Source organism: Panthera tigris, chromosome A2 (assembly GCF_018350195.1).
Source record: "Panthera tigris isolate Pti1 chromosome A2, P.tigris_Pti1_mat1.1, whole genome shotgun sequence".
In the NCBI taxonomy this organism is placed as follows: Eukaryota; Metazoa; Chordata; class Mammalia; order Carnivora; family Felidae; genus Panthera; species Panthera tigris.
In genome coordinates this window covers 130,293,925-130,438,103 of record NC_056661.1, presented here as the reverse complement: position 1 = coordinate 130,438,103, position 144,179 = coordinate 130,293,925, and the positions used below count along the sequence as shown (strand labels likewise).

Below are 144,179 nucleotides of genomic sequence, written 5' to 3'. Positions count from 1 at the left end.
GAGTACTAAATGAGTACATTTACATTTTATGCAGTTCATTACAGAGTTCGGGGAGAGCGAGTAAACACTTAATGAAAGCAACTAAAATAAGTTGACATAATGATTAGTAATAGTGTACATTCATTCTATCCTATGGTTCATAACTTTATTCTGAGCTAAATATTTTAAATTTAGAAACTTATGATTAATGTCATTTGGTCTAAATAAAATTTATCAGACCAAATTAAAGTATCAATATGATAAGAAACTTTAGTAACCAATATTTGGCTCATTGCAGCTATCAAATTATTTAATCATGAATGATTTAAACCAATTACAAAGAATATCTTTCAACCATACATTTCCCAAATACATGTGTTCAAAAATAATAGTAATTGTTCAATGTTCTACTAATATAGTTCCTATATTACTTGGGATCACCATCAATTCCTCCTCCTAGGCACTTATCAAAGTGTATACAGCAAATGATTATTTGCCAAAGTACTCAAGATTCTTAAGGGCAAATTTAATGTTTCCTCTTATCTCTAGGGAAAAATAACATACTCCATGCAGAGAACTCAAAACAGTAATTGTTTACAAAACAGTAAAAAAATAAAAGCTAAATTGTTTTAAATCCTACTAACAAATAGCATGAAATGCTAAAATGTGTGAATAGAATGTCTCCTTTTAAGTGCAAATTCTGCTAGAGTTAGACAATGATGTCTCATCAAGCCTTGATATTTTACAAGTAAGGGCTCTCCCGAACCTGTGCAGCCAATAAGCTTCCATCTCTACATATCCTACACCTTATATCCATTAGATCTGGGTCAGAGAAGATAAATGTGTACCAGATGCAGATGGACAACTCACACAGGTGCAGTTTTTAAGGTAATTCTGATTGGTGCTATCCTGAGGGTATGGAAGGAAGAGGAGGTTGCACAGAGCACAAAACCAACTGACTGGACCTGCATGGCTCTCAGATGCTTTATGATGCCACTGAGTGCACAAGGGCACACACAGAGGAGCATGAACAGAGAGGGCAGTGATGTATGTGCAAGAGCTCATTGGCTGTTGCCATGGAGGCAGCCAGTAACGGTGTATAGGGAACAAACTGAAGGACATAAAAAGAGATGACTGTGCTACAAATACTGAGAAGGAAACCTGCGAAATCCTCTCCTCTTATTGGCTATTACTATGGAGATAGCCTTTAAAATCCCCTAGGAGATGGAAATTAGATTCTGATTTAAACACACACACACACACACACACACACACACACACACTACTCATAGTGGGGAGTATCAGCATGAAAAATATTTAAGGTATTCTCCACAACACTTGCTGACATATAGCAAGAAAATCCTCCCTAGACACAATATTGGCATTATTTAATAATGATTAAGAATATCATTTTTCCTGCCCTGGCATCCATTTCAAAAAGTTATCCAGCTCATCCAATTTTATGTCTAAGTTGTATGTCAGATTCCCATACCATTGGGTCCCATCAACAGGTCACCCTTTCAAGTAATGAATACAATCCCCTGCTGCACAGAAAGTGCTTAAAGACCTTGACACCCTGATGTTTGGCAGAGAGATATATTTCAAGTTTTATCAGCTCCTTATAACTTGGGTAAATGTTTTCCAGCGCTGCATTATTAACAAGGATCCTTGGCACCCTGTTATGTTAAAATATCAGTTGAGCTTTAACCTGCCTCTCATGAAGCATAAAGGAAATCGTTGTTTCTTAAATTATTCTCTTCCGCTTCTTTTCGCATGATAGTATTTTGCCCTGACTCAATTACCAGAATAACCATCATCTCTTGAATCCTTTTCAGTGTTTCCTTTGCTCTAAACTCCTGCTATGTGTGGTAGCTAAGCTACCTAAGATTAGGGTTATCCATGTTCCAAAAAATATGTAGAAATATGTAACTCAGTCTAAGGAAAATGTATAGTATAGGGAAAAATATGCCTTTAAGGATATGGAAATTAATCACCATTAGTTATATACCAAGAAAAGTACTGAGCATATTAAAAAGTTGAATAGTTGTGTATGTAAAATAAAATACTTTTTTCTCCTTTTCTAAGTAACAGAATGAGAAAGAGCTAGGGTTTGAACCTTCTAGACACTAAATGTTGAGGTAGAATTGTCTCAGTGGCTGAATTCTTTAGGAGGTATGAAACAGGTGTTATGAGGGGTACAGTTGAAGTGGCATAGAGGGTCATTGATTACTCTTTGCAAGGACTGTTCTAGTCACAGAATGGAGCTTGAGAGAGAGTCACAGGTGGCAAAACTCTCTGATTTACTCCTGCAACATTATATGAAATTCTGCAAGCAAGAGAGGCACATGCTTTTATTGCAAAAGTCAAAATATTAATAGAGGTATAAATTACTATGGAATGTTCTGAGTCACCACTCTAGCTGGGTGAAAGGATTATGTCTTCTGCCAGAGGAAGAGAGCATTAGAGAAAGGCCAAAACAACCCTAGACAGTACACCAGTTCCCTGCAAACAAACATTTAACACAAATCCTCCTGCCCTCCAAAGGCATAGCCAAACAAGCCAGCCTATGGGAACTTAACTGGGTCCTCATTACAAGTCAGGATGCTCTAGAATTATAGATTTTCTTGGCAAGGGATCAGTCTGTATTTGGAAATGGTAAGGTTCTATCTATGCACTCAGTGTCAGAAGCAATCCTGAACCCAGTGTACCTTAACATTTGTCAAATACATCTGCTGCAAGCTGCCTACACAACTGTATGACAAATAAAAGAATACCGGAACTATTAAGATGATAGATGTCATCAGTGAGACAGAAAGGTGTGCTTACATGGTCTCCAAAATATTCCACAGTACCTCACTTTTGCTTTCTTTAATGCTTAAAAATGTGGTTTAGCCTTCAAGCATTACTGATTTGGTATTTTTTTTTTCAACGTTTTTTATTTATTTTTGGGACAGAGAGAGACAGAGCATGAACGGGGGAGGGGCAGAGAGAGAGGGAGACACAGAATCGGAAACAGGCTCCAGGCTCCGAGCCATCAGCCCAGAGCCCGACGCGGGACTCGAACTCACGGACCGCGAGATCGTGACCTGGCTGAAGTCGGACGCTTAACCGACTGCGCCACCCAGGCGCCCCTGATTTGGTATTTTTAAGCAAATGGGGAACTCTGGTTCACTGTAAATATTAAATATTTGTATTTACAAAGATCTTTTTATAGCAGGATTTGACCTGAACGTTTCACAGGATGTGAAGTACGGTATCTCATTCCTTTGACCCTAGGCAGTATCCTGAGAAATTCCATTTGCAGAATGATTTTCCTGAGGGGTCTAATGCTCTTATTTTAGGTTATTACACACAGAGATCATTCATTTTTTTAAGTTAATTGATTTTTCATGCTACAATTTTAGTGCTACTATACAGATCTTAAGTTGCAAGGAAGGCCCTCTAAGGATTACTTCCTCTAAGTTACATACGTGAACTTCCTGTAATTAGCCAGCCAATGAATGTGAGCACCTAGACTTTGGCCTCCAGATACAAGTAGTCTGACTGTCTGCGGGCAATTGTGATGAAAATATAACATTTATTTGTACTTGATTATGTTATTTTTTAAAAACATTTACTCACATTAGGATACTATATTTCAGAAGTAAAAATAGCGAAGTGTCAACATTCCTACAAATACGTTCATCAAATTAGTAAGAAAAACCATAAGAACCACAATAGGTGAGAATGGGCATGAATGAATCAGCAGGTCACATGAGGTGATGGCTGAAAAAAATGTCCAACCTCACCTGAATTCAAACACGTAAAATAAAATGCAATAATATGTTAGCATATTATAGTTAGATTGCCCAAAATAAATAATGATATATCTTAATGATGACAAATTTAGAACAATACATGAAAACCATCTACTTTAAAGATTAGATCATTTTGATCAAACTTTAAATGACTATAAATACTTGGGCATAATTTGGGAGCATCTTCATTAATTTGTAACAATCATAAATGTTAATCCAATTTTTCTGTTCCCTTCTCATTTAAATAAAATGTTGTTTTTCTAAAGTTTGGAAAGTCCAGAGTTCCTCAATTGTTGGAGTTAAAATTGTATTGCACCTTTTTTTCATTTTAATAGTTACCTATGATCTCAGCCTACATTTGACTTAGCAAGTGAAGTAATTCCCCCAAGGTCTAACTCCCTTGACTTCAGAGTTCTAACTTTTCCTTCCTTACAGTATTTGACAGAAAGAAACTGGGTTGAATATGTCCTACATTTCCCACTATAACTTCCATATGACAGCATTTTTCAAATCAGCAGAAAAATTTCCTCTTCTGACCATGTTTCTTTTTCATGCCCATCCTTCTCTGTTTTTGAAGCCAGGGCTGGTTTAAATCTAAATTTATAATGTATACTTAGGCTCACATTGCATTTTCCCTTGGTAATAGGAATAGTAGGCCTTAGCTCACCTATTAATCTACTTGTTTGGTGGTTGTTATTTAAAAAAACATGTCCTTGGCATTTTGGAACAGAGTATAACATAATTTAAACAGATACATAAGATTATTTCCTTCTCTATAGCAACTAGACTGCCCTCACAGTTGTTCAAAAGCACAGATTTAATGTACCACAACATTTTCCTAATTCAGTGCTGCTAGAAAACAAATTATAATTTTCAGAAATTTCTTATTTCTTAATGATATGACATATTAAGCTTTTGATAAAAAAATGTTTCATGTCCAGAACTGATAAAATAAAATATTTGTGACCCCATACTACCTTACAAGATGCTTTCAGTAATTAAAATAAATCCTCTACATTTTCAGCAACTAAATTACTTTTTTAATGTTTATTTATTTTTGAAAGAGAGAGAGAGATAGAGCATGAGTGGGGGAAGGGCAGAGAGAGAGAGGGAGACACAAAATCCAAAGTAGGCTCCAGGCTCTGAGCTGTCAGCACCAAGCTGGACACAAGGCTTGAATTTACAACCCGCAAGATCATGACCTGAGCCTAAGTCCAATGCTTAACTGACTGAGCCACCCAGGTGTCCCTAAATTATTTTTTAAATTCCTATTTAGATAGCACCTAAGGGTAAAATTAAAGATTCTAAAAGTAGTAAGTAAATTTGATATATTTTTTCTGCATTTTTGGTTTAAAGGTTTTTATTTTGATGGTTTATTTTTCAAGAAAAAAAAATCTAGTTTTGTTATAATACGGGAAAAGTATCATGTCTCCAGCCTCATTTACTGCTAACCCTTCCCTGCCCACTATTATATGATCTGCCTGAAATGCTCTTTGGATTTTTTTTCACATTTGGCAGATTCATATCATATTTTAGGACTAACTCGAAGATCCTGTATGAGACCATCAACAACTAGATTTGAATCACTCATTGCACTATCTGTAAACCCCTAAGTCTTTGTCCACACTTCTTTTTAAACACTTAGCATCATTTATGATATGTAGTTCATTTCACATATGTCCATATCTCCTTCTAGAGTATGAGATCCTTAGGGGGAGGAAGCTGGTACAAAATAAATGCCACATAGGCGTTGAATGAAAAACTAAATCAAACCAGTAGTATTGAGATTAGGAACACAGGCAGAACTATAAGACATAGAAGGAAAGTGAAATACTTCTTCCTTGAAACAGGAGGAAAGAAGTTGTATGTATTGCCCCTTCGTGAAGGTATTTTCTTTATTTCAAAAGTAAGGTGGGGTGCCTGGGTGGCTCAGTTGGTTGAGTGTCCAACTTTGGCCTAGGTCATGATCTCACCGTTCCCAGAGTTCGAGCCCCATGTTGGGCTCTGTGCTGACAGATGGGAGCCTGGAGCCTGTTTCAGATTCTGCATCTTCCTCTCCCTCTCTGCCCTTCCCCCACTTATTCTCTGTCTGTCTGTCTCTCTCTCTCTCTCTCAAAAATAAATAAACATTTAAAAAAACAAAAACAAAGCAAAAAAACCCCCCACAAAAGTAAGGTAAAAAATCTTGGGAGGAAAACTGATTCCTCTGATTATGAATTTGTGTCCAAGACACCATAGAGTTTTGGCCAAACTACGAATAGTTGTGAATAGATTTCACAAGATATTCTCGAAGAAAGCAAGAATAAACAAAGAAGAATATGATTGAGAAAATTAGAGAATATGTTTACTAATGAATTAAAATAAAAACTTAATCAAAATTAGAGAATAGTTCAATGGGGTGATTAACATCCCATCCATCATCAGACTAGGCTGTCCTGAGGAAGAACACACTCAGCTTAATCCTATTTCAGGAAAAGAGATGAGAAACAAGGGTCTATGAAATTTTGAATGTCTGCAATATCCAAATGTACAGGTATCTTTTTCTTCTTCAAAGGTACTGAGTATAGTCTTTATTGTGGCTGAAACTTGGGAGTGGGCTAGAAAGATAATACAGTGATTTATAATAAGAAACATATACTAGGTTATTTGTCCACATTTCTGGTACAGAGCTCCTAAAATTCTTGGAATTTCCTAAGTGTGGAGAACCTTACAGATGTCTTCTGTTATGTTAATGAGGCGGAAAGCTCTTAGGTAACCTAAGTGTGATTCTGAGACCCAGTGATTAGAGGGTTGGCCCTTTTAGTCCCCCTCCACCCTCCACCTCTGGGGAAGGGGGAGGAGCTGGAGACTGAGTTCAGTCACTAAAGGCCAATGATTTAGTCAGTCATGCCTATGTTATGAAGTCTCCATAAAAACCCAGAAGGACAGGGTTTGGAGAGCTTCCTGGTTGGTGAACAGGTGGAGATTTGGGGAGAGTAGGAGCCTGGAGGGGGCATGGAGGCTCTGTGCCTTTCCCACATTCTTTGTCCTATGCCTCTCTTCCATTCAGCTCCTGAGTTACATCATTTTACAATAAACCCATGATCTAAACCCGTGATCTAAACCCATGATCTAGTAGCAAAATGTTTCTCTTAGTTTGTGAGCTGCTCTAGCAAATTAATAGAAACCAAGGAGGGGGTTGTGGGAACCTCTCATCCACAGCCAGTAGGTCTGAAGTACTAATAAATAACCTGCGCCTGTGATTGGCATCCTGATTTGGAGGGGTTTGTTCGAACCTCCAATTTGTAGCCAGTTAGTCAGAAGCACATGTAACAGCTTAGGCTTGGGACTGGCCTCTGAAGTGGGGGTGTTGGGGGAGGGGCAGTCTTGTAGGACTGAGCCTTAACTTGTGGAATCTGATGCTGTGTCCAGGTAGATAGTGTCAGAATTGAGTTGAACTGTAGGACACCCAGCTGTGTCCTGAGCTGGGGGGAACACCCCCCCCCCCCCACAAATACACATGTTCCAATTGGGTCCAGAAACCCAAAATGAGAAGATTCTGGGTTCTGATTAGTTCTTATTCCTCAAGCTAGTTAGAAGTCACTGTCCAATACAAGCAATTAAAAGAACTAAACAGCTGCTTGGATCAGAGTAAGCAGAGTTTGAGTAAACACATATAGACTCTTGCTCCTGCTCTTCTTCAGGACCCTTCAGATAAATATTCCTTCTTCTGTAAACCAATCTGTCTTCAGATATGTGTTAATATCATTCATTAGGCTCTAGCTCTCACATTTAATCATATTTCAATGTATTTCTAGACCCAAATTCTAATTTGGACTAATAAAACACCCATAAATTTGCTGATTTAATCAATCATGTGAAGGTGTTAGTCATTTAGCTCTTAGAATTTCATACTATTTGTCCCAGTTCTGAGATCATCTCACACTCTAGCCTTCAGTAGTACACTGCCTCTCATTCTCAGTGGATTACACTCGTTGTATGTGTACATGCCTAATGTTAGAACCCTTCACAAAGACTGCAATTGTCAAAAATAAGGTCTTCAGGCACTTCTCATAACCATTACCCACAATCAATTCCATTCTCCCTGAAGGGGAAGATTTTTGCAAAACTTGACAATACACAAGTTAGGCAGTCTGTTCAGCAATGAAGTGTAGGACATCCAGTCGCCATTTTTTTCAATGTTTATTTTTGAGAGAGACAGAGAGACAGAGAGGGGGGAGGGAGGGAGGGAGTGGGGGAGGGGCAGACAGAGAGGGAGACAGAGAATCCCAACCAGGCTCTGTGCCGTCAGCACAGAGCCCGATGTGTGGATCGAACTCACGAGTTGTGACATCATGACCTAAGCCAAAACCAAGAATTGAATTCTTAACTGACTTAGCACCCAGGCGCCCTAAGACATCCAGTCATCATTAACTGAGGAGTCTTACAGGATTTATTTGTTTAGTTTGGGCTTTCTAACCCTTGGAATTTTCTGATGCATCATGGAGATGCTGTTTTCTGGGGCTCCAGAAGCAGGCTTTTTTATAATATATGAGCTATAAGATCTACCAAAGATAAGTTATCTTAAAAGCCTCTGCATCATTTCCCTTGGAATCATCCTGACCCTCTCATTCTCCATAGCCACATACAATCTTCAGAAAATTGTAATGGCTCTGCCCTCAAAATATGTCAGAATCAGACCACCTTACACTCCTCCCTTACTCCCATGGTAGTGTGGGCACAGATCTAGGCCACCAGGAGCTCTTATGCTCTGAATTACAGCTGCCTCCAAACTGTTCTGTTTCTGTCCTTTCTATGCTATAGTCTCTCCACAACTCAAAAGCCAAAGAGATCATTTCATTTTTTTTCATTTTTAAAAATTTTTTAAAAATTTATTTATTTAAATCCAAGTTAGTTAACATACAGGGTACTATTGGTTTTAGGAGTAGAATCCAGTGATTCATCCCTTACATATGACACTCGGTGCTCATCCCAACAAGTGCTCTCCTTAATGCCCATCATGCATTTAGCCCATGTCCCCACCCACCTCCCCCCTAGCAACCCTCAGTTTGTTCTCTGTATTTAAGAGTCTCTTATGGTTTGCCCTCCTCCCACAGAGATAATTTTAGAACATTTGTCTGCTCTCCTCTGCTCAAAACCTTACAGAGGTTCTCTATTTCACTCAGAGTAGAAGCCAAAGTCCTCACAAGGGCAGCAAGGCCCTAAGTGGTCCACTTCCCACTCTACCTCCCACGGGACCTCCCTGACTCCAGCTCACTTCTTCTAAACTACATTGGCCTCCTTGCTGTTCCTCAAATATACCGGCCATTCAGTCACTTGGGCCCTCCATGTAGCCTGTGCCATCCACATGCCATGATTTTGTACTTCCTTCAAGTCTATGTTTAGTATCACTTACTCCATCAGGCTACATGAATGCACTGTTTAAAACGGCAGCTTTACCTTCTCCCTGACACAGCTGATGTTACTAATGCTGCTCTATGCTCTCTCTCATAGCACTTACCATTTTCTAGTAAATGAGGTAATTAACGTATTTATTTTATTTATTAGGGTTTGTCCACCATTTCTATAGTATAAATTCTATACTACACACACACACCACACACACATATACATACCAAGTTACCTAGGTTCTGTGCAACCATATTTTCCAAACACCTAGAACTGTAGCTGGTACACAGTAAGTCTACAACAGATATTTGTTGAATTAAAGAATTAAAGAACTATGCTTGGGAGCCAAGATGGCGGAACAGCATGGAAGTTTTTTGTGTGTCTCACATCCATTAAATACAGCCAGACCAACAGGAAACCATCCTACACACCTAGAAAACTGATTGGAGGATTAACACAACAATCTGCACAACCTGAACCACAGAATTCAGCAGGTATGTGGCGCAGAGAGTTGAACTTGGGGAGAGAGAAACCGGCAGCAGGCAGGGAGCCGCTTTTGCAGGTGGAGAGAGGACAGAGACTGGTGGGGAGAATACGGGAAAAGCACCCTTCCCCAAAAGCAGCTGGAGAGAAAGTGGAAAAGTGGAAACAGCCGCAGGGACTGAACTAAAAAGGGAGAAAGGAGAAAGGAGAGGTTTAAATTCCATTAAGAACATAAACAGCGGGAACACAGAGTCTGAAACGCCGCAGCTCCATACCTGGTAGTGCTTTGGTGGGAAGGGTGAATCCCCAGGAGCAGAGTGGGGTCCGGGAGGTTCTTGGGCCACACAGGGAAAAGCGGTTCCACTGCTGGAAGGACATTTGGTGGAGACTATTGAAGCCACCTGGTCCCAGCAGACCCCAGAAAATGGCTACATTCGCTGGTCCTGGAATAAGGTCGTTAAGAGTGAAGCCTAGTGCCAGATGTGTGTTGTGATTTTCCATAATCCCTGAAAAGCTGCTGCTACACTATTTCGCAAACTTTTTCTGGGGCGGGCTGGCACCTGGCTGTAGTCTCAGGGCACCAGAAGCAACAGGATTCCGGAGGCATTCCTGGGTGCAGCTGGCATTTGGCCATTGCTCAGTGAGACCCTCCCACAGAGCAGCAGAACGGGTCAAAGCCACAGTCCTTCAGAAGTAAGGGGCCAGGGAAAACAGCCGCATCTGAGACAAAACTCGGAAGAGAGGTACTACCTCTGGCTTGGTCATGGACAGTGAAGAAGTGGGGAGTGGACAAAAGCTGAAAACAGAGGACGGGTGTGCGACTATTGATCAGGGAGAACAGAGTTCTGATACCAGAGCCTGGATAGCTGGGTGATGCCATTTTCACTGCTCCTGCGCATGCACATACGCACCTATGAGCGCAGCAACAATCCACCCCAGTAGCCTAGCAGCGCCATCTAATGGAGAATGGAGCCATTACACTAAGCCCCGCCCAACCAGGCCAACTTCGCTCTCAAGAACATAAGTCTCACCGCCAGCTTAATTTATGGACTATAAAGCGCTACATAGTCTTACTTCTAGGGGAAAATGAAGTAATTTCAGTCCTATTTCAGTTAGCAGGTCCATCCATTCAGTTTTCTTTCTTTCTTTTTTCTCTTTTACACTACTTTTCTTTTTCGTGAATACAGAAAAAGAAAATTCATTTTTATTTTCAATTTTTATTAAAAGTATTTTTCTTTAATTTTGTTTACTATATTTTGTACTTTTGTGTAAATTTTTCAAATTCTACCTTACTTTCATCATTTTATTTTAGTCTACTTCAGTGTATTCACCTTTTCAAATTTTCAAACGATTTCTTTTTTTCTCTTTTTTCTCTTTTTCGTTTCCTTTCTTTTTCCTGAATACAGAAAGATAAAAATTCATTTTTTATTTAATTTTTATTAAAAATATTTTTCTTTATTTTTTTCTACTATATGCTTTACTTTTGTGTAAATTTTTTCAAATTCTATTTTACTCCCATCATCTCTTCAGTGTATTCATTTTTTCAAATTCTCAAACGATTTCTTTCCCCCCTTTTTTTTCTCAAATCTGTCAAACTACTTTCAACACCCAGACCAAAACACACCTAGGATCTAGCATCTTTTATTAGATTTTGTGTGTGTGTGTGTGTGTTTAATTTTTTAATTTTAATATTTTTAAAATTTTAATTTTAATTATTCTACCTCATTAATTCCTTTTCTCCCTTCAAAATGGCAAAAGGAAGGAATTCACCCCAAAAGAAAGAGCAGGAAGAAACGACAGCCAGGGACTTAACCAACACAGATACAAGCAAGATGTTTGAACCAGAATTTAGAATTATGATAATAAGAATACTAGCTGGAGTCGAAAATAGATTAGAATCCCTTCCTGCAGAGATAAAAGAAGTAAAAAATAGTCACAATGAAATTAAAAATGTTATAACTGAGCTGCAATCACGGATGGATGCAGCAGCGGCAAGGATGGATGAGGCAGAACCGAGAATCAGTGATATAGAGGACAAACTTATGGAGAATAGTGAAGCAGAAAAAAAGACGGAGATTAAAGCAAAAGAGCACAATTTAAATTTAGAGAAATCAGTGACTCATTAGAAAGGAACAACATCAGAATCATAGGGGTTCCAGAAGAGGAAGAGAGAGAAATAGGGGTAGAAGGGTTATGTGAGCAAATCATACCAGAAAACTTTCCTAACCTGGGGAAAGACACAGACATCAAAATCCAGGAAGCACAGAGGACCCCCATTAGATTCAACAAAAACCCACCATCAACAAGGCATATGATAGTCAAATTCACAAAACACTCAGGCAAGGAGAGAATCATGAAAGCAGCAAGGGAAAAAAAAGTCCCTAACCTACAAGGGAAGACAGATCAGGTTTGCAGCAGACCTATCCACAGAAAGAAGGCAGGCCAGAAAGGAGCAGCAAGATATATTCAATGTGCTGAATCAGAAAAATATGCAGCCAAGAATTCTCTATCCAGCAAGGCTGTCATTCAAAATAGAAGGATAAATAAAAAGTTTCCCAGGCAAACAAAAATTAAAGGAGTTTGTGACCACTAAACCAGCCCTGTAAGAAATTTTAAGGGGGAATCTCTGAGGGGAGAAAAGATGAAAAAAATAAAATAACAATAATATTAATAATAATAAATATATATATAATATATATAATATATAATAATTATAATATAATAAATATTATATTATATTTTATATATAATATACTGTATATAATATATATTATAAATATATATATATTTATATTTGATATATAAATATATATCAAAAGCAACAAAGATTAGAAAGGACCAGAGAACACTACCAAAACTCCAACTCTACAAGCATCATAATGGCAATAAATTCATATCTTTCAGTATCACTCTAAATGTCAATGGACTCAATGCTCCAATCAAAAGACATATGGTAACAGAATGAATAAGAAAAGAAGATCCATCTATATGCTGTTTACTAGACACCCACTTTAGACCTAAAGACACCTTCAGATTGAAAATAAGGGGATGGAGAACCATCTATCATGCTAATGGTCAACAAAGAAAGCCAGAGTAGGGGTGCCTGGGTGGCTCAGTCGGTTGAGTGTCTGACTTCGGCTCAGGCCATGATCTCATGGTCTGTGGGTTCGAGCCCCGTGTTGGGCTCTGTGCTGACAGCTCAGAGCCTGTGTGTCTCCCTCTCTCTTTGCCCCTCCCCTGCTCAGGCTCTGTCTCTCTCCCTCTCTGTCAAAAATAAATAAACATTAAAAAAAATTAAAAAAAAAAAAAGAAAGCCAGAGTAGCCATACTTATATCAGACAATCTAGACTTTAAAGTAAAGACTCTATCAAGAGATGCAGAAGGGCACTATATCATAATCAAGGGGTCTATCCACCAAGAAGACCTAACAATTATAAACATTTATTCGCCAAATGTGAGGGCACCCAAATATAAGAATCAATTAATCACAAACATACAGAAACTCATTGATAGTAATACCATAATAGTAGGAGATTCAACACCCCACTCACAGCAATGGACAGATCATCTAATCAAAAAATCAACAAGGAAACAATGGCTTTGAATGACACAATGGACCAGATGGACTTAACAGATATATTCAGAACATTTCATCCTAAAGCGGCAGAATATACATTCTTCTCCAGTGCCCATGGAATGTTCTCCAGAATAGACCACATACTGGGACACAAATAAGCCCTAAGTAAGTACAAAAAGATTGAGATCATACCGTGCATATTTTCAGACCACAACACTATGAAACTCAAAATCCACCACAAGAAAAAATTTGGAAAGGTAACAAATACTTGGAGACTGAAGCACATCTTACTAAAGAATTAATGGGCTAACCAAGAAGTTAAAGAGGAAATTAAAAAAGGATATGGAAGTTGATGAAAATGATAACACCACAACCCAAAACCTCTGGGACGCAGCAAAGGTGGTCATAAGAGGAAAGTATATAGCAATCCAGGCCTTCCTAAAGAAGGAAGAAAGATCTCAGACACACAACCTAACCTTACACCTTAAGGAGCTGGAAAAAGAATGGCAAATAAAACCAAAACCAGCAGAAGACAGGAAATAATAAAGATTAGAGCAGAAATTAATGCTATCGAAACCAAAAAAAACAATAGAACAGATTAGTGAAATCAGAAGTTGGTTCTTTGAAAGAATTAACAAAATTGATAAATCACTAGCCAGTTTGATCAAAAAGAAAAAGGAAAGGACCCAAATAAATAAAATCAAGAATGAAAGAGGAGAGATCACAACCAACACAACAGAAATAAACACAATAATAAGTGAATATTATGTGCAATTATATGCCAATAAAATGGGCAATCTGGAAGAAATGGACAAATTCCTAGAAACATATACACTACCAAAACTGAAACAGGAAGAAATAGAAAATTTGAACAGACCCATAACCAGTAAGGAAATCGAATTAGTAATAAAAAATCTGCCAAAAAAACAAGAGTCCACGGCCAGATGGCTTTCCAGGGGAATTCTACCAAACATTTAAGGAAGAGTTAACACCTATTCTCTTGAAGCTGTTCCAAAAAATAGAAATGGAAGGAAAACTTCCAAACTCCGAATAGCCAAAGCCATCTTGAAAAAGAAAACCAAAGGAGGAGGCATCACAATCCCAGACTTCAAGCTATACTACAAAGCTGTAATCATCAAGACAGTATGGTACTGGCACAAGAACAGACACTCAGATCAATGGAACAGAACAGAGAACCCAGAAATCGACCCACAAATGTATGGCTAACTAATCTTTGACAGAGCAGGAAAGAATATCCAATGAAATAAAGACAGTCTCTTCAGCAAGTGGTGCTGGGAAAACTGGACAGTGACATGCAGAAGAATGAACCTGGATCACTTTCTTACACCATGCACAAAAATAAACTCAAAATGGATGAAAGACCTAAACGTAAGACAGGAAGCCATCAAAATCCTTGAGGAGAAGGCAGGCAAAAACCTCTTTGATCTTGCCCGCAGAAACTTCTTACTCAACATGTCTCCGGAGGCAAGGGAAATAAAAGCAAAAATGAACTACTGGGACCTCATCAAAATAAAAAAGCTTCTGCAGAGCAAAGGAAACAATCAGCAAAACTAAAAGGCAACTGACAGAATGGGAGAAAAATGTTTGCAAATGACATATCAGATAAAGGGTTAGTATCCAAAATCTATAAAGAACTTAGCAAACTCAACACCCAAAAAACAAATAATCTAGTGAAGAAATGGGCAAAAGACATGAATAGACACTTCTCCAAAGAAGACATCCAGATGGCCAACCGACACATGAAAAAATGCTCCACATCACTCATCATCAGGGAAATACAAATCAAAACCACAAAGAGATACCACCTTACACCTGTCAGAATGGCTAACATTAACAACTCAGGCCACAACAGATGTTGGTGAGGATGCAGAGAAAGAGAATCTCTTTTGCATTGTTGGTAGGAATGCAAGCTGGTGCAGCCACTCTGGAAAACAGTATGGAAGTTTCTCAAAAAAACTAAAAATAGCACTACCCTATGACCCAGCAATTGCACTACTAGGCATTTATCCACGGGATACAGGTGTGCTGTTTCGAAGGAACACATGCACCCCCATGTTTATAGCAGCACTATCAACAATAGCCAAAGTATGGAAAGAGCCCAAATGCCCATCGATGGGTGAATGGATAAAGAAAATCTGATGTATATATATACAATGGAGTATTGCTCAGCAATCAAAAAGAATGAACTCTTGCCATTTGCAACTACGTGGATGGAACTGGAGGGTATTATGCTAAGTGAAATGAGTCAGTCAGAGAAAGACAAAAATCATATGACTTCAGTCATATGAGGACTTTAAGAGACAAAACAGATGAACATAAGGGAAGGGAATAAAAATAATATAAAAACAGGGAGGGGGACAAAACAGAAGAGACTCATAAACATGGAGAACAAACTGAGGGCTACTGGAGGGGTTGTGGGAGGTGGGATGGGCTAAATGGGTAAGGGGCACTAAGGAATCTACTCCTGAAATCATTGTTGCACTATATGCTAACTAATTTGGATGTAAATTTTAAAAAATAAAAAATAAAACAAGTTCAAAAAAAAGAATTGCTAATAGGAAAATATTTCAGTCAGTAGAATCAGTTAAAGATTTAGAGTTCAGATGTATGTAATAGAAACATGACTACTGTGATTTACAAAGGAGTTATTTTTCTCATGTAAAGTAAGCAATCCTAGTTAGTTCCTTATTTCTTATGCCTTTTCCCTCGTGACCCCTAGCATGGGGTTCCTTACTCACAACCTTGAGAGGGTTGCTTCACTTTTAGGCACTAGCCACTTTGTGCCTTTCCTTTCCTGTGACACTTTGTGTCTAATGAGTTCTAATTACATCTCACCAGCCAGAGCTAGAACACATGGCCATTCATGGCTGCAAAGAAAATTGTGGTGTCCATAGTTTTAAGTGGACATATTGCAGCCCTATAACAGAAAATTGGAGCTAACACATGGAAATGCTTAGAAGCACATATGGCATAGAGTAAAAGGTATATACATATTAGCCATTACTATCACCTTTGCCTTTTATTTAAATTTTTTTTTAATGTTTATTTATTTATTTTTGACCACAAGCAGAGGAAGGACAGAGAGAGGGAGACACAGAATTCAAAGCAGGCTCCAGGCTCCACGCTGTCAGCACAGAGCCTGATGCGGAGCTCGAACCCACAAACCAGGAGATCGTGACCTGAGCTGAAGTCAGACACCTAACCGACTGAGCAACACAGGCACCTTGTCTTTTATTTTTTAAATTCAGAAAATATTCTGTGAGTACTTAGCCAATAAGGAAATCAACATATTATAATATGACTACATTGAGTTAATGTAGTTAATATATTAAAACTTTCATTTTTAAATTAAAGGATGATTAAAGTAGTTAAAATGAATTTGCTCTAAAGAACACAATTGATGATAGGATCTTAGAATTTAATTATGCAAAATATGTACAAATTAAATGCTACTTTGTTCTGAATCAGGCTCAAATTTATCCAGATAAAATCATACTTATGTACGTTTTCCAAATGTTGCTGATTCATTTATGTCTAAATGCCTCTGATGTGCTAAGTACAATTCTAGGCACTGTTTTATGCTCTGTGGACAAAACAATAAAAGGGCAAAAAGGTGTTTCCAGAGTTCACATTCTAATGATTCTAAACATGGAGTTTATAAAATTAAAAACTCTGTCTATACTCCCAGGTTTCCAAATGACTTCCTAAATTAATTTGTCTAATAAATGACTAATAGGAAACTAAAGTAATCCATTTATTTAAAAATTAAGTTTCTCTATACCATAAAACTTAAAAAAGAATATCATGCGAAGTTCATTTTCCTTCTTCGCGTCTACATTACAGGCAAGCTATTTTTCCCCCATATACATATAGTGTACTTGCACCTTTACACTGATTCTTAAGGAAGTTGTTTATTTCTTGCTTCAGTGTACCATTCCTAACAAATTTCTCGGATGTCATTCGTATCTGTAAACATTTTAAATATAAAGAGCCTGTTGGTCTAGGCTGAGGGAAATTTTGGAAATTAGTTCACAGACACAAATATGAAGTACCATTCCTTTATATTACAGATATATAGGATGACTTTAGCAGTGCAGAGAAAATTGAAAAAGGCCACCACATGAAAAAAGTCATCATTTTGAATTCATTACTATCTGAAACCATTTCTATCTTAGGTCAAGTCTGTAGAATGGGAAGCAAACATTTGAGAAGGAAATCAGCAACACATCTCAGAAATCCTGTGAGAAAACATTCAAGAAAATGTTTATTTCAAAATACTATGTTCCTATATTCTGGTGGGGAATGTTCCTTACAAAGTTCTACTTCCTGGCTTTCCAGGGACTAGGGTCACTTCCTAGTCGCTGCTTCTACCCAACTTTCTGGGTGCCACTCCTAAAACAACAGTCTTTATTTTCAGTATGGTCACTTGAGGCCTGAAAATTAACGCTCCCCATTATAGACCTATTTGGGAGAGATTGACAGAGGTGTGTCTGGGCTGTTTTCTGTTATGAGCTGGGTGCACAGTTTCTGCTCAATTTTTTTTTCCTGTTGCCCATGATAAAAGCAAAAAGGTTTTTTAAAAAAGGCTCAAACAAAAATTCAGAGTAAGGCTAATGACCCAAATACTTATGTTATCAGACTTTAATCTTGAAATAATACATCAGAAACTCTGTAAAACTGGTTAACCTGTTACCTTTTCCCCAAAATGTTCACAAAATCACAGTGTTTCAATCATTGTTATAAATCCTAAGACGTTCAGAGTTCAACCACAGTAACAATGCTGTAAATAGCCGTAAATCTTTTTCTCTTTTGTCCAATACAGTCATTGCCTAAATAACATATGCATATCTGGTCTTTCCATTCTGCTTGAGGTAGAAATAAACTTTTGCAAGATACTCTAATCATTTGACACTGAATTTTGTAGAGATTCACTAAATAATATATATGTCTATATCTCTACTATTTCCAATTAGGACATTTGCGTGTGTGTGTGTTTAAGGGTAAGGGAAAACTATTAGAAATAATAAGAGAATTCATAAACCCATGGATTACATACTTAATATTAAAAATACATAGCTTTTTCAATATTCAAGTAATAACCAGGTAGAAAATATATGGGAATAAATTATCCCATTTATAAAAACAATAAAAAGAAAACATCTAACTATAAACTTACAGGAAATATACAGAACCTATATGCCCAAAACTTTAAAACGATACTGGGGAATATATAAAAAGATATAAAGAAACTACAGTACACACATGCACTTGTATACAGAGGAGACAATATTGTAAAGAATGAAAGGAACTAGCCCTACTAACTCTTAAAGAAATAGTATTTCTTCCATAATCAAACAGTTTGGAACTTGAGAAGAAATAGATCAATGGAAGAGACACAACAAATAGAGCACACTTATGGAATAGGATAGAAGTGTTAGCTAATGAGAAGGTGGTCATCACATTGCAGTGATGTGCAATGTATCAAATCAACACCACCTTGTACCTCCTAAACTTAGACAATGCTGTATATCAATTACATCTCAAAAGAATAGGGGATGGGGGCTAGGGGAGAGAGAGTATAATAGGTAAAGAGATTTCCTTTATGTTAAAATTGTGTTTCAAACTAATGTGGAAAAACTTCCATATGATGAAAACTAATATCACAACTATAAACAAAGTCAAACAATACATAAGGGAAAAATATTTGTAACGTGTAAAAATGGATTAATCTCCTTAATTTAGAAGTATCTCCTGTAAATCAATAAGAACACGATGATCATTTGTGAGAAAGAAAGAAGAATTTTTTTATTCCAAAAGAGAGCAAGAAAATGGTGCCTACTCTGGAGTATGACCAAAAAAATAAAACACAAACAAAAACAAAAACCCTGGAATTCTGAGTGAAGATGTTTGGAGGGAAATCGGAAAGTGAGGCTTTTACTTTCCAGTTTGTATCTTTCTCTGCAGTACGGATTTTTCTATCTTCCAAGTATTTATTTAATCAACATGTCAACATATTACCTAGGTGATGGAATTATATGCCAGTATTTATTTTCATTCTTTTATTCACCAATATTAAAAATAAAAGCCAAATTATTGTTATTTTAACATTTTAAAGAAATTGTTCAATCTTGTCTGTAATTTACTCTAGGATGCTCCAGTGTAGATAGTCAGATATATGGGTTTCAGTTTAATTTTACCCTACAAGCCAGTAATTATCATCCAAAGTGTCCTCATCAGAAATATACACTTCATGGGTTGTTAGGTACTTAGAGTAGCTCTAACTAAAGGCTACAATCCAAAGGCTGTTACACCAGCCTTTCAAGTATCTTTATCTCCAATCAACACCAGAGGCTTTGTTAGAGGCAGAAGTGATGTTTCCACAGGTGAAATGAATGGTATTCAAGATTTCTAGCATTAGCTAAAAATATTATACAGATATTCCCATTTTTGAATGAATAGCCTAGTATTTATGCAACTCAATATCCTACACCTTTTAGAGTAAAGACTTGGTTTAGGATTCTGAGTAAACTATTTGGCTGCCTAATGGAAGACTGCGTCACCTGGCTGCAACTAAAAGGTTAGCGTTTTTTTAACAACAAAATCAACAACAAAAATCCTACCTCTTTCATACTTTCTCTTTTATATTCTCAGATTGCCGTTGCCTAGTTGTCTTTGATCTCTGTGAAATCATCATATAAAATTAGGAACCCTTAAGATCTTGCTCTGATTGAGCCATTCCTGAATCAACCTTTTCTTTCTTTCTTTTCTTAATTATTCAAGTATAGTTGACATACAATGTTCTGTTAGTTTAGGTGATTCAACAATTCTGTACATTACTCAGTGCTCACCACAATAAGTATAGTCACAATCTGTCACCATACAATGTCACAATATTATTGACTAGTATTCCCTATGCTGTACTTTTCATCTCCATGATTTACTTACTTATTTATTTATTTTAACATTTACTTATTTTTGAGAGAGAGAGAGAGAGAGAGAGAGAACAAGTGGGAGAGAGGCAGAGAGAGAGGGGGACAGAGAATCCGAAGTGGGTTCTGTGCTAAAGGCAGAGATCCCATTGCAGGGCTCAAACTCCCGAACTGTGAGATCAAGTCACACACTTAATTGACTGAGCCACCCAGGAGCCCCATGACTAATTTATTTTATAACTTGAAGTTTGTACCTCCTAATTCCCTTCATCTAGTTTGCACATCCCTCCACCCACTTCTTCTCTGGCACCACCAGTTTCTTCTCTGTATTTAAGAGTCTGGGTTTTTTTAACCCTTGAGAAAGTCGGGATAGGAGGAACATACTTAAAGATCATAAAAGCCATTTATGAAAACCCCACAGCTAACATCATCCTCAATGGAGAAAAACTGAGAGCTTTTTCCCTGAGATCAGGAACACGACAGGGATGCCCACTCTCACCGCTGTTGTTTAATATAGTGTTGGAAGTTCTAGCATCAGCAATCAGACAACAAAAGGAAATCAAAGGCATCAAAATTGGCAAAGATGAAGTCAAGCTTTCGCTTTTTGCAGATGACATGATATTATACATGGAAAATCCGATAGACTCCACCAAAAGTCTGCTAGAACTGATACATGAATTCAGCAAAGTTGCAGGATACAAAATCAATGTACAGAAATCAGTTGCATTCTTATACACTAACAATGAAGCAACACAAAGACAAATAAAGAAACTGATCCCATTCACAATTGCACCAAGAAGCATAAAATACCTAGGAATAAATCTAACCAAAGATGTAAAAGATCTGTATGCTGAAAACTATAGAAAGCTTATGAAGGAAATTGAAGAAGATATAAAGAAATGGAAAGACATTCCCTGCTCATGGATTGGAAGAATAAATATTGTCAAAATGTCAATACTACCCAAAGCTATCTACACATTCAATGCAATCCCAATCAAAATTGCACCAGCATTCTGCTCGAAACTAGAACAAGCCATCCTAAAATTCATATGGAACCACAAAAGGCCCCGAATAGCCAAAGTAATTCTGAAGAAGAAGACCAAAGCAGGAGGCATCACAATCCCAGACTTTAGCCTCCACTACAAAGCTGTCATCATCAAGACAGCATGGTATTGGAACAAAAACAGACACATAACCCAGTGGAATAGAACAGGAACCCCAGAACTAGACCCACAAACGTATGGCCAACTAATCTTTGACAACACAGGAAAGAACATCCAATGGAAAAAAGACAGTCTCTTTAACAAATGGTGCTGGGAGAACTGGACAGCAATATGCAGAAGGTTGAAACTAGACCACTTTCTCACACCATTCACAAAAATAAACTCAAAATGGATAAAGGACCTGAATGTGAGACAGGAAACCATCAAAACCCTAGAGGAGAAAGCAGGAAAAGACCTCTCTGACCTCAGCCGTAGCAATCTCTTACTCGACACATCCCCAAAGGCAAGGGAAATAAAAGCAAAAATGAATTACTGGGACCTTATGAAGATAAAAAGCTTCTGCACAGCAAAAGAAACAACCAACAAAACTAAAAGGCAACCAACAGAAGGGGAAAAGATATTTGCAAATGACATATCAGACAAAGGGCTAGTATCCAAAATCTATAAAGAGCTCACCAAACTCCACACCTGAAAAACAAATAACCCAGTGAAGAAATGGGCAGAAAACATGAATAGACACTTCTCTAAAGAAGACATCCGGATGGCCAACAGGCACATGAAAAGATGTTCAACGTCGCTCCTCATCAGGGAAATACAAATCAAAACCACACTCAGATATCACCTCACGCCAGTCAGAGTGGCCAAAATGAAGAAATCAGGAGACTGTAGATGCTGGAGAGGATGTGGAGAAACAGGAACCCTCTTGCACTGTTGGTGGGAATGCAAATTGGTGCAGCCACTCTGGAAAGCAGTGTGGAGGTTCCTCAGAAAATTAAAAATAGACCTACCCTATAACCCAGCAATAGCACTGCTAGGAATTTACTCAAGGGATACAGGAGTACTGATGCACAGGGGCACTTGTACCCCAATGTTTATAGCAGCACTCTCAACAATAGCCAAATTATGGAAAGAACCTAAATTTCCATCCACTGATGAATGGATAAAGAAATTGTGGTTTATATACACAATGGAATACTACATGGCAATGAGAAAGAATGAAATATGGCCTTTTGTAGCAACGTGGATGGAACTGGAGAGTGTGATGCTAAGTGAAATAAGCCATACAGAGAAAGACAGATACCATATGTTTCCACTCTTATGTGGATCCTGAGAAACTTAACAGAAGACCATGGGGGAGGGGAAGGGGGGAAAAAAAAGGAGGTTAGAGTGGGAGGGAGCCAAAGCATAAGACACTCTTAAAAACTGAGAACAAACTGAGGGTTGATGGGGGGTGGGAGGGAGGGGAGGGTGGGTGATGGGTATTGAGGAGGGCACCTTTTGGGATGAGCACTAGGTGTTGTATGGAAACCAATTTGACAATAAATTTCATATATTGAAAAAAAAAGAGTCTGGGTTTTTTTGTTATTTGTTTTATTTTTTAGGTTCCACATATAGGTGAAACCATGTGGTATTTGTCTTTCTCTGCCTGACTTATTTCACTTAGCATCATGGAGGTATCACAATCCCAGATTCCAAGATGTATTGCTATAATAATCAAAATAGTATGGTACTGGCACAAAAATAGACACATAGATTAATGGGACAGAATTTAAAAGCCCAGAAATAAGCCCATCCTTATATGGTCAATTAATCTTCAACAAAGGAGACAAGCATATGCAATGAGAAAAAGAGAGTCTCTTCAACAAATGGTGCTGGGAAAACTGGACATTAATATGCACAAGAATGAAACTGAACCACCTTCTTCTACCATACACAAAAATAAACTCAAAATGGATCAAAGACCTATAGGTAAGATCTGAAACCATGAAATTCCTAAAAGAAAACAGGCAGTAAGTTCAGACATAAGCTTTAGCAGCATCTTCATGGATATGCCTCCTTAGGCAAGGAAAACAAAGGCAAAAATTAACTATGGGGACTGCATCTGAAGCATCCCTTTCACATTTCACTCTTTGTATAATAATTTTGCTTCTAGCAGTAAAACTGTTTACTTCCTACCCTGTCTTTTTTTTCAACTCTACATGAATTGTCAAAGAATAAACAGATAGGTCCATAAATAAATGCGACTGTAAAGTGCATTCTTCTATCTTGAAACCAAAATAATTTTTCAGTTATGTACATTCAATGCTTTCTGATAATTGGCAAAGAACCTGAATGGTACTGCATTCCAATGAGTAACTGACTCCATAGCATCAGAAAGTAGAGTGATAATATGATATATGCCACCCAGAAAAAGCAAGGGTTTTATTTTTCCAAAATTATGTATGAAATCTAACATCTGTTAGAGTCATGCAAGGTGCAAAATAACTTAGTTAAGATATACAATAACTTAGAAACATCTAAATACTGTTGAATGTTGTTGATTAAATTTTAAAAGAGCTTAGCATTTTCTTGTTTTCTTTGACCGTATGTTTTCTCTGAGCTTCTTAGTACCCCTCTCTAAAAACTCAAGGTATTTCTGCTATCCAATCTGCACTCTGAACGCAATCCCATTACTCATTCTTAGTTCTCATTTCTTACTCTCGGAGTGTAGTTTTTTCTTTATTAATTCAACTACCAGAAACAAACATTTAACATATGCAAACAGAGGGCTCTCTCTGAGTTTCTACATACATGGGACATGATACACTTAGAGAAATGATTATCGAAGAGGTGTGTTTACAATCGAATTGAAATGGAGAAACTAAAACAATCAATTTTAAAATATGTTTTTTTCAGTTCTTTGGGGAATCTCTATGATCAGCCTCTATGAACCTTTCCTCATCCATAAAATAGGGATGCTAAACCATCCAGTCTAAGGTCTAATTGAAGATTTACGTACTCGTTTATGACGTACCATGGTAATATATCACCAGATAATAATGTGGCCTAGCAATTTGTTAGCCAGCAAATGTATCTCCCCTTTCATGCTGCATATCTAAACTTGGGTTTTCAATAAACATATTTTCCTATAGGCCTATAAGGTCTAGTTATGAGATTTTTCCCACTATGGTTGCAGGTCTCTAGAAGAATGAAGCCATAATCTCTTTAATTATAAAATCACAACACATGTGATATGATGGACATTGTGATGAACCCAATCAAACTACTGGAAAGTATTTAGGATTTTAAAGGCAAAATAAGGTAGCCATTCTCTGAAATTGCAAGTGTCTGATACATTTAAATGCCCACCTTTTCCCCACAGATTTTAAACTATTTCCTTTGTGTGGCTAAAACTGAATTAAAAACTGACAATAGATCAGCATTATGCTACACCATATAATGAAACACTGAGTAAGTACAATATTATACATTGCTATTATAAAATCCTATAAAGTAAATTATACTGTTGGGCTATAGATTCTGATAAAATGTGTTTTTGTTTTGTTTTGGCTTCGTTTTGTTTTTTGGCTTCTTTGTCTGTTTGCTTAGCAACACGAAAAACTAAAAACCCAGGAATGAGAGTGACAATTCCTCAGTAAACCCAGAAATGATAGTGACAACTCCTTGCTCTGTCTCATGTTTGGAGTTGTGCGATGTCTACCTTTGAAGAGAAACTCAAGTGGCACATGTAACATCATATGAAGCCAAAGTAGGTTTGATGATACATTTTGAAATACAATGACTGAGATACTGCTTTTCACTATCAGCTTTGCCATCTTTCTTGAGAATTTTTTAATCATTCAAGAAATCCTAAAAATCAGCTCCTATCTTATTTATAAACATGAAAGATCTCAAAATAAAAAGAAGAAGAGGAAGACAAAATTTAAGGAAAAATAGTAATCTCTGGTCAAAGAATTCTAAATAGCTATTAGCTATAAACCTTAGTAATTAACATCATAAGTTTAAAATGAATAGTCAAGATTTCAATATTGATGTATTAGACTGCTCAAGCTGCCATAACAGAGTACCACAGATGGGGTGACTTAAACAACAGAAATTAATTTTCTCACAGAAATCTGTGATGAAGGTGCTGGCAAATTCAGTTTCTGATAAGAGCTCTATTTCTAGCTTGCAAAATGATGCCTTCCCTATGTGTCCTCACATGGTCTTTCCTCTGTGTGGACGTGCAGAAAGAGTGAGACAGAGACAGAGAGGTCTAGTGTCTCTTCCTCTTCTTGTAAGGACACCAGTCTTATGGGATTGGGGCCCCACCCTTATGATTTCATTTAACTTTAATTACCTTCTTAAAGACCCTACCTTCAACTACAGTCATACTGGGGACTAGGGATTTAACATAAGAATTTTGTGGGGACAGAATTCAGTCCATAATACTTGATATCCATTGTAAATCCCTCGAAATATTGGTTTCTCTACTTCGGATCAAGTTAGAAATAATTGGCATAAGATGTTAATTAATTGTGACAATCACAAGTTTATTCTTATTAGTAGGAACATCTCCACATTCTTATATTATGATTTTATCCTTTATCTCCAGGAAAGACAATACAGGAGCATTATAACATGAACTTGTTGGCAAATTTATGTCGAAATGAGAATTTAGCTACTCCTTTCTTTAAATAATATCAGCTTCCTCTACTAGGACCATGCTTTCCATAATTCTTGCGATTTCATGAAGAGAGATTACAAAAATATAGCACGTATAGGGAAATTTATCCTTATAATAATGGTAACAGTACTGTAATATCAGGTAGCTAGTATCAGAATAAATCTCTTGTAAATATTAATTACAAATTCTGAAAAAATACACATACACACTATTTGAAGGCAATGTATAATGATCAAATGCAAGCAGGAACTAGGGAAGAATTCAACACTTGAAAGAAGAAGGAAACTCAATGAGATGCACATTTATACATTTCCCCCACTGAGGATATGAAGCAATTAGAACATAAACAGGAAGCCACAGTCTTACTTCCTTAAATATCACAGGGCAGAATTTGGGGCTTCCAAAGTAACTGGAAATTGAGAGGATAAATCCAGAAAAGGGAAGGCCATGAAGGCCAAGCTCCAAAGTCTTGATACAAATTACCTTCAAACCCTTGGGTAGCCCTCAAATGACTTACATTTAGGACTGATAGAAGGAGACCAGGAAAAAAGCAACAGCTAAAAGTTATTAAAAAAAAAAAAGTGAGCAAGGAATCCAGCTATTGCCTACCTCAAGAAAAATGGACTTTGGAGTTTGAGTCAAGTCAAAGTGAAATGCTTTGTAAACACCACAACTTTCCACTGAAATCCCAGAACAATCATGATCATTGATAAAAAGACTACTTTCTAGGAATAAATCATTATTCTAAGATTAAGAGCAAAGCTAATCCCTAAGATAATGGGCAAAATCTTCCCCAACAAAGTATAAAAATTAAGCCTCCTCAAGTTCATGGTGATCAGCCAGTAACTTAACTTGTCTGGTCATCACACAAAAACCAACACTTCTCTGAAAACTATTAACGAAATCGAGAGTCTTGGGGGTGCCTGGGTGGCTCAGTCAGTTAAGCGTCCAGCTTCACCTCAGGTCATGATTTCACAGCTCATGGATTTGAGTCCTGCATCGGGCCCTGTGCTGACGGCTCAGAGCCTGGAGCCTGCTTTGGATTCTGCATCTCCCTCTCTCTCTCTGCTCCACCCCCACTCATGCTCTGTCTCTATCTCTCAAAAATAAATAAAACGTTAAAAAAAGTTTTAATAAAAAAAGAGTCTTTACAATGCATCATTCACAATATCCCATGTGCAATCATAAAGTATTAGACATGCCAAGAAACGAGAGTGAAACCCCTAGTCAAAAGAAAACAGACATAATAGAAAGAGATCTCATGTTGACCTAGATGTTAAAATGAGCAGACAAGGACTTTAAAGAAATAATTATGAAGATGTTCATGACTTAAGAAAAAGATGATCGGGGTGCCTGGGTGTCTCAATCATTTAAGCATCCAACTCTTGATTGAGGGTCAGGTCATGATCTCAGCATTGTAAGATCAAGCCCCTTGACAGGCTCCATGCTGGGTGTGTTGTCTGCTTAATATTCTCTCTCTTTCTCTCTCTCTCTCTCAAACAAATGAAACAGATTCTCTCTCTCTACCTCTTCCCCTCTCTCTTGCTTGTGCTTTCTCTCTAAAAATTAAAAAAAAAGACGATCAGAATGAGTGAATAATGGACAAATCTCAGAAGAGAAATGAAACTACATAAAAGAACTAAGTGAAAATTTTAAAACAGGAAAGTACAATAGGCATATGAAAAAGCACTCAACTTCATTAGTCATCTGGAAAATGCAAATTTCAAACACAATAAAATACTATTTCACATCTTTAGAATAGCTAAATTTAAAAGATGACAATACCAAATATTGACAAAGATATAGAACAACTGGAACTTTCAGATATTGCCAGTAGGAGTATAAAATGATGCAGCTACTTTGGGAAAAATTTTTGGCAGTTTTTTATAAAGTAAAATGTATACCTATCCTATGGACTAGCAGGTCCATTCCTATGTATTTATTCAAAAGAAATTAAGACATATGTACACACAAATGTTTGAAAGCAAACATTAATGGCAGAAACAACTCAAATGACCATCAATAGGTGAATAAACTAATTACGATCTATTTATACAACAGGATACTACTCAACAAAAATAAAAGAATATACTCTTGTACAACATGAATAACTATGAAAGACATTATGTCATTTTAAAGAAGCCAGACACAAAGGAGCACATACTGCTTGATTCCTTTCATAGAAGCTCAAGAACAAGCAAAAACATTCCTATAGTGATACAATCAAAACGTGAATTACATATGGTTAAGTGGGGACCAACTAGAAGGGGCACAATGTATCTTTCTAGAGTGATGAAAGTGTTCCATATCTTGTTTGAATTAATGCTTACATGACTGTATTCATCTGTTGTAACTCACCAAATTGTAAGTATATTTTACTTCAATAAAGATGGTTATCAGAAAGTATCTACAGATACCTTATAAAATTTAAACTTCTCAGTACCATCAGAGAATATGGACCTATGGCATTTACTTATTCTCCATGAAAATGTATTACTGTATATAGTTTTCTATGCAATCCAATATAAATACCAAATGTAGAAAGCAATGAGGAAAAAACAAAACAAAACAAAACAAAAAAAGGAATAAGACATTTTCCAATCTTACAAAATAGTGTTTACTTGGGATAAGGAAACTACCAAAAATATTTTCTGTTCCTCCTTAAGATTCTTCTTGCCTTCAAGATTCAAATTGACATTCTAGGTAGGAGAGACTTCAAATTGGTTCACTCCTTTAGAATGGATTCTGTGCCTAGCTAAGCAGAATGAACTGCTCCAACACAGCATTTTATATTGCATATTCATTTATCCTGAAATCTTGTAAGTTAAAAAGCAAATACTGTAGTGACACGTTGAAAGCTAACATACCCTGATAGGAAAAGTTGTCACTAGAGATGCATGGCTTAAAAAAAATAAAAAAAGATTGAGTCATCATAAAACAATGGCTCTCAACCCTACCTGTACATTGAATCAGCTAGGCAGATTTTAAAATGCTGTATACTAAGCCTTATTAAAACAGAATATTCTCACTGAAATATGAACTTCATGAGAAAGTTTTCGGGTTTTTTTTTTTTTACTTTGTTCATTCTTATACTCCCAGAGCTTAGAAAAGAGCCTGGCACATAATAGTATTTGATGAATGAATAAATGAGTAACAAATTAGTTATTACAAGTCAAGGAAAAATTTTGGTCTTGTACATAGTGGCAGAATTCCTCTAGATGATGCAGAGCACGGCAGTGCAGAGCAGTTATTTCACAAAAAAGTTTGATAATTTGTATTAATTTTAGCTGAAAATTATTAATCATTTATCAAGCATCTCCTATGGTTCAGGAATTATGCTCAGATTAAGGGATATGAATGTGAATAAAACATAGTCCTGCATTTGAGAAGCCCCTAGTCTATTAGGGATTAGTGGTAAAGAGAAAGTTTAGCATGTAAACATTCGTTAATTTATTCATTAATTCATTACCCATTCATTAAGCTCTCACTACATGCCAAGCACACATGTGCCAGGGTCTATAGTAGCAAGCATAGCAAATGTGATGCCTGTCCTCAAGGAGCTTACTGTCTAGTAAAGAGAAAGATAATAAACTTAGAAATAATTTGTGATCATTATTATGAAGGAAATGATTATAACGTTGTAATAAAGAATTTTGGTCAGATGGAGGGCACTATTTTGTATTGAATGGTCATAAAATACCTCCTTAGGGAGGAAATATTTGTGTTGCAACTTTAATGATGAGAAGAATGCAAAGTTCATAGGAGGTTTCCAGCAAAGGAAATAACACGTTCAAAATACTCAAGGTTGGAAAAAATTTGACATGTTCAAGGGCCTGAAAGAATCCAATGGCTAGAGCATAAATGGAAAGTAGAAAAAGTTGAAAGTAGAATAATAAGAATAATTTAATAATAGGTGTTAAATTCACAGCCTGGTAGGTCATGGCAGAGAGTTTGGATTTTATTCTAAGTGCAATATGAATCTATTAAATGATTTTAATCAATAAAATGGCATGATACAACTTACATATGTAAGATTATTCCCTTTTCCAAATGGAAAATAGATTTTCCAGCCTGTTTATTTCTTCTTACATTCATAATATTAAAATACAGTAACCCAATAGCTCATAAGTATACTTTTTATAGGAGGGAAAGTGATTGGCCCAGTTCAGGTGTCTGCTCCTGTTTTAATCAACTATGACTGAAGAGTGGGGAGTTGTTTGGAATAAATATGGCTTCTGAAGGCTATGTTGAGAAGCCAAAATAGGTGTATTAAAGTAATACTATGAAGACTATGACTTGCTGAATGAAGAGACACAAGCCACCCACAGGGCAGTTGACAGGTAGCTTCCTCAGCATCCAAACTCCTACTTTGGGAAAGCGCAAAACTTGGGGTCATTTTGATGGAAGGTACAGTTTCAATACACTCATACAAGAGAAGTAAAGTCACAAGATTTGTAACTTACAAATGTCAGAAATGGGGATGGGCAGGGCTGGGAGGTAGTGCAGCTGCCATGACTGGGGAAAAGGCAGTCATCTGTTCCAGATCATGAGTGAGAAGGAGGTACAGAGCAGGGGAGTAAAAACCTGTAGCTTACGAGGTGGTTGGGGCAGAGGTCACTAACTTTTGGGGGGCTTTATTCTAAATGGTTACTTTAAGAGGTGCTCAGGAAAAGCAAAGCAGGAACTTTTGGCAGAAATACTAAACTCGGATCCTATTTAAATGTTCAGACTCTGGCTGTGAGGAGGGCTGTCATTATGTAAAATGCCAAGGCAGCAACTCAGAAAAACAAAAGTTGTTTTTCAAAAGTTTCAAAAACTCAAAAAACAAAACAAAACAAAAACCGAGGTGTTTCTTATCACAGATCCATTTTTGTGCATCAGCGGTCAAACTCAAAGAAGATAATTTTTTTTAGAATGTAGGCAGGCACCTCTCAAGCCATGAAGGTATGGGAAGATTTTTTTTTCAACACGGAAGGAATATGATCAAATTCATCATTTAAAAAGTAACTCTGTGGCCAAAATGAACAAATCAGGAGACTATAGATGCTGGAGAGGATGTGGAGAAACGGGAACCCTCTTGCACTGTTGGTGGGAATGCAAACTGGTGCAGCCGCTCTGGAAAACAGTGTGGAGGTTCCTCAAACAATTAAAAATAGACCTACCCTATGACCCAGGAGTAACACTGCTAGGAATTTACCCAAGGGATACAGGAGTACTGATGCATAGGGGCACTTGTACCCCAATGTTTATAGCAGCACTCTCAGCAATAGCCAAATTATGGAAAGAGCCTAAATGTCCATCTACTGATGAATGGATAAAGAAATTGTGGTTTATATACACAATGGAGTACTACGTGGCAGTGAGAAAGAATGAAATATGGCCCTTTGTAGCAACATGGATGGAACTGGAGAGTGTGATGCTAAGTGAAATAAGCCATACAGAGAAAGACAGATACCATATGTTTTCACTCTTATGTGGATCCTGAGAAACTTAACAGAAACCCATGGGGGAGGGGAAGGGAAAAAAAAAAAAAAAGGTTAGAGTGAAAGAGAGCCAAACATAAGAGACTCTTAAAAACTGAGAACAAACTGAGGGTTGATGGGGGGTGGGAGGGAGGGTAGGGTAGGTGATGGGTATTGAAGAGGGCATCTTTTGGGATGAGCACTGGGTGTTGTATGGAAACCAATTTGACAATAAATTTAATATATTAAAAAAATAAAAATAAACAGATAAATAGATAGATAGATAGATAGATAGATAGATAAATAAAAAGTAACTCTGGCAACGGTATAAAGAACAGATAGGAATAGAGACTAAACATAGTCAGAGAGGTTAAGTCCATTAGGAAACCAATAAGAAAAATTCCAAGTAAAAAAATTAGAAGAACCTGGACTGGGACAGCAATAATAGTAGCAATGGAAAGGCATAGACAGATACCAGACACATTTCAGAGGTTGAATGGACCAGACTTAGTTATAGGCAATGAGGAAATGTGAAAAAGAAAAGATTATCACAAGATTTCTAGCTTGAGCAATAGGGTAAATAGGATTGCTGATAGTCGAGACATGGAAAACAGGAAAAGAAACAAAAAAGTCTGAGGGGGGCCACACCGATCATGAGGAGTTACTGTAAATCTAGTGACAGATTGAAAGCTCAGGAAAGAGTTGAGAAATCAATGTTTGAGAGGAACATAGATGATAGTTAGAACTTTAGGATTGCATGAGATCATTCAAAATGATAATGTAAAGTGAGAAAAGATACGTAGCTCCCTAGGAAAACTCTAGCAGAAGAGATGGAACTAGGAGAAAAATAAAGAGCAATCCGAGACATATGGAAAGAATGAGATAAACATGATTTAGAAGTCAAGAAGGAGCTTTACAAGGAAGGAAATGATCATCAACATCAAATTCTGTTGGGAGGAAAAGTCAGCTGAGGGCTGAAAAGCAGCTAATGTATTTGACAATCACATCATGGTTGACCTTCTCAGAGCAATTTCAGCAGAGTGGTGTGGGTGGATGGCAGACTGCAGTAGATTGAGAAGCCACTAGAAGAAGAGGAAGTAGAAGCTGTACTTATGACCTGCTCTTCTCAGAACTTGTGTAGAAACTACTAAATATGTCGGTATATAATGACTTATTCTAGTAAAACTTATTTTATCACAGTGTTGGGTTGGACTAAACCTAAATTATTGACAAAGCTCTCAGTTGAACCACAGACTCCTGACTCTCAGATATCTAGAGCTCACCTAATTTTTTGATAAGTTAATCCCGTGACCTTTTAGCGAGGTAGATCCAGTAGTATTATATCTCATCTCTATTTGCACTGGTTTTCATGGCATTGTTTTTAAAATGATGTCTTCCACCATCCTTCCTTTTTATTCCATCTCAGATCTCAGATATGTGACCTTTTTGCAAGCCCATTAACGCTTTGCTCATTTTCTCCAGTTTCCTATCTGTTGGGGTAATTGCTTCCTACACAAAACCCAGTCTCCTATTAACTGGCTCATTACCTTAAGTTAAAAGTTCAGAAACTTCTTCAGACTGAAATCACTGCAGTGTCCTGAAAAGAAACTACTTTTGAAGATGCTGACACGTCTGTAAGCCAAGACATTTTTTGGATTAAATTCACTGTTTTACAGATTCAACTTATTCCTTTTCAGGTTTCTGTTTGCACCAGTTTTCTTCTCTCACTGCAATGGTACATTTATTACTTTCCAAGTCATAATAGTGGCAAACATACAGAGCAGTAGAATATAAAACCATTTAGTGTCGATCACAGCTCTGTCTGTGTTGATAGAGCTAATTTGGTTCAGAAAAGAAATACTATTAAAGTTCCTGTAGTTCTCTCTCCAGTTGAAGACAATTAGGTTTATAAACATTTATACTCATTATTTCCATGCTAACTAGTTTTATCTTTGCATTTTCTAGTCTTACCTCACTGATGCTGAATGTCCTAAAAAACCTTTACTTCTCTGGATCAGTGAGAAAAACCAGGAGATATGAAGTGCGGGGGGGGGGGGGGGAGATTTAAAAAAAATGTAATAAAATAAATGATATGAATTCATTATACCTAATGAGTAATTTAAATTCTTCTTTGGTAGTATAGGTAAACATCTTCTCAAATATACTTTTAAAAGGATCTATGTAAGTTCAAGGACATACATCACTCTAAATGGAATAGTATCTTCCAAAAAAGAATAAAATGCCCTAGTGTACAACTGTCCTTACTGTCAACTTTTATTTAGCACATACTAGATTGGAGGGCACTGACATAGAGATATGGGCCTTGATTTGTGTCCTCAAGAACTATACCATGGGTTGAGAAGACAGGACATGCTATCCATAGGAAAGTAAACGATAATATGAAATAGCACATTTTCAGTGAGAAATAAGCAGTACAGATAGTAAGACCTATCAGATTTAAAAAGGAAAGAGCTGGGGCGCCTGGGTGGCTCAGTCGGTTAAGCGGCCAACTTCGGCTCAGGTAATGATCTCGCGGTCTGTGAGTTTGAGCCCCATGTCGGGCTCTGTGCTGACAGCTCAGAGCCTGGAGCCTGTTTCAGATTCTGTGTCTCCCTCTCTCTGACCCTCCCCTGTTCATTCTCTGTCTCTCTCTGTCTCAAAAAAATAAATAAACATTAAATTTTTTTTTTAAATAAAAAGGAAAGAGCTACAAAATCAATATTGAATAATTAGAAAATTTTTCATGAAGGAAGTGCTCCTTGTGCTGGATTGTGGAAGAAGTATAAGATGTGGGTTAGCAAAAAGGCCTGGGGAAGGTATTAGAAGCAGAAGAGACAACTTGATGATCCAAAGGAGAGGGAAGAATTGCTTAAGATTTGTTAGACCAATATGGTTGGAAGAAGGCCTGGAAGTGTCTTTTGTGTTCTGGGGGAAGTTAGCACCGTGTAAAAAGTGAACATACCATATTGTAAGAAGCCCAACCTACTCATGTGGAGAAGTCAGGTAAAGAGCTGAGGCCATCTGCACCAAACTCCCAACTGAAATAGGCCAGACGAACTTGCCAGCAATGTGAGTTGAGGCCATCTTAGAAGCAGTCTTCCAGGACTGGCTGAGTTACCCACCTGACTGCATTGCTGAGCCCTGCCTGAGTTTCAGAACTTTGAGCAAATGAATGATTAATATTGTTTTAAATCATAAAATTTTGGTGTGAATTGTTCCAGATGGAACCTGGTCTAGATCATCCAGCAGAAGAACCAAGCAGCACATGGAGATCTTGGAAGGCATCAGATTGGCAGAGGTTATCCCGGAAGGCAGGAGGTTTATTTGACACTGGCACACTTGGAGGAGATCACTCTCTAGAGGTCTGAGACCTGAGCACAAACACGGGGGACAATTTATAGTCTGTTACTTCTGCAATAGTAGTAATTTGGCACGCATGGCAAGTGGGGTAGGAAGAACCCAGAAGGGGAGTCTTCGGGTGGGGACTGAAATTCCCCTATCAGTCCTTTCGGCCATATTGTAACAATTTTTCCCTATCATTCCCTCCTTTGATGCCCCTTTAAACAGATCTAGGCTGTATTAGAGGGCATCATATTTATTTATTATGGGATGGTCCTTTCCCTTAGTTCTCTGACTTGGTTGTGACTACTCCCTACTGGTCTCCGAGGAAGATGCAGGTATCCCCTTTTTCGGCAGCGAGAAGGTCAAGGGCCCATCTGTTCTGGAGGGCAACTCCTGCCAGGGAACTTATTTGGCTTTGCAAGGACACTAGGGAGTTGACTACTCGTTCCATGTCTTCATTGAGTTCTCGGGACAGTTTACGATATAGTCCCACAGAAGAGCCTATACCTCCTATGCTTGTCCCTATCCTTGTGGCTATTCCTGCTCCTAGGAGGATGGTAGCAACACCGCTCATTTAGCCTGGGCCTTAGGGCTAAAGGTTTATAAATGAGGACCAGATTAGAGGCAACCAATACCAACAAAACATCTTATCCATAAAAGGAAGGTGAGCACAAACAGTGCTGTTTCCCCAGCTTTCTGGGACAACCTCTGCCAATCCTCTGATGGCAAGGAGTATTTTATCGGACTGGCGATTTCTCAAGCTTCTGCCATGCATAGACCAGCCAGCTTCTGGGGTGTGGCTGGAGGGGGGCTGAAGATCCCTCCTGGGGTGTGGCTGGAGGAGGGCTGGGGCTCCTCAGGTTTGGCCATCTTGACTCTGGAGTGGTGGACCCATGGAGTGATGTCTGTGACCTTGAGAGCAGTAGGGATGGTATGAGGCCCAGTTCACTGTGGTTTGAGAGGGTCTTTCTTCCAGTTTTTGACCCAGACTGAGTCTCCTGGTGAGAAGGGGTGTACAGGGGATCCTAAAGAGATTGGGGCCTTCTCTACGGTATATCGTTGTAACTCGTTCAGAGTGGCCCCTAAAGCTTGAAGTTGTTTTCTTATTCCTTTGTCCCCTATTTGGTGTAGGTTTCCTGGGAGGCTCCCTAGGCATGGAGGGGGCCTGCCATATATTAGTTCAAAAGGGGAGAAACCTTGAGTTCCTGGTGTGCAATGGACACGCAGGAGGGTCAGGGGCAACAGGTCTGGCCATGGGAGGTCTGTTTCCTGACAGAACTTGGCTAAGGTTCCCTTGAGGGTGCGATTCATCCACTCTAACTTTCTTTGAGCGCTGAGGCTGGTCACCACAAATGCAGGTCCATTATCGCTGTGGATTGTGGCCGGTAAGCCAAACCAGGGGACAATTTCTTTCAGGAGGACTTTAGCTACTTCTTGACTCCATTCCTTCCTAGTTGGGAAGGCTTCAACCCATCCAGAGTTTGTACAGACTATCACTTGGAGGTATGTAAGTCCTCGGCTTGGCTGGATATCTGTGAAGTCTATTTCGAGGTCCTCAAAGGGGATAGCTCCTATTCTTTGGACTCCTGGTGGGGGTTGTGATGCGGATCAGGCATTATTCTTATGAGGGCATGGGGGACTTTAACATGCAGTTCTTGTCCCAGGGGAGAGCTTATCTGCCTCTTTAATGAGTAGAATTGTTGCCGCTAATGCCCTAAGACATGGCAGCCATCCTGCTGCAACTGGGTCCAGTTTTTTTGACAGGTATGCCACTGGCTGCTGCCAGGGGCCAACAATCTGTGTGAGAACCCCAAAGGCAACCTTTCCCTTCTCGTGCACAAAGAGGTTAGTATCTCTATATCTGGCAGGCCAAGGGTTGGTGCCTGCCCGAGGATATCATTTATTGCTAGGAAGGTGGCCTTTGTCTCTTCTGTCCAGACAGGGGGTTCTTGATCCAGCCCTAGCAAGAAATTATAGAGGGGTCTTGCTATTACCGAGAATCCAGGAATCCAGATTCAGTAGAATCCCTCAGCCCCCAGGTATTCTCGTAGACCCCTCTTAGTTTTGGGCTGGGATAAGGAGGGGATGACCATCCTTCTCTCTGGCCCTAGTCTGATGCCCTGGGCCTGGTTCAGTCCATGCAAAGGCAAACAAGGGTCGGCTCTGGGGGGCCAAGTGGAGGCAGAAGAAGGCATCCTTTAAGTCTCGACAGGTAAACCAGCTGGCAGAACCTGGGATCTGGCTGAGGATGGTGTACAGGTTCGGGACCACTGGGTGCAAGGAGACAGTCACTTTGTTGACAGCTTGTATGTCTCAAACTGGTCGGTACCCTCCTCCCGGCTTCTTGACTGGCAAGAGAAGGGTGTTGCCTGATTGTGGGAGGGGGTATTGCTGCTGTCTCTGCAGCTGAATCCCTGGGATTAACTCTACAATGACAGAGTCCTGATTGTGGGCAAGTCCGGGGGTGTTGTCCTTGGCCCATACAGTGGGAAAGGCAGTCCTGAATTTGAGCGGGTGGCTCAGTTGGGCCTCGGCGCAGAATAGACTCCATTCTTCTTGTCTTGGATCCAATTGGAGGCTGGTGCATCCCGTTAGCTCAAAGGTTATTTGGGCCCCCAGCTTTGAGAGTATATCCTGGCTGCGGAGAGAGATAATGCACTCAGGAAGATAGAAGAACTCATGTCGTACCATGTGGCCCCCAAGTTCACTTTGAAGGGCTTGGCAGAAGGGCTGTTGCATTGCCTGTTTCCCTGTGGCCCTGAAGATGGTTACAGTCTTCTCGTTAAAGGGGACCACAGAGGAGGTGACCACAGAATGTTCAGCCCCAGTGTTGACCATAAAAGTCATGGTTTGGGCCCCCTACTTTCATTTTGACCATGGGCTCATGGGGGCCAAGAAGAAGTGAGCCCAGTCCCCCAATCTGAATCTATTCCTGCTAGGTCTATAAGGTCTTTTCCTCATAGGGTTCTTCTGCATATCTTCTGCATATCTGGGTTTCTGAGACTTTCCCCAGCTGGGACATTCATTCTTCCAATGTCCTTTCTATTGTCCTTGCGGTCCCCTGCTAAGGAGGCTGTGGGCTTCCTCCCTTTTGGCGGCTGAACCTTCCCCATCCTTTTGTCATCCTTTTCCTTCAGAGCAGCGGCGAGGAGGCTGGCCTTTTTTCTCATCTTTTTTTCGGCTTCCCTCTGGGCAGTGATCTCCCTGTTCATGCAGACCTTGTTAGCAACCTCAATCAACTGGGTGGTGTTCATTCCAGCAAAACCTTCAAGTTTTTTGGAGCTTCCTTCTGATATCCAAGTGGCTTGGGCCACAAAAGAGGTGTTTACCATCTGTTGGCTTTCTTGTGCCTTGGGATCAAATGGGGTGTAAATGCGGTAAGCCTCGCATAGCCTCTCATGATAATATTCATGGGCTTCTTAGCCCCTGCTCAGATCCCCCAGAGGAGAGCCTCTTGGTACTGGCGAATGTGGACTTGTCCTTGGCCCACTTTGCCAAGGCGACTAAGACCCTAGCCTGTCCCTGTTCATTGCAAGTAAATCGCACCCAAGGGGGAAGGGTTTGGGCAATCTCTAACCAGGAGTTGATATATGGGAACTGATCAGGGTGACCTGGGTCTACGGTGACAACACACCAGAAGCGGTGGACCGTTGGGACATCTAAGGTTCCCTCAGAGGGCCATCCTACACCAAAAGTGGGCCATTCCAACTCACATAGCGTCCTTAACCTGCCTGGGCTCATCTTAATTCCATAGTCTCCTGAAAATCCCTTTTTGAAGTTCTTGATCATAGTTTCGAGAGCTGTGGGTTTGCTCTGTCCTGACCATAATGTTCCCGTGAGACGGAGTGGCAAAAACAGACAGAGGGGTAGGGGAGCACCCTCTAATGAGGAGACCAGTCAGATGTGCATCTGGCCGTGTCCTGAAGGAACTTTGGTGACACTTAGCCATGGCAGTCTCAGCTTTGTGACTTATGATCGGAAACTATTCTGATGCCGCCATAGACTGTGTGCTGTTCACCACGGAATCACAGATGGGCCCACTCAGACTCTATGGGCTTTTGGGGACCATAAGGGCGCCCGCCCGTGAAGCCACAGATTCAGTCCCAACTGGAGGACAAGGTTGGGCTGCACGTTCACTCATGCATTCAGACCAGATGTTAATACGTTCCCTCCCTAGGAATCTACCTGTGAGACCTCTAAAAGGTCTCCAGGAGGTGATCAGGCTCAGGCTCCCCTGTCACCCCGACGGGTGGGTCTGACCGGGTCAGGGGCCAGGCCTTACCAGTATCTGAGGTCGGGTCCATATCCTCACCTACCAAGTCTCCCGAGTCCGGTGGGAACGGCACAGCGGGGCTGGCCTGAGACGACCGAGCAGGACACTGCAGAATATCAGACAGCTCGCGCCTTCTCCGTTGCGATTCCTCATTCGGTCACCACCTTGCCATTTTTCCAAACCGGCGACAACAATGGGCCGGCGCGGTTTCCCGTTCAGGGAACCAAATGTTACAGAACCTCGTCTGGATCACCTGGTGGAAGAACCAAGCGGCACTCGGAGATCTTGGAAGGCAGGAGGAGGTTTATTTCACACCGGCGGGCTCAGAGGAGAACACTCTCCAGAGGTCTGATCCCCAGCGCAAGCATGGGGGACAATTTATAGTCTGTGACTTCCGCATTAGTAGTAATTTGGCGCGCCAGGCAAGTGGGGTAGGAACAAGAACCCGGAAGGGGAGTCTTCAGGCGGGGACTTGAACTCCCCTATCAGTCCTGTCGGCCATCTTATAACATGATTTTTTCCTATCAGAATAACTTCCTTTTTTCTTGAAATAGGTTAATAGCATGATACAAGCAAAGTTTACCCGTGAGGACCTCTTGCTTCACTATTATTCACATTACCAACTTTGTCTTCTCTTCCATTTCCCCATAAATGTTTATCTTGAAATCCTTGTCATACGATAACTGGTTAATTAATTTTTTAAGTTCAAAGTGTGCCTTTGGATGTTATTTATCTTTTAATAAAGAAAGATAGGAATATCTTTAAGATGCAAGTGCTGAAAAGGATGGAGGGTAGGGGCAGGTATGTGATAAAGAAGAAACAAAAAAATGTGTAAAATCACTATACAGGAGCCCAAAACATCCCATTTAAGCTATATTGCTTCAGGTTACCTAGTTCACAAATTTTCTTTGCGTAATTTCTCTGCTTACAGTATGATGTCACTTACTGAAGTTTTTTTTATATACACATACATATATTCTTTCATTATTCTTGTGTAATTTTTTTTAAATTTTTTTAACATTTATTTATTTTTGAGACAGGGGGAGACAGAGCATGAACAGGGGAGGGTCAGAGAGAGAAGGAGACACAGAATCTGCAACAGGCTCCAGGCTCTGAGCACAGAGACCGACGCAGGGCTCGAACTCAAGGACAGCGAGATCATGACCTGAGCCGAAGTCGGACGCTTAACTGACTGAGCCACTGAGGAGCCCCAATTCTTGGGTAATATTTAGGAGTGGGATGGCTGAATCATATGGTAGGCATAAGTCTAACTTTTCAAGCAACTGCCAAACTGTTTTCCAAAGTGGTTGTACCACTTAACATTGTACCTGCATTGTATGGGAGTTCTCCTACCTCTGTGTTCCAGCAAATACTTGGTATGGCCAATTTTTAAAATTTTAGACATTGGCATAGGTGTGTAGTTGTATTTCATGTACTTTTAATTTGTTTTTCTCTAATGGCTAATGATATTAAGCACTTTTTCATGTGCTTTTTGCCATCTGCACATCATTTTTAAGGAAGTGTTTCACATCTTGTTCCCCTTGGTGAAGGAGGAAAGTTGTTTGTTTTCTTATTATTCAGTTTTGAGAATTCTTTATATATTCTGGATACAAGCCCTTTATGAGACATATGATTTCAAATATTTTCTCCCACTCAGTGGCTTGTCTTTTTGATTCCTTTAGCAGTGTCTTTCAAAGAGCAGGCAATTTTAATTTTTGTGAATTCCAAGTTACTAATTTTTTCTATTGTGCACTGTACTTTATGTCATATCTAAAAAATATGTGCCTAACCCAAGGTCATAAAGGTTTTCTTCCAGGACTTTTACAGTTTTAAGTTTTATATTTAGGTCTATGTTCCATTGTGGGTTAATTTTCATATATGGCATGAGACATGGGCTAAAGGGTTTTGTTTTGTTTTTTGGCATAAAGATGTCCAGTTGTTCCAGCATCATTTGTTGAGAAGACTATCTTCTCTCCATTAAATGTCTTTGCAATTTTGTGAAAAAATCAGTTGTCTGTACATGTGTGGGCCTATTTCTGAATGTTCTCTCCTCTTCCATTGATCTACTTGTTTATTTTTATGTCAGTACCACACCATCTTGATTATTGTGGCTATATACTAAATTTTGAAATCTCCAACTTTGTTCTGCATTTTTAAAATTGTTTTGGATCTTTTGGTTTCTTTGTATCGTCATATGAGCTTGAGAATCAGCTTGTCAATTTCTACCAACAGTATCTTGTTCCAATTTGACTGGGATTGCTTTGAGTCTTTAGGTTCAATGTGGGAAGAACTCACATCTTAACAATATTGAGTCTTCTGACCTGTGGCTGAGCACATTTTTAGTGAATAAAAGAAAACAGGTTGGAAGTTCAATTCTCAGTAATTTTCGAAAGCTTTAGATAAATTGGAAATACTGAATTTATTACAATTTTATGGTAATGCAGATGATATGATTTCACACAGAAAAAGTTCTAAAGACCCCACCAAAAAACTGCTACAACTAAACAATGAATGCAGTACATTTGAAGGATACAAAATCAACATACAGAAAAGCAGTTGTGTTTCCATACACTAACAACAAAACATTTGAAAAAGAGATAATCAATCCCATTCACAATAGCATCAAAACAATAAAATATTTAGGAGGAACTTTTACCAAGGAGGTGAAAGATCTGTACACTAAAAACTACAAGACTTTGATGAAAGAAACTGAAGAAGACACAAACAAATGGGAAGATATCCTGTGTTTTTGGATCAGAAGTATTAATATTGTTAAAATATCCATATTACCCAAAGACATCTAGAAATTCAATGTAATCTCTATTAAAATTCTAATGACACTTTTCACAGAAATAGAAAAAAAACAACAAGCCTAAATGTGAATAGACCCACAAAAGACCTGAAATAGCCAAAGCAATCCTGAAAAAAGAAGAACAAAACCAGAGACATCACACTTCCTATTTTCAAGCTATATTACAAAGTTTTAGTAATCAAAACAGTATGGTGCTGGCATAAAAATAGATACATATACCAATGGAACAGAATTGAGAGTCAGGTAATAAATTTCCACACATATAGTCAACTAATATTTGACAATGGAGCCAAGAAGAGTCAATAGAAAAGAAGAGTCTCTTCAATAAATGGTATGGGGAAAGCTGGATAAGCACGTGCTAAAGAATAAAATTGGACCCCTCACGAAATAACTCAAAATGCAAAGACCTAAATTTAAGATCCCAAACCATAGAACTCCTGGAAGAAAATAGAAAGAAAAAGTTCCTTGACCTCTGTCTCAGCAGTGATGTCTGCTGAGTGCTTTTGATATGGCATCAAAAGCACAAGGAACAAAAGCAAACCACATCAAAACTAAGTTCTGCACGAGAAAAGAAAGCATCAACAAACTGAAAAACAACTGACGGAATGGGAGAAAATATTTGCAAATCATACATCTGCTGAGGGGTTAATATCCAAATACATAAGGAACTCCTAATTCAATAGCAAAACAAAACAAAAACAAAAACTAACATCCAATGAAAAAAAAAAAAAAACACCAAAACTAACATGCAGTTAAGAAATGGGTAGAGGTGCGCCTGGGTGGCTCAGTCTGTTAAGCCTCCCACTCTTTATCTTGGCTCAGGTCATAATCTCACAGTTTGTGAGCTCGGGCTCTGTGCTGATTGCATGAAGCCTGCTTGAGATTCTGTTTCTCCTTCTCTCTGCCCCTCCCCTACTTGTCCCCCCACCACCCTCAAAATAAATAAACTCTAAGAAGACATGCAAATGGACAACAGATATATGAAAAGCTTCTTAACATCACTAATCATCAGAAAAATGAAAATCAAAACTATAATATTATTAAAGGATATTAGGTGGCTGCCAATTTCCAGAAAGACCAAAGGGGCACACTTGGAGACTATCCAGTCTAGATCAACACCTAAGTCAGACCCAGCGACTACTCTACCTGGTCCAACCCCACTGACTCTGTTTCTTGGCTTTCAGGGCAAATGTTGGACATTGAAAGATGGAATTTCAGTCGCTGTAATACCAAAAGACCCACACCTCCACAGTCGCCCTCAACAGACCAAAAGATTCCTTGTAGCTTCTGCTTCATTGTTTTGCACTTTTCTGAGTGCACTTTTCACTCCAGAGAATATAATTAGCAGAGTCTAAGTCTTTTATCTGAGCCTGCATATATACTGGGGGAAATCTCCCAGATGTAAACATGATGCTCAAAAGGAGCTGAGTAGTCTCTGTGTGGCAAGATACATCTCACAAAGTGTTCTCAAAAGTAAAGTGAGTCACAGAATTACAGTGGTTTGGGGGCTGAAAGGGATCTTTTAAATTGCTGGTGTTTTCCAAATTTTAGGCCAATACTCAAGAGTGGACCATAAAAATCAATGTAGTACGCTCCACATTTTTAAAAACTAAAATAGAATTGAAAATATCACCACGTATTATTGCACTTAGCAAATGAAGGTATTCATTCAATGAAGTGTTGTCTGGTGGAAATTTTACCCTGATATGTAAGTGTCTATATGTATATATTTATATGTATAGTATATGTTTAAGTATCCTGAGCCCCAATGTAAAATGTATTACTTAAAAAAATTATTTCTTATTGTGTGTCATGGTAAAAAAATAATTGAAAAACACTAGTCAAATCTAACATCACATTTTACATATGAAGAAGAAAAAATAAAGTTTAGAGAAATCAAGTGATTAATGTTCTGATGTTTAATGAAAAGTTGAAATCAGGATGTAGAAAAATCTCTTAGTCTTATGCTTCATTATAAGAACAACATCTATCACCTGGAAAAATACTTCTCATTTTCTATGTAGATATCTTCCTACATTAGTCCTGCTGTGAAATTAAATGAATTTAATTAATTAGTATATCACAAAAATATTGTAAATTTTACCATTGCCTTTGGAGTTAGGCATTAATTAATGTTTTTCACTTGCTGTAGTTAATACTAGTTTTAACATGATTCTGCATATTGACTCTAGAAAGAGAGGGTAATCTGTATTATTTTAACGATTTTTACGTTGGCAGATATGTTAACAACGCAGTGGAGACATTGGACTAGTAGCTATAAACAAATTCTTTAAGAAAGTAATTCTATTTAAAATAAATTGAAGGAATTTTAAAGTTGTAATCCACCATACTGAATGAAATCTATCACTGAAAATATTTCTTTGCTTGCTAGTTCTACTATTATTTTAATTAATAGAAGTATTAATATTAAACTAACATTTATAAATGTACAATGGTATACATCAATAGTGCAAAGAGACTTGATGTATCTTTTTGATGTATCTTTTTGGAAGATAGAGATACACTCCAAGCTGGCCAAATCTTTGGCTCATGGCTATTTAGAAATAGAATTTTTATTTTTTATTTATATTTATAGTTGTATGTTTTTTTATTTTAGAGAGAGAAGGAATACAAGCGGGAGAAAGGGGCCGAGGGAGACAGAGAATCTTAAACAGCCTCCAGGCTGAGCATGGATGGACATTGGGCTCCATCCCACAACCTTTGGATCATGATCTGAGCTGAAATCAAGAGTCAGATGCTCAATGCACTGAACCACCCAGGCACCCCTAGAAATAGAATTTTTAGAAATTCAGTTAAAATGAAGACTGGAAAAATAAAACCTAATTGTTTTTAAGATTTGGTAACAAAGAAGGTCAAAGAGGAGTAAATAATAACAGGGTACAGAATAAAAATAAATGATCAATGCTTTAGGTAATTTAAAGACTCTCAATTTCTTCTGTGTAGTCTTCTCCCACTTACAGGAATATTCAGTAAATAATGAAAACTACACTATGTAAAATATACCCAGAATCTTTTATTCAGTAACTTGGGGCCATCACCCAGATTTTGATATGGATTTTAAAATTTTACTTTTCATTACCAATTAATATTTTTTAAATTCTCACTGAAAATAGAATGTATTTTTACATGTTGACTCTTACTGCCTATAGGAATTTGTTTCCCTTATAAAGACTATAACTGCAAACAAACAAGACAGGTATTTTTCTTTCCAAAGACATTTTTCCTATACTGAGTGGTTCTTTGACATAGGAAGCTTACTATGATGCACCAAATGTGCATGGGGAAGAGTACAAAAGTTGGTCTGGTAAAGCAAAGAATGAGGATGAGAAATTTAGTTATTAGGGGTTTAGTGCAGTCATTAGAAATGCCTCTCCCTCCCAGACTGGTTCGTCCTGCTCAGTGAATACTGTTTTATTCCAATATCCCTTTTTCCAACAGTCATTTAAAATATTCATGAGAGGGGTGCCTGGGTGGTTCAGTCGGTTAAGCATCATACTCTTGATTTCTGCTCAGGTCAGTGCCTCAGGCCTTGCACTGAGTGTGGAGCCTGCTTGGGATTCTCTCTCCCTCTCTCTGCCCCTTTTCCCTCGCACATGTGCACGTTCTCTCTCAAAAATAAAAAAAAGCATTAAAAAATGAGAGAATTAAAAAAATAAGGTATTTACAGTAAGTGAAATCCTGTCATCACATGGGAAAGGAGGTACTGATATTTTCCTGCACATAGGATATGTTTGTTGAGTATGGCACCAAACATACTTCCTGCAAAGAATCCCTTTACCAGCAATTAGGACAGATATTTTATTTACATGGAAAATCCCATTACCATCCTTCTGCTACCTTAACAGATAGAAAACTTTTTCCAATATTACTAATCACACCAGAGGAAAGTTTTAAGCTTCCTTTTACGTACTGTGGTTAGTCCTCTTAAGAAAAGTCAGTATTGGTCATATTGGCCTTAGTCCTATTTGAACTCATGAAAATTCAGAATAAAATCCAGCTTTCCAATTCCTATTTCTTGAGTTGCTTCTCAAGAAAGCATCAAACTGAGATGCCTGGGTGGCCCCGTTGGTTAAGCACTGGACTTCTGCTCAGGTCATGATCTCATGGTTCATGGGTTCAAGCCCCATGTCAGGCTCTGTGCTTGACAGCCCAGAGCCTGGAGCCTGCTTTGGATTCTATGTCTCCCTCTCTCTCTGCCCCTCCCCTACTCACACTCTGTCTCTCTCTCTCTCTCTCTCTTTCAAAAATAAATAAACATTAAAAAAAAAGCATGAAACCAAAAACAAACTTAAAATATGGAGCTCTTTAATTTGCTTAAAAAGTGACAAGTGAAGAGTCTTGAATAAGTTCCTTTACTTGCTCTTATATTAATATTTAATGTTAATATTATGCCAACCAGAATAGCTAGGTAAAAATAAAAAACAAACAAACAAAAAAAAAAACCCACAAAACAGCAGAACAGTACCACGTTTCTTAAAAACAAAGACCTCTAAAAAATCTCATTAATGATTTTGTAATTTGTAATACTTATATTCGGTAAGGGTGGAGTGAAATAGACATACATACTGTTGGAGGTGACAATAAAGTGCTACTATCTTTCAGAAAAGACGATTTGACAATATACATTAAAAACTTCAACATATTTGACCCTTTGATTCAAAAATTTGACTTTTAGAAATTTAGCCTAGTGAAATGTACAATTAAAGAAATGGACAAACATTTGTGTACCAGGGTGTTCATCACAGCATTATTAGGAACACAGAAAAACAACACAAACATACTATAGCTGGTAATTGGTTACTAAAGTGAGAGGCTATTCATATACTAAATTACCTTACATCTATCAAGAAATATCCCATTTGAAATAAAGATACAGAAGCAAAGAAAAAAAATGTTAACAGTTGTTTTATCTCTCAGTGATGTGTTTCCAGGTGGCTTTTACTCTCCCCTCCCCCCCCCCCAGCTTTTTTGAGATATAATTGACACATAATATTATGTAAGTATCAGGTGTACAAGATCTTGACTTCATATGTTTATAGGTTGCAAATGATTACCACTACCAAATCAACTACCATTTCCATCCCATTACATAGTGACCATTTCTTCTTTGTGAAGAGAACATTTACGATCTTTTCTCTTAGCAATTTTACTTTACTCCCTTCTGTGTTTTCCAATTATCCTTCAGTGTACATATTTACTTTTAAAAAGGACCTTAAAATTCATTTGCTACTAGTAGCAGGGAGGAGAGTTTTTTATTCCTTAAGGACAATTCAGAACAAATGAAATTTAATGCCCTCTTCACTATGGTTGTAACTTCTAAATATTTCCACCTCTTTTTGCCTTCTATATATGTTAAATTATGGAAAGAGCCAAAACAGTGTGTCATTTAAAGCTCCCTTTCTTCCCAAATGAAAACACTTCAGATAAGACCACCATATCCTCAAGTTATTAGGCATGTGTGTGTAATTTCATAATTATAATTAGTTATTTTGAAGTTCATCTGTTTTTGATCTGCCTCTTCACTGTGCAGGTAGGGACACACCTTCCATCTTTATATTCCACCAATCTTCTCCGTTCATTTACCCCCTTCCTGTTCTTCCTATGTTCTGGAGAATGTGTACAATGCTTTGCTCTTCAGGGTCTTCGTTATTCAGAGGTGGCATATAAAAGTTACATAACGCAAGCTTTATTTGTATTCGTAAAATCACTGGTCAAAAAGTTTTTGCAACAGTTTATGAGAAACATCATGTAACCAACAACTTCAGTTCAGGGGTACCCTACAGCCTAACACAATCCAATAAGAGCTCTCAGCCTGTTGAGCAGCAGCCTCAGTACCACCTCGAGAACGAATACAGTCTACCACTCCCTGGAGAGCAGCATTTCACCTTTCTGGGACAGAGATCAGCAACCACACTCCCTATGCAGGTATAGGTTGCCAACCCCACTTAGGCACACTCCCCACAGACTAACCCACCCACTTAAAGGACAGGAGAACACCCAAGCCGGTTTTAAAAGCACTCAGTTCTGATGCAAATTAAATCAGGGCAGGCCTCCTATGACACCTGGGGTCCCCACATAAGTTCTTGAGGGCATGTGCTGTGGGTTCTCCATCTTTCTTTCCCTTTACCATATTATCTTCTATTGATTTTCTTGGGCCTCTCCTTTCCTCGTTTTCTATTTCCTTCGCCCAGCTCTGGCACTAGAGGCATTAACTACTGCCGGCCCGTGAATTAAGTCACCACTTGGTAGACTTCTCGTGCCAATGAAAGCATCTCTGCTTGGGTCCCTCGAAGTGTAAAATTCCTGTGCGGTCGAGTCATCTCAAAAGCACTTCCCAGAGCCAAAGACAATCTACAAGCGACAAAGTACAGCAGGGGTTCAGGTAGAGGACCCTAACCGCTTCTCGCTAGAACGCAATTCACTTGTGATGAACAGCTGGAAGACGTGAGAAGGCTGGGCAGCAGAACGTAGCCCAAACTACAACTCAGACGCGCAAGCGCGTGGCTGAGAGCGCCTGCGCACAGAACCCGGCGAGGGGCGGGGAGCAGAGGGGGGCTTTTGGGCCCAGCGCTCCCACTGCCTCGGCTTCCCTTAGCCCACAAGCCCTGCCTCCTCCAGCTGCTTGCGGTCCCAAACAACCGGGTGCGCCGCCAGCGCTCTCCGTCAATTGGCCCTTGGCTTTTTCCGTTTCCGCCCAGCCCTCCACAGTCCACCAATCAGCTTGTGCGTTTGGGTAAGGGGCCACCTCCGAGGCCGACGCTTCGGTTCCTCTGCCTCCTCCGGCTGCTGCCTCCGCTGCTGCCTCCTCCTTCCCCACCTCCTCCGTCAGGCGGGCGTCTGCGGGGGCCCGAGGGGCGGCGGCGGCAGCGGCGGCAGCGACATGGAGCCGGAGGCCGGCGACCGAAGCAGTGCTGGCAGGCACAGGGCCGGGCCCCCGAGCACTCCGCCGCCCCGGGAGCAGGAGCGGAAGCTGGAGCAAGAGAAGCTCTCCGGGGTGGTGAAGAGCGTCCACCGGAGGCTTCGCAAGAAGTACCGGGAAGGTAAACAGCGAGCTTGAGCGAGGGGGGAGGGGAGGCCTCATCGCCCCCAGCCCCTTGTCACCTATCCCCTCCTCCAAGGGGCCACCATTACAACCTGAAGGAGCCGCACGTCAGCCCCTGCCAGTGCAGCTCTCCCAGGCCCGGACGCCCCCTTCTCGGTCGAGTCTTCAGTGGCGTCTGGCGCGCTCCTCCCGCCCCTTTTTCTTTTAGGGCCCTTCAGGAGAGTTCCAGGGCTGTGCAGGAACTGAATCCCCACCCCTTCCAATCCCTTGCCCCCAGTCGGGGTGCTGAGGTTGTTGTCATTACACACAGAGACGCGCACACCCCCAGGAGAGGTGGCCGCTAGGCACGAGAGAGGTGAAGGTAAAACACGAAGGCAGGTAAAATCTGTTTGTGAAGACAGATTGAAAGAAGCCTGAGTTGCCACTCGCACCCTCGCGCTTAACCAGCCCGTTCGATTTGCTGCCCTCAAAGACCCCTCTCCTGTGGGTTTAGCCAGGCGGTGAGGGAGGTTCCTCGCATCGGTTTCCAGGGCTGCGAAGTCAGCAGGCCTTTCTAGCTGACTGGACTTCGCCTTGTTGGAAGGGGGAGGGGCGCCATCCATCCCCTTCAACCCCCGCCCCCCGCTCCCGCCATTCTTCAAAAGCTTGATCTTAGTGTTTTTTTTCGGTGAGGTAGGAAGAGATCTGGGACAGGTTCTCAAAATACTATTTGGCTTTGAATAGTCTATGTAACCGCCAAGCCTCCTAAGGACACAGATGCCAGTGAAGCTGGCCATCGCTGGGGACCTAGCCCTATGGAAGATCTTAAGCAGAAGAAGCCTTTAATAGCTCTTGCTTCTGCCTGAGGGGTGTTTATAGTTGGAGTGTACGGTTAGCCTTGGTGTTTTTAAATACAGGCTTTTTTACAGAGCTGTTTTATAAGATCGGCATTGAAAATTCTGGTTTTTCACACGCTCAGGAGAAATTTCTTCTGAGTATCAAAATGAGGGATAAGCTACTTGCCCTCACTTTAGCTGAATTGCAAACTGGAAAACCTGCAGTCTTCTGGTGTTTTATACTTCTTTAAATTTAGGATTAGACGCAAAATTATGACAACGAAGGAACTGGCATGTAACATCATGTTACTTTTGATTTACAAACACTTTTCAGTTACTCGAGAAGATTAAAAAGTGTCTTTTGTACCTTTGGATGTAGTTAATGTGTTTCATTTTTCAAACTTTAAGTTCAAAGTTTTCCTCCCTTGGCAACTCAAGCCTAGCTTTTAAAATAACTGCTTGAATAGTCATCCTCAAAGATGGCCTATAGTTATTGTTCAGTAGCTAGCAATAGAGATTTATCAGACATAGTTAAGACGTTGAAATTTGTTTTTTAAAAGAATGTTTTAACCCCCAACCCACAATTTATTCAATAAAATGTGTAGTTGTCATGGCAACCATTGCATCATTCTTGATTTTCAGAGAATGCACTTACATAATGGCATTCACTGTAGATTGGAAAAATCCACTGGAGAAATGAAATAAATGGACACACTTTTATCATGCTATTTTGTATGACTTTAAGCAAATACGTCTTTTTAAAGAAAAAATGACTAGCATATAACTGTTTCCATATTTACCTTTTTATAATATTCATTTATTCATAAATGAATAGGTTTCACTTAAATCAATACACTACTAGTTTGTCATCATGTCTTTAAGTGCTGTTTATACTTGATTAGTTCCCACATGTTTAAACATGTCTTTAAACATGAATATTAACCAAGGGAATATTTGTTCATAATGAGAATTGGTAGTTGGAAGTTACCAGAGCTAGAATAGATACATGTAGTTCATAAATGAATGATCTAGTGTGCTTCTGGGCAGGTGAAGCCCTGATGGGCTGTAGATATTTGAGTGATACTGTTCTTTTAGCATTTTAATGCCCTGAATTCCATCAGTGATCCAGAATTCTCTAGGCTTTATTCCATTGATACACAAAGGCCCATCAGTGAACTAGCAAAGTAAAAGATCCTAACAAGCATGCCCTTTCTTCTTTAATTTCTGACATGTAGGTCAAATCTTAGTTGTGATTGAACAAAAATCGTGAAAACGCCATCTGTGGGAAAGTCTAATTATGCACATAATCCCAAGGAAATAATTTTTAGTGTTTGCCTTTGAGGTTTTAGTATTGTTACAACACTGGTGGTCCACAGTCTGTAAACATATTTTGCAAGTTCATCTGCAAGTCACCTGTGGTAATGAAATAATAAATAGTGCTTAGGTGCTAGGTTAGGTTACAAAGGTTTATTTAATCAGTAACTGTAATACCAATAGCTATGGAAACTATACTCCTTTTATAACAATATTCCTATTCAGAAAATGGAGTGATAATTCCAGCTTAGAATATTGGAATGTTAAACTAGAAGAAACCTTAGCATTTATCATGGATTCCCAAATATGACTGATCAGTAGATTCATCGGGGGTGCCTTTTGGAAAATTCCTGTCTTCATCTTGGATATATAGTTTCACAGTCCTTATCACTGAGGCCTGGAAATTTGTCAGCCAGATTTTGAAGTGGTGATTTAAACTAGTTCCTTCCTTTTACACTTGAGTGTGCCAAATCCCAAAAATATTAAAACAACTTGCTTGAAGTTTGGATAGTTCATCATTAGTACTGTACATATTTTATAGGAATAATAGTTTTTTCTTCCCAGTTGCACACCTAATGGTGACCCCAGATGTTGGTGGAATGGGAGAGAAAATGGAAAGCAGGAAGTAGCCCTAGAATTTGTGTTAGGTAAAAAAGATGTAAATTGATGATAATGGAGTAATCCATGGGATGGGTATGATTAGCTGAGTTGGAACTACATGATGTATGGGGCTTTAGGAGGAGAGATGTCAGGGAAGAAAATAAGGGGGGGTAGAATGAAGAAGGAGGCAAAACATTCACAGTAAGGACAGGAGTGAGCACTGGATAACAAGCGTAGGGTTGGATAATGTAGTTTTCACTTCCCTTATATCTGATACTCCAATTGAAAATGAAGCAGGAATAACAATGAAAGTAAGATTTTCCTGCTGTGGTAGAAAAAGATTTCTCTCCATCCTTCCCAATCCATTTATCTACCTGATGCTTGTTGATGGGGATGAGCAGGCTTGGGGTTTGAGGGGGTAGTGGATAAAATGATAAAGACTAGCAGGTGGATTTAGTGTACTCTTTCTTTTACCGCTTTTCCCTCTCTACTCCATTTACTGCTTGTCCTTGGTCACCACTTAGAGATCCTTTGCAGTTTTTTACACATTGAGAATTGGAGATAATTGTCAGTGTTCTAGGCCATGTTGATGTCTTAAGTAGTTACCAAGAGGAAATGTTAGGGAAATGTCCAGTAGTGGTGATGAGAAGGGGTGTTTCTGGTCTCCTCAGCCTTATAGATAGGGACAGTCTTTTAGACTGAGTTTATATAAATGGAAACATGCTTGCAGATATAGGTGTTTTCTGTCTTTGCTGTACAGAATTTTAAAAATTGACATCCATGTAAACTAGAAATATTTTAAATGTATCATAACAGTTGTGGACAGCTTCTTAATGAGAAACAACTAGTTTTGCTTTCCAAACAGGGAGTTCATTGTTTAATCAGATGTGCCTGGTGAGTACATATCTAATTGAGAAGTGAAGTAGAGGCATGTATATTTTCAGTTGTCTTTGTATTTTTTTTTTCTATAATCCTATTCTTACGATGATTATTACTATGCTTGGCATCTTTTTCAAAACTTAAGGTATTTTTGTAAACATTCTGAGAGAATGCAGTTGTTAGAAATAAAAGTGTCATTTCCGTTCCATTTAGTTTTGATTTTTTAACCCATCTGTGAATGCTTTTAGCAAATTTCATCAATTTATTCACTCTCTGAATTTACTTATTCTTTATGCCAAAACAAGTTAAATAGTTAATTACATAAACCCTATGAAGCTTACAAGTCAATCAGAGAAAAGTAAAAATACATATTAACCTGTTAACAGTGGTATTCTCAAGGTCACGGGGTTATGGATGATCTTTATTATAGTTTCCTATATTAAAAAAAAATCAGTGTTATAGTAGCAATGATGATCTTATAAAACTAGTTAAAACAAGACAGATTCTTACTGACACTGAAACAGAAAAGAACACAGATAAGGTTCTGTAGACTAAGTCCAGAAAAAATTTTGTTTCAAAGATCGATGGGGCGCCTGCGTGGTCAGTCGGTTAAGCGTCCGACTTCGGCTCAGGTCATGATCTCGCGGTCCCTGAGTTCGAGCCCCGCGTCAGGCTCTGGGCTGATGGCTCAGAGCCTGGAGCCCGCTTCAGATTCTGTGTCTCCCTCTCTCTCTGCCCCTCCCCCGTTCATGCTCTGTCTCTCTCTGTCTCAAAAATAAATAAACGTTATTAACAAAGATTAACAGTTGTGAGCAGCATATTAAGAGTGAACAGCTAAATTGTCTAAATTACATGTTTAATTCTTATTGATTACTCAAATTCTTCATAGTTGGAGACAAAGGGTGAGCTAGAATAACAGTTTCAATAGGCTGAAAAGTACATTGTGATTGTTATTCTTTAGCAAACCCCTCAAACGAGAGAATTGGCACGGAGGAAAAAACCTTTGAATTAGAAATAATTTTAAACTAACACTAAAAGGTCTAAAAATGAAAGAATGAATGTAATGTTAGTGTTTTTCCTGAAACAAAGTTTTGAAATTGTTTTTAAAATTGGGATAATAGACTTTTTAATTGAAATTTCCTAATTTTTTTTCTTCTATGGCCTTCAACATTTTTTTAAAATACTGACCAACTCCTTAACCCCAAGAAACTTTGAACAGGTTTTCTTTGTTTTACTTTTTTTAAGTGACGTTTTACTCTATTTTCTTTACATTTTTTTTCAGTCTCTCATTCTGATATAGAGTTAGAAAGTGCTGCTTTGTGATAGAATCTTTGTTCAGTCAGCAAAATAAGGTGAACACTGTCCACAGAAGGGCTTGTTAACTTTGTCCTAGGAGAGTTTGAACTGCCATTCTAGCAGGGAGAAAAAAATGAAAAGAGTTTAATGAGTGGTAACACTAAAAGATTAAGAGAATATTGACTGATAAACAGCTCACTGAGATGCACATAGTAGATTAGCTATTTAGTTTTGTTATTTTTATTCATCTTTGTAGTAAGGTATGTTTTTAGGGGTTTTGTTTTTGTTTTTGTTTTTTACATTTCAAAAGGTACAGTAAAAATTAAGTAGATCCTTTTGGTTGGTGTAGATCCTTTTGATTGTTTTGTGGAAAAAAACTACAATAACATATGCAGTGGATCTTAGCCTTGGTTCTGCATTGGTATCATCTGTGGAACTTCGTGGAACATAGGCATCTGTATTATTTAAAAGCTCCATAGGTGGGGCGCCTGGGTGGCTCAGTCGGTTAAGCAGCTGACTTCGGCTCAGGTCACCATCTCGCGGTCCGTGAGTTCCAGCCCCGCATCGGGCTCTGTGCTGACAGCTCAGAGCCTGGAGCCTGTTTCAGATTCTGTGTCTCCCTCTCTCTCTGACCCTTCCCCATTCATGCTCTGTCTCTCTCTGTCTCAAAAATAAATAAACGTTAAAAAAAAAAAAAAAAAAAGCTCCATAGGTTATATCATGGACAGAGCAGTGAAGGAATGCCGATCTAAAGTATAAAATACTATAGATTAGAGTAGGAAGGAATCTGGAAGAAAGGACTTCACCTAGGAGACTCTTAAACTAATCTGATTTAGAGTTACTAATAGCATAAATAACAACAGTAATCATGAAAACAGAAAGTTATATCAAAGACTTTTTGAAGGTCTGAGTGAGCAGTTTTAGTGAAAGTAAAAGGGAAGAGTCAGAGATGATGTCAAGGTTTGTTGTCTGGGAAAATATAAGTACCCATTTTCATCCATTTAAAAAAAATTTTTTTTTTTTAACGTTTATTTATTTCCGAGACACAGAGAGATAGAGCATGAGAGGGGGAGGGGCAGAGAGAGAGGGATGACACAGAATGTGAAACAGGCTCCGGGCTCCGAGCTCTGAGCTCTGAGCTGTCAGCACAGAGCCTGATGCGGGGCTCGAACCCACAAACCGTGAGATCATGACCTGAGCCGAAGTCGGTCGCTCAACCGACTGAGCCACCCAGGCGCCCCTTCATCCATTTTAGAAATGTATGTATGTTGGGATAGGGGCAGAGAGAACAGAGTAGACAGGCAAGTTGAGAGAGATGGTGTAAGGGTTTAGTTTGGAATATATCCTTTGCAAGTGTAGGATTGGAAGCCCTCTGTGGAAATTGAAGTTTGAGGGCAGATGAACTGCCCAGCAGAGTGATGATAATTTATAAATGAGGACAGATCTTAAAAAACAACCAGGTGTGTCCAATTTTATGTAAGTAAGTGCTCCTCTTTCTGCCTTAAGCTCCAATACCACAGTTGTGCTTGCCTTTATTGTATTTGTCACTTATCAGTTCACTAACCTGTCTTTCCATTAAACTTCGTTCTTTGAGCAGGACTCTGCCTTTTGTCTTTGCGTCCCAAGCACCCTGCCTTATAAATTTAAGACACACTCAAAAAGAAAGAAGCTAATATAGGTATTTCCAGATAGTTGAGTTCAATCTTTTATATTCATTCATATTTTTAAATTGTAAATTTTGGGTACAATTTTTTGTAATGAATTTATTGTCTTCTTATATTAAGTAGTTAGATTAATTTTACCCTTTTAGGGGTGCCTGCGTGGCGCAGTCAGTTAAGTGTCAAGGCTCAGGTCATGATCTCACAGTTTGAGCCCTGCATCAGGCTCTACACTGGCAGTGCAGAGCCTGCTTGAGATTTTCTGTCCTCTCTCTGCCCCTTCCTCGTTCATGTGCGTACTCACTTCCTCTCAATAGAAATGAGATTTTTTTAAAAAAATTGTTCAGACTATCATTATGAACATCTTATTTTTCTATAAGTCAAACTGGAAATAGCAGAGAATATAGATATTGTAAAGGGCCTTGCCCTTAACATTTGTTAAGTATTTGTTGCATCAACTTGCCTTATTTTACTATATGCTGTGAATTCTTTTCCTCTTCTTATTTGCTACTCCCCTTTCCCTACCCACTGATTCTCACATACCAGTGTTAACCAGAGATTAAAAAAAAAGTTTTGCCCACAGAAATATGAGAACTAATAAGGATATTTTAATGTGTGTCTGTTTGTGTTAGTATTAGAAGATGGTAATAATTTTGTGTATTAGTGTATATTTACTTATATACTCTAACTTCATAGTTAAAAATTTTGCAACCCCAGTACCAATCTCATAAATTCTGGGGGTGAAATTTGTACAAGTGGCAAAATCCAAACATCTGAGAACCACTGATAGACAGTACTAATTTGTTGTGCTTTAAGTGTAGGTATATTGATGCCTATTGCAAGGGTTATTTTAGAATAGATGGCTAATCACCATACCTTTAAAGGGGCATCTGAGTACACCCTGTTCTCATTTATACATAAATTCCTCTAATTAATACAGAAATTCCTAGTCTCATTTATACAGAAATTAGTTCTCAGAAGGTTTTTCGTAAGTCCTTTGTTTACACTAAGTAAGTAAACTCTGTAGTTGTACCCATACCAGTAAAGTTTTTTTACAAGGAAATAGTAGATGTTGATTCCATTGATTCTGACTCTTCTTAATTCTTTTCATCTCGTGTGTGGGGATGTATTGAAAGAGTTTTACATTTTGAATTAACTACTTTTATCATAAATATGTTTATAAAAAGAGAGTGCTCCAAACACAGGATACACTGTTGGCTAAATTGTATTTTTAGGTACTGAGTTTTATCCATGCAATATTTTGTTTTTTAATGAAATTTGACTCTTCAGGTTGCCCCAAGCCTTGCTGACCTGTATATTATTTCACCGGACATTTGAGTTTACAGTCTTGCACAGACCTGTGGTTTTGAGCCATCGCTGTACAGTGACTTTGCTTGGGGAGCATTAAAATACATGACCAGTTCCCACTCCAGGTCATTTAAATGAAACTTCTGGTTGATTCCAGTGTGCAGCCAGAGTTGAAACCACTGCCAGAAATCTAACAATGCGGTTGTAGAGACTAAGTAACTGCATTTGACTGAGAGAAGACCATTTGTTTGTGGCAAGTAGAGTCAGTGTACTTTGCTCTGGTGTCAAAGCTTTGTTCATATCTGTGAAAGTTCATAGATCAAAAATTTGTAAAGAGAGGCAAGGCGGTATGGTGGTTATAAGCATGGCCTTTGGCACTTGACTGCTAGGTTTGATGTATACCCTTGAGAAGTTTACTTAATCTCTCTGTACCTCAGTTTCCTTATCTGGTAAAGTAAAATATCTTCCTCAATGGGTTGGTATTAGAATTAAATGAGTTAATATTTGTAAAGTACTTAAAACAGTCTGTGCAACATAGGAAGCATTAAATTTGTTAAATACATCATTTAAGAAATACTAGAGGTGTATCATTAGCTACACTGCCTGGGTGCATTTAACAGCCATAACATTGAAGATTGGCTGGTTCCTGGAATTTCTACCTAGATTGCTCTGTAGTCTCTTTCTTGTTCAGTCAGAATGGCTGTAAAAACAAAGGTTTTTTTGGGCCCCCTTGCTTCTTATATTTCTATTTTTATGTGAAAATAAAAAAATAAAAAAATAAAAATCATTTCCCTTAACAGAGAAATGACTAGTCATAGCATATTGGGTGTAAGATGCAGGTTTTCAGGTGGTTCCTGTGTTTGAATCTCAAGAACTGCTTCAACACCACACACTGTGGATGTTTTGTTCCACTTTGGGTGTGTCAGTATATCAGGTGCTCAAGAATGCTGAGAAGCTCCTTTAACTCTATTTGTGAAACAGTCTGGTCCTAAACACTTTGTTAGCCTTAGAAGGCTGTTGGACTTGTTTCCATTTGGTCATGACTTTATCTGTTTACCTCATGTTAGAGGAAATGATCTTGAAAGGTTCTTCGAACATGAATTTGGTAATCTGATCATTTATAGGTAATGTGTCTTACTGCCCATATTTGGTAATATACCTAAGTAAAAATCAAATAAATTTTTAGTTCTGAATTTCTAAAAGTTCAAGATTAGTTTTGATACTCAAAGTAAATTGGTTTTGATTTTTTTAAAGAATTTGATGGCCCTCAGGTTTAATAAAATGCATTTTTTTTTTAATTTTGTAACTTTTACTGTGTTCATGGCACATAATTTTTGTAGATGAAACTTACTGAGGTACAATTTATGCACAATAAACTGCACACATTTGAAGTGTGTAATTCAGTGGATTTTGACAGATGTGTACACCTATGAAACATTACTGTAATCAACATTTAGGATGTTTTTGTTGTCTCCCAAATTTCCTCATGCTTCTTTGTAGTCACATCTCTCTCTCTCTCTCTCTCTCTCTTCCTCTCTCTCTCTTCCTCTCTCTCTCTTCCTCTCTCTCTCTTCCTCTCTCTCTCTCTCTCTTCCAGGTCCACTGATCTTTTCTCATTGTAAATTTGTCTGCTTTTTTTTTGTAGAGTTTTATGTACATGGAATCATGTGATGTCTTGTCTTTTGTATGCCATGTGAGAACCACAATAATGCAATGTGAATCTTTGGTATCATGGCTCACAAGGGTGAACCACTAAGAATAATGACAAGCTATTCTTGTTTTAAATTGGCCTCAGATTTATACCTAACTAAAGTTCTTCTGTGCTTCTTATCTTTTTAAAGTGAAATTAGGAGTTATTGAGAAAATAATATTATTTCTAACATAGTTGTAAATATCAGATGGTTGTGGCATGTAAAAATGCATTCACTTTAGCACCATCTAGTCATTTTTTTTTCACATAAAAATAACTCATCTATTTAGTGTTGTTACCAGTAATTTCTCCTTAAGTTTAGGGCTTTGCCTTTTTTTAAAAAATGTTTTAATGCTTATTTATTTTTGAGAGAGAGAGAGAGAGAGTGAGCAGAAGAGGAACAGAGAGAGAGGGAGACACAGAATTCGAAGCAGGCTCCAGGCTTTGAGCTGTCAGCACAGAGCCCGACGCGGGGCTCTAACCCACGAACTGTATGATCATGACCTGAGCTGAAGTCGGATGCTCAACCAACTGAGCCACCCAGGAACTTTTCCTAAAAAAGCTAGGACTTTTCCTAAAAGATAGATGGACTGTTATCAAAGAATTTAATGGAGTTGACTGCACTTCAAGCTGCAATTTTGCTTTAGACAATAGTGTAAAAAATATATATATAAATAAATCATGTGTGTATGTATATATACATATATATGTATGTGTACATATATACACACACATACACGTAGATCTGTATCTGCTTAAAACAGTGGTTAAAATTTCTGGAAAATTGACTTTGAATCTATTGTTTTTCTAAGCCTCTTATAACTCTTATTTTTGAGAACGCTCTTTTGAAGTATTCAAATTGTACTTCTTTTTCATCACTACTATCTGTTGACAGTTGTCAACTGTAGTTTGAATTTTACTCTGTGCATAATTTAATTTGTAATTTTGGGGTTTCCTGTATCTTTTGAGCATGGTGAAAATTCAAACATTTTCTCTCCCATTAATGGGGCACCATGACTAACCTTGATAGTTTATAAAAGTTCTAAATCAAAATGTCTTTTGAACTAATGAATTAATGTGCTATTAATTTTTTTCCTATTTAGTTGTTACTGGCTTCTCATAGGAAGTAGTAGCTTGTATTTTTCTTTAGTTGTGACATATAATGTTTGTGGAGGTGAATTTAGTCAATAATTAGGATATTGTCTTGATATTAGAACCAGTCTTCAAAATAACTTGGCTCACTGATTTCTATTATTGAACTTGGTTTGGCAACCTAAGTTGGCATCACTTGTGTTTTAAATTATTAATTAGTTTTTTTAAGTTTATTTATTTATTTTTGAGAGAACACACACACGCACACACACACACACACACACACACACGTCCAAGTCGGGGAAGGGCAGAGAGAGGGAGGATCTGAAGCAGGCTATGGGCTGTCAGCACAGAGTGGGATGCAGGCTCCAACTCAAGGAAACTGTGAGATCATGACTGAGCCCAAATCTGACGCTTAACTGACTGAGCCACCCAGGCACCCTTTTTAGTTAGTTTTTTAAAATTAATGTTTAAAAATTTTAAATATAAGGAGAATATAATAAATGGAAGTCATGTTAATATGAACTTTGTTCTAGAATCTTGTAAGACAAATTGATGACTTTATCTTTTAGACAAAGCAGAGTTTTAAGTTGATCTTTAAAACTATGTATTTGAACAAATGATTACTGATTTGTTCTCTAAATTTATTATTTTAGTTTGACCATAAAATGTTCATTAACTATTAATTTCAAGTTAAACTGGAGTACATATATATTTTTAATTGTGCTTTCTAAAAATAATTTTTGATTTCTCTGTATTCGGGCAAAATGAAATGTGTATGTTTATTGTAGATTTACCTCTCCTTCACTCCCTTCCCTTTTTTTAAAGATACATTCACATTTTCGTAGGATGTCTGTAACAAGTAGGCAAAAAAATAGATATTAATCACAGTGATTTTGAGTCATCACAAATGCCAATATCATTGTAAAATCATTATAAGATTAATTATTAGGGGTGCCTGGGTGGCTCGGTAGGTTGAGGGCTGGACTTTCGGGATTGGCTCAGGTCATGATCTCGTGGTTTCATGAGTTCGAGCACTGTGTTGGGGTCTTTGCTGACAGTGTGGAATCTGGGATTCTCTCTCTTCCTTTCTCTCTCTGCCCCTCCCCTGCTCACGTTGTCCCCGTCTCTCTCAAAAATAAATAAATAAACTTAAAATGAAGACACATTGTTGGGATGAGCGCTGGGTGTTGTATGTAAGCCAATTTGACAATAAATTATATTAAAAAACAAAAAATTTAAAAAAGACTATTCATTGAGAGCTCTGATTGAGCTTAAATATTTAAGCATTTCTGGTTCTGTTGACTATGTCTTTGATGTAGACCTCAGGAAGTTCGTAGTTCCTGATTTGCCTTTTGGTAATGAAAAAATATTTTTCTTTTAAATAAGATAGTCTTTTAAATATTGGTTGACTTAATAACTAAATGATAACCAAAAATTCTTAGAATCAAGTTTTAACGTATTTTTTATGTATGCAATTTGACCAAGTTAGCAGAAGAATTCTGAATATGTTTACTGGGCACTGGTCACCCTTAATTGGTTTTGGCTTTTAGGATCCAAATCATAAATTGTTTTGAAAATATTTTGCTTAAAGGAAAAATACCATTATTTTAATATTCTAAAAACAAAGAATGGGCTATTATGAAAAAGAAAGAACTAAATTTACCCCTTCTATTTTTGTTTGATGACTTTATTTAAACAATACTTTAATAAGCTTTCAAGGGTATTCTAGAAAGTAGAATTTTCTCATAACTGGAGGCTATGTTTTTGTTCAACTTTGCAACCACCATTTAACATAGTGTATTCCTAATAGACAGGGTTTTATACATTCTTGTTGAATAAATACATGATTTAAAAGTTCTGGGTCCAGGATACCTTACATAGGATATGGGGAACATAGCACATTCTTATCTTAGAGCATCTTGTTACATATCTTCTTTCCTTTCTTTGCCTGTGCTAGCTCATTAGCTTTGTTATTCTGGGTAGCATTTGAAATAGGTTTTGTTTTGTTTTGTTTTCCAGCAAATCCAATGAAAGAATGAAGAATATAGAATATATACAATTGTGTTGTTTAATCTCAGTTATATATACGTGTACTACTACACTTTACTAAACACATCTGTTTGAGTATCAGCATACTTGGGGAGAGTTTAGAGATTTAAATGTTAATGAAGACATCAAGTTGAAAGTGTTCTGCAGACAGTTTGAGTTCAATAGGCTTGCAGACAAAATTTGAATCCTTCCTCTAAACTTCATTGGAGCAGATAGTAAGGTTTAAAATTCTACAAGAAATTGATAATATTGGAACAAAATTTTGTGCAAAACTACAGGTCTTCTTAAAAGCTGAAGGGCAGTAGGTTTCTGTATATAAACAGTTATCTTTGCATCTCATAGCTAATAAAATAATTGTAAAGTAAATTGAATTTCACAGTGTACAGTGACATAGATTTGTAGTAGATGCCTTTGGTGTCCCATATACCTTACCTTGGTCTTCAGCTGTGGTGGGCAAACCCTGTGAGCTCAGAGGAACCCAGCCCTTACAAAGTCCCACTTTAAATGAGTGCTGCTTTCTTTTCTGCTCTGCACCTTTCTCCAACACTGCTGGAACCCACTAAGGATATCCCCTTATTCAGTGCCTAAATGAAAACTAAAAGTGCAGGTTCTTAACAACTCTCAGTTAATTGGGGATTGTAGCTGATGCATAAAACATCCTTGCCTCCTGTCTTTTAGGTGCCCAATTCCAGAGGCTTTCTGTATGCTTCTCTTATCCCTAGGAGCAAACTCAATAATGCCCTCTGTATTACCACTTTTTCCTTCCTAGGTTCATTCTCCCTATTCCCTCCACTCCTGTTTCCTAGGATTCTCTCCCAAATAAACTGCTTTCCCAAAAACCCAGGTCTTTTCCCTACATTGTATCTTCTGTAGAATCTAAACTGAAAAGTTGTACAGAAAGGAAATCTGGGGGCACCTGGGTGGCTCGTTGAGCGTCCAATTTTGGCTTGGGTCGTGATTTCGCGGTTTGCAGTTTGTGAGTCCGAGCCCTGCGACGGGCTCTGTGCTGACAGCTCAGAGCCTGGACCCTGTCTTGGGATTCTGTGTCTCCCTCTCTCTCTCTCTGCCCCTCCCCTGCTTGCGCTATCTCTCTCACTTTTTCTCAAAAATAAATTAAAAAATTTTTTTAATTTAAATTAAAAGGTATCATTAAATGGGGTGTCTGGGCGGCTCAGTCGGTTAAGCGTCCGACTTGGGCTCAGGTCATGATCTCACAGTTCATGGGTTTGAGCCCCGTGTCAGGCTCTGTGCTGACAGCTCAGAGCCTGGAGCCTCCTTCAGATTCTGTGTCTCCCTCTGTCTCTCTGCCCTTCCCCTGCTCATGTTCTGTCTCCCCCCCCCGAAATAAATAAACATCAAAGAAAACTTTTTTTAATGTATCATTAATCAAAATATTTGTTTTAAAGGTTTTACTTCCTGTAGTTCTATTTAGAGAGTTGGTAAATAACTACATCTGAAAGATGTTGCTAATACTGAGGAGTTTTTCTTTGAGAATTTGGGAAATAAATTTGCCTGCTTGTTTTTAGTGGACAGTTATTGCCAATCTACTATATAACAAATTGAAAGCTCTCATCACTTCACAAATATTACCAGTTAATGAAAATATTGTTCTATAAGAACATAACCCCCAAGAAGAGAACTTTTCATTCCTTTGGGGTTTACAGTTGGTATTCAGACCTAGAAGGAGACTGTGATATATACTCCTTTTTAACAGTGTGTGTGAGGGCATGTTTGTACCTTTCTTGCTATTTCTTAATTTGGTCAAACTAGAGGGCTAATAGTTTGATTTTCAACTCAGTCCTTGTTGGACTGTGCTTAAAATATAGTGTTTCAAATTTTGACTAAGTCTAGATATATTTAAACTTATAATTATTTTTTCTTTGTTAAAAAAAAACACTTTTTAAATACTAGAATCTCATAGTCTCACCTCTGGAGAGAATTTGGGTAGAATGATTATCTTCAAATTTGGTTGTTTTATTTATATTTTTCAGCCTATTCTGCCAAACAATTGCCTACATTTGAACATGAAGCAAGAGAACCTAAATCTTACCACTAAGGACATTGAGTGAAGCTACTTTGATAATTTTTGTTTACTCTTTTACCCTTACAATTATGTTAATGTCATCTATTTGGCATAGCATCCTCATGCCATTCTTTATTGGAACTCACATTGTTGTTTCAGATTTCATATTAAAAGTGAGAACTTATTTAATGTTTTTAAAACGATAGTAGCAAGGGGTGCTTAGATGGCTCAGTAGGTTAAGCATCCAACTCTTGATGGATGACTCAGGTCATGATATCACAGTTGTGAAATCGAGCCCCACCTCTGCTTGCTGTCTTTCTCTCTCTCAAAAAACAAAACAAAAACAAAAAAAACCCATAGTAGCCAGAAGTAATATCGAGGCTCAGTAATATACTCAGCTTATGAGGTGCCTGGGTGGTTCATTCGGCTAAGCATCCATCTCTTGGTTTTGGCTCAGGTCACAATCTCACAGTTTGTGAGTTCAAGCTCCACATTGGGCTCTGTGCTGACAGCATGGAGCCTGCTTGGGATTCTCTCCCTCTCTCTCTCTGCCCCTCCCCTGCTCATGCTTGCTCTCGCTCTCTCTCAAAATAAATAAATAAACTTAAAATATATATATAGTCAGCTTATAATGTTTATTCAGAACATTTTGTAAAGACTTAAAACTTCAGAGAGGCTTCTAAGGTAGTTTCTCTAGCAACATTTTTGCCCTATAATTATAATTTTTTAAAATACAATATGCCTAGAACACATCCAAGTGAGTAAATAAAAATATTTATCTTGCTTGGTAATTTATGGTGCCATCTCACCTATCAACCCTTTTTTTATTGATTGATTGATTTGCTTATTTTTGAGAGAGAGAGAAAGAGACAGAGTATGAATGAGGCAGGTGAAGAGAAAGAGGAAGACACAGAATCCAGACCAGTCTCAGGTTCTGAGCTGAGCTCTGCACAGAGCCTGACGCAAGGCTTGAACCCACGAGCTGTTAGATTATGACCTGAGTTTAACTCGGCCCAACCGACTGAGCCACCCAGGCATCCATACCCCTTTTTAATATAGGGAACTGATCAGTATGTAGAGATCCAAGAAAATAACAGGCAAGAAGCAGGCTTAAGTAACTTTGTGCCGCAAGGTCAAATTGCCCAAGGGTACCAGGATAATTAATGTTTGAATACCCAGCCATAATTGTCCCCTACCAGTGTGTTTTTGGTTTATAAACTGATAACTCCTACTTATGTGTGTTAGTTTCATTCAGCTTCACAAATCCATCTGTTTAAATTGGTGAAAATTTATTTGATTATCAAATCATCATAGTTAAAGTGATACATCTATTTGCATAAAGGAGCTTTTAAAATTCTAGTTTAAACTTGATGCAACTTGACTTTATAATTTTGCTTATATTCATCTTTAAGTAATTTTAGATTACGCAGAAACTTTTAAAAGCCTGAGACATTTGTAAGTGAAGTTAACTTAATTCGTCTTTTCCCTTGTTTTTAGTGGGAGATTTTGATAAGATCTGGCGAGAACATTGTGAGGATGAGGAAACACTTTGTGAATATGCTGTTGCAATGAAAAATTTGGCAGATAACCATTGGGCAAAAACTTGTGAGGGCGAAGGTCGTATTGAATGGTGTTGTAGGTGAGTGTTTTTATGAACTAACATTTTTGGTTTCTACTATATCGTTTAAAGTCTGAAATCCAAGTAATGCTTTGTATAATTTACTGTACCAAAATAGGACTGTTTTAAAACAGATTATTTTTTTAAATAACTTCTTCCTCTTGCCACACTTTCTCTAAGTTTATATCATTCATCCCTTTTTAATCAAAATGTTTTTCTTTGACATAACTTGAAGTTTTGTTTCAGCCTTTCAAAATTATAGCTTTAAAAAATAAAAGTATAGCTTTAAATGCATCAAATATACTTAAACGTCAATACATTTAAAATATGAGTTTTAACACTTAACTTCATTGATAAGTCATAGTATAGAAATTTCTTTTTATAATTCTCCATATTTGGATTCAAGTAAACGTGATTTTCTGTATTTTAAAATTTGAAAACCTCTTAAAAGTGTCAAAATCCTGAATTTTGGATATATAATTCAGAGTATTCCAGCACTTAAATTTACTTTGGATAATGCTTATTTTCTCATTGTATAAATTTAAGACATCAAAATGAAATACTCTTGGTCATTTCTCTCAAGGTAGTAAAATTATTAGAACGGATATATGTATTGATTGAATTTATAAATGAATTCTCAGAAAACAAAGCATTATCTTTCTGCATGGACAATGAATTTATGATAATTTCTGGTTTATATTTCATTGCAGTTATTTTTTATCCAAAATTTCTGTTTTAATCTCATTTAAAAGTTATGTTATAATGCATATTTCATTCATTCAACAAATAGTCCAGAGAAAAATGCATATTTAATTTAGTTATTTTATTTATTCATTTAATAATTTTTAATGATTGTCCACAGTGTACTAGTCACATCACAGGCACTGGGAGTAGTACAACAGTCAGCCAAACAAAATCCATGCTTTCATGGAGGTTACATGCTCATGAGGGTTAGAGGCAAGAAACAATACATAAATTAAAGATATGCTGGGTCAGATAATGGTAAGTCCCATGAGAAAAACAAAGCAAGGAAAAATAAAACAATTTTAAGTATGGTAGACAGGGTAGGCCTCCCAGAAATGATGCGTGTAAAAAACATTAAAGAAGTGAGACAACAAGCCCTAGCAAGTCCAGGGGCCTTGAGGTAGGACTGTGCTGACATGTTTTTGAAACAGCAAGGAGACTAATGTGGCTAGAGCGAAACATAAGAAGAGTGGTAGAAAATAAGATACTGACCAGCTAGATTTCGTAGGGTCTTGTAAACCATGGTTAAAGACGTTGGCTTTTATTCTGTGTGAGATGAATCACTGGATGTTTTAAGAAGAAGAGTAACAGGATTTTATTAACCTTTAAAGTGTGTCAAGAATTCTTAAGAATTAATTACTGTGTTAAGATAGACTATAGGAAGGGGAGTATGTAAATCAGGAAATCAGTTAGGAAGCTAATGTGATAATCAAGGTGCAAAGTTATAGTGAGGCAGTTTTCTTAGAGAGTGAGAAAGTGAATGGACAGAACAGTATAATAAAATTAATGCTCAAGTGAGTATAATGACTCAAGAGAAGGGGAAGGGAAATGGTATGTATGTTGTATTGATTATAGTGATACATAAGTAGGGAGTTGAAAATATGAGGTGAGTGAGGAGGAGTGAAGAGGTGTTATCAGTAGATTGCGGACCCCAAGAATTGTGGAGTTGGAGAAAGAAAGGAGCCAGAATAATAGGAAATAAGATTCTTGAAACTTAAATGTTTGGTGTTTTCTGCTTGGCTCTAGAGAGAAAATCTCTCTTTTAGAAAATATACATTTTCTCCCTCAAGCTAAGAAATGCAAAAGGAAATGTATTACTGAACCAGTTATTTCCCTTGTAACATGGAGTAATGACATAATCCAATCAGGAAATCAGCACCATCTCTATTTAAGACCATCATTCTTGGCTTTTAGCAGCACTGCTTTAAAATTAGTATTCGGGTATATCAGGCAAGCTCTCAGACTGCTTCTTAAATGGACTTTGATGTGTGATATTCTCATAGGAGCATTTGCTTATACCTTCCTTAAATAATCTGTGCTCACACTTCTCTCTTCTTTTTCCTTAGATGTGTGGTTGTTATCAATAGTTATTGTATCTACATGTGTTTGAAAAAGGTCATTTTTAAGTCAAACTGCTGAAAGGGAACATTCATAAGAATTTAGGTCAAACTGCAGGAAAAGAACAGTGGCAAATATTGTAAAATAAATTTACTATGGAAAGTAATCCCATGAGGAGTTTTATAATGTCTTTACTTTAAACTTAAAACTAGCTTGAGAGAAAAGGCTACAAAACAGTTTTGAATTTTGAAACTTGATTTATCTATAATTTTAACTTGAGTTTATATAATTCCTTTCTCTATTGACAATTCTAAGAAAGCAGTAGTACTTTGAGAGCTAAAGTGGGCTTTTAAAAGAGTTTGACAGAAGTTTCTGTTCAGTTAGTTATACTTAAAACTTCATAAGAATTTGGTATGTAAGGTAAGGCTTACTGACATTACCCTGCTAAGATTTTGTTGGCTGTTTAGCTTGAAGAATTCCACGTATGATTTCCTTCAAAAGATAATTAAATTTGATTTATAGCATGAAATACTAAAAACATAACACAAAGGCATAGCTGTATGATTAATAAAAATATTTGCTTTTTGGGGTGCCTGGGTGGCTCAGTCGGTTAAGCGTCCGACTTTGGCTCAGGTCATGATCTCACGGTCCGTGAGTTCGAGCCCCGCGTCAGGCTCTGGGCTGACAGCTCAGAGCCTGGAGCCTGTTTCAGATTCTGTGTCTCCCTCTCTCTCTGCCCCTCCCCTGTTCACGCTCTGTCTCTCTCTGTCTCAAAAATAAATAAACGTTAAAAAAAAAAAAATTAAAAAAAAAAAATATTTGCTTTTTCTAACTTTTTGTACACACAGAGAAACAAACACAGTTTCCTGGATTTGCAAGTAAATTGCAGATAACATGATATTTCATTCCCACACATCTCCTAAGAATAAGGACATTCTTCAGCATAAGCATAATACCATCATCACATTAAGATAATTAACAGTAATTTCCTCATTTCCTAAAATACTTAGTTCAAAAATTCAGATTTTTTTATTGTCCCCAAAATGTGCTTGTAATTTTTTTCTTTTAAATCAAATTAGGGCTCATGCATTGCATTTGGTGGTTGCATTTCTTTAGGTTCTTGGTTTTGTTTTCCACAACATTTAGTTTTTTCTGAGAAATGACAGTTTATTTGAAAAATATCCCACATTCTATATTTTGTGGTTTTTGATTCAAGGTGGTTAATAGCACTGTTCAAATAATCTGTATGTCCTTACTGATTTTTCTTTTTGGCTTTTTGTTCTGTCAGTTACCAAGAGAGATTTTCAAGATACCATTTTTCTCAATTTTTGTATAATTATTTGGCTCATCTTTAGATTATTTAATTTTTCTCTTAAAGTTCTCTTAAATTTCATCTTTTTCTGAATTAGAAAGATTTATAGGGTTGCCTGGATGGTCAGTAGGTTAGACATCCAACTCTTGATTTCTACTTAGGTCAGGATCTCACGGTTCATGAGACTGAGGCCTGCGCGTGGAACCTGCTTGGGATGTTCTCTCTCCTTCTCTGCTCCTCACCCTTGTGCACACTCTCTCAAATAAACTTTAAAAAAAAATACTTATGGTAATTATTATAAAGTCCTTGTTTGCTTATTCCAATATATAGTTTATCAAGATCTGTTTCTTTTGGCTGTTTTTTCTTTTGATTACGGATCATTTTTTTTTCCTGCTTCATTATATGTCTGGTAATTTTTAAAAATATATACTAGCATTATGTTTAGAAGAGACTGGCATAATATTAGTTTTTCCTAGAAAGGGCATGCTTTTTGTTTTGTTTTGTTTTTTCCCTCTAACCGGCAGCCAGTGAGACAGGGACACACTTTGATCCATCAGGGGTTAAACTGAGTTGAAGTTGGATTACATAGTTGCATTTCACTTGTGTCTTCAAATGCTTTGAGGGTGAGTCCTGTTTTATGTATATTATAGGCACAGTCCTCTAGCAAGACTCTGGGACCTAGGTCCACAGAAGACTGCAAAGAATTTTCTCTGCTTTTTAGTCCCACTCCAAGCCTCTAGTACTTCCCTTGCCTTTTTCATACTTGAAAATCAAGACCTATGGAGGAGGGTGGGGGTGGGATGCAGGAATAGAACAGGGAGAACAATCTTTGCATTTGGGTTTCTTAAAGATTCCAGTCTGTCACACCATTCTAAGCAACCATTAAAAGCTCTGCTGGTTTCCCTTTAATCAAACAAAATCCTTCTACCCTGGAAGACATGATCCTTTGCTGCCTATACACCTTTTCAACAAATGTACAAAGTGCCTGTGATCTCTTCTCATCTAGGCCTTTCTTTAGTTCCTTTATACCTTTTGTATCCTCAGCTCTCTTGATTTCTTTTTAATACATTGTTTTTTTAGAGTGTATAGTTCTTTTTCCCCCATAGCTACAGCATAACCAGGGGCCCTTTGTGATTTTCTATATCCTAATCCAAAACTAGTTTTGTGTCCTGTATTTTGGATTTATTTGATTGTTTTCTCATGGAGCCATTAACTACTTTTCCAGTGTCCTTTATTTCTTATAAACTGATCTAAAGTGTTGAATCAGGTAACATTATTTTTGACAGAATATCTGTTAGTTCGAAACTGCACACTTACTGCATTACATTAGCAAGTGCTTATTGTCGGGTTACCTGCTAAATTTTGCCATTTGGTGTAGGTGGTCCTTCCATTGTAAACTTATATTTTCCCTTTGCAATTAGCAAGTAATATGTAGAGGGACATTTTGGCTTGTGGATCAATCCTGTCTCCTGACAGTCTGTCAGCTAACAGGTTTACTTCTGTTTATTAAATAAACTATTTCATTTGGGATTGCAGAGTGATTTTTTAAATTTTTTTTTAATGTTTACTTATTTTTGAGAGAGAGAGAGAGAGAGACAGGGTGCGAGTCAGGGAGGGACGGAGAGAAAGTGAGACACAGAATCTGAAGCAGGCTCCAGGCTCTGAGCTGTCAGCCCAGAGCCTGACGCAGGGCTCACAAACCGTGAGATCAAGAGCAGAGCCGAAGTCTGGCGCTTAAATCGACTGAGCCACCCAGGTGCCCCACAGAATGAGTTTTTCAACTTGTATCATTCTTTTTATTTATTAGCTTCTGTAAATAAAACCTTTTCTTTATGAACAGGGAATGATTATGTGTTCTCCAGAAAGGCTGGGTAGAAATAAACATATACGTATCCCTAATTCTTTCTGTTTAGTCATCAATTCTTACAATAAGGAATTGGTGTAGTAATTCCAATTGTGATAAGTATGTTTTTTGGTTTGGGGTTTTTATATCACAGTAGCCTCCTGCATTGTTATTTATTCATTCTTTCCATTAGTCTTTGTTTTTTTTGAGGGGGAGTATATTCAAATTATTCCATATTCCATATATAGCTGGCTTCTGTGTTCTGAAATCACTTTTGAGTACTTTGTTACTATGTGGTACAAAATAACCCTTTGGTTTTGCCACCCAAGACTTAGAATCAAACTATTTCTTCATAGGGCCTGTTTCTTTTAGTGAGAAATGGCATTTAGAAATTAAGATCTGGGCACTAGATGTGCTGCTAAAGGACTTAGTTCTGAATAACATTAATACATTTGCTTTGTCCTACAGTTCACATAAAATAGTTTGAAAACTACAATGTCAATTTTACTTCTAAACTTTACCTAGCAGTAAAACTGACTGGATGAAGTTTAAAGTATCTCTGTAGTTCTTCTGTCTTTAGAACATAAACCACTAAGTGTCGGGATACTGTGTTTAAAAGTTACTTGAAATAGTTCTTTTGTATATGGTTATGTTCACTTTCAGTTTTATGGGTTTCCCCCCCTATTTTATTTTGTAAGAATATAAAACATTTGCATGGTTGAGAAGTCAAGACTTTATAAAAATGTGTATTCAAAAAAGGTTCCCTTCCAATTTCCTCATTTGTTACTTGTTTTATCCAAGTAACAAATTATTTTCAGGTAACATTATTTTGTTGTTGTTTTTTTGTTTGTTTGTTTTTTGCAGAATTAACCAAATTCACATACACACACATAACCACCCATTATCTATATTCAAATGGGATATGGTATATGCTGTTTTATACCCTTCTTTTTTACTTAATATGTCATGGAGATCACTGTTGTATTAGTCAGGGTTCTTCACAGAATGGGTTCCTGTGTATGTGGAGGCTGATAAATCTTGAGATGCAGTGGTGAGTTGACATGCTAGAGACACAGGAGAATCAGTGGTGTAGTTCCAGTCCTAAAACTGGCAGGCTTGAGGCCTAGGAAGAGCTGATGTTTCAGTTTGTCTGAAGGCAAGAAAAAAATCAGTGTCCCTGTTCAAAGGCAGTCAAGCAGGAGGAGTCTTTCATACTCTGGGGAGGAGGGTCAGCCTTTTTGTTCTATGCAGACCTTCAAGTGATTGGATGAGGCCCACCCCTATTATGAAGGACAGTCTGCTTTACTCAGTTTACTTATTTAAATGTTACTCTCATTCAGAACCATCCTCACAGAATCACTCAGAATGTTTGACCAGATATCTAGGTACCCCTTGGCCCAGTCAAGTTGACGACATGAATTGACCAACTGCAAGTAAATAGATACCCTCTTCATTTTCGTAAGTTATTTACAAGTTTTTCCTGTTAAAAATAGTGCTGTAACGGATAACCTTGTGCATATTCATTTTGTACATTTGGCATTGTATCTTTGTAGATTCCTGGATGTGCAATGGCAGAGTAGAAGAGTAAACGTATATGTGATTTTGTTAGATTTTGTCAAATCACCCTCTTTAGAGGTTTTATCATTTTGTAGTTCCGTCAACAAAAAACAATACCTATCTCTTCACAGTGTCACCTACCTTTAGAAGTTTTGCCAGTTTGATAAGGTGGGAACTGATATCTCTGTGTGGTTTTAATTTATGTTTCTCTTATGAGTGAGGTTGAGTATGTTTTTATATATTTAAAAATTATTTGCCCCTTGTGAATTATGTTCATGTTTTTGACACTTTATTTCCATTGGTTTTGGTCCCTTTTATCTTGATTTTTTCATAGCTTTTTATGACTTACAGATATGTGCCCTTTGTCTTCATTAATACCTTTTGCCATGCAGGTTTTTGGTTTGCCATGTAGAAATCTTTGTTTTTACGTAATCACATGTGTATCTCTTTTATTGCTTCCAGATTTCTCTTACCTTAGAAAAGCTTTCCTGATTCCCAGACTATAAGAATTCCTAATAGTAATTCACTCATTTACTCACTAGTTTTCTTATAGTACTTGAATGATACCATTTTCTACATTTAGATCTCTGACCTATTTGGAATTCAGTCTAGTGTTTGTTGGGAAGTATAGATCTAACTTTTCCCCCAATATAATTCCCGTTTCTCCAACATCATTTATGAAAAGCACCACCTTTTCTACAGTGATTTGGCATGACACTTATATGCCATGTTAGCCAACTATATGCTATGGTTGGTTCTTTTTTAGGACTTTGTTATGTTTCATTGTCTATATCATTTAATCTATGTTATTCTGTAACATCTTCCCCTGCTCCACCACTGCTCTTCTTTCTCAGGGTTTTCTTGGTTCTTTCCTTTTTTTTTTTTTTTTTTTCATGTGTATTTTAGAACCAACTGGTCTAACTAGCAAAACTTTGTATTTTTATTGGGATTTCATTAAATTTTTTAATAACTGGAGAAAACTGACATCTTTGTAATGTTGAATCATCATGCCCATGAAAAAGATATGTATTTTTCTGTTTGTTCCAGTCTGCTTTTGAGTTGTTCAGTAGTGTTTTAAGGTTTTCTGAATACTGGTTTTCTGAATATGTGCATTTTCTTGTTACATTTATTCCTAGGTGTTTTATCATTTTGAGCTGTTGTAAATGTAACCTTCACTTCTGTTATATATTCAGATAGGCTATTGTTTATATATGCACATATATATGGAGGCTTTTGATTTTTGTATTTTTACATCTATTGGTATTGGTTTATGATTGATTCTTTTGGGTTGTCTAGGTTAACTCATCTGTGAATATACATTTTTCTTTCTTTCCAGTTTTTTTTTCTTTTTTCTTTTTTTTTTTTTTTTGACTAATACTTTTTCTTTTGTCTGCTACATAGCTGTGTCTTATTCATTTAGCAATGTGTGCATTGTGTCCCCGTTAAAAACGTGGCTAGCTTTTTGGCTGATATATATGTATAATTTTACTTTTAGGAAGTGTTCACCGATTCCTATTTTACTGAGTGTATTGTTTTGTTTGTTTTTTTAGGAATAGGTGTTGAATTGTGTTGAATGTCCTTTCAGCATCTGTGGAAGTGTATATGAGTTTCCTCCTTAAATTTATGAATATATATGTGAATATATTAATGGATTTAAATTTCCAGGTGAAAGGGATTTTTTTTGTTTTATTCTGTTACACTTTTATTGTGTTGTAATAGGATGATTTTTATCTGTTTTTCTGTGGCTTTTACTGTGGTTTTCTTCATGACATAGTATATGTATATGGTAGTTTTGTGAATATTCCATGTGCACTTGAAAAGAATTTATACTCTCTTTAGAGAGCAGAGTTTGTTATGTAGATAAGATAAACCTCATTATACTCTTTTTGGCTTCTCTAACCTTACCTAATATTCATTCACTTGATTGAGTCATGTATTAAAGTTCTCTATTGTTAGTTGTGTCTGTTTCTCCATGAATCCCATGGAGTTTCTGCTTAGTGAAGATGGCTGCTATGATAAATGGCACATAAATATTCATAACTGTTATATCTTTGGAAATTGTGGTCTTCAGCATTATAAAGTTTTCCTTTTTTTATTCATTTAATGCTTTTCATTCATTACTAACTAGCCTCTTCATCAACATTTCTCAGCCATCTCATGGATGAACTTCATCTTCTAGTAAATCCTTTAAAACCAGCTTGCAACTATGATGTTCCCTAAGTTCTTACATACAAAAAGCTGTTTTTCTATAGTTTTGTTACAAAATGTGCAGCTTGGCTGGATAAAAATCGTTGACTCACACTTTCTTTCCTTCAGCTTCTGAAAAAAAATGTTTCTCTATTTTAGTCTTATTTTGTATCTTCTTTCCATTTTCTCCCTCCCCCCCCCCCCCGCACCCCTTCTCTCCTCTTTCCCTCTCTACTGAACCATTTGGTAGTCAGTTGCAGAAATCACAAGACTTTCATTCCTAAATATTTCAAGGTGTATCATTGCACTTAGTTGAGGTAAATTCTCTAGCTTTCTCTTTATTTGAAGTTTTTATTTAAATTCTAGTTAGTTAACATAGAGTGTAATGTTAGTTTAGAATTCACTGATTCATCACTTACATGTAACACACAGTGCTCATCACAACTGCCCTCCTTAATGCCTATAACCCATTTAGCCCATTACCCTGCTCACCTCCCCTCCAGCTACCCACAGTTGTTCTCTGTAGTTAAGTGAAACAAGTTGGTCAGAGAAAGACAAATATGATTTGACTCATGTGAATCTCTCTCTCTCTCCTTTTTTTTTTCTTTTATGACACAGACATCTTATAAAGGTTTATAGACTCTCAATTTGGATTTGTATGGTTTTTTTCTGATTAGATTTTTTTAAATGTTTTTTATTTATTTCTGAGACAGAGAGAGACAGAGCATGAGTGGGGGAGGGACAGAGAGAGAGGAAGACAGAATCAGAAGCAGGCTCCAGGCTCTGAGCTGTCAGCACAGAGCCCGACATGAGGCTCAAACTCACAAACTGTGAGGTCATGACCTGAGCCAATGTCGGTCGCCCAAAAGACTGAGCCACCCAGGCACCCCTCTGATTAGATTTAAGTGAAGCATATTAGCAAGAATATTACTTAGGTGATATTGTGTCCTTCTCAGTGTATTACATCAGGAGACACATGATAACTGTTCTGACCTGGGTTTTTTTTCCCTTTCAAATAGATTCATTTTTTTGGTGCAGTTTTAGGTTCATAGTAATATTGAGCAGAAAGTACAGTTCCCATAAACACCCTGCCCACACACATGCCCAGTATGCTCCCTGCCAACATCCACCCAGAATGGTACATTATATTGTAATTGATGAACTTCTTTGACACATCATTATCATTTAAAGTCCATAGCTTACATTAGGATTTGTTTTTGGTGGTGTATATTCTGTGGGTTTTGACAAATATATAATGACAAATATTCACCATTATAGTATCATACAGATGGCTTCCTTGCCCTAAAAATCCTCTGCTTTGCTTGCACATCCCTTCTTTCCCCAGTCACAGACTCTTTTACTCTTTCCATAGTTTTGCCTTTTCTAGAATGTCATAGAGTTGGAATCATAGTATATAATCTTTTTATGTTGACAGCTTTCACTTAATAGGCATTTAAGTTTCCTCCATGTCTTTTCATGGCTCGGTAGCTCATTTCTTTTTAGCACTGAGTAAGAATCTATTGTCTGGATGTACCACAATTTTTTTCTTTATTCACCTGCTACAGGACAACTTATTGCTTCCAAATTTTGGCAGTTATGACTAAAACTGCTGTAAGCATCCATGTGCAGGCTTTTGTGTTGAAGTGAGTTTTCGTGTGTGTGTGTGTGTGTGTGTGTGTGTGTGCGCGCGCGCGTGTGCAAATACCAAGGAGTGTGATTGCTGGATTGTATGGTAAAAGTAGAGTTAATTTTGTAGGAAACGGCCAAATTGTCTCCAAAGTGATTTTATCATTTTGTATTCCCACCAACAATGAATGAAGAGTTCTTGTTGCTCCACATGTTCACCAGCAGTTGGTAGTGTTGATGTTATTAGTGTGTAGTAGTGTCGTGTTGCTATTTTAATTTGCATTTCCCTAATGATATATTACCTGGAGCATATTCCATAAGCTTATTTGCTGTCTGTATATCTTCTTTGGTGAGTTATCCGTTTCTTTTGCCCATTTTTAAACTGGGTTGTTTGTTTTCCATTATTAAGTTTTCAGAATTCTTTGTATATTTCAGATAACAGTTCCTTCATCAGATAAGTCTTTTGCAAATATTTCTCCCAGTCCATGTCTGTCTTCTCATTCTCTTCTCATTCTCTCCCATTCTCTTTTGCAGAGCATTTTTTTTTATTGTAATTAAGTCCAGCTTCTCAATTCTTTCTTTGATGGATCTTGACTTTGGTGTTGCATCCAAAAAGTCATTGCCAAGTCCAAGGTCACCTAGATTTTCTCCTAGGAAGTTTATAAAACTCTCCAAGAGTTTTATAGTTTTGTGTTTTACATTTATGTCTATAATCCATTTTAAGTGTTGTGAAAGGTGTGATATCTGTTTAGGTTCATTTTTCTGGTATATAGTTGTCGTTCCAGCACCATTTGGTGAAAAGACCATCTTTACTCCATTATATTGCCTTTGCTCTTTTATTGAAAAATCATTTGAGTATATCTGTGTGGGTCTACTGGGATGTTTTGTTCCATGTGTCTAGTTGTCTATTCTGTCACCAGCACCACCCTGTTCTGATCCACTATATAAAGTAAGTCCAATAGTGGCCAGTCCTCCAATTTTGTTCTTCTTCAAAAATGTGTTGGCTATTTGGGTCTTTTGCCTCTCCATATAAACTTTAGAATTAGTTTGTTGGTCTCCACCAAATAATTTGACTTGATTTTCATTGGGATTGTACAGACTCTATAGATCAATTTGGGAAGAACTGACATTGTGGCAATATTGCATCTTCCTATCTATTTTCATGGAATATCTCTCCATTATTCATTCCTTTTTGTTCTCAGCTTTTTAATTTCAAATTTGAAATGTTCTTTCATATCTGCAGTTGCTTTATTATATATAATTAATACCAAAATGTTACAGTTTTTTTCTCTTTTATAGCTGTTTTTGAGTCTATGTTTTTGATAATTTTCATCCACTGGTTTTAATTGTTTTTCTCTTCCCTTCTATTAGGACCTTGTTTGGTTTCTGTATTCATTGAGCATTTATTTTATGGGTTTGTCTATTCTGTTGGAGTGTCTGTAGGGGTTTGGGTGGCTTACTTGGTTCTTTAATTCTGAAGAACCTTGTTTGATTGCCACAAATACAAAAGTAAAGTGCCTTTAATATATATTGTTCTCTTTTGGTCTGACTTAACATTTTTTAATATATGGTTTATAACATCTCAGTAGGCTCATTATCCTTAATTGCTTAATTTTTTCCTTTTATCACCAAACCTCCAGAGATACCTCCATTTTTTCAAAGTGCCTCCTTTCTCCCCCAGAAGCAATATCTTTTCAAGGCTCTCCTTTTTGGTGGCATTTACTTTTTGTACACTTTTGCAATTAGCCCCAGCCCCAGTAAATCACTAAACTACTGTCATTAGATTTCTAAATACCACATCTTTACATTGGCCTTGGAGTCTTGTGGGATCTGAGGCTTGCTTATCACTCCAGTGTCACCTAGCCACCTTTCCCCACTATATTTGTGTTGGCCTCAGGATCTTTTTACCTGTGAGTCCATCCATCTGTTTTCTTCTCGGCACCTTACATTTCACATATCTTGAATGGATGTCCATCTCTGCAGGATCCTTGCTGTGTTTATCTACTGTGCCTTTGCTCATGCTATTCTGCCAGAAAAGCACTCACCTCCCACCTAGCATTCTTCCTTGATTATTCCTACTTATATTTCTGAAGTCAGCATATATTACTGACTCTGGATTGATTGGGTTATCAGTTGTATATTATCTTTATCAGTTGTATTTTCTTTATTATTGTATAATTGTTGTCTTATTCACTAATCTGAGCTCCTTGAGAGCAGCAATCCCTTCTCCAATTTGTTTTCTCATCACAGATGTGCCTGGCACATGGGGGCTCTGTATTCTTAATACTTAATAAATATTTGATTTATGAAGAATGGGTTTCAACTCCTATATATAAGAATTAAAACTAAATCTACATAGGAAAATTAAAGAAATCTTTTTTTTAAAAAGTCTTAATAGTAATTAAGAAAAAGTGAAGTTGAACTAATAAGCATACTGTAAGTATGAGGAGAGATGGGCATTGTTCCCTTAGATCATAGTTCTACTTGCAGAAATCAGTTTTAAACTTTTTTTTTAACGTCTATTTATTTTTGAGACAGAGAGAGACAGAGCATGAACGGGGGAGGGTTAGAGAGAGGGAGACACAGAATCTGAAACAGGCTCCAGGCTCTGAGCTGTCAGCACAGAGCGCGACGCGGGGCTCAAACTCACGGACCGCGAGATCATGACCTGAGCCGAAGTCGGACGCTTAACCGACTGAGCCACCCAGGCGCCCCGCAGAATTCAGTTTTAAATTAGTTCTTCAATTCTTCTCTTGCCATATGTTTCTGGAAATTCACCAAGCAGAGTCTATGGAGAAAAATAGTTTAGCTTTGTTCAAAGTATGAGCTATATGTACTAATAATGTGTTGGAAGAATCTAAAAAGAAAATTTGTTTAGATTCCCTTCTCCTTCAAGTAGCTTGGTAATTGTATCATTTATTGTTTTCACATGTAAGCTATTACATTGTAAGCTCAAGGGCCTGAACTAGGTCTTGTTAGCCTTTCTTTACCTTAAGATTCCTGGCTTTAATAGCTAATAAATATTTGAGTTGATTCTATGGTTTATGTTTGTTTTTCCTGTTATATACCCAGGCATGGTGTCCTACTACTCTAAAATTGTATTCGGTTTGAAGAAAATTGTTTATAAGATTATGTCAGCCATCAGTTTCTGGTGCTGGATGGCAACCTGATCTGTTCTAAACTATATGAGCTTAAAATGAAACATCTTCAAAAAATCTGCATTTTACTAATGTAAGAATTCAGACAAACAGGAACGGTCTCTTGATGGATAAGAATAATTTCCAGGTGTTACAAAAACCACCGTAATGTTCAAACTTCTGTTCTGTAAATGTTTACCTGTATGATACAGTACCATTTTTACCTGAACTAGATTTGTATTCCCTTCCCTCAGAGCAAATAAGAATATCAATAAGTCTTAATATGTTGACATCCTCACTTAGTTTTCATAAACCAACAGGGATCTAAGAAACAACTATTGGGGTATCTGTCTGCTACCAGCAGACCTGGCTCAGAATTAACTGTAACGACTGGTCTTTTTGTATGCTGTCACTGAATAGCAGAGTTACCTAAGATTTTCTAGAGGAACTTGAGTTTTAGTTAAGAATGCAGTTCAGCAAAACATATAGGCACATCTGTACCCTTGAAAACATACTTTTTACTTATTAAATATAATCTGTGATTATGCTTTATTGTATGTGCAGTGCTACAGGTACTCAAACTTAACCTCTGTGTGACGTTTTCACAGTAAGAATTTGTAATTGAAAGTTTCCCGTTTTGAATAATAAAGGCTAATGTTTTTCCATTTTATTTTATATCCCTGCCTAGTATTTTAAAATATAACTACATTTTGCTTCGTAGTGTATGCAGAGAATATTTCCAAAATGGTGGAAAGAGAAAAGCACTTGAAAAGGATGAAAAAAGAGCTGTACTCGCCACTAAGACCACTCCAGCCTTAAGTACACATGAGTCTTCTAAACTTGAAGGTCATTTAACCAACCTCAGCTTTACAAACCCTGAATTTATAACTGAGTAAGTACAGTTTTTCTATTTCAATTACTAACGTCATCCTGGATAGCTCTATTAATAATGTAAAATAGTGTAATGATTTACAAAAAGTAGTGGGCTGTTTGCCTGCTCCCCTGATAATAGATTAGGCTGAAAAATGCAGATTTATAATATTAGTAGGTAGAAAACTAGCATAAAATTTTAAGGGATATCAGGAAAACTAATGGTTCTATAGCAGATTGTGTTCAGGAAACATAAGAAAGAATTGTTTCTTAAATGTTGTAATAATTATTCTTATGGTAATAAAAGAATCAAAACAGCAAAATCCATTTTAAACTATGTTTAATTTAAAGTGGCTGTCTCTTAACTGAAAAATCACAAGGAATAATGGAAGATTATTAATGGAACCAATTGCCATTATTCTATTGTTGATGTGAAAATTTGCCTACCAGTAGTTTATGTGTGCATAGGTACAAATTTTATTTAGTAAATACATGAATGTATTTCCAGTTTAATTGAGCTATAACATTGTGTAAGTTTAAGGTATACAACATGATTTGATATGTGTAAATATTTTGAAATGATTACAAGTTTGGTTAAACATCCATCACCTCACAGTTACAATTTTTTTTCTTGTGATGAGAACTTTTTAAATTCTTTTTTTTTTACTTGTTTTATTTTTTATTTTTTAAAATTTACATCCAAATTAGCATATAGTGCAACAGTGATTTCAGGAGTAGATTCCTTAGTGCCCCTTCCCCATTTAGCCCATCCCCCCTCCCACAATCCCTCCCATAACCCTCAGTTTGTTCTCCATATTTATGAGTCTCTTCTGTTTTGTTCCCCTCCCTGTGTTTATATTATTTTTGTTTCCTGTCCCTTATGTTCATCTGTTTTATCTCTTAAAGTCCTCATATGAGTGAAGCCATATGATTTTTGTCTTTCTCTGACTGTGATGAGAACTTTTAAGATTCATTCTCTTGGCACCTTTGAAATATATAGTACAGTGTTGTTAACTATAATCATCATGTTGTACCTTACATCCCCTTAACTTCTTATAACTGGAAGTTTGTATCTTTAACTCAATTTCTCTACCCCACCCCACTGCCATTTCTGACTACCAGTCACATCTCTTGTTTCTATGGGTTTGGTTTTTCTTAGATTCCACATATAAATCAGATCATACAGTATTTGTCTTTCTGTCTCTGACTTATTTCACTTAGCCAAATGGCCTCAAGGTCCATCCATGTTATAACAAATGGCAGAATTTCATTCTTTTTTATGATTAAATATATATATATGTATATGTAATATACACACACACAAGTATTATAATCCAATTAATTATTAGTAGTATTAAAATTATTTATACACCTTAGTACCAGAACAGATTTGTAGTATCAAGTAATACTTTATTAATTTCTTGAAAATACTGAACTTGAATAATTCTAGAAACATTTTTGATAGACACTGAAAGCTAACCATGAAAATAAAATTATATCAACCTCTTAACCATTTAAATATGTAGTAGATATCAAACATAGCATTACCGCTGGTTACTTTGATTTTACATAATGTTGAAAATACTATAAGCAGTTTTATTTAAAATTTAACATACTTTTGATTAGTTCAAAAGGAAAGGAAAGGATGAAGCAAATTCTTTTCAAAGATTACTATAAAGCTTACAAAGCATAGTGACTTACTAAACATCCTGCAACTCAGGTGTTATGAACATTCTTGAATATTTTTAAAATGATGACATTGTAAAAAAATATATAGTTATACCGCTATCAAAGACAGGTACATATAGAACATATCAATCCTAGAATTTCTGTATGGTTCTTTTTTTTTTTTTTTTTTTTTTTAAATAAGTAGGCTCCATGCCCAATGTGGGGCTTGACCTCATGATCCTGAGATTAAGAGTTGGATGCTTTACTGACTGAGCTACCCAGCCACCCCACTATATGGTTCTTTTTTATAGTCTCTATTTTACTGTTGAGATTTCCTTATTTGTTGAGTCACTGTCAGCATATTTTCCTTTAACTCTTTTAACATGTTTTCTTTTAATTCTTGGAACATTTTTATAATAGCCAATTTGAAGACTTTGCTCCAGCATTTGAGCTCACTCAGTCATTTTTTATTTAATGCTGTTTTTCTTGAGCATGGACCACACTTTCCTGTTTTTCTTTGTATATCTCGTAATTTTTTGTTAAAAACCACCCAATATATTTTTGATAATATATTGTGGAAACTCTTGGTTTGGATTTTCCCTTAAGGAGGGGGCGGTGGTGGTGGTGGTGGTAGTTTTTTACTAGTTTGCCTGGGCTGAATCTGTGGGATCTGCTTTCCTTGCAGTTTGCCTACTATTGTTATTTTTATTTTTTAGGCTGGTTTCCTAGAGTCTGTCTGCTTAGCTTAGTGATCAGTGATAGCACAGGTTATACTCCAGTGCCTTAAGCCAGTTAGGCCTCCTCCACCTTCTCCCAGTGGATGTGTGTTGATTGGGGAGTGCTTTTAACACTTAGGCAGTTTTCAAGTGTGCCTCACCATTTATTTTCCATCAGACCCTCTTGGGTCTCCTGTGCATGTTCACTTAGCCTCCAGGTCAGTCAAGACTATGTGGAGACCTTACCTAGCACCTCTATGCCTTTCTCATTTCCAGGATTTTTTGGGTTAAATTTCTGACAAGTTCTCCAGTCTGCAGCTCAGCCCAACCCAAACTGCAACCTAAGGCTAGCATACCTGCTGACTTTCTGTTTGTTTTCTACTTTTACTGATGGTGCTCTGTGTGGGTTTTTTACCCTTTGTTCCAATAAAGTTAGCTCCTTCCAGCTGTGAAGCTGCTCTTTTTCACAGCCAGCCCTATTCTTGAAGAACTTCCACACCAGCTGAGCAAGGGGTGAGGGTGAGAAGAGTGGTTTCAGGCAAGAGCACCACAAATCCTCATTGTTCTTAACCTAGGATCAGCTGGTTCTCACGAATAAACATTCTCCAACTTGTTTGCCTTTGTTTGAGTCCCAAAATGGTTGTTTTTGATGATTGTGTCCAGTTTTATAGTTGTTTCTTGAGGAGTAGATTTGCCAGCTCTACCCTGGCAAAGTCCAGAAATTCCTGTCTCTGGTTTAATTTTAATGGAGAGAAATTAGTTTGGCTTTAAGTATTTTAAAGAAAGTATCCAAATATGATTGTTACAGGTCAGGATTTACTTAGTATTGAAATTAAACATTGAAATGAGTTAACTAGCATGGCTAGGCTTAGACTTTCTTTATTCTAAAAACTCTGAACTCTGTTATATACCATCTGGCCCCAATATGTGTATGTAGACATTACTCTTCCTGCTTGTCTTACCATTTTTGCAGCCTTTATTCTAGTCATATGGAACTGTTTAAATTCCCCTCGTGGTATATGCTTGGTCTCAATTTCTGGTTGCAAGTACAGTGTATCCTCTTTCTGATAAACTATTCCTCTATTATATTAGGCTATATTTGAAGCATCTCCCCTTCCTGAATTTAACTTGAACTTCCCAGAATTGATACTCTTTGGTACTAATATTAAACCTTCTTTATAAATAACTCTATTAAAGTACTTATTATATTAAAGTCCCTATTTAATATTTCTCTTAACTGCAAATGAAATAAGATCACATGTAAATTTGCATGTAATGAATGTTATAGATGTAGAAAAATTATTGCTCAATCCCAGTTACATTTAGGCACATTTCTTTCCAGTCTTTTTCATAGACATTGTTTTTTACACAATAGAGACCATGTAGTATAAAGAATTTTGCAAACTGTTCTTCCCATGCTATTAAAACACTCATTCTGCATGTTTCACACAAAAATCTACCACTGTATATGTCCAAATATAAAGTGATTCTGAATACAAAATAATACTCTGTTTTCCCCGAGTGAATCGTAGTCTCGTCTCATCTCCTTTCCTCTCCTCTCTCTTTTTCTTTTTTTCTCTCAGACAGGTAGATGAAATATTCAAAAGTCAAATGTTTATTTATTTATAGTTATTACTATATGGAAAGATACACATCCTTTACCATCCAAATCTATTTGGCTTCTGACTTTGGAAAGCAAGTTTAGATAGCAAGGGTTATCTTTTTCTCAGTCTCATCTCAAAATATGTATTCAGATCATTGTGATTTCTAGGTGCAAATAACAAGGACTAACGTAGCAAAAATACCTGCTTTTTTGTACTTATATTTCATGAAAACCAAATGTTTGTTACTGCTAGAGCCCCATTTTAAGTCCTCTATATCTCAAATTTGAGATGTGATACTTTTTTAATCTGGATATAATGTGATTGCTGGAAATTTTATCCCAAGTCCCAATTAACACCCATTCCTCCTAAGGTAGCTATGTCCCAACTGTCTTTAACTTGTACATATATACTTGTAATTGATACAAAATAAGTACTTACTTTGCTGCCTTTTAAAAGTATTTATATTTTTTGAGAACATTCATCAAATAGACCATATTCTGGGCCATAAAACACCTTAACAAATTTTAAAAGGTAGACCATCATGGAAAGTATTTTCTCAGACTGTAGTAGCAGAAAGAGAGCCAGAAAATACCAAAACATTGATAAATAACACATTTCTAATTAGAAATTAGAAAATTTCAAAATATTGTACACCAAATGAAAATGAAAATGCATCCTAGCAAATTCATGGCATGTGGTGAAAGCGGGGCTTGGAGGGAAATTTATAGTATTGAGTACATATATTTTTTTTAAAAAGATTAAAATCAGTTCTCTAAGTTTCTACCTCAGGAAACTAGCAAAACAAGAACAAAATAGATCCAAAGTAAGCAGAGGTAAAGAAAATTACAGCAGAAGTCAGTGAAATTGAGAATAGGAAAGTGGTTGAGAAAATCAGTGAAACTGAAAGCTGGTTTCTTTGAACATTAATAAAATTGATAAACCTCAGACCAAGCTAACCAAGAAAAACAAGAAGGAGAAACACAAATTACTAATATCAGAAATAAAAGAGCAGCCATCACTACTGATCTCATGGACAGAAAGGATAATATTAAGAATATTATGAATAACCTGTGCCCACAGATTCGATAATTTAGATAAAATGGACCAATTCCTTGAAAGACACAGTCTACCAAAACTCACACAAGGGGAAATAGATAATCGGAATAAGTCTGTATATGTATCAAAGAAGTTGAATCAATAATGAACAGCCTTCCAAAACACAAAGCACAAGGCCCAGTTAGTTTCACTGGTGAAATCTACCAAACATTTAAGGAAAAAACTGATAACACTTCTCTGCTGTCTGTTCCAGAAGGTAGAATCAGAAGGAACACTTCCTAATTCGTCCTGTGAGGCTGGCAGAATGTAGTTTAAGATGTTGAACCAAATTTCCTATTATCCGTTCTGAAGTGAAACTGACGTGTTCCTGACTGACTGTATAAAACATGATTAAATAATGACTGTATTATTATCTGTATTTGGGGGCTAAGTTATGCCTTAGTTGGCTTGTAATGGAAACAAACCTAAGGTGAGAAGGAAACTGGAGAACTCCTCTAGTTGATGATGTTGCTTTTTAATATGATCTTTATAAGAAAACATCTACCAATTAAAATTGTAAAACTGTACTTCGGTGTATAATTACGAAATCTGTACTAAATTTTTTGCCCCCCCCCCCCATGTAGCTTGGTTTTATGTGAAGTTACATTGTGTGAAGTCGTTTTGAGATGGTTTTTCTTCAGTACTACTTTATTGCTCAAAGGAAAGAAACCGAGAGGGCTCAATAATGTAGACTTTGTAAGAACTCAAATGCCCTTTTTTGAAGGCTAATATGGTATAAAGAATCTTGCTTTATATACATTATTCTTTTGTTGAACATTTAGGTTTTCTTTCTTACATTTTATCTCAGAATTAAGCATCTTTTTGTGCTTAAATTGTTATGCTTTGGGGATGAATTCCCAGGAATGAATTGCTGGGTTAAGAGTACAAGTGACTCAAGGTGGTTGTACATATTACTGAATGACTTTCCAGAAAAATAATACTAAATCCATTACTTCTGGCAGTATGAGTGTCTGTGTTGCCAAGACTTATGGGCATGGAGTATTTTTATTTTTTTAATTCTCTATTAATGTGATGGAATAAAATGACATCCCATTGTGTTAATATGCATTTCTAACAGATACATAAAATAAAACACCAGGGAAAGGAAATTTATAAAATAAAAGAAAGTCTATTAAATCAGGAAAATAACATTCACTCCATGACATTCTAGTATTTGACATAGCAGAAACATGGCACACATGCTGCCATTATACTTTCCAAAATCCATGATAGATGAAGCTAAGTGGATCTTTCCTACAGATCTTGTACTTGGCCTCAGAATCTTTTTCACACAGTACTTAAAAAGCCATTACCAACTAGTCAGTATGAGAGAAGAAACTCCTCTGCCATTTATGTCCATTACCCTTGCTGTACATAGGACCATAGTTTTGACTCTGTGTTTCTTAGCAGCTGGGGCCATCTGTAGGACCATGTCTTTGTTTCTTTTTTTGAGAATTACTGTTTATGTCATTTGCTTGCTCAAGTATATCTGAAGTATTTATCAATTTGTATGATCTCTTTTCACTACTCAGTAACTTGATATTTAGTTATTGGGGTAGGGACTTAACATGTTTTATGAGTGGAAGGAAAAGAAGGAAGAAAGGACATATTTAGAACAGTACAATCACGTTTTTATAATTATCTACTTGGAACTTTGTTAACTGGTGGAAAGCGGGATGGAAAAGGTGGTGTCACTGAGTGAAAGGAAAGACTGTAAAGACTATTAAATGATTGCTCCAAAACCAAGAATCTTACTATAGGCCTTATCTCTATTCTGCCTTAGGAGGTAAGAAACTGGACATATTCTTAAAAGGTTTGTGACAGAGGGAATATAATACTAAAGAAGACCTAATTAGATCTATTAATACTGGTTTGGGGAGTTCAGTTTATCACAATTAAATAGTGATTTTGAATACCATTTTGATATTCTTTTTTTTCCCTTAAGTGTTAGTTTAGTTTCTACTCAGTTTTTCCATTCACTTAGTTTATTTTCTTGAGCTTTTTATTTTTAATTTTTTTAAATGTTTATTTATTTTGAGAACGAGAGAGAGAGCAGGGAGGGGCAGAGAGAGAGTGAGAGAGAGCATCACAAGCAGGCTCCACACTGTCAGCACGGAGCCTGATGTGAGGCTCCATCTCACAAACCATGAGACCAAGACCTGAGCCAAAATCAAGAGCTGGACAGTTAACCAATGGTGCCACCCAGGTATCCCTGGGCTTTTTAATATTGAAGGTTATTTTAGTAAGTAAAAGGTTTTATGCGGAGGAAGTTAAATGTCTTCTGAATGTAATTCGGTACATAAATTAAAAATTTTAAGTGTTTCATTTGTGGTTTTTAATAGTGTTTTGCTTTTAGTTTGAATTGTATTACATATCAAAGTACGTATACAATTACAAATTTGAACCTCAAAAAATAAAATTCATTATTTTACTGAAATATTAATAGAGCAAAATTATGATTATACATATCAGATCTGGAGTTTTAGTAATATTATCAAGTCCTATTTAAAGCCATGTATATTATAGTGTTTCTGAGCTGTTTCTATGGAAACAATGTGTATTACCAATTCCAAATTATAAAGTTTTCCTCCATAGATTTTCTTGGTTTAAAATAATGTATCTTGAAGATTATGAATAAGCTGACTGTAAATAACCCATGCTTATCAGTTGCTCCTTTCTAAAAAGTCAGAAAGATAGCTCCTTTCCCAATTTTAGCACTGGCTCAGAGAATAAACTTGAGAAAATATCTAACAATCCTGGGTCTCCTTTTCTTTATAAAAATAATACTCTATAATCTTATAGCTATTTGAAAAAAAAGTGGGAAGAGCTATGTATAAAATCCCCAAAGCTCTGAGCTTTCAGATAATGATCCAAAGTACTAGATGTTGAGAATGAAAGTAGTGAGGATTATATCAATTCAAAACATAATTTGGATAATAGTTCGGTTGACAAATCATCATGAGAATACCATGATCTAGAATTCTATAACTTGACTGTATGTAAAAGAAAATGATGACTACAAAATGTTTTCTATCAAAATAAATTCTGTCTGGAGAGATGCTTAAAGTAAATGTGCTTCCTTCCTTACTAAAACATATAGCATTCAAAACAAATTTTTTCTGTTAACCTTAGTTTATAAGATTCTTAATGTAGTTCTGTATACTGTGTGTTTTCAGCTATTAAACATTTAGCATCTATCTAAAACAAGTTATTATTTTAGTAACTGGAATTGAATCTAATGTGATCTAATAAAAATATATAAAGCTAATGAGATTTACATGTGAAATTTAAGAAAGATAATTTAGGAAATGAAGTTTTCATTTTTTAACTAGCAAATTACTATTTTCTAATGAATTACCTAAAACCCCTTCCTGAAACAAATATCAATGAATGTTATCCATTTTATGGGAGTGTCAGAGGCATGTGCTGTCATTATGTACTTACGAGTCTTAATGGTAATTTGGTGGTTATTGACAATCAACTTCTTCCATATAACTTCTCCTTATCAATGCAATGTTATCTTTCAAAAATGAAGTCTTCATGGGGTGCCTGGGTTGCTCAGGAGGTGGTGTCCAACTCTTGATTTTGACTAAGGTCATGATCTCACAGTTTGTGAGTTTGAGCTCTGCATCAGGCTCTGGGCTGACAGCATGGAGCCTACTTACGATTCTCTCTCTCTGTCTCTTTCAAAATAAATAAACTTAGTTTTCATCTTAATTCATGTGCTGTAAGAACATGTCGTCTTATCAGTCCATTTACTTGTGCCTTTCTCTTAGCAAGCAATACATTCCCTTTCTCTGCCTGTCTCTTAAGTGCTGGTCCTGGGGCTCTCCACACTTAGCATATCCTGCCATGAAAGCTTAATTTACTCCCATAGCTTTGGTTAACATATGTATGCCGATGATTCCAAATCTGTATCTCCACTTCAGATCTCTTACCTGAACTTCATATATCTAGTTACATACTAGACATCTCTGTGTTTGTGCCTGTGAGATATCATGACTGAGCTAGTTTTCTCCCCTTTCCTGCTCTCTGAACCACCAAAATCTGTTCCTCTTCCAGTGCCCACTGTTTCATTAAACGTATCTGTATGCCCAAGCCAGAAACTTTAAGATGTGTTCTTGACTCCTTCCCTTCTCTGACTTCCCACATGTAGTTAGTCACCAAGTCTTACTCTCAGTTCTAAGTATCTTAGATACTCTCAGTATCTAAGCTCTCAATATTATGTCGGCCTCTTATCTCTACCATCATCTCTTAGCAGGGTTATTGCAGTAGTCTCCTACTTGCAGTTTTATTCCAATCCATTCTCCACAGTACAACATGAGAATTGTGTTGAAAAACACAAATCTGATAATACCAACTCTCTTACTTAAAATTTTTCAGTGATTTCCCTTTTCCCTTGAGATAAAGTTCAAACTGCTATTGTGACATAAAAAAATCCTTCTTGATTGACTTGTATCTCCCTCATTTCTCAGTACTTTTTTCTTTTTAACTCTACAACTAAATAATAGCAATCTCCCTTTTATTCATGTAGAGTTCCAGCTCCTGCCCTGTTGTTATTCCTTCCGCCTAGAAATTGTCTCACAACCCTTCATTCATGCCTATCACCTGAATAATTTACTGTTTATTCTTATCGTATTTTTTTCTTAAATTTTTTTTAACATTTATTTTATTTTATTTTATTTTATTTTATTTTATTTTATTTTATTTTATTTTATTTTATTTTATTTTATTTTTTGAGAGACAGATACAGAGCACAAGGGGGGAGGGGCTGAGAGAGGGACACACACACAGAATCCAAAGCAGGCTCCAGGCTCTGAGCTGTCAGCACAGAGATTGACATGGTGCTCAATCTCAAAAACCACGAGATATGACCTGAGCCAAAGTCGGATGCTTAACCAACTGAGCCACCCAGGCACCCCTTACAATCTTAAACATCCAGCTTTCTCAGGAAGAACTTCCTTTACTCCTAGACTGACTTGATATCGTCAGCAAAGCCATGTAGTCCTCTAATATAGCAGGTCTGAAAGTATGGTCGGTCCATGGATCTCTAGGAGTCTCTGAGACTTTTTGGGAAGAGCTGTGAATTCAAAGTATTTCCACATTAATATACTTGCTTTTTTTCCTGTGGTCATTTGTACTGACAGTCCAAAAGCAATGGTGGATAAAACTGCTGACACCTTAGCACAAATCAAAGCATTGGCACCAAACTATATTAATAGTCACTGTATTCTTTACTGTGCACTCACAATTTCAAAAAAGGCCACTTTCACTTAAGACTGTCATGGAGGGGTGGGTGCACCTGGGTGGCTCAGTCAGTTAAGAGTCAGACTCTTTACTTCAGCTCAAGTCCTGATCTCATGGTTCCTGAGATTGAGCCCCACATCGGGCTCTGTTCTGAAAAGTACAGAGCCTGCTTGGGATTCTCTATGCCCCTCCCCTGCTTGCGCCCTCTCTCCCAAAAATAAATAAATAAACTTTAAGGAAAAAAAAAAGATTGTCATTGATGCAGCAGTAAAAGTTATAAATTTTATGAAACAACTTCTGAGCGGTTGTCGCAAATCATCTGTTTAACATGCCATGTGATGAGAAGTAAACAAAAAGTGCTTTTGCTGCATACTAAAATAAAACCATGATGTCATGATGATGATCCAGCTATTTTCTTTCCAGCCAAACATTAGAAATTTGTAAAAAAAGGAAAGGAAAACACTTCTTCTCACTAAATTTTTTTTAGGAAATTGGTTGTTTTTTTTTTAAATAAGTATATATGATTTTATTGTTGCTATTTTTATGAATAATTTTTAAAATTGTCAGCTATAGTTTCTAATATGGTTAATATCAATAATTAAAACACACATTAACAATGATTCTTTGGGGTCTTCAGTAATTTTAAGAGTGCAAAGGGGTTCTGAGACTAAAACTTTGAAACCCCTGCTCTAACACATTGTATTTCCCTGATTCTGTTCATGGTTTCTTTCCTCTTAGACCACACTGTAAACTCTGAAGATAACATCCACACTGCTTTGTGGATAACTCAGCTCCTAGCATAGTGTCAAACACACATTAGGCCCCCAATAAGTATTCCATTAAATTAATGAATTCAACAAGCACGTGTTGATTATTATTATCTTGCATATTGTTGAAAATGTGAATCTAAAGGTAAGAAAGGAGTTCAGAAATCAGGAAATAGATGTAGAAGTCTAATCTGCAGTTGGGATTTTTTTGATTGGTGGAATGACACAGTGCCATTTGGGTATACAGAATATCACCAGAATCAGTCTGGAGAAAGATGGTAGAGTAAAAAGAGAAGAGAGGAAAACCTTAATTATGGAACTTTAGGGAATGCTCACATATAACAGGAATGAAAAGGAAGCTCCAGTGAACATAAGAATTGAGAAGGATAATCATCAATAGGATGCTGATTAAGAGGACTGTTCATTGGAAGTTTATAGAGTAATGATACTCTAAGAGAAGCGTGAAAGCAAGTAGAAGGGTTAAAATAGGGTATCTTTAGGGAAATTCAGATCATTTCTACCCAAGTGACTACAATACACATTTTATTTTGTACCTTAAGTCTACAGAGTAAATTTTTTATTATCTTGGATCACTGAAATAAGAACTCAACTGCATTTATTTTTAATGTGAATACAACAGCATTAACAAAATTGGGGAATGGAGAAGAGTAGCACTTGGCTAAAGCCAAGGAAGAGAAGTGTGTGTGTTTGGGTGTGTGTGTATGTGTGTAGTTGGGTGGGTTGAATAAATCATGTTTTTAGTGCTACAACTTTAATCATCACCTCCTTCTTATCTTTAGAAGGATCACTTTCTTAATAAATAACCTCCTGTTTAGTACTTCTCCAAAAGAAATACTTTTCTTAAAGGCTCTGCTCTTATTTCCCATCATTTGTATATAAGTCTTTCTGGTCCGTAATTTTTTCCTTTAATTTCTTAAAATTACTAATCTTACTCAGAGAACAGATTTTCCTTTAGTTATTGCCATCCTGTCTAGTTAATTAGGATAACTTGGTTTCTTGGTATTAAACTTCAGAGAACATTTACTAATTTTATATGGGGTGTTGGAGAGTGATACTATTTATGTTTTGCCTTTTTTTAAAAATTAAATCACTTGCATTTTGATAAATATAACTCCTTCTTCATCACAGGATTTTGATATGGAAGTGTCAAAATATTGCTGTAGTAACTGTCATGATTAAGGATAGTCCTGTGCAGATTTTTGGTAGGGATGCAATACATATAATACCAGTTTTCAGAGATTGTAGATAAATCTAGATACATTTCATGCTAGAGTATACTGAACATAGATGGATACATCTAACCAAGACAATGAAGAATCATACTCAGTTATTAAAAGAGAAAGTCAGGGGTGCCTGGGTGGCTCAGTCAGTTGAGCTTCCGACTTCAGCTCAGATCATTATCTCACAGATCGTGAATTCAAGCCCCAGCTCAGAGCCTGGAGTCTGCTTCCAATTCTGTGTCTCCCTCTGTCTGTGCCCCTCCCCTGCTCACACTCTGTCTGTCTCACAAAAAAATAATAATTATTAAAAAAATGCTTTTAAATAAAAGGGAAAGTCAGTTAAGACATAGTTTAACTGGTGGAATGTTTGACCATTAATTTGTACTATAAATTTTACTTTGTTACCCTGCCTATCAGTAGGGTGACCTTATGCCCTGGTTTGTCTTGTACAGTGCTGGTTTATGCTTATTAATAGTGCTTCCTTTTATTTCAGAAGTGTCCAAGTTTGGACTATATACTATATGATGATCCTACCTATTAAACACAGAGCCCACCATATAACCATAGCTTCATTAGATATATACAGTAAAAAGGGATAGATTTAGAGAGTAGACAAAAAAGATAAGTAAATGGACATCATGACTTAGCTGATGACTTCACTTCTCCCAAGAAGTGAGAGAATTGGGTAATTTTTTTTCATGGCTTAGAAGAACAAGCAAACAGAAAAGAGAGAGACTACTGGAATTGAACACAGACATTCAGTCTGAAAATCTGTAAGTGAAAGTGAAAGAAATACAGTGGAGTGACACATCATGTGGCCTCAGCAATCAGAACACCTGAGCAGGTATATTTCTAGTCATTCAAAAAAATATATGCTGAGTGTTACTGTATTTCTAGTTCCTTGTGCCAGGTAACATGGAAAATAGAAGAATAAAGGTAAGATTTTTTTAAAAAACATAGCATAATACTAAAGGCGATAAATATGTAAAAGTACTAGGTGGTTTAGTTTACATTTAATTCTTCAACTGCATACGTTTGTATTTGTTACTCATGGTTGCTTAATAGTAAATGCATTAGTTTGCAAGTGTAAGGTGTTCTTACAGCAAAATCATAATTTTCAAAGTTTTGCTTATAAATATTAATAATAGTCAAACTAATGGATTTGTTTGCATTTCAATTTAAACAGTTCTTTTTTGCTGAGTTCAGGAAAAAAAAGATCTTGTGCTTTTGAGAATCATTGTGCCATGTTTTATCATTTTCCCATCCAGGAGTATTATTCAAAAAAAGTTTTGACACATGGAAATCACATTACAGTAGCAAGGAAAAATATGTGGAACAGATTAATTTTACTTAGACTCCCAGTGTACTAAGTGGCATTATGCCTATAGACCTATAACCTCTTTTATACAGGTAGTTCTTTTTAATCCATATAGAATTCCTGAAAAATGAGTCAAATGAAATCATGTAAGAGTTGGACAGTTAGAAGAGGGTTTTTATTCCTGTTCTCTTAAAAAAGAAAATTCTTAATTATACCTCATGCTTTAAGCAGAATTAGTGACAATATATTTCTAGTATGTTACACATGTTCTTTAATAATTATAAAATTGAGTATACAGTTTAATTTTAACTTCTCAATTATATATCCAGTTGATATAAAATTGAGAGGTTAAAAATTCACTAAGCAGGCTTAATGAATTTTATCTTTGTCTCAGTTGTACTAAGACTGATAACTTAGTTCCTTATCACTGGCATTTTAATTTTCCCTCTATGTTTAAAATAATGGACGTGCAATAAATTGGATTTAATTGACAATGGCATATGTGGGGGGAAACATGAATTCCAGATTTTAGATACCTTCATTTAGTGTTATTAACAGTCTCCCTACTTATAATTTCATTCTTTTGAGAAAGTATAATTGTAACATTGTTTGAAAGCCATGGTTTGGAGGGGGAAAAAATGTATGGATAAATTTGAAGGTTGCTGTTAACTGTAAAACAAAGAAAGGAATTTTACAACTCTTCTGATAGCTAGTACTCATGTCTGGGCAGGATCTCTTGTTTGAGACCTAGAAGAAAGAATAGGGTTAGTGTCTTTTGGCTTCCTAAACCTTCTACCATGAAGTTTATGGGGAAGCTGCTATTTAAAGAGATACAATAAGAGCTGAAATTCTATAATCAGTATGAAAGCCTGTTTCTTCTTAGGTTTCAGCCCATTCCTTTCTTGACCTCTTCTGTTTCACCAGGCAGCAGCTGTTGTAGCCACAGGTGGCTGACCATTTGAGCTCATTCCCTTCCTTCTCTGGCTCTCTCCATTCTCTGCTTCACTTGGCCTTGGGAGACTACCTACCTGTGGATCTGCCGGTCAGAGCTGGCTTCTCTTTTCGATTAGCCACAGTGTTGCACAGAATTCTGAATGATTTCCTTGTTGAAGTGGTATTCTTCATGTAGTACTATATATTCTATTGGGTATGTTTCCCATTCTTCAGTTCAGCAGTACTTATAGGAAGATACGTGAAAATAATTCGTAAAACATTTTCATTATATAGCTATTACCAAAATTATATTCCAGCTGTGTAAATTTAAGGATAATAACTTTGGCTTGTTTGTCATTGACACCCATGAAATACCTGGCACATAAATACTCAGTATATATTTGAATAAATGAAAGAAAAAATGTGGAAACTATTGAATAATCTAATGTAGAATATTTGAGGGTAATTGCTTTACTTCTGGAGAATATTTTAAAATTAAGAGCATGGCCTTAAGAACTTGAGAGAGAAAATGTGAACTTCAGGTGGAAGGAAACCTGTTTGAAATATGTAAGTTATCAAAGAACCTTGGATTCTTGCCCACCTCAGTTTTCCAAAGTAGTTTTTAGACTTGAAAGATATAGTTACATGTGTTAATTTTTGTCTGAAGTAGCAGTGATAAAGGTCACCGCACAGAACTTTTAAGCTATAAATGTGAGTATAGAGTAGTCAGGTATTTCAAAATTACATTTTCTACCTCATTCAGTCACTAAGCGTTTCTAGGCAATGTTTATTTACTTTAAGAACCATTTGGGGCGCCTGGGTGGCTCAGACTGTTAAGTGTCCGACTTTGGCTCAGGTCATGGTCTCATGGTCCATGAGTTTGAGCCCCACTTCGGACTCTGTGCTGACAGCTCAGAGCCTGGAGCCTGCTTCAGATTGTGACTCCCTTGCTCTCTGCCCCTCGCCCACTTGCACTCTGTCTCTCTCGCTCTCAAAAATAAATATTAAAAAAAATTTTTTTTAATAAGAACCAGGTAAGAGGAAAAGCCTGTTTCTCCCAAGATCTCAGTACCATTATAGATTAACTCTAGGTTGATCTGAATACATATTCTCAAAGGTAGAAACAAACATGAAAACCTGGGAAAGTCTTTAGTTTGACAGGATTCACAGAATTCAAGTAAATTAATCCACTCTGTCATAAAGTCACAAGAGAACCTGTGTCTAAGGCCAGGTTGGACTGTGGTTGAGAACTTAAAGTGTCAGAGAATTCTAAAAGCATTAAATTGTTTACTTAGTTACTGGCCCAAGGGGCATCATAATTTTTCTCACCGCTGTAATTTTTGCAAATGGTTGTACTAGTGTATACAAACTTCATGAGCACAGATATTGCAACTCTTTCATTCTCTGCTATAATTCTGGGGCCTAGCACAGTAACCTTACATATAAAGAGCTTAGTAAATCAGTCAATGAATGAATTCTCTGTTAGAATGGACTGTAGAATTAATTTTAACCAAACCCTCCAATAGTACCAATCCAATGATTAATTAAACTCTGACTTTAGAACATAGAAATGACTTAATTGAAATGGAGAATGGAAGTTAGAAATGGAAAATTAATGGTACAGTTGACCCTTGAACAATGTAAGTTTGCACTGCATTGGTCCACTTATATGCAGATTTGCTTTTGATAAATACTTACAGTATGATAAATGTATTTTCTTTATGATTTTCCTTAATTACATTTTCTATAGCTTACTTTATTATAAGAATACAGTATCTAATACATATGCAAAGTATGTGTTAATCTTCTGTTGATTTCATAATTAAGGATTCTGGTCAACAGTAGGCTATTAGTAGTTAAGTTTAGGGAGAGTCCAAAGTTATATGTGGATTTCCAACTTCCAGGGGGGTTAGTACTCCTAACACCTGTGTTACTCAGGTGTTAACAGTATTCTGTTTCCTTTGTTTTCTTTTTATCCCTAGAATATCTTTTCACTTCTCTGTATCATTAAGATAATGTTGGCCCAAAGTATTCAAAGTAGGATGGAGCCATAAATGCAACAGATTATAGATGATCCCAAGAAGAAAAACAATTAAGATGTTAGAAGTAGACAGAGGTTTTAAAAAGGAGGTGGAAGGGAGGCACCTGGGTGGCTCAGTCAGTTGAGCGTCCAGCTTCGGCTCAGGTCATGATCTCACGGTTTGTGGGTTCGAGCCCCGTGTCTGGCTCTGTGCTGAGCATTCAGAACCTGGAGCCTGCTTTGGATTCTGTGTCCCCACCTCTCTCTCTGCCCCTCCTCTGTTCATGCTCTGTCTCTCAAAAGTGAATAAACATTAAAAAAATTTTTTTAAAAAGGAGATGGGAGGGAGGGCTTCATACCTTCAGAAAACATCAGTAATCTAATATCTTTATACCACTTGACTTCTTACCTTTGTTAATATAAGAAAATATATCCAGTTTTAGCCAACTTGTATTTAAACACCTTGAATAAGGATGAGGTCGGTTTAAGTAATTGCCATATAACTAGGGCCTCATACACAACAGTGAAGAGGAAGAAACAAAAAAGGAAGTGGAGAATTTTTAAAGCTTAACAGATTAGAGACCTTAAATAAGAAGACAGAAGAAGAGTCAGATAATAACAAAATGTTATAGTGAGAGAAAAGACCAAGTAAAAAACAATCACTAATTCCAGAAACATAGGCATATTTATTGTAGGGGCAGTCTTACACATCTATAACAATTATTGATAATCATGATGAGTGACCCTATTGTCAAGAAAAGACTGTGTTCATTAAGTCATTTTTAAGAAGATAGATAAATCTATAATAACTCTCAAAAGATTTCCATTACATAAAAAACATTCTTATTCAGGCACTAGATCCTTGCCCTTAAAGAATCACAAAGTTGTGAGTCATTAAAAAGTACTGAAGTGGAGACTGTCAATAAGTTGTTTGTCATAAATAATAACAGATGAAATAGTTGAAATAAACAGTATTTAAAAATATCTTAATTATAATAGCTTCCCTGTGATGTTAACTGATATCTCAAGACACAATCACTTAGAACAGGGTCATTAGTTAATATAAATCTGCATTTCAGTTAACTTTATAATTTTGAATTTTTCCAACTTTTTGCCAGAACTGATATAGTCATTTTTTGCTTTAGTATAGCTAAAAAGTATTTTTATTAAGATACAAATATCAGACCTGTTGGGATTTTTTTGTAATTCCCTTGTATTTGCATTTTTACATTATCTTCAATCTTTAGTTTCTTTGCCAGGAATTTTAATAAGGCACTCTTCCATGGGGCTTAGTTTAAAAGTAGTAATTCAGTCTGTCTGTTCACTTACCTGGGAGCAAGGAAACTGTGTGTGTTGTGGTATGCTGCTAGCCAACAAATAGTAGAGATGTGCTACTGTAATTCTTCCATGTTGTGGAACTCCTTTTCATCCCTCAATCCTACACAACCATGGGAAACTTGATCACTAAACACAGACTCTGAGGGGCTGTGTATTAGAGTTTTCCAGAGGAACAGAGTGTGTGGGTGTGTATAGAGAGAGAGAGAATTTAAGGAATTGGCTTCTGTGGTTGTGGGGGCTAGCAAGTCCAAAACCTATAGGATAGTCCATGTAAGAGGTGATGTTGCAGCTTGAGTCTACAGGCAATCTAGAGGCAGAATTTCCTCTTCTTCAGGTAACCTCGGTCTTTTTTTTTTTTTTTCTTTAAGTTTATTTACTATCAGAGAGCATGTAAGTGTGCAGGGAAGGCTGGGGTGGGGGGGTGGGCAGAGAGAGAAGGAGAGAATCCCAAGCAGGCTCCGCACTGCCAGCATAGAGCCTGATGCAGGGCTCGATCTCATCAACCAGTAGATCATGACCTGAGGCGAAAAAATCTAGACCTGGACGCCCAAGACGCCCAACCGACTGAGCCACCCAGGTGCCCCTGGGTCTTTTTCTATTAGAGGCTTCAGCTTACTGTATAGAGAGTAATTTGCTTTACTCAGTCTGCCAATTTAAATGATAATGCCATCTGTAAAAATAACTTCCAGTGATCTCTAGACTAGTGTTTAACCAAATACCTGGGTACCATGGCCTAGTCAAGGTAACACATAAAAATAATCATCACAGAGTGTCCATGCCAGTTCATGTATCAGTAAAGTTTAATTTGTTATTATAGAAATAAAAATCACAGATCAATAGAAATTCTTATACTGGCTTCTTCTACGGACAGATGATTTTATATTTTCTCCAGTTTCAGGAACACTGTAATGGATGTCCTTTACAAATAGCCTTACTTGTTAATGCTCAAAGAAAATACTTATGAATGTTTCATTAAAGTGTATGAGCTTTCAGAAGTAAATCCCTAACATATAATAAAACCTCATTAATTTGAAATTCATGGTTATTAACATCTCATCAAAAATTTATCTTTGCTATAACTGGAAAAATGATTTTTAAACAAATAAATAATGTAAGAAGTATTACAGTTTTAAACATTTAAAAATGGGAACTTCAGGGGTGCCTGGGTGGCTCAATCAGTTAAGCGTCTGACTTCGGCTCAGGTCGTAATCTCACTGTTTGTGAGTTTGAGGCCTGCATCGGGCTCTGTGCTGACAGCTCAGAGCCTGGAGCCTGCTTCCTATTCTGTGTCTCATTCGCCCCCTGCCCCTCCCCCACTTGTGCTCTGTCTCTCAAAAATAAGTAAATGTAAAAAAAAAAAAAAATTAAAAATGGGAACTTCAGGCTTTGTTTTAAATGTCTACAATAATTTTTAAGTCTGCAGTTCTTTAATGATTTTACCATCTCAAAATTACTGTTACCTTTCATTTGCATGTATGTTTTTACATTGGTGCTCGCAAGTGTGTGTGTGTGTGTGTGTGTGTGTGTGTGTGTGTGTGTATACACACACACACGCACATTCACTGGCAGGGTAAATATAGTATCTGCTATGGTCTTTGTTTTTAAGAGTTGTATTATAATTCATCAAATTCTTGCTTGATACCTTCTGTCATATTATCCTTAAAATTTATAGTACCCACACACTTATAGATAGCATTGCCTGTTTTATCAGGCATCCATACCAGGCATCCCACGGGTAACCTCCCTTTCCCACTTGCTCTGGAGGCCCAGTGTTTGCTCACCTCCCACTCTGACACTGAGCAGCTCATCTCATTAGAGGTGCCATAGAGGTTAGAATAGGTTACTAGCAGTGTGTGCAGGTGTTTGCACATATTTTCTCAGCCTAGTTTCTTCTCTCGGGCTCTGGAAAGTGTCTCTGGGCAGTCAGGCTGGGCCACTGCATTCAGTTGTTTAATTTGTGAATATATTATCTTAATATCTTTTTATTTGAAGGTTACCTTTTCTCTAAATCACAAAAGACACCATATATAGACCAGCACAGCTCAGAAATTTTATCATTTTCCTTTGTCATTAGTGTGACAGTCATGTATATAAACTTTATTTTGATCTCATTAAGTACAAAATAATATTTTTTATAATTTTTGCAGTCTGCAACTTTGTTTTTTAGAAAGAAAGAGTGGGGGAGAGGGAGAGAGAGAGAATATTAAGCAGGCTGCACGCCCAGCATGGGGGAGCCCAACATGGGGCTCAGTCACACAACTGTGACATCATCACATGAGCCGAAATCAAGTCAGAAGCCCAATCAACCACGTCACCCCAGCACCCCACAGTCTACAACTTTAGGTGTATTATTTGTTTGTGCATGTTTTTTTTTTTTTTTATTGCTAGTGTGGGTTAATATTAATTGACTTTTAGTTTACTTTTAGCATTTCCCTCATTTATATCATTTTTTTCATTTATATGTAAAAGTACCTACTCATAAGAACTTCACTGATGTGTAGTGGCCATTGTTACACGATTACAATGATCACCATGATGGCAACACAAAGTTGTCAGTAAGAGCAGGAATCTGGACATTCCTGTGAAGCCATGGCTTAGAGCTTTTCACGTCAGTCTTTCTACCCCTCTCTGATCTCTGTATAAGGAGTTTCTGGGTTATCTGTTCAGGTTTTTTTAGATGTTTTGCTTAGAAACTAGATCTGCATGTCATTCCCATGAAAATTCTATACTCCTGTCTCCAGGCTCAAAAGTTTCCCAGAGAAGTTCTGTGAAATAGGTAATACATAATTCAAAAGGGAGTTTGTCAACAAAATAAATTTGGGAAAACATTGAAATAAATTAAATTGACTGTGTTAATTATAGAGTTACTATACAGTTAAATGCCTGTACTCTAAAAAGAATATATTTCCCCCATTCACTAACATATTGACAAAGGCACACTGTGGAAGACTATTTCATGAATTATACTTTGGGAAAAACCATCCCTTTAATTATTAACTCCATGAGCCAATGACACTTGTCTTCTCTTTTCCTTGTTAATGCTCAACTTCATCTATTTAGTGCAGATTATTTAGACCATAAACAACTTTTACTCACCACACTTAATCTCCCTCCAATACATTTTTTAATACTAAGTGGTAAGAATGTGTCACTAAATAAATGATTTTCTGATCAGAGTCAGAAGTTGTCTATTTTATCTACTTTTTCTGCTGTTTCTTGAAATGATTGAGACAAAAGACAGTTGGAATTAATGATTCTCATGTGATCCAGGGTATTTAGTATTTATTTGTCAACTATAAGCTCTAAAAGTTGGCTTTAGAAAACTTCATATATTTTTGACTCATGAATTCAAGGCATGATAGTTATTTATACATTAACTCTAAGTCATTTTCATCTTGTGTTTTTCCCTCAAAAAGATAGGAGATAGAAATCTATTTTTCCCCTTCCCCTACTTCAAACCAGCAGGGTGAATAATGCCTCGATCATTGACTTCAACCATTTTAACCATAGAAACTTTGGTCTTATCAAAGTTGTAGCCTCCCAGTTTCTCCCATGTCTGCCTTTGTTGTCCTTTGATTGGACTCTAGAAAAACCTGCAGCTCTGTAGAAGGCACTTTGTAAAAACCACTGTTGTAAACTACACACTTGGGTAAATATTGCCAGGTTCTCTTAGGTAATGAATAAAAAATTTTACTTAAGAGTTTACATCTCCCTCTTAATATGTCTTGAGAAGTTTAAGATGCTGTTATTGACACAGGCAGCATGCCAGAGAGAAAATTATGTAGGAAATAAAATCCTGTATTTCCTTATTAAACTACTTAACCAAGCAAGGTGGGCCTTGAGGGGGAAGGAGTAAAGAAATATGATCTTGTACTGTAACTGTTTTTGGAAAAGAGAACAAAGACCATATTGAATAAAAAACACAGGTAATTTAAATAGAAAGTTATTTGAACATGCTATACCATTCTGCATATATTAAGATTTTTCTTAACACTTTTCTATTGTGTAAAGAAGGAAAAACTATCAAATAAAGTTAAACTATGTATTCTTGAGTTCTAAAAATGTTTTCAAATAATGACATTTTTAGATTCCCTATATACATTTTTATAAAGAAACCAAAAAATGGTAATTTACTGAGGAATGTAAATGAACATTTCAAAGCAGCATTAAGATGTAGAGGATGTGTAACAGGTAAGTTTTTTAGCCAGATTTTGTTTTCTAATCAGTGTTTCATTGCCTGACAGAATGTAAATGAAAAGAGGTAGTATAGATATGCTGAAAATAGAAACCAGTCTAACAGTATTTCAGTTGTTGAAAATAAGTTGTCCTTTAAGAAGTCCTTTGATTCCTAATAACCTCTTGACCTGTTACATAGAAGTAAGAACTACTTATACTTTAATAATATGATCCAGGGATATAGGACTGTGTACTTGAGCTGTTGGGACTCCAGAAATTTTTTTATAGGCAACTGAGGCAGCTTTCTGGAAAGAAAGGAGGCAGGAAAGTATGTGTTTGGTAACTTTTCTCTCTCATGAAGACCACCTGTGCTCCTTAAAATGGAATTCCATAAGATATCTTTTCATATTTAAAGTAAATCTGCATTTTACTTAGTTTAATGGTTTTCTGTTCCTTGCAACTAAACTATACCAGATCAAGGTAGTGATTCTATAAACCCTTGTCTTCATTATCACTGCCTGTGTATGGAAACTCAGATGATCCAAGTGGAGCCTATGAACTACACTGAATTGTATCAAAATGTGCTTTGAGTATCATATGTGTGTTGTTTGTAGAGGGGTGGGGAGCCATGAATTTCATCAGATACTCAGACAAATCCATTACTCAAGATAAGAAACTACTGGTAGAGAGCATGGAGGCCCTTGCCTCCTAAGTGAGAGTCCCTTTCTGTTCTGTCTCCATGTTGACGCAGTAACAGCCTTTGGTTTATTATCTTTGGATCTAACAGTGCCATAGTTATGCCAGTTTATATCCTGTATCTGGCATATTGAAAAGGCAGCTCCTTAGAGCTTTGCTGCCATTAGATATATAATCTGATAGATGTTTATAAAATTTGGCCCTTAAATAAAATTCACTAGGTAGTAATTTTTTTTTCTAATGAGTCTTAATTTTTGTTCATTTAATTACTTCCAGCTGGAGGTTGATATAGACAATTTTATTCAGGCAAGAGAATGGTACTGTATTCTCTCAAGAACTGATCTGAAGTTTAGAATGGCCTTTGAAGGTCATCTACTACAACCCTTTCATTTTATACATAAGAAAACTGAGATGCAAAAATAATAACTAAAATTTCTAAGGTCATTTGTTAGTTAAACATGAGTAAACGTGGTCTGTTCGTTATCTGTTTGCAGATTCTTTTTTACTATACCAGACTTTTGATACTGTTCTTTTTTCTTTTTTCTTTCTTTCTTTTTTTTTTTTTTTTTTTTGCTTTTAACTCAAGTACAGTTAACATACTGTGTTATATTAGTTTCAGATGTATAGTGTAGTAATTCAACACTTGGATACATTACTCAGTGCTCATCATGATGTGTACTCTTAATTCCCTTCACTTATTTCACTCATCTTCCCACCCACCTCCCTGCTGGCAACCATCAACTTATTCTGTATAGTTAAAAGAATGTGTTGCTTTCTTTTTTCTTTGTTCATTTTGTTACTTAAAATCCACATAGAAGTGAAATCATATGGTATTTCTCTGACTTACTTTGTTGAGCACTATACTCTAGATCCGTGCATCTTGTCACTAGTGGCAAGATTTCATTGTTTTTGTTTTTTGCCTGTGAAATATTGTATGTATACACCACATCTTCTTTATCCATTTATCTATTATGGACACTTTGGTTGCTTTCATATGTTGGCTGTTGTAAAGCTGCAATAAAAATAGGGGTCTTTTCAAATCAGTGTTTCATATTCAGTGGAATTACTGGATCATATGGTAGTTCTGCTTTTTAATTTTTAAAGAACTTCCCTACTATTTTCCACAGTGGCTGTTCCGTTTGCATTCCTACCAGCAGTGTGACAAGGGTTCTTTTTTCTCCACATCCTTGTCAACACTTAAGTTGACAATACATTTGTATTTTTTATTTTGGCCATTCTGACAGGTGTGAGGTAGTATCTCATTGTAGTTTTGATTTGCATTTTCCTGATGATAAGTGATGTTGAGCATCTTTGTATGTATCTGTTGGCCATCTTCTTTGTCTTCTTTGGAGAAACATTTGTTCATGTCTTCTGCCCATTTTTAAATGGGCTATTTGATTTTTGGGTGTTGGGTTGTATAAATTCTTTATATATTTTGGATACTAACCCTTTATTGGATATGTCATTTGCAAATATCTTCTCCCATTCCATAGATTGCCTTTTAGCTTTGTTGTTTGTTTCCTTTGCTGTGCAGAAGCTTTTTATTTTGATGTAGTTCTAATACTTTATGTTTGCTTTTATTTCCCTTGCTTTAGAGGACCTATCTAGAAAAAAGTTGTTATGGCTAATGTCAGAGAAATTACTGCCTGTGCTCTTTTCTAGGATTTTTATGGTTTCAGATCTAGTGTATGGTGAAACCAGAAAGTGATCTGGTTTCATTCTTTTGCATGTAGCTGTCCAGTTTTCCCAACACCATTTGCTGAAGAGACTGTCTTTTTCCCATGGGATATTCTTTCCTGCTTTGTCAAACATTAATTAACCATATAATTGTGGGCTTGTTTGTAGATTTTATATTCTGTTCCATTAATCTGCTTGTGCCAGTACCATACAGTTTTGATTAGTCAACTTTGTAATGTAACGTGAAGTCTGGAATTGTGATACTTCCAGCTTTGCCCCCGTTTTTTTCAAGATTATTTTGGCTATTTGTGGTCTTTGTGGTTTCATTTAATTTTAAGGTGCTTTGTTCTAGTTCTGTGAAAAATGCGGTGGTATTTTAATAGAGATTGCATTAAATATGTAGATTGCTTTGGATAGTTGGACATCTAAACAACATTTGCTCTTCTAATCCATGAGCATGGAATTCCCTTTGAGTCATCTTCAATTTTCTTTCATCCATGTTTTATAATTTTCATAGTACAGGTCTTTCCCCTCCTTGGTTAGGTTTATCTCTAGGTATTATCTTTGGTGCAATTATAAGTGGGATTGTTTTCTTAATTTCTCTTTCTCCTACTTCTTTATTAGTGTATAGAAATGCAACAGATTTCTATACATTGACTTTATATCCTGCAACCTTATATTTATCAGTTCTAATAGTTTTTTTAGTGGAGTCTTTATGGTTTTTTGTATATAGTATGTCATCTGCAAATAGTGAAAGTTCTACTTCTTCCTTATCAATTTGGATGCCTTTTATTCCCTTTTCTTGTGTGATTGTTGTGGCTAGAACTTCCAGTAGTATGTTGAATAAAAGTGAACATACCATTCAGTATGGTGTTTGCTGTGGGTTTTTCATAGGTGGCCTTTATTATGTGTAGGTATGTTGCCTCCAATCTCCCTTTGTTCAGGGTTTTTATCATGAATCAGTATTATACTTTGTCAGATGTTTTTTCTGTATCTATTGAAATGATCATATGTTTTTTACCCTTCTCTTGTTGATGTGATATATCTTATTGATTGATTTGTGAATATTGAACCACTCTTGCATCACAGGAATAAATCCCACTTGATCATAGTGAATGATTTTTAATGTTTTGTTGGATTCATTTTGTTAATATTTTGTCAAGGATTTTTGTGTCTGTGTTCATCAGAGATACTGGCCTATAGTTTTCTTTTTTTGTAATGTCTCTATCTGGTTTTGGCATCAGGGTAATGATGGCTTCATAGAATGAATTTGGAAGCTTCCTTCTCTTCAATTTTTTTTGTAGTAGTTTGAGAAGAATAATAGGTATTAACTCCTCTTTTATAGAATTCACCTGTGAAGCCATCTGATCCTGGACTTTAGTTTGTTGGGTGTTTTTTGATTTACTGATTCAATTTTATTATTGATAATCAGTTCAAATTTTCTATTTCTTTGTGATTCAGTTTTAGGAGGTTATACGTTTCTAGGAATTGATCCATTTCTTCTAGGTTGTCCAATTTGTTGGCATATAATTTTTTTTTCAACGTTTTTTATTTATTTTTGGGACAGAGAGAGACAGAGCATGAACAGGGGAGGGTCAGAGAGAGAGGGAGACACAGAATCGGAAATAGGCTCCAGGCTCCGAGCCATCAGCCCAGAGCCTGACGCGGGGCTCGAACTCACGGACCGCGAGATCGTGACCTGGCTGAAGTCGGAGGCTTAACCGACTGCGCCACCCAGGCGCCCCGGCATATAATTTTTTATAATCTTAAAATTGTTTGTATTTCTGTGATGTCAGTAGTTCTTTCTTCTTTTTTATTTCTGATTTTGAGTCTTTTTTTTTTTTTTTTTTAATGAATCTGGCCAGAGGTTTATGTTTCCAAAGAACCAGCTCCTGATTTCATTGATCTATTCTTTTTTTTGTTCATATTTTATTTATTTCTGCTCTAATCTTTATTATTTCCTTTCTTTCACTGGTTTTGGGTTTTGTTCTTGTCTACCCCCTTTAGGTGTAAGGGTAGATTGTTTATTTGATATTTTTCTTGCTTTTTGAGGTAAGCCTGTATTGCTATACATTTCCCTTTCAGGAGAGCTTTTGCTACATCCCAAAGATTTTGGAGTGTTGTGTTTTCATTTTCATTTGTATCCGTGTATTTTTTTATTTCTTCTTTGAATTTTTGGTTAATCCATTCATTGTTCAGTAGCATGGTATTTAACTTCTCTATTTGTGTTCTTTCTTGAGTTTTTTGTTGTGATATCTAGTTTCACAGCTTGTGGTCAGAAAAGATACATGGTATGACTTCAGTTCTTTTTGAATTTGTTGAGACTTGTTTTGTGGCCTAACGTGTGCTCTGTTCTGGAGAATATTCCATGTGCAGTTGAAGTGTGTATTCTGTTTTAGGATGGAATGTTTTGAGTATATCTGTTAGATCCTTCTAGTCCAATGTATCATTCAAAGCCGGTGTTTCCTTGTTGATTTTCTGTTTGGATGATCTGTCCATTGATGTAAGTGGGGTGTTAAAGTACCCTACTATTATTGTATTACTTTTTATTACTTTCTTTATATTTGTTATTAGATGCTTTTATTTATTTGGGTGCTTTAATGTTGGGTGCGTAAATATATACAATTGTTATGTCTTCTTATTGGATCATTCCCTTTGGTTATATAGTGTCTTTTCTTTCTTCTTCTTTTTTTTTTTTTTTTTTTTTTTTGTAATCTCTTGTTATAGCCTTTGTTTTAAAGTCTATTTTGTCCAATATAGATATTGCTACCCTGGCTTTCTTTCACTTCCATTTGCATGATAAATGCTTTTCCATCCCTTTTTGTCTACATGTGTCTTAAGGTCTGAAGTGAGTCTCTTATAGGCAGCAATAGATTGGTCTTGCTTTTTTATCCATTCTGTCACCCTCTGTCTTTTGATTGGAGCATTTAGTCCATTTACATTCAGAGTAATTATTGATAGGTATGTACTTATCGCCATTTTGTTACCTATTTTATGATTGTTTTTGTAGTTCTCTGCTTCTTGCTCTTTTCTGTTTTTTTATGCTTTTCTTTAGTGATATACTTGTATTCCTTCCTTGTCTATTACTTGTTTTTGATTTGTGTTTAACATTACGTTAATATATAATATCTGCATATAGCAGTCTATATTAAGTTGTCGGTCACTTAAATTTGAACCTATTCCTTACCCCCTCACACATATGTTTTAAGTATATGGTGCCCTACTTTGTATCCTTTTACTTTGTGAATTCCTTGACTGATTTTTATAAATAATAACTTATTGGAGGGGGGGGCACCTGGATGGCTTAGTCAGTTAAGAGTCTGACTCTTGATCTCTGCTCAGGTCATGATCTCATGATTCATGAGTTCGAGCCTCACATCACTGTCAGTGCAGAGCCTGCTTACGATTCTGTCTCTCTCTCTTTCTGCCCTTCCCCACTTGCATGTGTTTGTTCACTCACTTTCAATAAATAAACTTAAGGAAAAAATACTTTAGGGGTGCCTGTGGCTCAGTCAGTAAGCATCTGACTTTGGCTCAGGTCTTCATCTCACGGTTCACGAGTTTGACCCCTGTGTTGGGCTCTGTGCTGACAGCTTGGAGCCTGGAGCCTGCTTGGATTCTGTGTCTCCCTCTCTACCCCTCCCCCGCTCGTGCTCTCTCTCAAAAATAAATAAAACTATTAAAAAAGAAAAGAAAAAACACTTTAAAAAATATACTTATTTGTATTGCTTTCATGCTTCTTAACTTTTCTTACTTCTACTTATAGTGTTTCCTTTCCACTCAAAAAGTCCTTTTTAACACTTGTAGGGCTGGTGTAGTGGTCATGAACTCCTTAAATATTTGTCTGTCTAGGAAACCCCATCTCTCCTTCCATTCTGAATGAAAGTCTTGCTGGATAGAATATTAGAGTATTGTTGGCTGCAGGTTTTTTTCCTTTCAGCACTCTGAGTATATCATTGCTCCTTCGGGCCTTCAAAGTTTCTGCTGAAAAACGAGCTGACAGCCTTATGCGGTTTCCCTTGTATGTAGCTGTTTGGTTTGTTTTTGTTTTTTTTTTCTCTTGCTGCTTTTAAAATTCTCTCTTTATCACTGCTTTTTCCCATTTTAATTACCATGTGTCTTGATATGGACCACCTCCCTGAGTTGATTTTATTGGGGGCTTTCTGTGCCTCCTAGACTGGATTTCTGTTTCCTTTAACCAGTTTCAGGAAGTTTTTAGTTACTAGTGTTTCAAATAAATTTTCTGCCCCCTTTTCTCTTTTTTTTCTCCTTCTGGGATCCCTGTAATGCAAATGTTATTATGTTTGATGGTGTTGCTTAGTCCCCTGAGTCTTTCTCATTTTTTTATTATTTTTTTCTCTGTCCTTTACAGCTTGTTTTCCATGACTCTTTTCTCCAAGTTGCTGATTCCTTCTTGTGTTTCCTCTAGTCTACCATTTGTTCCTCTAGTGATACTGTTATCTCTTTAGTCTTTGTCTTCATCTATAATGTGTAGTTAATTCATTTAATTTTTATACAACACAATATGGAATGTGCTGTTATTAGTAACTTCTCTGTTTGGGTAAACAATACAGTGATTGCTATATTAAAACATATATCAGTTTGAAAAATACTGCCATATACATATATGTGCTTATTCATGGAGGTGGTATTTAATTTTTAAGTCTTGGATAAATCTAGGAAAGAGCCATTTCAGATATTTCTTATCTTTTTCTATGAAATGTGATAAGAGGCTTATTTTTTTTGTTTGCTTATTTTTAAAAATCAAAGTGAGTTTTAAAACAATGTTAAAAGCATAAGAAACAAAAGTTAACACTGTGGACTTAAAAAGAGAACTAAATACGATGAAATAAGAAGACATTTCTACAGGCACTTTGAACTTGAGATTCTGTGGAAAATCTGTACTTACTTAGAAACATACCAGGGGTGCTTGGGTGGCTCAGTCAGTTAAGTGTCTGCCTTTGGCTCAGGTCATGATCTTACAGTTCGTGGGTTCAAGGTCCATGTCAGGCTCTGCACTGGTCGCTCAGAGTCTGGAGCCTGCTTCAGATTCTGTGTTCCCCTCTCTCGCTCTGCCCCTCCACTGCTTGTGCACTCTCTCTCTCAAAAAAACAAACAAACAAACAAACAAACAAAAAACCTTTGTATTTGCCATACTTTCCGAGTAGGATGACAGTCACCCATCCTTTTACTTATTCTCTACTCTCTCCCCATTTTCTCCTGAGAAAAGTGTGTTGATCCTGCAGGTCCCAGCAGGGTTTCCCCTTCTTTTTCACCAGTGTTCTTTTACTTTTATAACATTTGTACACTCCTCTAGAATGCAGTCATTGCATTATATTTTGCTATATATTTGCATGTGTCTTCTTCATTGCACTGAATTCCTTGGCTCTTACTCAGCTTGTTATCTCATGTTCTTAACCAGAGGCACACTGGTACAATAGGTATTTATTAAAAGTTTGTCATATTATAGATGTGTAAACATTTAAAGCTGTTTTTTAAATGAAACCAAAGGTCCTCGGCTTTTTGTGTGTGTGTGAAAGTTTTGCAATCTCTTAAGTAATTTTAAATGACTTTTAAATTAATATTAAATGGTCTTCACAATGTATTTATGATTATGGCTGTTTAATATAAACTTTTTTAAACTGCCTTCCAAAATTTATTCTGATTTTAAAACTTGAGGTTTTAGGTTGACAGTCCCCATATTTTCACATCAAAAATTAGAACATAATCATCTGGCAAAATTGTTCTGTTTTATTTTTTATATTCTGTGAGTAAAAGGTACCCTGAAGTATAGTTTGGATGCTAAGATACTGGAATTTCCAGATCCTTCAGCTTCAGTGAGGGAGAGTAGTTCCACTGGTAAATACAGAAAAAAATAAAATCAAATCTTGTTATCTTGTTATACTCTTTAAGTATTTCTTTTGTTAAGTGACTTATTCTTTCTTTGGTTAGGCCAATTTTTCAAATTCTAGATATTTAACCACCACATTAACCACCACTTAACTTGGAAATAAAAGGGGCTTTCCTCCAAATAAATTTATACTATGAAAATTTGCCAACCTAGTAATAATGCTTGTTGTTGAATTTGGAAGTATTGGTGCTTCAGATATAGTGGTATCAGAAATAGTGATATCAGTATTTAGTCTTTATCAATAAAAATTACCTTATGTAAAAGTAGTGCTTAAAAGATTGATTTATTTTGGACCATGTGATTAGTGATCCCATAAGAATTTATGAAGGGTAATTCTTAGAACAGGGGTAGCTGTACATACTATTAACATGGAAGAATTGTCTGTTTCTCTTGTGGTAAAATTTTAATTAGTGATTTAAGAGAAAACTGCAAATCTGTCATTTATCTGTTTTTGGTGTTTTAACTATTGTGTTTGCAGAACATTTCTAGAATGCCCATAATCCAAAAAGGATAGTGCCTTACAAAAATGTACAACAGATAGTTTTTAAAATATGAAAGAATGATTGAGGTAAATAAAATGAATAAGGAATAATGTGGAAGTATAGGCGAGGTTAACCTACTGAGAATTCCTGTATACTTGTTAGATGGGAGTTACAAATTTAGCTCATAATCACCATGAATTTTCTAGAAAGGAAGTACTCCACTCCTTCAAAATATTTTCTTTCAGTGTGTCATCTGATAAATGAAATGAACCTTTCCAGGCTTAGTTTATTTCACACTTAACCCTTAGGTGGGTTTATTTAGTCCCTAAGTAGAATTCAGAAGGATAATTGGACTTGAATGAGAAAAAAATTCGTCTTTATTTTCAGTCACTTATAATTAAAATTTAGTAGTTTTCTTCTATTAATATGGGCAGCTAAACCCATATGACATTTTCACTCATAAAAATTAAAGATTTGGGTGTTACAGTTACCATCTATACCTCAGAATATTGATTCTCATTACTGTAAAATTACCATAGTTATTAGATTCACTGCTACATCCTCATTATTTAATTTTACTTAAGAAACATGTTACTATATCAGTGTTTTAAGTATTTTGATAAACATGTTTCAGTGTGTAATTTTATTGTATTCCTTTGTATTTCAGTTTATTTATTTAAAGCATTATTTTGAAAAGGTATCCGTATACTTCACCAAATTGCTAAAGGGATTTATGATCCAGAAAGTATTTTAGAATCTCTGACTTAGAGAAAGAAACTACACAGGGGTTGTGTGAGGTTAGATTCTTCCTTTCAAAACTCATATTTATTCAATAATTGGATTATTTGAATAGTCACTGAAATTCAACATAAATAATGTTAAAGTCATAAATATTTTTTGTAGAGAAGTTAATAGTTATTTGAAAACATTATTTAGTAACAATAAGCATGCATTTCCAGGGAGTTCTTAGAACTTGTGTTATTACAGCTAGCACAATACTGTAGTTTTTTTGTTTAATGTATTTTAATTATTTAAGGAACAATTGACTCTGAAGTTCCCATATTATATGTATTGTACATACTAACATATAAGTAAGTAAAGTCTGTCAGTTAAGATCACTTAAGGTTGGCTGTCTAGCCTTTTTTGGTGAAGAAACTTCAGTCATTTAATAGATTATTCAGAGCCTACTTTTGCCCTTAGCACACCTGATGGTTTCACATATTATAGTACTGTCATATCCATTAATAGTAATGAAATACTACTTGTGTTTATTGAAATATCTTTTATAACTGTTGGCTCTCACAAGCTGATTTTATGCCAACCACTTACACTAATTTTATCTGTTCATATATTCTACTTTAAAAGTTATAGAGTATGGCTACCTGGATATTGTAATTAATCTCTCAACCTTGAAAACATTTTTTTTTACATGTTGGGTAAATCTTAAAAATGTCAAAGAACTGATAAAGCCAAAATGCAAATTCTGACAGGAACCCAGAAAAGTTATCAGAGCTCAACGTTGCCTTTGTCCTGAGAGTGTTTGTCCAAACTGGCAAACTTAAACTTTGGTTTTCATGCTCCAATGATACAGTTGAAGCTCCAAATAAGCTGCTTTCTCAGTTTAAGGGTGATCCAGAGTAAATCTACCCCATTCGCCCAGAGTGTGACAGGCCCCAGCAAGTTGAAACTACAGGACATCCCTCTGAAGCATACTCATAGTCCAAATTTACATCCCTAGGGTAATCCAAAAATCTTCAGACCCTAAATTTATTTAATTGAAAGTGGCCCTACACTGGTGGTACACCTGGTTGCTGGACAGAAGCAAAAATAAATACCTTTGCTCAAAAATCTTCATATGTAATATAAGAAAAATAAACAGTTCAGAGTAAAAACTAAGTGGGGGAGCCTGAGTGGCTCAGCCAGTTAAGCGTCCGACTTCAGCTCAGGTCATGATCTCGCAGTTCGTGAGTTTGAGCCCCACATCAGGCTCTATGCTGACAGCTCGGAGCCTGGAGCCTGCTTCGGATTCTGTGTCTCCCTCTGTCTCTGTTCCTCCCCCGCTCATGCTCTGTCTCTCTCTCTCCTTCAAAAATAAATAAAAACATTAAAAAAACAAACAAACAAAAACTAAGCATGTATGGAAACAAAGTGCAAAGATCTAAAGCCAGCAGATAGCAAGAACAGATCTATAAAGGCCTCAGATACTAGAATTTATAAAATTTATAAGATTTTTTATAACATAAACTACATTTTAAGAAGAAAAGAATTACTTGAAAATTTCTATAGGGACTAGAAATTTCATGATCTTGTCAGCCATTTGCAAAGTCACAATTAAAAAAATAGGACTTCTGGAAATAATAAAATAATTAAATAACTTAGTGTATAGCATGAATTGAAGAGTAAATTATTGAATTGGTTGATACAGATTGTGAAATTATCCATAATGCCACATCCTGATAATACAGTATTCAAAAAATAGAATTAAAATGGTTGAAGATGCAGAAGATAAAATGATGAGAAGGTCTAACTTGTTACTAGAGTTGCAGGAGAGGAGAGAATGGGAAAGCAAACCCTTAATAAAAGAAATCTAAAGATGTATTTCAGGCAGAAGGAAAATGATCCCAGATGGAAAATCTGAGGTCAAAGAAGGAATTAAGAAGTAAAAAAAAAAAAAAAACACACACACACACACACAAAAAACTGGTAAATATGTTGGTAAATCTAGACATTTTTACAATAGGATACACAGACTAACATAAGTTGTGTGGTTAACAGATTTTTAAGTGTCCTGAAAGCCTTTATTGGTCTAAGAGAAGGCTAAGGTTATCAATAAATACACATTTTCTTGAAAGAGTAGAAACTGAAATTTTCAAATCAGCCAAATGAAAAAATATATATATAATTGTTAAAATTGTAAAGGAAAAATCTAAAACCAGTTCTCAACCTTGGCTATACAATACATCCACTTGAGGAACTGTTAAAAATCCTAATGTTCAGACTTCATCTTACACCAATTAAATCAGGATGTCTGAGTGATTTTAGAAGCTCCCAGGGTGATTCTAAGCAAAGTAAGGAATGGGAGAAAAGAAATAGAACTGATAGAGGAGATGGAAAAGTGTAAAAGAAGATAACAGCAACAAATGTCAGTAAATCACTTTAAAAGTAAATGATCTAAATACTCTAGTTAAAAGTAGATTGTCAGACTGGATTTAAAAATTCAATTTATACTGCTTTTGAGAGACAGGTCCAAATCATGAGACTTAATAAATATTATTTTTATAGATAAAGGAGATTTTTCCCAAAATGATAGAAGGTGTGAATTTATAGGAAAATAGAATAATGTTTAGTTTGTATGTGCCTAAGAGTGCAACTTTAATATACATAAAACAAAAATTGACAGACAAATCTACAGTTGTTTTCAGACAGATTTATTTTTCCCATTATTATAGTTTGATAAATTTCAAACCTCTAAGGAAAATTATGAGTATTACAACCAATACCTTTATATTCATTACTTAAGATTCATTAATAGTAAATATTTTGCTACATTTGTTTCATATCTATGTATGTAGACACATTTTTCCTTTTTTTCCCCCTGAACTCATTTGAGTTACTTCATCACTAAATACTTGAGCATGTGTCACCAGAGATCAGGGGACATTTGCCTACATAGCCACAATACAATTGTCATCACGCTCTGGAAATTTAACATTGGTTAATATAGTTATGTAAAAAACAGGTCATATTCAAATTTTCCAGATTGTTGTAATAGTATTTATAACTGTAGGTAGGTTGTTTGATCCAAGAACCAATCAAAGTTTACATAGTTAGTTGAATTATCTCTTAGGCTTCATTAATCTAGAAAGTTACCTGTGGCATAGCTTCATATTAAACATATATGGTACACAGATGATACTGTGTTCTCAAATGTATCAGTAAGAGGGCACATGTCAGTTTGTCCCATTCTCAGTGATGTTAAATTTGATTATTTGACTAATGTGGTGTCTATCAGATTTCTTCACTGTAGAGGTTTCTATATTCTGTAGGGCTATACATGAAGACTGAGTGAATTTCCTGTTTCTTGACAATTTTCACCAGTAGCTTTAGCATCTGTTAATGATTTTGCTTGCATCAAGTTTGTTTTTGTTTTACTGTAGTTTTTAGAAAATGGTAATTTTTCAGTATCTAACTAGCTTAAACATTTATTGGTTCACATTCTTCTGTAAAGAACAACTTTCCTTTTGGCTGTGTCAGTACGACAGCAACATCCTAAATAAATTCAGGATTTCTTTGCATTTCTTTCTGTCCTTAAAACATTACCTATTGAAATTATTATAGTCAGAATGTTATGTTAAGAAGCTACTGATTTTTTTTCCCCTCCCTGTTACTTAATATATAGCTAAGTTCCTTAGTTTTTCCTCTTTCTGTGTTTTTAACTACCCCTGTGATTTAATTTTACTTTTTGAATATGTAAAACATTGACTTTAAAAGTCTGAACTACAAAGTAGGTACACAAAGGAAGGTATACTTAGATGTCCCATACTTTGCTTAAAACATCCACCTAGTTTCCAGATCCTCTGAGGTTTTGTTAATTCTGGTTTTCCATTCTGAGTTTCTTGCAAAAACGAAAGGAATAATATCCTTTCAAACCAGTTTACAGAGATCTTTCTTTTCTGCTTCTTTAAAAACAAATGGATGACTTTTTTTGTTGTTTTAATGTTTATATATTATTGACAGAGACAAAGCATGAGCATGGGTGGGGGGGAGGGGGGCGGGGCAGAGAGAGGAAAAGACACATAATCTGAAGCAGGCTCCAGGCTCTGAGCTGTTAGCGGGGCTGGAATTCACAAACTGCAAGATCATGACCTGGGCCGAGGTCGGACGCTTAACCAACTGAGCCACCCAGGTGTCCCACAAATGGATGACTTTTGACATACCTTCTCAAGAACTGAGAGAGCAAGCACTCAGAAGCAGTAAGACTACAGAATATTTGAACAACATGATTAACAAACTTGCCCTAATGGTCAAATATAGAAAGTATACCCCAGAACTGCAAAGCAATATTTCAACTGTACATGTAACTTTTGTAAAAATATTTTATAAAAATTTATAAAACAGATGTCAGTAAGATTCAGACCTTTGAGGGGCGCCTAGGTGGCTCAGTCGGTTATGCGTCTGACTTCAGCTCAGGTCATGGTCTCGCAGTTTATGGGATTGAGCTGAGTGTCAGTTCCGAGCCTGCTTGGGATTCTCTCTCTCCCTCTCTCTCTCTGCCCCTCCCCTGCTCATGCATACCTGCACACTCTCAAAATAAACTTTAAAAAAAAATGTTGAGGGGTGCCTCGGTGGCTCAGTGGGTTGAGTGTCTGACTCGATTTCTGCTTGGATCATGATCCCAGGGTCATGGGATTGAGCCCTGCCTCAGACTCTGCACTGAGTGTGGAGCCTGCTTTAAGATATTCTCCCTTTCTCTCCCTCTCTCTCCCGCTCTCTCTCTCTCTCTCTCTCTCTCTCTCTCTGGAGGCAATAAGAGACTGTTAAATACAAAGAATAAACTGAGGGTTGATGGGAATGGGGGGGGGTGGGGAAAATGGGAGCTAGGCATTAGGGAGGACACTTTTTGGGATGAGCCCTGGGTGTTATATGTAAGTGATGAATCACTGGATTCTACTCCTGAAGCCAAGACTACACTGTATGTTAACTAACTTGAGAATAAACTTAAAAAAAAAAAAAAAAAATTCTCTCTCTCCCTCTCTCTGTCTCTGTCTCTCTCTCTCCCTCTCCCTCTCCCCCACTCTTGGGCTCTCTCTCTGTGTGAAATAAAAAAAATAAAATAAATTTTTCAAAATGTTGGAAATTTCAGAGTATATTCATTTTTTTTTTAAATATACCTGACACACAGTGTTACTTTAGTTTCAGGTGTATAGCATAGTGATTTGACAACTTTATACCTTATGCTGTGATCACAAATATGCCTACCATCTGTCACCATGCAATGCTATCACAATACCATTGACTGTATTCCCCATGCTATACCTTTTATCCCTGTGACTTATTCATTCCATAACTGGAAGCCTCTGTATCCCCACTGCCATTTCACTCATTTTACCCATTCCCCCTGCCTTCTCTGGCAACCATCAGTTTGCTCTCTGTATTTATGGGTCCATTTCTGTTTTTGTTTATTCATTTGCTTTTTAGATTCCACATATAAGTGAAATCATGTGGAATTCATCCTTCTCTGTCTGACTTACTTCACTTAGCTTAATACTCTCTAGGTCCTTCCATAGTGTCACAAATGGCAAGGTTTCAATCTTTTTTATGGCTGAGTAATATTCCTGTGTGTGTGTGTGTGTGTGTGTGTGTGTGTGTGCGCACGCCACATCTTTATCCATTTATCTACCAATGGAAACGGGAAACAGGTTGCTTCCATGTTTTGGCTACTGTACATAATGCTGCAGTAAACATAGGGGTGCATTTTTCTTTTCAAAAAATTATTTTCATATTTGGGTAAATACTCAGCAGTGGAACTACTGGATCATATGGTAGCTCTATTTTTAATTTTTTGAGGAATTTCCTTACTGTTTTCCACAAGGCTACACCAGTCTGCATTCCCACCAGCAGTGCACAAGGGTTCCTTTTTTCTCCACATCCTTGCCAACACTTGTTATTTCTTGTTTTTTTGATTCTAGCCATTTTGACAGGTGTTAATAATAGCTCACTGGGGTTTTGATTTGCATTTCTCTAATTAGTGATGTTGAGCATCTTCCAGATGTCTTTTGGTCATCTGTATGTCTTCTTTGGAAAAATGTCTCTTCAGATCCTCTGCCCATTTTTTAATTGGATTATTTGTTTTTGGTGTTGAGTTGTATGCTTGAGGAGATGTATCTACAAAAATATTGCTTGGACCAATGTTAAAGGGTTTACTGCCCAGGTTTCCTTTGGAGAGTTTTATGGTTTCATGTCTCACATTTTAGTCTTTAATTAATTTTGAGTTTATTTTTGTGTATGGTGTAAGAAAGTTGTCCAGTTCTATTCTTTTGCATGTAGCTGTCTAGTTTTCCAAATATTTCTTAATGAGATGGTCTTTTTCCATTGTATATTTTTTGCTTCTTTGTTATAGATTAATTGACCATTTAAGCTTGGGTTGATTTCTGAACTCTTTTTTCTTACAGTGATCTATTGTCTGATTTTGTGCCAGTAACATACTGTTTGATTACTACAGCTTTGTAGTATATCTTGAAATCTGGGATTATGATACCTTCAGCTTTTTCTTCCTTCTCAAGATTGTTTTGGTGATTCAGGGTCTTCTGCGGTTCCATACAAATTTAGTATTTTTTGTTCTAGTTTGAAAAATGCTTTTAGTATTTTGATAGGGGTTGCACTGAATTTGGGATTGCTTTGGGTAGTATGGATGTTTTAGCAGTATTCTTCCATGGTTATGAAGTATCTTTCCATTGGTCTGTTTTATCTTCAGTTTCTTTCATCATTGTTTTATAGTTTTCAGAGGACAGGTCTTTCCCCTCCTTGGTTAAGTTTATTTCTAGGTATTTTATAGTTTTTGTTGTGATGGTAAATGGGATAGTTTTTCTGCTATTTTATTAATAGTGTAAGAAACATAACCAATTTCTGTGTATTAATTTTGTATCCTAAAACTTTACTGAATTCATTTATTCTAGTAGTTCTTTGGTATAGTATTCAGCGTTTTTTATTTATACTGTCATGTCATCTGCAAATAATGAGAGTTTTGCTTCTTCCTTACCAGTTTGGATGCTTTTTATTTCTTTTCCCTGTGTGATTGCCGTGGCTGGGACTTCCAGTACTATGTTGAATAAAAGTGGTGAGAGTGGACATCCTTGTCTCCTTCTTGATCTTAGAGGAAAGGCTTTCATTTTTTCTACCATTGAATATGATGTTAGCTCTGGGTTTTTGATATGTGACCTTTATTATGTTGAGGTTTTTCCCTCTAAACTGACTTTTTTGAGAGTTTTTATCACTAACAGATGTTGAATTTTGTCAGATGCTTTTTCTGCATCTATTGAGATAAGATTTTTATCCTTTTTGTTGATGCTCTGTATCATGTTGATTTGCTGATATTGGAGCATCCTTGCATCCCTGGAGTACTTCCCACTTGATCATGGTGAATGATCCTTTTGGATTGTTGAATGCAAAGATTTGCTAATATTCTGTTAAGGATATTTGCAGCTGTTTATCAAGAACATTGGCCCATAGTTTTCTGTTTTTTGTAGTGTCTTTAGTAATTCTGGCCTTGTAGAATGAATTTGGGAATCTTTCTTCCTCATCAGGTTTTTGGACTACTTGAAGAGGAATAGATATTAATTTTTCTTCAAATAATGATAGACTTCACTTGTGAATCCACATAGTCCTTGACTTATCTTTATTGGGAGGTTTTTTTTTTTTTTTATTGCTGACTGAATTTTGTTACTAACAATCAATGTATTCAGATTTTCTATGTCTTGCTGATTCAGTTTTGGAAGATTGTGTATTTCTAGGAATTTATCCATTTTTTTGTAAGTTGTCCAATTTTTGACATATAATTTTCCTAATATTGTCTTTTGTTTCTCTTTCATTTCTGATTTATTTGAATCCTCTTTTTCCTGGTAAGTCTGTCTGAAGGTTTATCAACTTCATTTATCTTTTCAAAGAATCACCTCTTGGTTTTATTGATGTTTTCTTTTGTTGGGTCTCTTTAATTTATTTCTGCTCCAATCTTTATTATTTCCTTCCTTTTACTAACGTTGGCCTTTGTTCTTTTTCTAGTTTCTTTAGGTATAAGGTTAGATTGTTTCTTGTGGTATACCTGTGTCACTCTAAATGTCCTTTTAGAACTGCTTTCCCTGTATCCAGATTATGAACCATTGTATTCTTGTTTTCATTTTGCTCCATATACCTTTGATTTCTTTATCAACTCATTGGCTGTTTAGTAGCATGTTGTTTAATCTCCACTTGGGTTTTTTCCAGTTTTTTTTCTTGTGATTGATTTCTAGTTTCATACCTTTGTGGTCAGAAAAGATGCATGATATGATTTCAATGTTAAATTTATTGAGACTTGCATTGTGGCCCAACACATGATCTGTCCTGGAGAATGTTTCCTGTATACTTGAAAAGAATGATTATTCTGTTGTTTTTAGATGAAGTGTTCTGTGTTTATCTGTTAAGTTCATCTGGTCTCATGTGTTACTCAGAGGTTTTTTTTGTTGATTTTCTGCCTGGTTGATGTATCCATTGGTGCAGGTAGGGTGTTAAAGTCCTATTGTTACTATGTTATTCTCAGTTTTTCCATTTATATATTCATATTTGCTTTATGTCTTCAGGTCCTCCAGTGTTGAGAGCATAGATAATTACAATTGCTAAATCCAGTTGTTGGATTGACCCCTTTATCATTAGATAGTACCTTTGTGTTTTGTTAGTCTCTGTTTTAAGGTCTACTTTGTCTAATACAAGTATTGGTACCATGGCCTTCCCCTCCCCCTCCCCCCCCCTTGCTTCCATTTGCATGGAATTTCTCTTCTCATCCTTTCACTTTCAGTCTGTGTGTAAATCTAAAGTGAGTCTCCTGAGGGCAGCGTATAGATACATCTTGTTTTTTATCCATTCCACCATCCTTTATCTTTCAGTTGATGCATTTAGACCATTTACATTTAAAGTAATTATTATTGATAGGTGTCTCCTTATTGTCATTTAGTTAATTTTTTCCTGGTATTTCTAGTTCTCTCTCTTTCCTTCTTCTTCTCTTGGTCTGTTTGTGACTGAAGACTTTCTGTAGTATTCTTGATTTTTTTCCCTTTATTTTTTGTGTAACTATCATAGATTTTGTGTTTGTGGTTACCGTAAGGTTCATATAAAGCATCCTAAGTGTTTAACAGTCTTAAGTTAATGGTCACTTAAGTTAGAACACATTTTAAAAGAACTTTTTACTACCCCCCCACCACATTTTATATATATGTTGCCATATTTTACATATTTTTATTGATAATTTTCTTCTTATGGCCTCTTCTTTTCCACTTAAAGTATTCCCTTTAACATTTCCTATAAGGCTAGTTCAGTGGTGATAAACTCCTTTAACTTTTGTTTGGGAGACTTTCTTTCTCCTTCAATTCTGAATGATAATCATGCTGGAAAGAGTATTCTTCATTGCAGGTTTTTTCCTTTCAGTTCTTTGAATATAAGGATTGCCTTATGGGGTTTCCATTATATATAACTTTTTGTTTCTCTCTTGCTTCTTTTCTCAGTCTTTAACCTCTAACATTTTAATTACCACATGTCACAGTATGGACCTCCTTTATGTAATCAGCAATGAAGCATGAAACTTTTAAAAACATTTATGCAAGAAAGAAGAATGTCACATAAGCAAATGTGTAGTACAAAACTATATTATTTAGGCATGTGGCCATAGGTTAAGACTGTAAAAGGAAATGAAGAGTATGATTACCATGAAAATCAACATAGTGGCTACCATTACATGAAGGGCTGAGGGATGTCATCAGGGAGTGTCATGCTTCCAGGGTGTAGGCAATGTTTTATTTCTTGACCTGGATGGTAATTACTTGGATGTTGACTTTGTGATTATTTAAACTGTAAATATGCTTGATGCAAATAAAAAATTAAGGAGCTAAACCAAAGAATTTGAAATGAACTTAGAGCATACTGATAATTAATAAGTCCATGGTACTGCTATTGGTGGTTGTTATCATAATGTTGAATTAACTTGAATGATTTAGAATACTCCATCCAGATAGAAAATTTAATTTACAAGAAGCACTTTTTAAGAGACTATCAGAAATGTTTTGCTATCCAGTTTACCAGAACCAACTATTATATAATTTAATATGAGAAAAATTCTACTTTTACTATGTTCAGGAAGATCACTAGTGGATGAGCCACAAAAAATTCCATCTGTGGCATTAACAGCTAACAATATTTACCACTTTTTGAGCACTTGCCATGTGGCAGATATTGGTCAAGTATTACAAATGTGTGATCTCATTTAATCTTGGAAATAACTCATTAGTGTGGGTACCCCATTAGTGTGTCCCCATATTACACGTGTCAAGGGCAGAATCTGGTTTTGATCTTAATCTCTCTGATTCCAGAACTCTTGTTCTTAGTCCCTATAATCTTGAGGCTAGGGTTATCTAATACTGTATATATAATGTTACTATTGTTCTAGATTTTCATTTATTCTAACTTGTTATGATTTGGGTATTCAAGTTTTTATCAATTTAGCAACAAACGTCAGCTAAATACCAGGTATTTCTGTGGCCACTATCTACTGGATCTTTTGCTCTGTTTAGCAGCTTGGAACCTGTGCCACAGGAGTTTACTGGCCTTACTTCCTTGAACCTAATGTATTGCACTATTTCAAGTATTACCAAACTGAATTCTCAACTTTACACATTTTTTGTGTTCTATGCATCACCCAAACTACATACTAATTTGTTTCCTGAGTGGCTGTAGTACATGAAATTACGTATTGAGCCCTATGAGCAGCTCTTTTCACTGGTGGAGTTGCTAGCTATTCCTTTCAAGAACTAACATTCATCTGGAGGTCATTGTCAGAAGTATTGAGGTTTTCTACAGATACAGAAAATGAAGGGCCTCTTAGTTAACTTCCTATTATAACCCTAGACCCTTATAGCTCTTCTTCACATGAGTTTTTAAAATTTATTGACAAAAATATTTTAATTCATATTGTTTTTATGTTGCTATACACTGCCATGTACTCTGTGAAATGGTGAGTATGGCCATTTCTATAAAATGTTAGGACATGAAGCTCTTGGTAAAAAATGTAATCCCTAGTTCTTGCATTCCTTTTCTGGAAAAAAAAATCAACCTTGTTACTTTAACTTCTGGTACCTTTTTCAGCTTAACCTTCTGTCAATAGTTTAATGTCTCCCAGTGGATCCAAAGGAAAATGGTAGCCAAGATGTCAGGAAGAGAACCTGTACAGGTTTTCTCTACCCTTACATTTCAAACCAAGATTCTATTTTTACCCAATTATTCTCCTATATTTTATTTTTCCAGTATGTTCTCATAAATCTTGTAAAGGAAATTGTATTATCACTGGAAATGGCATATTGTCTCCCGCTTAATTTTATTATTGCTTTACTGTCTGAACACTGGGAGTGTGGGCTTGGGTCCAATAAAAAATCCACTGTTTTCTTTATTCTTAATTGCTGCTACATAGATTGTTATAAAGTTGGTTGCCTGCATTGAGTATCATAGTTATTTCTGATTTCGTTTACCTTCTTTTTCTACCATTTTTTGGGCATGAGCACACAATTAAAATTTTTCCTTCAAAAATATGATTTGTGATTTCCTCTTTGATCTCTTGTAATTTACAGAGACAAATTAAACTGAAGTCCAAAGATATTATTATTGACTAATGAGATTTGATTGGTGAAGGCATTCTTTATCTGTAAGGAAAATTTTCAAAGAGTGGTCTCGGGATTTTAGACACTTGAGGATTTCTGTGGGTGAAAAATTATTTTTACAATAATACTAACTTTATTTATTCTTTCTCTCATGAGTATAAAGTAGAGTTTTCCAAACTATAGGGTGTGTGATGTTACAACAGCCTGAACACAAAAGCCCATATGAGAATTCATCTGTCTTCTATTATGCCAGGCATTAAAGAGACTTGAAAAAATGTGAAACATCTCTTCATTTTTTATTATCTTTCTAATCTAGATTTTTCATTTAAGGAGTATAATATACATTTTTAAAATCCCATTGCTTATGTTAAATTGTTTTTTCACTATTCAGTTTTCATATGGTATTATTGGTACCTACATCCCACATGTACGAAAGGTCTGTAGGTCCTCAGTTATGTTTAAATGTGTAAAAGGATCTTGAGACCAAAAACTTAGTCAATGATTTACCTTATTTTTTTCTCAAATGTTTGAATTTTTTTCTTATATTTGGTTTTATCCTATAAAAGGCAAACTGAAAATAATCTATTTTTAGGTTGCTACAGACCTCAGGAAAGATCAGATTACTTGATGTTGGCAGCTGCTTTAACCCATTTCTGAAGTTTGAAGAATTTCTAACTGTTGGCATAGATATTGTACCTGCTGTAGAGGTATGCATAGTTCTATTTTGTTTTGAGACTTGAAGATCTTACGCATATACTTACCAAGAAAAAAGCATTGTCTTTACATTACTGAAATAGCAAGTATGTTTCCTATGCACAAGTTGATAAATTTTTAGTCAAAAGCGAATTCGTATTCCATGAAAATTGTTGAGCATTTAGTTGACAAATATGGTACTGGTTAAAATAATACTGGCTTTTATTTTGTTTCCTGGTGGTCTATTTTTGCAATCAAGAGACTAATAAATTGCAAAGATTTCCAGGTAGCTATAAGGTTTGGGCTTTTTGTTTGTTGTATTTATCCTTTTTTGAAGTGTACTGTGAAATGGAGCCATTATGGAATAATGTCCAGAGCAAGGACTTTGGAGACCATCAAAACTTTATTAAATCGCAGCTATTTGTACATAGATGAAACTAGTTAAATTGTTTTCTCTACTTTTAAAATAGTTTTTCTCTTCATGACATAATTTGTTTGCCATTTTACTTTTGATAAAGCATTACACACCAAAAATTGACAAATTGAATTTAAAAAAAAAAATGTCTTAATGTTTATTTTTGACAGAGAGAGCAAGGGAGGGGCAGAGAGAGACAGAGAATCTGAAATAGGCTCCAAGCTCTGAGCTGTCAACATAGCACCCGACCTGGGTCTCAAACTCACAGACCATAAGATCATGCCCTGAGCCAAACTCGGAAGCTTAACCAACTGAGCCACCCACGTGCCCCACAAATTGCATTTTTAATGTTTTAAAGAGAGTATGTGTTACAGTGTAAACTGGGTTAGGGATTGGTTTTCAGTCTGCTATATGCCTCGCACCTAGGAATGCCTAGTACATGAAGTACTCATTAAACACTTCTTGAACAAAATAATGGAATCTTATGTTCAACCTGGGATTCCATCTCTGAGCCTCTTTCCTCATCTGTATGGTGGAGTTAGTGATGGAGCACATTTCATAGCACCATTGTAATATGTACTTGAGAAGAAGTATTTAAAACACCTAGCACAGTGCCTGTTACTTAAGTGAGTGCTAGATGGTTGCCATTATTATTGAAAAGTTCCTGCATGGAGATTCAACTTTCATTTGAATTTTTTCTTGAATTTTTAATGAAGAAATGCTAATAAAACTTACCATTATCTCTACTTCTGAAAGGTGGACAAATGTTTGCTTTATGGTAAAACAGCTGTTTTAGGGTAAAACAGCCCTACTATTGTACCATCATTCGGCCTTTAGAGTGTCTAGGACATGACCCAGAGAAGGAATCCCAAGCAGGGCCCAAATGTTTCCCTGAGTTGTGGGGACAGAGCTGAGAGTCCTGGGGAGAATAAGGCAGCTAGGGTTCCTAGGAAAGAGTACCAATTATATGAGAGCTGCACAGAGGGAAAACTCCAGAGACCTGGAGGGCCAAGAGTCCTCCTTGAGTTCTCAGCTGAGTACTCATCAGTTTATGACATGAATGAGAAAACTACAAGAGACTTTAAGTACCACTCGGAAAGGGTAGAGGTTTTAGGGCCTGGTACTCACATAGGGTGGAAATAGTACCTGTTTCCATCAGCCACACTGGAAACCTAAAAAATCACAGTGCATTGGGTCAAGTACAAAGAAGAATCTTGCCTGAGTACCGGAAAATAATTAGCTTTAGATTGAATAGTGGTCTAGTCCCACCTAACAAATCATAGAAGACCCCAAAGGATCAAAGTGTTTCCAGGTAATTTAACTGCATCCCAGAACAAAGCTCAAGAATATTTATAGCAGTACAATGCCATCCAGCACCCAGAAAGGTAAAAATCCACCATGTTGGACATCCAATAAAGAAATAGGCAGCCATAGGACCCATGGCGAGGAGATAAATCAATAGAGACCAACCCTAAACTGACAGAGATGTTAAAATTAGGAAACAAGGACATTAAAATAGGCTCAGTATGCCTGTATCCTATATGTACAAAAAGTTTAGAGACACAGAACATACTTTAAATACCAAATGTAACTTCTAGAGATAGATACTATCATACTCTGCCCTCTTGATCTCCTGGCTCTGTAGGCTAAAGGATCATGTGTTCCTTATACCATGGCAATGTAATAGTATAGTCCATATCACCCAGAAAGGAGCTCATACTCCCTGTCTGGCACCTCAGTTTTTGTGACCACTGTCAGAGTAAATCTCTGTATCACCTGGCTCTGGTGGCCAGTGAAACTTAACACTCATGGGTCCCACAGAACTGTTATCAATGAGGAAAGTTCCTAAACAGCTGTCACCCCTAGGGCACAGCAAGAGGCATCAGACCCAGGAGCTCAGTTTTACTGTGAAGGAAGATTATTAGCTAATCACCACGACTGCAGCCTGAGTGGCAGACTTCTAATTAAACACAAGTCATGTGGCTGACTATAATCCTTTCCAGAGATTTCTGAGGGTGGGCACTGTCTTTGAGCTCAGTCTCTGCTGTGCTAAGTGCCATGGTCTCCTGGAGGGGAGCTATACACACATCTATTGTGCCAGTTTTTGCAGCTGCCTCCTGGGGAACACCCCTTGGTCACCTGGCTCTGGGATGGGGGTAGAGGACTTGCATTCTTGGGTCCCATGAGACCCTGGCAGTTGGAGAGATTGTTCTTGGCAGGTTAGCAGGCTCCCACCCCGAGAGCACTGCACAGACAGCAGACTGAAGCACATTCCCCAATATTTCTGTGAAGGAGACCTCTTTGCTTCTTCTGGGGCTTTAGCCTGGAGACCTGTTTCAGGTTTGGCACACATTTAATGTCAAACAGACGTGCTCTCAAGAAACATAGACTGAGGATGCCATCTTGCATTCCCCCTCTGCCTCGCTCCACCTCACTACTGTCACCCAGAAAAGACCTTACACACTCATCTGGAGCCCTGATCTCTTTGCCACCCAGGGGATGCCTCCAGATTGCCTGGTTCTCAAGGCCGGAGGGGGCTTACATTTGTGGTCCCACAGGACTGTATATATTTGCATATTTTTAAAACCTGATGCCTGAAGGTCTGGCTTCTAGTCAGCCTGAATCTAGGTGCTGAGATCATCCCCCACCAAGACACTGACAGGTCTTAACACATCCTCAACTACTGGGAGCTATTAAAAATGTAATAGGCTGCTTGGACAAGCATAAAGGTTTGAAAGACAACCAAGATCTGAGGCAGGGTTGAATAACAAGTTTCATCTCCTAATAAGACCACCCCTTCAAGACTGGCTTCAAGAGGCTATGGTGTCATCTGCTATATAGAAACCAACAGAGTCAAGTAAAATGAAGAAAGAGAGGAATACATTCCAAATGGAAAAAAACAAGTTACAAGTACAGGAGGAAAATATTAATGAAATGGAGATAAGTAATTTAGATTCATTGTCAGGTAAAGTAATGGTCATGAAGATGCTCACCAAACTGGGGAGAAGAATGAATTAACACAGTGAGAACTTCAACAAAGAGACGGAAAATATTAGAAGATACCAAGTAGAAGTCACAGAGCTTTAGAATATAAATACTGAATTAAAAAATACACCAGAGGCATTCAACATGAGACTAGAAGTAGCAGAAGCATCAATCAACTTGAAGACAAGGCAGTGGAACTCACACATTCAGAGCAGCATAAAGAAAAAGAATGAAAAAAAGGAGATAATATTAAAAGCAGCAAGAGAAAAACAACTTACTACATACAAATGAACTCCCTTAAGTCAAGTCTATAAGCAGATTTTCCAGCAGGAACTTTGCAGGCCAGATGAGTGTAGCATTTTATATTCACGGGACTGAAAGAAAAAATATTGCCACCCAAGGACTTTACCTGGCAAAGTTACCATTCAGAAGTGGAGAAGCCATTACAACACTGATGAAAAAAATTGGAGACGACACATACGTTGGGAGAGCAAATATTGTTTAAACATCTACACTACCGAGAGCAATCTACACATTTAACGTAATCCCTGTCAAAATACCAACAGCATTTTTTCATGGAACTAGAACAAAGACCCCTAAAATTGTACAGAACCACAAAAGACCTGAATAGCTAAAGCAGTCTTGAAAAATAAAAATAAAACTGCAAGTATCACAATTCCAGCTTCAGGTTATAGTTGAAAGCTGTAGTAATCCAAACAGTGATGTACTGGCATATAAACATAGACACTCAGATCAACAGAATACAATAGAAAAACTAGAAATAAACCCACAATTATGTCAATTAATCTTTGACAAAGAAGGAATGAACATCCAATGGGAAAAAAAGTCTCTTCAGCAAATAACATTTGGAAAATTGGAAAATTACATGCAAAAGAATAAAACTAGACAACTTTCTCATTATACACAAAAATAAACTCGAAATGGATTAAAAACCAAAATGTGATACCTGAAACCATAATTAAGTTCTAGAAAAGACTATAAGCAGTAATTTCTCTTATGACATCAGCCATAATAACATTTTTCTAGATTGGTCTCCTAAGGCAAGAGAAACAAAAGCAAAGGTAAACCAGTAGGACTACATCAAAATATAAAGCTTCTGCACAGTGAAGGAAACAATCAACAAAACTAAAAGACAACCTACTGAATGGGAGAAGATATTTTGCAACAAATTCCATTAATGGTTAGTACTCAAAATATAAAACTTATACAACTCAACACCCAAAAAATAATCCAATCAAAAAATGTGCAAAAGGTATGAACAAACACTTCTCCAAGAAGACACACAGATGACCAACAGACACATCAAAAGATGCTCAACATCACTTACAAGGCAAATGCAAATCAAAACTACAATGAGCTATCACCTCACACCTGTCAGAATAAATTGTGGAAGCAGCCCAAGTGTCCATCAATAGGTGAATGGTCAAAGTGGTGTGTGTATGTTTGTGTGTATACATACACACACACACATACATACATACAATAGAATATTAGCCATAAAAAATGAAATCTTGCCACTTGCAACAGTGTGCATGGAGCTAGTCAGAGAAAGTGCTAATGCAAAATAAACCAGTCAGAGAAAGACAAGTACCATATGATCTCACTCTTATGTGGAATAAGAAACAAATGAGCGAAGGAGGAAAAAAAGAGAGAGAGAGAGAAAGCAACAAACCTAGAAACAGACTCTTAACCATAGAGAACTGACAGTTGTCAGAGAGGAGGTGGATAGATAGGCAAAATAGGTGATGGGGATTAAAGAGCCACTTATGAAAAAAATAAAGCATTTTGGGGATAATTGAGGACATTTGGGTATGTACTGCATATTTAAAATCAACAGTAAATGTCTAGGTGTGAATAGAAAAAAAAAAAAGGAGAAAGGGAGTTTTCCAGACCAACAAAGCTAGAAGAGTTCATCACCACTTACCTGGCCCTTGAAGTTATGTTAAAAGAACTTCTTTAGGGGCGGGCGCCTGGGTGGCTCAGTCGGTTAAGCATCCGACTTCGGCTCAGGTCACGATCTCGCGGTCTGTGAGTTCGAGCCCTGCATCAGGCTCTGTGCTGACAGCTCAGAGCCTGGAGCCTGTTTCTGATTCTGTGTCTCCCTCTCTCTCTGACCCTCCCCGTTCATGCTGTCTCTCCCTGTCTCATAAATAAATAAATAAATAAATAAATAAATAAAACTTCTTTAAACTGAAAATAAAGAGCAGTAATTAGTATTTTAAAAATATGAAAGAATAAAACTCACTGCAAAGGTTAACATATAGTAAACATAATAGTTTAGTCACTTATAAAGTATGAAGATTAAAAGACAAAAATGGTAAAAAAAAAAAAATAAGTGTGATTATAATAGTTAAAGGGCACACAAGATTTAAAGATACAAAATGTGGTATGAAAATGTAAAACATGGGGATGAGTAATCATGTTAAGCTTCACAATGGGATCAACCTTAAGTTGTCAACTTAAAATAGACTCTTAGAGATCTGAGTTGCTGTATGTAATCTCATAGTAACCACAAAGCAAAAATTTATACTAAATATACGAAAGAGAAAGAGAAAGGAAAATAAGCATACCACTAAGAAAGTCATCAAACCACAAAGGAAGAGAGCAAGAGAAGAAACCAACAGAGTAGAACTACAGAAAACCATAAAATTATCAAAATGGAAATAAGCACACACCTATCAATAATTACTTCAAATGTAAATGTACCAACTTCTCTAGTAAAAAGACAGATTGGCTGAATGGATTAAAAAAAAAAAAACACTCCAATAAAAGGCAGAGACTGTCAAATTGAGTAAGAAAATGAAACAACAAACAAAAACAATGGCCAAATATATTCTGTCTGTAAGAAATGCACTTCAGGGGTGCGTGGGTGGCTCATTTGCTTAAGGCTCCAGCTTTTGATTTCCACTTAGGTCATGATCTCATGGTTTGTGAGTTCAAGCCCTGCATTGGGCTCTGCTCTGGCAGTACAGAGTCTTTTTGGGATTCTCTCCCTTCCTCTCTCTCTCTCTCTCTCTCTCTCTCTGCCTTTCCCCCTGAGCTCTATCTCAAAATAAATAAAACTTTAAAAAAATGTACTTATAAACATACAAATAGATTGAGAGGCTAAACAAAAAGAAAGTTCATGTGGCTACATTATAATCCGACAAAGCAAATGACAGAGCAAAGAATATTACCAGCAATAAAGAGGTTATTTCAGAATAATAAAAAGGTCAACTCATCAAGAGTACAGAATAATCCTAAACATTCATGTACCTAAAAACAGCTTAAATACATAAACCAAAAACTGATAAAATAGCAAGGAGAAATAGACATTTATAAAATTATAGTGAGATATTAATACCCATGTCTCAATAATGGATATAAAAATTACAGCATCAAAGAAGAACCCATCAGGGAAATTAGAGTATATTTTGGAATGAAGAGAAATAAAAACTTAAGAGATCAGAATGCATATGATGTCACTAAATCACTGAAGCACTACCTAGGGGAAAATTATAGCCCTGTACACCTTTATTAGAAAATAGCAAAGGTTTCAAAGCAATGACAACAAATTTCCAACCAGAAACAGACAAAAAAGGCACACTAAATTCCAAGTATAAGAAAGAAAAGTTATCAGACCAGAAATCAAGGAGATAGAAAACTTGGAGATAAACACCTTGGAAAATTGATAAAAGGAAAAGCTAGTTCTTTGAGAAGTTAAACAAAATTGATAAACCACTAGCCATAATAAGAAAAAGAAGTTATATCATTACTGATTTTACCAATAATAAGAGGATAAAAAGGAGATATTGTTAACAATTTTATGCCAATAAATTCCACAACTTAAATGAAATGGAAAAATTCCCTGCAAGACATACTACCAAAGTTTATTCATGAAGAAATAAATAACCTGAATGGCCCTAAATGCATTAAAGAAATTTAAATAGACAGTTAAAAACTTGTCCAAAAAAGAAAATTTCAGGCCTACATGGCTTCACTGGTAAAATCAACTAACAGTAAGGAAGAAATACCAATTCTACACAAACTCTTTCATAAAATTGAAATGGATGGTATATTACCCAACGTCTTCTAAAAGGCCAGAGACTTTATGAACATACATGCAAAGTGTTCTATACAAAGTTATAACATGTTGAATGCAACTGTATTTCAAAGCAGGTAATGTATCATGACCAAGTTTTGTTTGCAAGATTGGTTTAACTTCAAAAAACTATTTTTTCACCTTAGCACACTAATACAGATCTCAATAGACATAGGAAAAACATTTGATAAAAATCCAAACATTCTTTCCTTATGAAAACTCTCAGAAGGAATTCAGCTGAATTCCGTCACCCTGGTAAAGGCTGTCTGAAAAATCTACAGCTAACATCATACTTAATAAAATAAAAATGCTTTCCCCACTAGAACAAGGAAAGAATATGTACCTTCGCCACTTCTATATAGCATTCTCTGTAAATTCTATCCAGTGCAATAGAGACAGAAAAAAAAAAAAAAAGCAGTAATAGGCATCAAGATTGGAAAGAACTAAAACTATTTATTCATGCATGACATTGAACATATATTATTCTATGGAATCTAGAGAGAAGCCAATAGAATAAATGAGTTTAGCAGAGTTGCAAGATAAAAGATCAATATACAAGAGTCAACTGTGTGTATACACACGCAAACTCACCTACACACACTAGCCACAATCAATTAGAAATTAAACATAATACCATCTACAATAGCATCAAAAATATGAAATACTTAACATATTTATATAAAATATTTCACATAAAGCTGATAAAAGATGGGAGAAAACATATATTGCAAACTGTAAGTTATTTTAATGTTTTTAATGTTTAATTTTGAGAGAGAGAGAGAAAAAACGATTGGGGGAGGGGCAGAGAGAGAGACACACAGAATATGAAGCAGGCTCCAAGCTGTCAGCACAGAGCCAGCCCTGGGGCTCGAACTCATGAACTATGAGATCATGACCTGAGCCAAAGTGGGATGCTTAACTGACTGAGGCACCCAAGCGCCCCAAAAACTGTTCATTATTGAGAGAAATTAAAGAAGACCTAAGTAAGTAGAGAAATATACCATGTTTATTCATGGAAGAACTCAATATTATAAATATGTCAGTTTTCTCAATACCTATTCATAGATTCAGGGCAATCTTGATCAAAATCCTAGCAGGCTTTTTTGTAAAAGTTGAAAAACTCTAAAATTTGTGAGGAAATTCAAAGAACCTAGAATAGCTAAAACAACTTTTTAAAAGGACAGTGTTTGAGAGTAACACTACCTGACTTCAAAATTTTAAAGGTACAGTAATCAAAACACTGCAGTATTGGTGTCGAGAGTATCAATGAAGTATAAGAGAGGGCCCACAAATAAGACCAAATTTATGGACTACTAATTTTCAACCTAGATGGAAAAGATAGCCTTTTCAACAAATGATTGGAACAACTGAATATCCATATACAAAAGAAAAAAACTTTAGTCCATACCTCACACCATATACAAAAATAAACTCAGATTATGTACTTCAATGTGAAACATACAGCTATAGAACTTTCAGAAGAAAACATTGAAAAACAAAACTTCCTAACATTGGGTCAGGAAAAATTTCTTAGATATGACACCAAAAATAGTCCATTATTAAGGAATAAATTATAAATTGGTCTTCATCACAATGTAAAATGTTTCCTCTTCAAAGACTGTTAAAAGAATAAAAGACAGCCACAATCTGAGAGTATTTTTTTTTAAATATGAAATTTATTGTCAAATTGGTTTCCATACAACAATCAACAAAACTAAAAGGCAACCAACGGAATGGGAAAAGATATTTGCAAATGACATATAGGACAAAGGGCTAGTATCCAAAATCTATAAAAAGCTCACCAAACTCCACACCGGAAAAACAAATAAACCAGTGAAGAAATGGGCAGAAGACACGAAGAGACACTTCTCTAAAGAAGACATCCAGATGGCCAACAGGCACATGAGAAGATGCTCAACATCACTCCTTATCAGGGAAATACAAATCAAAACCACACTCAGATATCACCTCACGCCAGTCAGAGTGGCTAAAATGAACAAGTGAGGAGACTGTAGATGCTGGAGAGGATGTGGAGAAACGGGAACCCTCTTGCACTGTTGGTGGGAATGCAGACTGGTGCAGTCACTGTGGAAAACAGTGTGGAGGTTCATCAAAAAATTAAAAATAGATCTACCCTGTGAACCAGCAATAGCACTGCTAGGAATTTACCTGAGAGTATTTTCAAGTCCTACATCTGATTAAGAACTCGTGTCCAGAATAACGAACTCTCAGAGCTAATAAAACAGGTTTGTTTTTTTTTTTTTAAATGTAAAGCAACCCAATTATTAAGTGAGCAAAAGATTTAAATAAACACTTGACCAAAGAAGATATCCAGATGACAAATAAGTACATGTAAAGAAGATAAATATCACTACCTATTAAGAAAATGCAAGTTAAAACCACAGTATACCACTACACACCTCTGTTACAATGATTTTAAAGTGTAAAAGGCTAGCTATCCCAGGTGTTGATGAGTATTTGGAGGAACTGGAATTCCCATACACTCCTGGGGGGAATGAAAAACTGTTTAACTACTTTTGAAAACAGTTTTGGAGTTTCTTTAAAAGTTAAACATACACCTACTAGTATATGATCCAGCCACGCCTTTCCTGGATACTTACTCCAGAGAAATGAAAGCATGTCCATTGAAAGTCAAACAGGAATATTCATAGCAGCTTAAGTTAGAATAGCCAAAAGTTAGAAATAGTCCAGATGTACATAAACAGTATGTGAAGAAACTGTGATATATTCTTGATGCAGTAGCATACCTTACAGCAATTAAAAAGGAACTGTCAATACATGTAAAACAGTGGATGAATCTCAAGAAAATCGTACTAGGTGAAAGAAGCGAGACAAATCAACAATACATTATTGTGTCTTATTCCATTTATATAAAATTCTATGAAATACAAACTATAGTGATAGAAATCACATGAATGATTGCCTAGTGGTGAAGAAGAACAGGAAGGGTACAAGGCAGGGATTATAAAGGCTCATGACGAAGCTTTCAGGAGGTGTTAGGTCTATTCATTAACTTAATTGTGGAATGGTTTCATGAACGTTTAAATGTCAAAAACTTATCAACGAGTACCTTTTAAATATGCTTGTGCATCAGTTAATACTTGTTTGTACATCAGTTATACTTCAGTAAATAGCAAATTGAAGAAAAGCATACATCTTTTTCTGTGTAATAGAACTTTACATCTCACTTTGCCTAATCTGTAGTGCACATACATGACCGGCTTGTCCAGCTACTAGCAAGAATAAGGCACTATTCTATGAAAAGGGCAACTAATTTTTATCTAATTTTAAATTTTTATTCTGGGTCATTTTCATGGAGTTGTAGTATTCAGCAAATTATGCAGTGCTGTTTATTCCCTTAGTTGTGGTGTTTCCCATGGCCATTGAAGTTAATTTTAATGTGTTGTTTTAAACCAGGTATTAACTTTTTGATAGAATCAGTGTAATAATTAAAATTACTTTTAAGATAGTTAATGGTTTCAAAGACATTTTTCATTATTTCAAAAGTTTTGGTGTTCTTCTTTTACCAATTTATAATGCCCCTTTCTTTTATTATCCTCTTTGATGTCCTTGATTCATCTTTATTTCATGGTATTTCTTGTTTAAAGTTTTTACATTGACCTGTTTTTGATAACTGTAAATGTTGAAGTGAATGTAAATATGATTAAGTTTAGATAAATCATTCCTGTAAACTCTTATGCAAATTAAATTTCAAATTGTTCAACAGAAATATTTAGTTTTTTAATGATGAATACAAGTTCTCCAGGCTTGATTACTCTTCAAGATTATTGTGAGTAAAAGTTTAGGTTCAGTGTCTGTACAAGTGGAATAATTTAGAAGGGAAAGGTTCAAAAGTAAAGGTTGGATTATGTAGAAATGCTGTGAAATAGTTCGGTGTAAAATCTGTGTAATAGGATGGAAGTAATTTTCAAATTCTTAATGAGTCCTTTTTTCCCTTTCTGCAGAGTGTATATAAATGTGACTTCCTGAACTTGCAGCTTCAGCAGCCACTCCAGCTTGCACAGGATGCTATAGATGCCTTTTTAAAGCAGCTGAAAAACCCTATTGATTCTCTTCCTGGAGAACTTTTCCATGTGGTTGTTTTCTCTCTCCTTCTTTCTTATTTTCCATCACCTTACCAACGATGGATTTGCTGCAAGAAAGCCCATGAACTGTTAGTGTTAAATGGTTTATTGCTTATCATCACACCTGATTCCTCCCATCAGAACCGTCATGCTATGATGATGAAAAGCTGGAAGATTGCTATAGAGTCCCTGGGCTTTAAACGTTTCAAGTATTCAAAGTTTTCACATATGCATTTGATGGCATTTAGAAAAATCTCCCTAAAGACCACAAGTGACTTGGTTAGTAGGAACTACCCAGGGATGTTATATATTCCTCAAGATTTCAACAGTATAGAAGAGGAGGAATATTCTAACCCTTCCTGCTACGTTCGATCAGATATAGAAGATGAACAACTAGCATATGGTTTCACAGAGCTCCCTGATGCTCCATATGACTCAGATTCTGGAGAAAGTCAAGCCAGCTCTATTCCTTTCTATGAGCTAGAAGATCCCATATTACTTTTAAGTTAATATCAAAGTAAAAGGCCCTTTCAGTCCAGACTCCTAAACTAATTGCTTACACTAATCAGAAATACTAACATGAACTCAGTACTTAAAACCTGGTTTGCATAGAAAAAATGCAAAGGTTTACAGAGTTTGCTATTTTTTTCTACTTCTGGATTTTAAAATTTATTCTTATATAGAAAGCTTAAAGTTTCATGCAGAGTGACTCCTGTCATAGCAGAAACCACTGTTACTTTAGCATTTAGCACTAAGATATCATAGAAAGGTACCTTTTTTTCTTTAGTGCTATTGTGAAAAATGAAGCATAACTTGCTATGTATTTTCCCTTTTTTAATCTTCTCAGTGTTGACTTTAAACCATTGCAATGAGAAAAGATATGTAGAAAGCTGTAGCTTGCACTTTGATGACTCACAAGTTAAATGTGACACAGATAGATTGGTTTAGTTGTTTTGTGATGCACTTACTCTCTTTTCTAGCTAAATTGTTATCTGTTACAGAAAGCCATTTTCTGTTCAGTTTTGTCTGATGACCAGCATTTCTTCAACTTTTTAGAATTCATCTTTTTTTTTTTTCTCTCTCTTGCTCATTTGGCAGCAGACACTTGGGGAAAGATTTCTAATCTTTCTAGTCCCCCAAGTATTTCTAATCCCCCAAGTATTCTAATTCCATTAGTACAAGACAATAAACACCATTGCCAAAGTAGAATGATATGTTCATATCTTTCATATTGATTTAGGCCTTGGTGTTAAGTGTATCTAACTGTGATAATTCACTCTTTTTTTAATTTAGGTTTCATTTCCAGATTTTTCTATTTAAGCAAGGGGCAATACTCAATCCTGACCTGAAACACCTTGGTGAAAGGGTTTGCACTTGTCAGAGTTTATGTTCTGTCTAGACCAACCATGTTAGGGTCCTCACCTTTCCATTAAGGAGGTGGCTGCACTACTAGTCTGGAATTACATAGAAAAATTTTAAATTAACCCTCTGCTAGTGAGCTCATAACATGGTTTTGACCTTTCGGTATTCTAATTTCTATCAGAATTCTAGCAGAAAATTTTCTTTGAATACATAAACCATTAGTTGGCTGTGGGAATTTTCCCTTTCCACAATAAGTGACTTTCTGTGTTTCTGAATCAGAAGCAAGTGATTAAGGAGAAAATTATGTCCAAACAAGACAAGATTAGTTTAAATAGCTGAGAACATTTAGTCCACATTGTCTTGTCAGCCAGCAATTGTCATGTAAACTATCATTTTTAAGAGTGCCACTGTGTGGATTTTTTTTCAAGTGGTTGATACATTAAAATTACCTCATACTGAGGTTTTTGCACTGAAATATCACAGTTTCAGAATTCATGGTTAATGTTGTGTATGTTTGTGTGTGTGTGTGTGTGTGTGTGTATGTATTTTTAAAGGAAACTTGCATTTTCAATAGTTGATCCTAAATTTCATAAACTGCACTTCTTTGGTAAAACTGACGTTTTGTGCTTATTGTGAGTTGCCGTAGTTAACTTTGAATGTCAAACTTTATTTAGAAATACAAAATTTACCCTTTAAGATATAAATGATTGCGTATATATGCCCAATATTTCAAATTAAATTTCACATTCTAAATTAATGAAAGTTACAGGATTGTAATTAACCTACAAAGGTCAGTTGACTAAAAGTAATATCGATTACTCAAATATGTGAGAAATAACATGAAATGTTTCATTTACTTTCAATAGCTTAAGAGTCAATAATTAGGATTGACTTTTCTTTCCAATTAAGCACTATGAGTCACATCTTGTAGCTCCCACAAAAGAAGGAAAAAAAATAAAAAACAGCGTTAAGGTAACACAAAACTGTGTTTTGGTAGTACCTCTTTTACCTTACTGCCCATTTCCTTTGGTTTGGCTAAATACTATCTTAAGGGCAAAGAAAACAATGCATCTCATTAAAGTGCTTTGAAAGTAAATGACAACATTGGTTTTGAGAGGCTGGTGTAAGTATGACCTTGGAGTCAGCCTTTGTGTTACAGCTAAAATGTTGGTGCTATAAATTCCTCTGATTGTTTACAGATGTTGATTCTGCTTATGCTCCAAAGTGTGCATGATGTATTTTAAGTAGTACTTTAAAGAAAAGTCTGTTTATAAAACCTACTCCCACTTAGTATAAATTTGTTTGGATTTATAAATATCATTTGTTACTGTAAATTCAGCTTCAAATTAGGTTGGTACAGAATTTAAACTAATACATTTTCCACCAAAGCCAATTAACGTTTAAGTGTTAAAATATAAGCAGTCCTGCGGCTTGCTGCCAGATTGTATATGTAATGAGAGGAGACGTTAACAGAGCCTTCTAATACTGTATTGGTACTCCCAAGAATGATTTCATTTGGATCCAAGTTTTAAGGGGTCTCCTGTCTCACAACAGGAGTCTCCAAAAGAATTTGGAGTTTCAAAAATAAATGATCATTTGGTTAGATTCTTCAGGATCATGACTAGATCAAAAGTGGTTTATATCATAGTTGCCAAACAGTGGGAGGTGGCATACCTGAAAAATGTATGTTTGTGTTTGTTGTATTTTTTCACTTTTTGTGAACAAAGCACATTTATTAAAAATTTTAAATTTTCTAATATTCATTGTGTACTGCTTGGAACCGGAAAATTTTGTGGTCTTTGACCCATCTTACTAAATGATTTTGGAATTGGGATGCAGTTTAGAATCTGAATCACATCTGGAATTTTCCAGCTGCATTCATCTACCCAAATTTCTTAGTTCCATAAATTCATTCACCAAGATCCAGAAAGTTAATTGACTACCAGATTGATAAGCAGCATGACAATACATGACAAACAAGTATTAACAAGCATAAATTCTAGTTCATTTTATGTCTACTTTCCTTGAAAATTAATGATTATATGAGAGAGAAGTGTATTAGGTATTTTAGTGCAGCAAATGGCTTTCTCATGAGATCAAACAGTTCTTTATGGAACAAATGTTTGAAATCTACTACACAGTATGCTGAGGAAACATCAGGATTGGGGTGGTCACAGTCCCCTGTTTCTGTGGAATTTATGATCTAATGGAGAAGAAAAGCATTCTACATGGGGTTAATACCTCCATCTAGGAATGATTGCCTACTGATAAATCTTTGACCCTGCTCAAGTCCCTTAATTTGTTTACCAAAAATGGAACAAAATACAAGAAAGTTTTAAACACAACTGTATAACAAATTACAAACACAATGCAGATAAGAGGGCTATATTGTTCATCTCTCTAGAAAAGTGCAAGCTACAAACCAATTCTCTGATGGTAAAAGGCAGGTAAAAAAAAGGGGGGGGGGGGAATCAAGCTTTTACTTCATTTCCCCACATTTTTCTGAGCACAGTGCTGCAATGGTCTTCCTCTTCAAGGGCCCACACACTAACATTTGGTTCCTTTTAAGTGTTACAAATTGTTAAATGATAGCAAAGGTGGAGACAAAATTTTCTTAATTACTAGTCCAAAACACAATGTTTTTACAAAGAATGTTCATATTATGAAAATTTGATATTTAACTTCAGTAACCTCCATGATGGTTCACAATAAAAATTTCATATCCACAATCCACTACCAATGAAAATTTCCCCAAGATTATTAGTGGTGGCCTATGTTACACAATACTCCATAAAAAAGCTACAATAGCTAACAATTTCATTAAGGAAGGAAATATTGGGTTTTCTAAGTCCTATTTTTCTTATTGGAGGAATTCATAACTACATAATTGAGAAGACTTTATCCTAAACTTTGATTCGAATGTTTTATCCTAAATTTAACAATGAGTTCAGTAGTTTTGTATGCATTTTTTCAACTAGAAATCTAGTTACATCTGGCACTGTTGAGTGGTAACTTTTGGTCAACATCAGCAGTGTTCGACTTACTTTGTATTTCCGTAACACTTGTTCAATGAATAGAAAGCTATTCTGCTTTTTGCAATATAAAACACTGGTTATTAATGTCACTGATGTTTATAGTAATCAGAAACATTGACAACTATTTTGTCATAGATTTTAACTATTTCTAAGATTGGATCCTTTGGTAGTACCAAGATCATACATATTTGTGTGTTTCCTAAATTAAAGTAAAATCCAAAGAATTCGGTCATAGATACTGGCTGCAGATTTGTTTCTTGAATTTGTTATAAATAATTAGAGGGCTATAAAACAAATTTGTTACTATTACTAGATTAGAATGCCCATGTAAACCATAAAAAATGGTACTGAGCCTTGCTCAAAAGACAATGCCAATAGTATTTCCTAAACCCAGGCCTATATGCAGCTCTTTAGGGAGAAAAGCCAGGCGAATATACTTGCATACTTTAATTGTGTATAGGTCTTAATTACTGAAGGCAGTCACAAACAAGTAAATCCTTTAGTAGTGCCTAATATTCTATAGTTCTCTCAGCTGGTGTGGAGAAATCAGGTATCTAGAAGACTAAAATGATTTGTGGACACATTTTTTATAAAGCTATTGTAGAATCCACATTTAAGTCCTTTATATTTGTTCCCTACACCTACATCTACGAATCTTTTCTACAGCTAATGCTATGCTTTAGCTATGCCTGTTGTACCCAGGAAGAAGGACACAAACGTGGCCAAGGCCAGTATTAATTTAGTTCTTCGAACTCCTGTAACACATGACTGGATGACAGAGTCTACAGAGACAGGTTAAATGTAAAAATTAAAGTCAACAAAAAGGACCAGTCTCCCAATTGCCATAGGCCTTTTCATTAGGAATCCAAGAATTAATGTGTTTGTCAAAGGCAAGGATGGATGAACCATTCCCTGGAAATAAGGTAGATGGATGATTTCTGGGAAGAGGAGAGGTAGGCAGACCAAATTCCTGGAGCCTTCCTGCAAGAAACAAGATGCTTAAGGAAACAGACCTGAGACAAAAGAGGGGCTCTGTATGGCTTGGCTATAAAAACGGACCCTTATGTTTTCTAAACTCACTGAAGCATTAGCACAGATTAACATTCCAGAGAGATTACTGTGGAAACAATAAGGACCTGGGAATTTCAGAGTTAGAAGAAAACATTTCGACAGGAAAGGTGATCTTTTGGAGCTTGTCTAACCACAAGTATTACCAAGACGGGGGACCCTGGTGGCCTGGAGAATGGTTCCGGCTGGAATGAGGAGCTATGGAATGGGAGTTAGGAGGTGATAAATCATCTCTTTGGTAGTGACTGGACACACAAAAACTGCTAACATCAATTTTATACTTTAAAAAGTCAAAAGATATTTTTTAATGAAATGAACAAATGTTTTTCTCCCTAAAAGTTCTCAAGTGTAAAAAAGGAACATTTTAACATCACTCGTGTAGAGATAGTATTATGAACAAACATAGGTGGATGATAATAACTTCTATAATTTCACTTCCCAAAGAACGTGAAATTTAGAAGAGAGCGAGCTCAGATCTTGTAAAAGGTCATTCTATTTTTTTATTTTTAAAAGATAGCAAGGCTTTTTTTTTTTTTAACGTTTATTTATTTTTGAGACAGAGAGAGACACAGCATGAACGGAAGAGGGGCAGAGAGAGAGGGCAACACAGAATCAGAAGCAGGCTCCAGGCTCCGAGCCATCAGCCCAGAGCCTGACGCGGGGCTCGAACTCGCGGACCGCGAGATCGTGACCTGAGCCGAAGTCGGACGCTTAACCGACTGAGCCACCCAGGCGCCCCTAAAAGGTCATTTTAGATTGTATACGGTATTACTTAGGAAATAGAGTTGTTTTTGAGTAATGAATTTTCACTGATCAACTGGACCTTATGGTCCCTTTTAGTAACTATGAGGATTATTTGTGAAATAGCTAGTTCAACTTAGCAATACAGTTTGTAGCAGTGATTAAAAGCCAAGTTTTTTTTTTTGTTTTTTTTTTTGTACCATTCACTCAAATACAGATTCATTAGTTGAGGCCTAATTACTGCACTATTACACTGGACTAGGTACTGTAAGGAATAGATGCCTGTTGTGCTCTTCAGGGCTGACAGTGTAACTTAAAAAAAAAAAAAAAAAAAAAAAGGTAAATGCATTAGCTTTAATAGGAGGCAACAAAAAATTGCACAACAGCATACTGCATGGCAGCATCTGGTGGTACCTATCAATGAAACCTGTTCACATGACCTTTTGGCACAATGTTCATAACCAATCTAGACGGAATTTACTCAAATATGGATATCCCTCATCATGCAAGTGCCAAATGGCAATAATGTTGCCCCTTCCCGCCACTCCAAGTCAGCTTCCAACATTGCTCTCCTTAACCTTCTATGATAAAGCCCCAGGGGAAGAGGGGTTGGGGTTTGGAGAACAATCCTGTACCCATCCTTGCACCAGCTAGTCCCTCTACCTGGAATTTCTTCCTTTTATATTAGATTTGTAGGACTAGTTCATTTTTGTTATTAAGATCTTGGCTTACACATCACCTCCTCAAGGTGTCCTTCCCAGTCCACATAATCAAGTAGTCTCTTCACATCACTGTAAAGCCTCTGCATAACTAATTATCTGAAGGTTATCTTTTTCCTTGTCTGTATATATGGGCAAGTCCCTCATCTATCCTATATCTTCAGCCTAGCAAAGTGCCTTCAACAAAGCAGGTGATCAATAAACACTTGTAAACGAATTCATCTTACCTTATAAAATGCAACGGAGAGGACAGGGGACCATGGCTGATGGTTAGTTCATGAAGCTTATGGGGTGATTTGTTTCGGTTATTTTATTAATGTATTCTCAAAATCAGGATGTAGGTCAATTTATACTTTAGAGAAGTCTGAATTGGCTTATATAAAATATTACTTACATCGATACGTAGTGATTTGGAGCCATATAATTTTTCTCCCCTCTACTTACTCCTATCCATTTAAATTTGTTCTATCTTAACCTCAGATACTACTTTCTTACCATGCCCCTGTCAGTGCTATCTAATCCCTACCTCCCTCTCATTGCCAATGAAAGAATTTAAGTTTGTAGACAATCATTAGCTACTACATCTAAGGAAGATTGAATTTATTGACCTCTTTGGTTCCCCAAGAAATGTAGCACTCCAGCAGTTTCTTAATTCATGTAAGGGAAACATTATTCCAACTGCTTTCCAGATAGGTTCCTACCAGTAACTACTATGAGATTTTGGGCAAATTCTTCCCAGGACCTGTTTCTTAATCTACAAAATTCATTTGCAGGGTTACGCATAGATTTCTAAAGTATCTGTAAAACAAATAACACAATCTTGTCACATCGGATAATACAACACGTAGTTTCTATTATTTTTTTTTTTTAGCAAACAGCCATCAATAACCCTGTTTCTATTTTCTTCGTCCTGACTATACTGTGCTTTCCATGCACACTGACCATTTCATCTCCACCATCACCACCAATTGAAAATCCGTGCTATCTACTCCTTCAGCTCATACTAAGTTAAATAGTGTTCAATTTTCTCATCTTTGATTTTCTCCCGAACGAATTCCCAGGAAAGGACATAAAAGGTACCCAAACCATTACAACCTACCCTGCAAGATTTCATTGGAAACTACAAAAGAAATCTCAACACAAGATTGTCTTGTCTCTCTAAAAGATGAATACAAATGGGTAACCACTGCTTCAGTATGTTTGATTCAGCTATCTTATTAATCATGAAAGAGTTTCCATGAAGGACAACAGTTAATATGAAGTAGTTATTGGTTCACAACCCTCTTGAGAGCTTTCTGGATGTAATCTGAAACAGGCCCTGGATGTGAAGGGCAGGGAGAGACCAGAGAAAGAGGCCACTCCAGCCTGGTAGGTGGCAGTTTTAATAAGCAAAGAGAGCTTCTATATAAGGTTTGTCGTGGGCAGCAGAAAGACAAATGGATCCCTGCACTGGCTCATTACATCTTCAAAGCTTATAAAAGGCCTTAACTGGGTTCAGTCATGTGTATCATTCAGGTGTTCTCAATACCACATCCTTATGTCAAGGCTACGTCCTTGCAGCAGCCTCTGGGAGCGGGAAAGTCAAGCAGAACCCACATTCCAAGGACAGGGGAATGTGGGAAGAGTCTCTGATCATCCAGACCCTGTTCATGGGTCAACTGGCAGTCATATTTTTTTGATGACCTTCTCCAACAGGAATATAACCCATTTTACTTAAGCGTAGGAAGAGATTAGGATTGTTTCATCAAGTGGGAAGAAAACCCTTGAAACATAGTACAGTTTCTCAAATTCTGATTTCTCTAGCTCCACAAAAGCACACCTCCTATTGCTTCTATCACATTCCGAGTTATGAATATAAGCTCTTCCATGGGAATACTTGTCTGAATCCATCCACTAAAGTTTGACATTACAGAGGCC

General features: G+C 36.5%; 2 protein-coding genes across 3 annotated transcripts; one reads left to right on the top strand and one right to left on the bottom strand.

Moving 5' to 3' along the window:
* Window positions 1-47,199: 47,199 nt before the first annotated feature.
* Window positions 47,200-52,994, bottom strand: LOC122234321. 2 transcript variants are annotated; one of them, XR_006212085.1, is made up of 3 exons: window positions 48,889-52,994; window positions 47,882-48,105; window positions 47,200-47,395 (listed from the first exon to the last, which is right to left on the bottom strand). XR_006212085.1 is itself a non-coding variant. In XM_042970266.1 (2 exons), the coding sequence occupies exons 1-2, from the start codon at window positions 49,570-49,572 to the stop codon at window positions 48,076-48,078; spliced, it is 714 nt and encodes a 237-aa protein (XP_042826200.1). In that variant the 5' UTR covers window positions 49,573-52,994; the 3' UTR covers window positions 47,200-48,075. The 2 variants fall into 2 exon arrangements, 1 of the variants encoding a protein (XP_042826200.1); XM_042970266.1 differs by having other exon boundaries at window positions 47,200-48,105.
* BMT2 (base methyltransferase of 25S rRNA 2 homolog) lies at window positions 48,329-139,483 on the top strand. The gene is made up of 5 exons (XM_015540684.2): window positions 48,329-48,794; window positions 65,021-65,162; window positions 79,607-79,777; window positions 123,629-123,743; window positions 135,218-139,483. Exons 1-5 carry the CDS (start codon window positions 48,635-48,637, stop codon window positions 135,845-135,847), a joined length of 1,218 nt encoding a protein of 405 aa, XP_015396170.2. The 5' UTR covers window positions 48,329-48,634; the 3' UTR covers window positions 135,848-139,483.
* Window positions 139,484-144,179: the final 4,696 nt, after the last annotated feature.

What these genes read in the sequence shown, in the direction of transcription:
- BMT2 (XM_015540684.2), top strand. Translation starts at nt 48,635, where the DNA reads ATGGAGCCGGAGGCCGGCGACCGAAGCAGTGCTGGCAGGCACAGGGCC. An exon ending in AACCCTGAATTTATAACTGA is followed by an intron (nt 79,778 to 123,628) that starts GTAAGTACAGTT and finishes ATCTATTTTTAG; the next exon opens with GTTGCTACAGACCTCAGGAA. An exon ending in ATATTGTACCTGCTGTAGAG is followed by an intron (nt 123,744 to 135,217) that starts GTATGCATAGTT and finishes CCCTTTCTGCAG; the next exon opens with AGTGTATATAAATGTGACTT.
- LOC122234321 (XM_042970266.1), bottom strand. Translation starts at nt 49,572, where the DNA reads ATGGCCAGCTTCACTGGCATCTGTGTCCTTAGGAGGCTTGGCGGTTAC. An exon ending in CTGACGTGCGGCTCCTTCAG is followed by an intron (nt 48,106 to 48,888) that starts GTTGTAATGGTG and finishes TGTCGCTTGTAG; the next exon opens with ATTGTCTTTGGCTCTGGGAA.